The sequence below is a fragment of the Chironomus tepperi genome, unplaced genomic scaffold, assembly GCF_022539635.2.
Source record: "Chironomus tepperi strain 1889 unplaced genomic scaffold, CSIRO-AGI_Ctep_v1 contig_472, whole genome shotgun sequence".
Classification (NCBI taxonomy): Eukaryota; Metazoa; Arthropoda; class Insecta; order Diptera; family Chironomidae; genus Chironomus; species Chironomus tepperi.
Window position 1 is genome coordinate 1,220,581 of NW_027226594.1, and position 124,880 is coordinate 1,345,460.

General features: G+C 30.9%; 1 protein-coding gene across 7 annotated transcripts; it reads left to right on the forward strand.

Annotated features, from left to right (window-relative positions):
• Positions 1 to 38,524: 38,524 nt before the first annotated feature.
• Positions 38,525 to 119,573, forward strand: cac (calcium voltage-gated channel subunit cacophony). Of its 7 annotated transcripts, none has more exons than XM_070652003.1 (34): positions 38,525 to 38,715; positions 59,091 to 59,397; positions 60,013 to 60,152; positions 62,691 to 62,791; positions 66,361 to 66,516; positions 67,822 to 68,042; positions 68,868 to 68,971; positions 72,172 to 72,287; positions 73,546 to 73,605; positions 75,699 to 75,803; positions 81,204 to 81,401; positions 82,261 to 82,774; positions 83,082 to 83,720; positions 83,868 to 84,137; positions 84,617 to 84,760; positions 84,825 to 85,026; positions 85,915 to 86,079; positions 90,396 to 90,506; positions 98,202 to 98,285; positions 98,364 to 98,549; positions 100,279 to 100,370; positions 100,864 to 101,014; positions 101,760 to 101,887; positions 102,692 to 102,894; positions 102,953 to 103,161; positions 107,978 to 108,168; positions 110,564 to 110,576; positions 113,242 to 113,348; positions 114,079 to 114,236; positions 115,248 to 115,463; positions 117,269 to 117,426; positions 117,493 to 117,728; positions 117,827 to 117,967; positions 119,346 to 119,573. In XM_070652003.1, the coding sequence occupies exons 1-34, from the start codon at positions 38,525 to 38,527 to the stop codon at positions 119,350 to 119,352; spliced, it is 6,024 nt and encodes a 2,007-aa protein (XP_070508104.1). In that variant the 3' UTR covers positions 119,353 to 119,573. The 7 variants fall into 7 exon arrangements, with proteins under 7 accessions (XP_070508104.1, XP_070508106.1, XP_070508105.1 ...); XM_070652005.1 differs by having other exon boundaries at positions 98,367 to 98,549; XM_070652004.1 differs by lacking the exon at positions 90,396 to 90,506 and adding an exon at positions 93,347 to 93,457.
• Positions 119,574 to 124,880: the final 5,307 nt, after the last annotated feature.

Sequence of the window (124,880 nt, forward strand, 5' to 3'; positions counted from 1 at the left end):
ATGAATAGAATGAAGAACCTCAAGTTTCTCTCTGTTGTTTTGTATATGTACATACATACTCCATTTCTCAAAGAAGCGAAACAACTCAAAGCTCATTTTACCGATGATGAAATCTTACATTTCTATCCCCTATTGTTGTCGATAATGATGTCAAAAAAACATGAGCACTCATTGAATAGATATAAAGTTGAATATTTTGTATTTTTTTCGCATGCAAAATTTACATGAAGGAAGGAAGAAATTAGAAAAGGAGGCATTATGGTTGAGGAACTGCAGCGCATTTTTGTTTTAGTGACTGTAAATGAGGCCTATATCAGGATTTGAGCCAGAGTTGTCGGAACTTTGGAGTCCGGACTTTGTGGTGTCGGACTCCACTTTTTTTTGGAGTTTGGACTCCAGTGGAGGCGCCTCCACATTAGAGTCCTGCCAACTCTGATTTGAACTCAATATTTGTCGTATTTTTCATATTTTTGTGTGAATAATTAAGATTTAGCAGGGAGCAAGTTGCTTCCTCAACCTTAAATTAAGATCCAGTAGGGCTTGACAACTTCTCCGATCTTAAAACAAGATCCAGTAGCATTTAAGTTACTTTCGTTAAAATTAAAAATCATTAATTTAAATGCATGAAGCAATTTTAACTGCACTTCATAGTTTAACGATTTGTTCAAATTCAAATTTTCTAACAATTTTAAAATATTTAAATTTATTGGAAGCAACGCTTCAAAAATTCCCTTAATTGGTTTTTGAAATGAAAAATCATTAATTAACGTGCATATTGATGATTCTGTGCTGCAACATCAATTAAAACCGAAGTAACTCGATGGCACAGAGCTTATGCTTCAAACTGGAACTTTCATTAATGTCTGGTTGTCGAGTTCTAACTCTTTATTCAACTGAAACTTTCAACGATGTCTGGTTGTCGAGAACTCACCCCTTATTCAGCCACCCAGTCAGCCAGGCATCTATATGAACAAAGTGTATTATTAAGCATGCTTGCTGCTTTCAAAAATGCGCTCTGCAAAACTTTTTCGCTTTAAAATGTCATAAAGCAAGTCAGAAGAGTGATTAGAATGGCACAAAACGTGATTCAGAAGGATGAAAAAATAAAAAATTATTCTCGAGAGAGTCGAATTCATTTACTGATTTTTGCTGCTAGGCGTACACTTCAATCTACCGCTTCATATTCTAATACTTTTGAGATTTCCTGAAATTAATTTATCTTTAAAAAAATCACTTAAATACTTCAACTGAAATGAATAAATTTTAAAATTCACAGGAACGAGCAGATCCGATTTAATAAATTAAAATTCATTCCTCTTATTAAATTTTCAAATGACAATATTTGATGAAGGATTAATGTTTATTCAGGATTATGGAGTATCATTGATTCTTTTGAGAAGGTTTACCTTCCCATAATTCCATTGAGAATTTATTCAATTTGAATAAGAGATTCATGGACTGTATAAATATTTAATAATATTGTTGGACATTAGGTTAGAGTCTTTCAAATCGTGTGACAGGTGTCTAAAGGTGTGATTTGGTTTAATCCAGTGGTGGGCACCTTTTTGTTTTTTTAGCACATCTTGTTGGTTAGCCTCGACTAAAACCGCACACGGCATACGATTCATGGCATTTTTCTATTTTTTTGGCTGCATACCAATGTGCTACAGTATACAGGTTGTCCACTAAAGGTTGAAATGGATGTCAGAATGCATTGATTTTCCTTTTTGTATCTTTGTGGTGTCGGAGCATTAAAATGTGGAATATTGTAGAATTATGCAAGGAATTTTGGAATTTTGGATTATTCTACAGCATTGGTGGGCAGCCTTTTGTTTATCATGGCACACCATGGTGGTAAACCTGTATCGAAGACACACAAGGTATACGTTTCATGGCCGCGGCACAAACATTGCCCACCACTGTTCTATGACATTCTCAAGAGATGTGAGGAAGCAAATCCCTTCCTATAAACCTCGTTCCCAAGTAACGCTTCTGGGTATTTAGAGTCAAAAACCCACCACTGCTTGACTATCCAAAAATAATCCTCAGTACTCAATTTAGGAGTTTCAAAAGGCTACAAAGAATTGAATTTAATCTGATAATGTTTCCGCTGAGTTCTGAATTCCTTTGATCTTTTAAATGAATTTACATTTTTAAATGAATTTTACCACCTACTCACGTTAAAAATGTCCTAAAATAAATATAAAACGGCGTAAATGCCAAAACTCATAGCAATTTTATTTAGGAAATTGAGAGGATGTTCATATATTATGTTACACAAATATGGGCAACCAGTGTGCCGCCAGACAAAATGACATGAGCCGTATGTTGGGTTTGGTATCGGTCGAGACTGATGGATAAGATGTACCGCAGACAATATAGAGTTGTTCTCCACTGATGTAACGGAAAAGGCAGGGGTGTAGTCAGAAAAGAAGATAATTTTTGAAGAAAAGAGGAGGACGGTAGGGGGAATTGATTCCCAAATGAGGTTGCTCTGCGTTTTGCTAATTTTCATATTTTTTGAACAAATTTCGTTGAATCAAAAATGTAGGCTTCGGCCAAAACTGGAGTCTTACTGCCTTGGACGAACTATAAGGTATAGCCGAAAACTGGAGTCCTGTGAATCTAAAACGCACTAAATATAGGCCCGAGTTTTTTGGCCGAACCCTACTAAAATTCCATTTCATTCCGTTACTTAACAACTTAACTTCCCCCATAAGAATCTCTTTAATGCTTCCAAGAAATAAGAAATGAGGAAAAAGAAAAAGTTTCATTTAGGACATTCAACATGTCTGTAGATGTATAAATGTCGATCAACAAACTTATCCCTCAACAACCTTCAATCATTGAATAGATATTAATGTCGAAAAAGATAAAGAAAACTATAAAACTTTTTTCTGGTCTTGAAGGTAAATGCTGGCTGGGGGTCCATGGTTTTAAAAATTGTTTTGTTTTTTGGATTTTCAGGAAATTTGTACTTTAAAGCTCTGTATAGGTCTGTAAAGGTCTCAAATTAATCGGTACGATTAGTGAAGTGAGTTAGTACCTAAAAGGAGTGATGAGCAATCTTATACTTTATGCGGCACACCTTGCTGGTTAGCTTGGGCCAAAACCTTAGACCGCATACGGTTCATGATTTTTCCAAAGAATTTTGGCATCACATTAGAGTACCGCAGCTTACAGGTTGCTCATCACTGCCTTAAAGGGATTCCCTATTCAATAATCTAGTCAATAAAGTAGAAAATCAGATAAATTTTAAAAATTTCTACAATTATTCAAACAGAAGACCCCCATCTAAATGTCTTTAACCTGTCTATAACTTAAAGTATCAACATTTCCATGTAAATAAATTGCTCTAAATCCATTAATTAAAGCAACTGTTTACGACATTACCTTTAATAAAAGAAGTTCCATCAATAAAATTGTAAATTTACTTCTAAAGCAATAACTAGCAATAACTATTAAATGTCTGTAGACATAATCATTCCATTTATATCGCGATTTTGAGTGATAAATGCTAAATTATCACACACAAAAAAGTTGTGCAAAACCTCCATTAATTTTATAGCATTAGATGTGAATGTTTATTCATAAATTTAAGCAATTATTTTTAATGCTGGTCATAATTGCCTGCCTTTTTTATTTAAATTCACTCAGCGAGCAGTGTCGCTTAATAATTTTAGTGAATTATTTTAGCTCATGCTGTATAAATCTAGCAAAACAAAGACAATAAGAAGGAAAAGCTTAATTAAGTTTAAAAATCATAAAATATGATTCCTTCTTTTTGTGCTGTGTCGCTAACAAAACTATTAAAATAAATGACTTTTTCGTGCCATAGTTCACACCGCGACATTTATCAACGGTTGAGTTCTGCATTCCATGTAAGGTTTTTGTTTTTATTATGCTGAATGGCTGAATGAGTTGTGTATTTTTTTGCATTTTGAATAATTAAGCAGTTGATTGTGGCTTTGAATTATTAAAGGATTCAACAGATTTACAAATTGTTTTTTTATATTTTGGTTGTAGAATTTGTTGATTTATGAATTGCAGATGAAATTGCAAGCTAACAGGGAAAGAGCATGCTGTCATGGTACAGAAATACCACTTCGGCAACTAAAAGCGATCTATTTGCTTGTTAGGGAATGTTGAAGAAGCCGATATGACTATAACATGCCAACACCCGGCTAGAGTGAATCTGACATGGTGTACGATTTAAACTGAATTCGACACTGAATCAGAGTCACGGCAATTCAGAATCAGAGTCAGAGTTGAATTCAGTTGAGACTGACACTAGGACAAATTCCAGACCCGAGGCAGAAACTGAAACAGAAACCGACACAAGAGCCCTGACCAGAACCGAGATCAAAACAGAGACTAAGCCGAGACTTGGCCGAGACTTTAACAGAAACCGGAAAAAGACTAGAACCAAGACCAGAACTGAGACTGGAACCGAAACAAAAACCGAAACTAGAACTGAGAGTAGAACCAAGATTAGAACCGATTCCAGAATCAAGACCAGAACCGAGACCGAGACTACAGAGGAATACTTCGGAGTTTCGACCTCGACAAATTTCGGGAATTGGAAATTTTAGTCTTGAATCTCGAGACCCGCTTTTGTGTATCGTAGTGGTATTTCTGTAAAATTAAAGCATATTTTTTGCACATTAAAGTTGATGCGACTGTGACATGGTAACACCAGGCCTCCGTGACTGTGGAATCATGCTTTGAATGTTAGGGTAGATGCCTATAGCCAGGCCTAAATTGAATCTGAATTTCTCTAAGGGATCCTCTCTTGGATGCACCCCTGAACCCCAAATCTTATCAATCTCAATCAGTGCGTACACATACCATACTCAAAGTTTTTACAAATATTTATTTTTCCCTTAATTCAAGCACTGCACGTACCTCTTAAAAACATTAAACCATCTCTTCAATTACGGTCTAAATCTTTTTACCTTCAAATTCCTTCAAATATTTCTCAAGCAGCAATGTTCTGAAAAAACATTAAATTTTACCTTTTTTCAAGTAAGTATCTCAAAAATCCACTCCCAAATAAATCATTATAAAAGTGCCATGTGTAATTTCTCAGACAATTCCCAAAAGTTTCCTCTCTCTCATTTTGAATTGTTAAGTATCTCATGCAAAAAAACAGTCTATCCTTAAAAAATATTTTATTTAATTTCTTTTACATCCCCAGCAACAACAACAAAAAGCTCATTATTTCCTCTCAAAAGCATGACAAGAGCTTGTAAAGTGTTTTTACAACAAAATTAGCAGTCATTTGCCTCTTTATTTCATTGTCTGTCGTAATTAATGTGTCTCTCTTAAAGCATCCCCATTAATTTTATCCCCCGTCCCAGCCCCCGATGTACTGTCAACCTTATTTGCGAATGAGATTAAATAAGTCGCATGGAAAATGCTGATATGGAATGTATGTCTCCGGTTGACTCACAGGTCAACAAAACAATCCAATAAATTCTCGCTCACATCATTGTTCTTTCGGGTATTTCCTCTTTTTTTATATGTCTCCTATGAGCAGCTTCTACTAAAAGCTCATTTAATGGGATTTCAGTTTGCAGAAGTGAGCAGCATAGAAGAAAGAAAAATAAACTTTAGAAACTTTCCCTTTTTTTGATCGTATTATCAACAGGTGACATTCATGTTTGCTGGCTTTTATTTTATGAAGGGGGCTGTTTATAAATGATGTTTGAGGTAGGGCGAAAGGTGCATTTTGTCCAGTAAGGAACTGCTTCGTCGCCGCATTAAAGGAAAGACGCGAATTTACCCGAATATGTCGGTGAAGGCTGTTTGCGATCAATTTTTATGATATGTCGCCTTGTGGTGCTCAATTAGCCTTTCCCGAAGTCTCAGTTTCGCAGTATTTTCGAGACCAAGTTCTACATGGACTAAATGAGAATTTTTCGAAGTTTCGGTCTTAAGAACCCTTAGTCTGAACTTCAGAACAGGGAACTAAGTGACCAAGGTCACATACGTAGCTATGAACTATTTAGACCTTCTCAATCGCAGATCTTAGCTTTTCATGGGAAAAATTTGAATTTTTTCTAAAATTGAAAATGTAGGAGAACAAAATTGAAAGTTTCCGGTGAAGGTTGGATTTTACATTCATCGTAGATTGTCAAGTTGCACTCGTAACCCTGGGGCGGGTGAGTTTTGAGTGTTTTATCTCCAAAAACTCTAGTATATTGAAAGCTTTTGTCCAAAAAAGCCCAAAAAGAGAGGTTTAACACCATAAAAATAAGTTCCAAACCCTAATATATAAAGATGCTTAATTTGAATTTTAATTCTGGTCCATATAAAGATTCATGTTAAGCCACACGGACTACACAGTTCCACATGGATTTTGTATGCACTGCTCCTCCTCATTTGTTGCTCTTATTATTCAGAGGCATGAAAATCAAACCCCCAATACCTATATCTCCATCATTTGTCAACGCCCCATCCATTAAGTCCCATTTCTAATGAAATAGAAGGAAAATTGTAAACCAATTTCTGTGACTGTATCTTGGTAATGTGATGTACAAAACACAAGCCATCAGTGTTTGCCAGAAGGCAAAAAAAATACTTATTTTAAAAATTGAGAATGTTTCCGTCTCTTTCATGAGAAGTAAAGAGAGTCAAGCATTTATGTTTTTAAACATTTCCATCTCTTATTGATGCTGCTTCTTATTCTCAAGTCTCTAAAACAGAAGGAAATCAGTTTGGGTTCACTTTTATATTGAGGACATACAAAAATACAATTGAACATAAAATATATAGGTTCGTGCATATCTAAATCATCTGCGATAAAGCAGTGAAGAGAATGGAGGAATAATAAAAATATTTGTGGCATTTTAATGGACGAATTTAGGTAGTAATAAAAAAATAATTTGGTAGAGATTGAGGAGGAGGAGTAAGGGATAGGAATAAATGTACAATAATAGAATTTGATGATGAATAGTTGAGGATTGATGGGAAATATAGGATGGAATAGGAGGAATTTAGGGCATTTTGACTGGATTCTGTTATTTATGTCCGAGTTAGCAGTATGCTTTATCTGTACCGAGACATCATAGTCAGAATTGCAAAACAGGCACCTGTGAGAGGCAAAAACCGTAAAATTTCTTGATAATTTGAATGGATTTGTAAGAAAAACGATATAAATTATCAAGAATTTGTACGGTTTTAGCCTGTCACATGCGCACTTGGAATCGGGAATTGACAAGCGGTAGCCAGCAATATAGCTCCTGGATCCTAATTGATCTGTACGGCTAACGAAGTAAGTAATTAAGTATGTCCAAGATGGTACACTTACTTATTGAAACTATGATCTTTTTTGAAGCTAAGGCTACGAAAAAAGTGCAGAATGTGAAGCTTAAGACACAATTTAATACAGTATAGATCAGTGGTGAACAACATATTTGCTGCGGAACTCTTGTGTTCCGCCGAAATTTTTTGAAAATGGCATGAACCGCATGCTGTGTGTGGTTTTGTTTGCGGTTTCCCATCAAGGTGTGTCTCGTCACAAAAAAGATTGTTCAACATTGGTATACATAGATAACAGCAGGAGCCGGTTTTTTGATGGTTTCTGACGGAGCTCGAAGTAGACTTAGATACTGTAAAGCAGAGGGCGAAGCCGACTCATGTTTAGCTCGCTATAGCCAGCTAAAAATCGGCTAAACCTTAGCTGGCTTTAGCCGGCTAACGGATTTCGTTGTTTTCTTTTAGCTGGCTATAGCTGGCTAAACGCATATTAGCCGGTTAAAATCGCAGCTATAGCCGGCTAAAAAGAGAATTTTTGCCTTGTGAATTTCATACAAAAATTTCAAACTTTTTCTTTTTTAGCTGCATAAATTCGAGACTCAGATTTGTTTTTTTCTTCTTTTTTTATCCTAAAAAGTTTAAATTTATGAAAAATTATAATTTTTTTTGGAATTTAATTCATAAATTTCAAGTATCTGAAGTAAAAGCTCATTTAAAACTAAAATAAATCATAATTAATCATTTCATTATAATATTTTACTATCTAAATCCTTAAGGAATGTTAAATTAATGTCCAAAAGTTAGAAATTTTACATTTTTGGCAGTAACTTTTCATTTTCTCCAAATGATATGGTGAGAAATACAGGAAATTGTATTTAAAGATAAAGAACTACTATATAAAATGCTAAAATTCAATTTAACTGTTAAGAGTTACATATTTTCTGTTTTAAATGTACTTTGCTTTGATAATGATTTGACACTTTTTTTAACATTTTTAAATTTATTAATATTAAATATTCACTTCAGATACTTGAAACTTACTATTTACTATTTAAAAATACCAAAAAATTATAAATTTAAATTTTTAAGTGCAAAAAAGAAGGAAAAAAAAATTTGAGACTCGAACTTATGCGGCTAAAAAGAAAAAAATTTAAATTTTTGTATGAAATTTCATTAAACTTCACAAGACAAAAATTCTGTTTTTAGCCGGCTTTAGCTACGCTTTTAGCCGGCTAAAGAGGAGTTTAGCCAGCTAAAGCCAGCTAACAAAATTTCACGAAATTTTTTAGCCGGCTAAAGCCGTCTTTAGCTGATCTTAGCCGACTATAGCGAGCTAAGCTCGGCTTCGCCCTCTGCTGTAAAGACTGATAATGTAATTGAAAGTGAGTTACATATAGTCAGTTTGGCTAAAGAGATATGCATACGAATGTACAAAAATCAGTATTTGGTTCAAGAAAAACAGGTTCGAATCCTATTAAATATAACAAATTTTAAAGCTATGAAACTTTAAGAGGCTTTTTAAATTTTTTTCATATTTTTAGCGTTCCTAAAATTTTTTTTGGTATAATCACATCTATATTGGCTATGCCTCTGCTCTCCAAGACACTTAATATTCCTTCAATGATTTATTAGAGTAGCCGTACCCAATCCTCTCAACACCAATTAAATCTTTTTTCATCTTTTATGTCCCATTAAAGTCCATTATTTCCTTAAAATTACTCCAATCTCAATTTAAGCACGTCCAATCCCTGCCACACTGACTAATCAATTAAGCATAATTAAAATATTTCAATGCTGTTAAATTTGATGCCAAAATAATAATAAAATATGTAATAACAATGATCATGTTGTATAGAATTAAATGATGTGAAAAGTACGACGGTGATAAATGTCAATAACGAATGTCAATAAAATATTGCTGTACTGGTGTTGATTTCAGTTATATCAACCTGTTGCTGCTCTCACATCGTAATAAATTTATTACACATATTTTGTAGAGACATACAAGCAACATTAAACTGATATCAGAAGCATGAAAAATTGATGACGGATAAAGCCTCAATGAATATTGAAAATGCACAGAAGTTTGGTACGAAAAATATTCAAGCTGAATATAGATTGCCTTAATTATCTATTATAGACACACTAACACACTCATGTCGATAAATATTTATTTATTCATTCATTTCACTCAGGCATTATTGTGACTGCTTATTGAGCTTAACCTTCTCCCTCTATATGTGCTTTTATCTTATTCCTCTTCTACTTCCATTAACGGTGATAGCGCGCGCATTCTCTAAATTAAATTTTAACTGCTGATGATGATGATGAATAGATTAATAGGTAGGAAGTGGAATGAAAAGCTGGAGATGAAAAAAAAAATATTCATTCAGTTGTAAAGTGGAAAGGAAAATTCATCATTTTAATGCTTAGTGCCTTTTACTGTTTTCTGTCTCCGAGGAACGCATTTAGAGGAACACATTCCGAGCAACACAATGTCGTCGCTAAAGCACTGCGTTGATCGAAGACATTAGAGGTTGCATGCCCAAACAGACAAAAAGCATGCTCATGAGATGCTCGCATTCTCTATTATATTGATTGAGTCTGTAAACATGAGCATGCACATATAAGTGAGGGTTGTCTGTCTGACTGACTTCAAACCCAAATTTATCGTCGAAAACCGAAATTTGCCACATTGTTCTGGATGATCAAATAGAAAAAGCCTGAATTCTGATTCAGAGTAGCAAAATAGACATCTGTAATTGGCAAAAACCGTACAATTTCTTGATAATTTGTATGGTTTTCTAAGAAAAACTATACGCATATTGAAAATTTGTACGGCTTTTGCCTGTGTCTGTTCTAAAACTCTATTCCGAGAAATGAATCCCCGGAATGGGATTCGAACTCACGTCCAACGATTTGGACCCCATCGTCCTACCACTGAGCTATCAAAGCTTATTCAACTACATGACAAAGTGCCATACATAAGTCATACATCTTCTGTTTCCCCCCTATTCCTGCACTCACAATTCCATACCATTGAAAGCCAATCACAGGAATCCCATTCCATCAATTCTATCCCGAATCGTGCCATTAAAATTTTATATTGAAGGTCGAAGTAATTTTATGAGATTTGTCGAGCACCGTGAAAACGAAATGAAGTTATTGAGTTAAGGTGAGGGGAGAGAACTTCTCTCAAAATTTTCCAGTTCAAAGGATGAAAATAGGATTTTATTGTTGGGAAATAATTTTCCATCATTTGAGTTTAATGTTCCATTTCGATTCTCAATGTGCAAATAAGCTATCATTTGGTGAATAATAAGGGAAAGAGATTTATTGTTGCTTTAATTGTTTTGATAAAGTGTTTTGGGTATTGAAGGGCAATTGGATGAAAGATCTGATTAGGAATTGGATTTTTGGCAAATAATGGAATTTGAATTTTTGAAAACCGTTAAAATTTGAATTTTCAGTAACCATTAGAATTTGAATTTGTAAAAACCATTGAAAATTGACATTTTTGAACCATTAAAATTTGAATTTTGACAACCGTTAAAAATTAATTTTTGAAATTTTTGATTTCTGAATTTTTGAAAACCGTTGAAATTTGAATTTTGAAGATTCAAAAGATTTGAAATTTTGACAATTAAAATTTTTAAATATCGTTGAAATTCGAATTTTTGAAATTTGTAAAACTTAAAACTCTAAAAACCATTAAAATTTGAATTTCTCGAAAATTGTCAAAATTTAAATTTTTGAAAACCGTTAAATTCTAAATTTTCTTTTCTAAAATCTGAATTTAAGTAAAACAAAAAAATTGTCTTAAATTCCTTTCCACTCATGTCTTACCTTCACACACAAAAAATCACGCGCAACTGCCTCCGCTTCCTCAATTTAATTTATTTATTTATGTAAAACTGTTGATAAGATAGAAAAACGACTTTTTTAGAACTTTTCTTCATTTCCGTTGTCTCTTTACATTTGCTTACATTCTAAATTAAGCTCTAAAGATTTTATTTGTGTATTTTAATTACCTGAACCTCCGTCAGCTTGCGTTTTTTTTTCGTTCTTATTCAATTAGCATGAAAAAAATAATTTCGATTGATTTTTTTTATTCACAGAATTTACATACGATGTAAAAATCGTGTCTTACGAATTTCTAATTAACTTTTTTAATGAAAAAAAGCAGACTGAAGAAAAGAAAAGTTGTGATTAAAATTTTATACAGGTTTTCGTTTTTTTTTTGAATAGTTAATGCTTAAAATTTAATTAATTCAATGGAAAAAAAAGTTTACTTAAGGAAAAGTCAAAGTTTGCTTCAATTTTTAAAAAGCTTTTGTGATTTGAAATTATTGATCTAAAAATCATTGAAATTTTCAAAAGAGTTTGAATTGAATTTTTAAAATTGAAATTGAATTTTATTGATTTTAATAAAAAAAATTAAAAGTTGAATTTAATTTAAAAAAATAAAAAAGTTGAATTCAATGAAAAATTTAAAAAAAAAATGGAATCAAATCAAATTTTTTAAAAAAATTTAACTTAATGAAAATTTTTAAATAAATTTAATTTAATGAAAAATATTTAAAAAATAATTAAATTGAATTTATTGACAGTTTTCAAAAAATTAAAATTTTTAAATAATTTGAGTTTTTTTTAAATATATTTAAGTCAAATTTAAAATTTCAATATTTATTCTAAATAAACAGGAACAGTAGAATTTAGAACAATTTAAATAAAATAAATTCAAAATTTTTGAAATTATTTCAATTTAAAACAACATTTTAAAAACAATATTTTCACTCAAAACTCAAAAAATGAATTTTTCATTATTTAGCCCCTGAAAATCCATTCCATAAAGGTTAATCGAAATTAAAAAACAATTTTTTAATTACAATATCAAAAGTGAAATGAAAAATTTCAAACGACATTGAAACCTTTTTTTATTCTATTTTTAAGCGACTTCTGAATATTTCATAAAAAAATCACAAATGAAGGCTTGTCAAGGTTCAATGGCTTTTAACAAATATAAAAAATGTCAAGTTGAAAGGTCGATGTGGATATTAGCAAGCGGAAATGTGGAGGGGATGTGAATTTAAAATATTGATATGATATTTATACTTGATATGATATAAGATTCATGCATGATACGACATAAGTCCGTAATATATTTGCAAAATATAATTTATTTTCTATTTTTTGATTTTGGAAGGGTTTTTGGGAAAATATCGGAATTCTGAGTAGCAAAAAATAAATAAAAATATGCAAATTTGGGTAAAAAAAGAATTTTTATGCTTGAAAATACTTTTATTAAATTGAATCCTTTCAATTAATTTTGTGGTTGATGAATTGTTTATTCAGCATATACAGTATCGACTTGTTTATTTGACTTTTTGGATATGAAGTCTTATTAATAAATTGATAAATTGTTAAAAATTTAGATGCAAACAAATAAAGAAGTTATTAAAAGATGAAAAAGGATAAAATCAAAATTAAAAGATGCTGAAAGTGGAGTCAAAATTTAAAAGATGCGTGAAATGATAAAATATGAAATTAAAAAGATGCGAAATTTAATAAATTAAAGCTCGAAGTTGACTAAGATTTTATATGAAAAAGTCGACTCAACCCGACTCAACTTCATATGAAATTTAAATGGACTTTGAGTTCTACAATATAATAAGATTAATATGAATTAAAAAAAAAGTGATGCAAAAATCAAAAGACGCGAAAAATTATTCAAAAGATTTGATGCATCTTTGAACAAAAATGATGCAAAAAATAAATTTAAAGAATCGAGAAATGATGCAAAAAAATTCAAAAGATGCTAATCAAAATGTTCAAAAATTGAGTCAATTTGAAAAAATTCTGGTCAGAAAATCTATTTCCGCGTATTTAACAGAAACAAAAATGCAAATCTTAAAGTCTCAATATTAAAAATACGTAAAAATTTAAGAAAAATTCTATAGAATGTAGAATATAAAATGCTTTCAATTTTATGCTTATTCTGAACATCTATCTATTGATATGATACTCCAAGAACATTTTCTAAGACCGAAGTGTGCTGTGACACGAAAGACGCAGAAATATATCGCTTCTTAACGTTCTACTCCATCTTCCTGCATCATTCTCAAATCACACAACTAGCATCATAAGTACATTAAGTATCACTTCAAAAATACCTCTATTTTCTAAGAATAAACACCAACTTATGATAAATTTCCATCCATGGAAGAAATGTCAAGTGTTTCAAGTGCTAAAACATGGTTTTTTTTTTCAAAAAATTCTTTTATAATTCATCACAAAACGATGAACAGAAAAGTATAAAAAAAATTCTCAGCACATTCTTCCGTTTCTAACTTTTTACTTTATAAAACTTTAAGGATTTTTGAAGAACTTTTTCATAAGTACATTTTCATATTTTATACATTATTTCCGATGTATATACATCATGTATATATATTGAATATTTAATCTTCTGTTTAACGATTTCTTTCTCCTTTATTCACATTTTTTCAAATTTAAAAATGTTTAAAGTTCTTGTGTTATTGATAAAGGGACTAAAGCGCATTTTTGTCCAGCGATCAGAATTTGATTTGCACAAATAAGGTCAAATAGACAAGTCAGAGTGTGGCCGTCTCAAATTCGAAGGAACTGAACATTTAAAACTCAACTTACTTTAAAATAAAAATTTACGTTACGAAGAAAAGTTTTTTAAAAAAAAAACAAGCGTTTTTGAGAAAATCACACTCTGAGACAAGCATTTGTTAATGAGCTGAAAATTGTATGAAAAATAACGGTCAATATATTTTTGAAAATTAACGGTCGAAAAAAATTCAAATTTTCAAGGGGATAAAAACTGTTGAAAACACGTGAATTTTTTTGAAAACTAAAATGAATTAAAGCACATAATTATAGTTTTAAGCTACAAGACTATGTGATAATCTAGTAACTCGGTTGAACAGAGCTAATGCTTCAAACCAGAGCTCTCTATGATGTCTGGTTAATGAGATCTCATGCCTCATCCAGCCATCCAGCTACCCATCCAATCAAATTGAAGTTATAAGCTTTATTCAGCTAAAAAATCGTATTTCATGAATTTTTTAATCAAGTTTAGGAGTAAATATCCTGTAAACTTATTAAGCGTGGCACCATCACGTAATGGAATTAGAAAGAAGTACAATTAAAATTTTTCAAGGTAATTATCGATATTACACCTTTTTTGTATATAGTCAAGTTTAATTATAGTACTTGAATAAATCATGCGTGATTATGACACCTGAAGTTCCTAGCCTCAATTACAGGATCGTTCTTAATAATTCAGCTGTAATTAAGAATGAGAATCTTTCAAAAATATTTAAAACTGTCAGAATTTCAACAGCAATATCCTCAGTAAAAATATTCATATTAGCTTCCTGATTTCATTAGTTTAATCGAATTTCAGCACGAAACAGTATAACATTATCTATAGACTGAATTCGTTATCTTGATATTAACATACAATAAAGAATTGGGGTGTCTATCGATTTTTGCTAATAATCTAGAATGGCCTTGAAGAGATTATAGCTGTTATGAAGCATATGCCTAGTCATAATTCGTATTTAAAGGTTGTTTACGTATTGAATCCATTCAAGTACATGGAGACATCAAAATGAGCGGTAATTGGAAGAATTAATGTGTCTAACTCAAGGTGTCCTCTAAAATAATGTGGCATGTGTTTGAATATTTTGATCAGCTTCTTTGTTTCAACCTGGGTTTCGGCTTTTTTGATGTATTTTGTTGTCTAGATCAGTGTTGTATAAACTGTGTGCTGCAGGACACTAGTATGGAGCTGATATTTCTGGGAATGTCATAAATTGTACGACCTGTTTGGTCTCAATCAAGACTAACCCACTTAGATGTGCCGCAGTTTAAAAAAGTTTTGACAACTCTGATCTAAATCTTCATTTTCAGTAGTGTGATGTTATTGGCTATGTGCAAGTTCTCATAATATCGACAATATTGTTGATTTGTAATTGATATATTGACATCTGATGAGAATTGAACTCATATTTCAACACGAGTTACAACTAATGATTTTCTGTCTAATGTAAGTCGTATGCCCGATCAGAATACATTGGATTATTATCCACATATCAGACTTGTAAACTGTATTATTAAAACCAAGCAACATCTGTTTAACATTGAAATCTAAGCGGTTGCTAAGTTATAGCTTAGAGAATACTGCTTGATTCTTATTACAGTTGTCTGTTTCATCATCGTGTGGACGACATTTTAAAGTGTGCTGATTAGATTTGGCCGAGTTCGAACCGATTCAACAATTTTATTTTGCTGTAACGAAGCACTTTTCAAGAATGAACTAAATACCATGGACCTTCAACGATCAATGATCGTGATCGATGCGATCGAGATCGACAAAATCGATCAAAATCGTTCAAAGATCGATCGATCGAGCGATCGAATCGATCAACTTTTTTTTTGATCGATCGATCAATCGATCAATCGATCAGAAAGTAAAAAAAGTGATCGAATGATCGAAGATCGATCGATCATTTTTCGATCAGATCGACGATCACGATCATGATCGATTTTCGATCAATTGAAGGACCCTGGTAAATACCATACATAAAGGACGTAGCTAGAATTGTATTGAGGGGGCAAAGGGAGAGGATGGGTTCTCTTATCATTTATTGATTGAGCGGATTGTCTTCTGGAAAGAGTTGAACCCACGTCCTTTCAAAAAGAAAAAATTACAGTTTTCCGGCAAGTTTCTTAACCATATGGCCACAGAAAGGTTATTCTTAAACTGGTCAATTTGCCTACATATAGCTCGATACACCAGATATCACTCTTTTTGGATATACCACTACTAAAAGAGATCCCAAGGCTTCCATGTGACTTTATGTGAGCAAAAGTCTTGCGCAACAAGAGCTTAAGCAAATTTTTACAAAATTAACTTATTTCTGCATTAAGATGGAGGGTTCTTTCCTCTAAACACCTTTCTCTGAAGCATTGCTTAATTGCCTATTGAAAAAATTCTCAAATCCCCAACCCTTTCCCTCCCATAGCCAATCTAACAATTGTAATATAATAGCCTCCGAATAAATAAACCCCTTAATTAGAAATTCAATATAAACAACAATTATTTTGCAATTCCAAGAACTTAACAGCTCATTATATCAATTCGAATTATATTCTTGAATATGATATCAGCTTATGCATTCAAATCCTCATTAATCGTTTCAACAGAATGGATAAATAAATAAATAAATAAATTTTTTATTCTATGTAATTTGAAACTTCATTATAAACAGCAATAATCTTGTGGATATAAAGAATGAGATTGAGATGCTTTGTAGGCGGTGAAGTGGTCATGTTGAGTGTTTGGTAGCAAATACATTTATGACAAATGGACATACTTTCACAAATACAAAAAAATTAAATATAAATAACTCAGATTTCAACTTTAATCCCCTATACAACCACCACCACCCATGAATGTTTAGATTGTTGTTCAACAATTTCAGCAATTTCTTGCTTATTTCCATTGAAATGTCAAGATTTTTTTTATTCTTCTTGTTCGACTATGTTGAGAAATGTTTATATAATAAGCTATTTGGGATATTTTGTTGTTGTGAGAATGAAAAAGGAATAAAAGAGCGGAGTGTATTGGAAATACGGAAAAAATGCTCCCTAGACGTTCTATGCAGCATTTTGAAAGAATAAATTGTAATTTCGATATGATTCCCTCTTCCTTTTTCAATTTTTTTTGAAGTAAGCATCATGAGCATTCTTTATTTGATCAAACTCTTCCGGCCTGTTTCACTAAAGTGGATTATCCTCGATTTCGGATTATCTACTTCAGTTTTTTGGAAATATCTCAAGCAATTTAAGAGTTACTTTAATTTTGTTTTTAGTTTATAATAATGTGACCCAGCCGTGACAATTCTGCATATTTTGAATTTCGTTGATCCTTAACATGTATTAATTACTCAATTTTTCAGTCAAATCTAGTAGATTTATCGCAATCATTGCGATAAATTTGTCAAAAATTGTAAACCCCAAATTCCAAATATACGAAAATATAGGCTTATGTATGCTCTACAAGTATTACATGGTATATCTTTGAAAACTCTTAAAATGTTGGAAATATTTCCAAAAAACTGAAGTGGATAATCCGAAATCGAGGATAATCCACTTTAGTGAAACAGGCCGTTCATGCTTATCGAGATGTAGACTTTTAGATGTTTTGTTTTCTGCTGTGATGACGAAAGTGGGTAGAGATTCTAAGGAGACGTGGAATAAAATGTTCAAATTTGTCTTTAAAAGCTCAAATTTGATTTTAAAAACACAGGTTTTCTTTAAAACAAACTCAAATTTTACTCAAAAAGCTCTAATTTTACTCAAAAAGTCCAAATATTATCCAAAAGTTCAAATCTTGTTCAAAAAGCTCAGAGCTTATTTACAAAGCTCAAATTGTGATTAAAAAGCTCAACTTATATACACAAATTAAATTCAAAAAGCTCAAATTTTATTCAAAAATCTCATAATTACTTCAAACAACTCAAAACTTGATTGAAAAGCTCAAATTTTATTTATAAATATTACTCAAAATTCAATCAAAAAGTTCAAAATGTGTTCAAAAAGTTCAAGTTTTGATCAAAAAGTTCCAAATTTAGTTCAAATACTGTTAAAATGTTTAAATACTGTTCAAAAATCTTAGATGTTGATCAAAAAGCTTAAATATTATTCAATAAAATCAAAATTTTGTTCAAAAAGCTCAAGTTTTATTCAAAAAGCACAAATTTTATTCAAATTGATAAAATTAATTCAAAAAGCTCAATTTTTGTTCAAAAAAGAATCAAACTTCATTAAAATTTCATTATATTTTCTAAAAGCTAACACCAAACTTTGTGTAACAATCTCCTAAATAACAAACCGAATTTTATGATTCTTAAACAAAATTACAAAATTGACCTTCATCTCTGCAATACCCAACATAATTCCTTAACATTATTCTGACCCAAAAATTAAATTCTTTCACCCAATATAATTCACACATTTAATAGCTAAATACTTTAATGTAAATCACATCCATATAATATGCGAGAATTCAAAAACGAGCTAGCACTCGTAATCTCTGACAAGAAATCAGTAAGTAGGAGTAAAGATTGCACATCCATATACTTGTTGTTCCACATAAAAATTCCATTTTTAGATTCACTCAAGAATCAAATTGTATAGATGGAAGTAAAAAAATGTAAAAAAATGAAATCTCATTCAGCTTGTTTCTTTCATTTTCCATTATTAACATTCTTTACGTAAATAAGTAAGTCAGGGGTGGGCAACCTTTTATTCAAGGCACACCCTAGTGGTAAGCTTTGATCAAAACTGCACATGATATACGATTCATAGCATTTGGTAAGCCTCGACCAAAACCGTACTTGGTAAACGGTTCATGGCATTTCCGACACTAGTGTACCCTGTCACGCAGGTTGCCCACTACTGTCCTAGTGATAAGCCTCGACTAAAACCTTACACGATATACGGTTCATGGCGTTTCCAAAAATGTTTGGAGGCACACTAGTGTACCGCGACACACAGTTTGTCCACCACTGCCCTAGAGGTAAACATAGACCAAAACCCTACACAACATACGGTTCATGACAGTTCCAAAAATGCTTCGCGGCACATTAGTGTACCATACCACACAGATTTTTCACTACTGCCCTAGTGGTAAACCTCGACCAAAACCCTACACGATATACGGTTCCTGGCACTTCAAAAATGCTTGCCTACACACCAGTGTACCACATCACACAGGTTACCCACCACTGAACTAACTTAACGGTTAAGCTTAGAGGAGGAGCACAAAACAGAGTAGATTTGTACATCGTGGTATGTATATTAAGTATAAAAGCAGCAGCAGAAAACATAAATTCCTGCAGCACAGTGAATTATGTGGGTGAGAAAAGAATAACAGAAATAAAAACTGTTGTCGCTTTGCCTTTCATTATCGAATGAATAGGAAAAATAGAAATTTTCCACCACATTTTTTCATCTTCTTCGTCAAATTGATTTTTTTTTTTCTTCTTCCTCTTCGTCTCTTCCTTCTTCTTTACACTACCTACTGCCGTAGTCTTTTAGAAGGTAAAATGAACCTTTTATGTGTGGAATAGACACACATCTATATGACAGAGAGGATAATAGAAATGACTTCGATGATGACGATGATGTTGATGATGACGAAGGTTGGTTGGAAAATTGAAGGGAGTGATTGAAGGGTAAGAATCAGGATAAGGTCATGTGTGGCTTTTATTTTATGTGGTGATCAATGTGCTGGGGCATTTACTGATGTAATCATTTTAATGTTTCAATGAACTGTAAGTAAGGTTGTGTTAGATGTGACTGTTTAGGTAAATTAAACAACAGATGCTTAGATCTCTGAAACGAAGGTTAAGTTCTATGCAATGAAGGTTCAGTTCTCTGCAATGAAGGTTCAGTTCTTTGCCATGAAGGTTCAGTTCTTTGAAATGAAGGTTCAGTTCTCTGCAATGAAGGTTCAGTTCTCTGCAATGAAGGTTCAATTCTTTGCAATGAAGGTTTAGTTCTCTGCAAATGAGGTTCTATGCCAAATTGGTTCGATTCGCTGTAATTGAGGTTTGGTTTTGTGTAAATTGGGTTCGATTCTCTGTCTGAGTGATATTTTCTTCTGTTGATAAGAGCACTGAGTTCTTAATAAAACAAGCCTAATTTTAGATCTCTTTAAATTCTCAATGCCAACAAATGAACAAATTTCTCACATTTTTCACAAAAATATGCAGCTTAACCTCTCCCCAAAAACCACTTCAATAAAAAAAACTAGAGCATTCTCAAACTCAATCACCACGTTTCAATCACTCAGCGTCACAAAAGCCGTAAGAGCCAATACAAAGTAAAATAGTAAGAAGGGTAAACAAAATTAAATATCTACGCCTGTCATATTAAGCAAGCATAACTCTTTTGTAATCAAGTTAAATCTAAGAACCATTTTATGGATAACAATTTCCATGACATGCAAACTATCAAAACGAACATTATTCACGCTGTGAGGAAAAAAGGGAAAATTTGAAAAATGGTGTTGACAAGACAAAGTCGAAAACAAGAGTAAAATCTGGAATTTGAGTGCAATTCGTTTGTATTTCCTGACACAATTACTTTCTTTTAGTTGTTCATTGCGAAATAAAAGAGGCAGAAAGTCGAGTGAGAATCGATTTCTTTTGAGGAGTTGGATGAGTCAGGGGCGAAGTCAGCCAAATAAATGCTAAAAGTAACAAAAATACCTCGCTCTTCCCAAATGCCTCGCTCCTCTCCAATGCCTCGCTCCTCTCCAATGCCTCGCTCTTCCCCAATTCCTCGCTCTTCCCAAATGCCTCGCTCTTCCCAAATGCCTCGATTTTCCCAAATGCCTCGCTCTTCCCAAATGCCTCGCTCTTTCCAAATGCCTCGCTCTTCTCAAATGCCTCGCTCTTCCCAAATGCCTCGCTCTTCTCAAATGCCTCGCTCTTCCCAAATGCCTCGCTCTTCCCAAATTCCTCGCTCTTCCCAAATTCCTCGCTCTTCCCAAATGCTTCGCTCCTCCCAAATGCCTCGCTCCTCCCAAATGCCTCGCTCTTCCCAAATGCCTCGCTCTTCCCAAATGCCTCGCTCTTCCCAAATGCCTCGCTCTTCCCCAATTCCTCGCTCTTCCCAAATGCCTCGCTCTTCCCAAATGCCTCGATTTTCCCAAATGCCTCGCTCTTCCCAAATGCCTCGCTCTTCCCAAATGCCTCGCTCTTCCCAAATGCCTCGCTCTTCCCAAATGCCTCGCTCTTCCCAAATGCCTCGCTCTTCCCAAATGCCTCGCTCTTCCCAAATGCCTCGCTCTTCCCAAATTCCTCGCTCTTCCCAAATTCCTCGCTCTTCCCAAATTCCTCGCTCTTCCCAAATGCTTCGCTCCTCCCAAATGCCTCGCTCCTCCCAAATGCCTCGCTCTTCCCAAATGCCTCGCTCTTCCCAAATGCCTCGCTCTTCCCAAATGCCTCGCTCTTCCCAAATGCCTCGCTCTTCCCAAATGCCTCGCTCTTCCCAAATGCCTCGCTCTTCCCAAATGCCTCGCTCTTCCCAAATGCCTCGCTCTTCCCAAATGCCTCGCTCCTCCCAAATGCCTCGCTCTTCCCAAATGCCTCGCTCTTCCCAAATTCCTCGCTCTTCCCAAATTCCTCGCTCTTCCCAAATGCTTCGCTCCTCCCAAATGCCTCGCTCCTCCCAAATGCCTCGCTCTTCCCAAATGCCTCGCTCTTCCCAAATGCCTCGCTCTTCCCAAATGCCTCGCTCTTCCCAAATGCCTCGCTCTTCCCAAATGCCTCGCTCTTCCCAAATGCCTCGCTCTTCCCAAATGCCTCGCTCTTCCCAAATGCCTCGCTCTTCCCAAATGCCTCGCTCTTCCCAAATGCCTCGCTCTTCCCAAATGCCTCGCTCTTCCCAAATGCCTCGCTCTTCCCGAATGCCTCGCTCTTCCCAAATGCCTCGCTCTTCCCGAATGCCTCGCTCTTCCCAAATGCCTCGCTCTTCCCAAATGCCTCGCTCTTCCCAAATGCCTCGCTCTTCCCAAATGCCTCGCTCTTCCCAAATGCCTCGCTCTTCCCAAATGCCTCGCTCTTCCCAAATGCCTCGCTCTTCCCAAATGCCTCGCTCTTCCCAAATGCCTCGCTCTTCCCAAATGCCTCGCTCTTCCCAAATGCCTCGCTCCTCCCAAATGCCTCGCTCTTCCCGAATGCCTCGCTCTTCCCAAATGCCTCGCTCTTCCCAAATGCCTCGCTCTTCCCAAATGCCTCGCTCTTCCCAAATGCCTCGCTCTTCCCAAATGCCTCGCTCTTCCCAAATGCCTCGCTCCTCCCAAATGACTAGCTCTTCCCGAATGCCTCGCTCTTCCCGAATGCCTCGCTCTTCCCAAATGCCTCGCTCTTCCCAAATGCCTCGCTCTTCCCAAATGCCTCGCTCTTCCCAAATGACTAGCTCTTCCCGAATGCCTCGCTCTTCCCGAATGCCTCGCTCTTCCCAAATGCCTCGCTCTTCCCGAATGCCTCGCTCTTCCCGAATGCCTCGCTCTTCCCAAATGCCTCGCTCTTCCCAAATGCCTCGCTCTTCCCAAATGCCTCGCTCTTCCCAAATGCCTCGCTCTTCCCAAATGCCTCGCTCTTCCCAAATGCCTCGCTCTTCTTCAATGCCTCGACCCCCTCCAAATATACCCCTGGTGGTTAAGTCCAAAACTATACGAGTACTAATGAGGCTTTCATAGGCTGTATGAAATGAGATTAATTACTGCTCATTAAATGACTCAATTTATTTCTTTTAATTGCTAATTTTCGTGTACGACGATTTATTTATAGCCATTAAGGGTGGAAAAATTTATAACAATCATTAGACATATATTAATTCAATATCAATTTACGTGTAAATCCATAATAAATTTAACGATTAGTTGATGGACTATAACTACAGTACAGATTGAAAGAGCTGTGAGGCAAGGAGCATAAAAAGTTTGTTTTGACTTTGAGTAAATTAAACATGAATAAAATAAAGCACAAACATGAAACTAAACAGCATAGGCTTGTTTACGGTTGTAAAAAGTGTTCTTTGCATTCAGCATTTGCTTTTGAAATAGGCAAATACAAATTTCATACTTGATGTAGCATGATTGTAGTGTTTCTATATGCGCAGTTACGTTGTTCGTTTTTGTGGATCGAAAAGTCGTAAAAGAGGTGTTAGACTTTTTACATTCTTATGGCTTTGAAGATTATCGTTGTCGGCAAAAATTGTTTTCGATGTTTTACTGCAGTAAAATTTAGCATGTAAAATTTTTAAAGGATTTAAGATCGTTGGTTAAAATACTCTAGGGGAACTCTACTTTATGGCTTTAGGCTGGTAATGAAAGTGATAGGGGAGGAAGGTTTAAATTTTTTAGGTTGGCAGTAAAAGTTGAATTTGTTTAATGTTTGTATGGAATATTAAGGGATTGTTGAACATTATTTTGCTCTATTCAGCTAAATTTAATCTTATTCAGCTCAGCTGAATATAATTTGATTCATCTCAACTGAATGTAGTCTTATTCAGCTCAGCTGAATATAGTCTTATTCAGCTCAGCTGAATATAGTCTTATTCAGCTCAGCTGAATATAGTGCATTATTGTTTAACTTAGCTGAATGCTGTCTTATTCAGCTTGATTAAATGCTGCCTTATTCAGCTCAGCTAAATCTAATCTTGTTCAACTGAGCTTAATCTATTTTTGCTCAGCTTAGTTGAATTAAGTCTTGTTCAGCTCAGCTGAATTTAGTTTTGTTCAGCTCAGCTGAATTTAGTCTTGTTCAGCTCAGCTGAATTTGGTCTTGTTTAGCTCAGCTGGATTTAATCTTGTTCATATCAGCTGAATTTAATCTTGTTCATATCAGCTGAATTTAGTCTTGTTCAGCTCAGCTGAATTTAGTCTTGTTCAGCTCAGCTGGATTTAGTCTTGTTCAGCTCAGCTGAATTTAACCTTGTTCAACTCAGTTGAATTTATTCTTATTCAGCCTTCTTCAGTTCAACTGAATTCAGCATTCTTCAGCCAAGCTGAATTCAAGATTAACTCAAAGACTAACTAACTCAGCATCTAGTTTAAAGACTCGTCTTTCCTATTTATTTACCACAATTAAAGCATCATTTTTCTCATTTCAAAAGCAAACATGTAATGGATAGGAATAAATGAAGGACGGAAAAAAAGAAGGTGGAATGAAAGAACAAACACACATTACTTGATGATCATTCGTTCTTTAGAAAAATTTGCTTGTTCGGAAACATTTAAGACTCTTTAACCATACATATAAAGGATGTATCTCCTCCTCCATAATCATTCTCAAAGTCATTCTTCTTGAAAATCATTAAAATGCATAAAGACACACACACACACATGCACAGCATTTACTCCCTTTTGATATGCGGTTTTAGAGATATTCATTTAAAAAAAAAAGAACTGTAATTGAGATGATATAGCTGCAAACTTGGCATGAAAAGAGAATATATAAAATGCACACAATTCATGTCAATTGAAAACTGTGTCAATTTAAAGCATGCCATTGATTAATGAAGGTATTTATGTTGCAGTCAACCACAAATCACAACTTAAATTGTTCACGGTTTATTAATGCAGACTTCGAGTTATTGAAGCAATTAAGAATTTCTCGGTATCATATTTTAATAGTAGATGGATCGTATATCCTTGAAAATTATATGCTTGATAATTTTGCATCTTTGATTAAATGCTGTTCATTTAGTTTGATATTCTTGAATGTAATTATGGAAAACTTAAATATGAGTAAGTCTAATGATGGATATTTATAGTTTCTTGATGTTTGAGTGCTTTGAGTACTTGAGAGCTTTGATTTATATGGAATTGTAGCTTTGATTTTGTAGGAATTGTAGCTTTTAAAGACATTGAGTTCAATATGGCTTGGGTTCTTTGGGCATATACCGAGGATAGGAGGTATGGGAATCACTTTCCTACTTAATGTAGCCATAGTTAATAAGAAACCAAAAATGCTGAAATAGCGTAGTGGTTAGAGCGTCGGACAACCGACCCTAATGACCCAGATTTGATTCCAGGGAAAGTCTGGTCAAATTCGGATGCTTTTTCGCTGTTTCTAGTCATATAAACTCAGTTTTGTGTCGCACTACACAAATTGTATCTAGATCTGTAGTATTACATGCAATACCCGGGATTCAATACATTTTTACATGATGATAAGAACCTATTAATCCACTGTGAATCAAAGGGCGTTAATAAAGCGATTAAATAGGTTTCTGTTCCTGACTAAAACGGCAACTCCTGCTAATAAATTTGTATCCCTGCGCTGAAAACCCTAATTATATCCTTCCCCATAATCAATTCTCATAACCTTCATCTCCTGCTTCATCACAAACCTCATTAAGATTTCAAAGTAATATTATGCAAGGATTCAAAGCAATCACAAACATTCAAGCTTTTTTCATTACCATCTGCAACTCATTTATTGAAAAAAAGTCCCTGCTGTTCATCTCAACAATCGGAAATGAATTCATAATTTTCTACTATTTACGTTTTTAAACAACTGCAAAAAGTCGAAAGATTGATAACAAAAATTAATTCCATTTCTATCGACGTAACATTGTCGTTAAGCTTCACAATCGATGAATCTACCTGAATAACTCATTTTAAATTAAAATTATTTGAATTTGAGCCACACATCATTATTATTATTGCGTGTTTTGGAAATACTTTTTATGTATTCGTTCGGGATACGCGGAAAGTGCTGAATCAAAAATAATGTTTGGGAAATGATATTCAGAGAATGAAAAAAAAGTAAAATTCAAGATAAGGGGAAGAATGGAGAGGATTTAATAATAATGTAGGGCAAAAGAGGGGAGTTGTTCATAAGTTAGGTATACGACAGTTAGCTGATAGGAGAAGAATGGGAGCTGTATATTCCTGTTCTCTATATTCTGAGCAAAAACAGTCTTTCTTTTGAAAATCTTAACAATGGGGCAAAATCAGCACTTACTTAATTGTCAGGATGCCCTTATGCGTTACCGTCAACACGGCGATGTAGTGAAGCCCTAGTGACTACCTTGTGTTGCTCTGGTTACTGTTCTGTCATGTCAAAAGTAGTTTTGGTCCATTTTGACGACAATAAATTGCATTTTCTAAGTTTGTCGCTCTGAAAAGCTACTTCTAACATTACTTCCAATTCAGAATCATCTCCGACTCCCTGCCTGACTCAAAATTCCACCTTTCAATAGACAAAATTTCCACACAAACCCCTAAATCTATGAATAAATTTTATTTATTTTATATTTTGAATAATTTTAAATTTTTTTGATGACATTAAGGTTTAATATTCGTGGAAATATCAAAAGTGTGGAGATTTGATTCTATTTCCATTAAAAAAAAGTTTCCCTGGGAGTTTTCAACAAGTTATTTGCACAGAAATTTTCGGTATGAAAATTATTAAATTAAATTTACATAAAGTATATAGGCGAACAGACAGTTTTCAACTTTTGTCGAGTGTAGACATAAGGAAATAGATATAGTCATGATTCCATTAAATTAACTGTTTAATTGAAAGTTGAAGAATCTGTTGAGAAAGTTGAAAGAACTTAAGATGTTTGTAGAGCATTAAATTAGCTTCTGTTTATGAATTTTAAGAGTTTACTGACTGAATTGGATCGTTGAATTCAGTGTTGCAATGGAAGATGTCTGCCGAAGACAAAGACAGCAGATTCTTCCACAGAATTTGTCTTTCAAAAGATTTTATCTGCGGAAGAAAGTTATCTTCTTGCAGATAAATAAAATTGTCTTTCGGAAGATTGTGTCTTCCGGTAGATTTAATCTTCCGCAGACAACTGTCTTCCAGTAGACAAAAAAAAGTGTCTACAGGAAGATAGAATCTGCATGTAGATTTATTCTGCCGCAGAAAAATCTACCAAAAATTTCATTTTTTTGCAAAATCCTTAATTTAGCAATGTATTACCTATTAATTATGTAATATTAATGTTGAAAAACATCAATATTAATGTATCAAAGCTTTTAAAATATTGTAGATCATTTAAAACACATGTAAATCGAGAAAAACAACTTTTGATTTTCAAAATGCCGTTATTCTTTGTTTACATTTGTTTTCGCACAATTTTGCATGAAAATTCCATGTAAGTTGATATTAAAAGCTTTGAAACATTAATATTGATGTTTTTGAACATAAATAGCACATAATTAATAGGTAATATATTGTTAAATTAGGGATTTTGCAAAAAAAATAAAATTTTTGGTAGATTTTTCTGCGGCAGAATAAATCTACATGCAGATTCTGTCTTCCTGTAGACATTTTTTTGTCTACTGGAAGACAGTTGTCTGCGGAAGATTAAATCTACCGGAAGACACAATCTTCCGAAAGACAATTTTATTTATCTGCAAGAAGACAACTTTCTTCCGCAGATAAAATCTTTATAAAGAAAGTGTCTTTTGCAGAAAAACTGGCAGATTGCAACACTGGTTGAATTGATGTGCAACTATATGCAATGAGAACTGACTCAGAAATTGCAACCAATTTGTATAATTTTGAGTCTTACAGATTTGCATACTCAAAATGTATATTTTATATTAAAAAGTATAAGAATTCCTTAAAATCATAATAAAAGCTTTCATACCCCGAGCGACATAAGACCACACAAAACTCTATCATTAGCATCAAATGAAATTCGTCGGACTTTGGCAGCTGGTCATCGTTTGGTGTTAGTAGAAGAGCTTTAGCAGAAGCTGGAAACTTGAGCTCGAAGTTGACTTGATTTTGTGTGAAAAAATTTACCAAAGTCAACTTGATTCCATGCAATGGGATCCCGAACCTGACCCTGAGTCTTCTTCAATTGTGTCGCTCGGGTCCACAACTTACAAAAACACATTTTTCCTAGTTTCCATCTCAATGAAGTAACAATTTAAATTGAAATTTTTTACTAAAAACGTTTTCAAACAAAATAAACGAATTCCTTAATCTTTTCTAAAATAAAAGCAGCAAATAGTGAAAAAATCTCTTTAAAAAGATGTTATTTTAAAAGAAGTACCTTAAAAAAAGACATTTTTATTTGTATTATTCACAAAAGGGCTGACATTGTCACTTTGAAATTTCAACAAATCAATTGGGAATGAATTTCATGTGAACGCGGCAGTTTTTTTCGTTTAACATTCTCATCATTATTTCATGATATGTATCTGCGTGAGACACACGTTGAGTCGTGCTGGGTTCATTACATAAACGATAAATAATACCCGAAAAACACATGGCGTGCATAAATTGTGAAATAGTTTTCTTTGGAAGAAATGACTCTAGGGTAAGTTTGGTTTAGGATAATTCCGGTTTCATGCCAAACTCAAGTTGACCTGTAAATCACTCTTTTTAATGTGTTTTCAGTGAAGAGTCGGACAACTTAAGCGACAAGTAGCGTTTAGTAAAATCGTATCCGAAAATATTCGAATATTTGCCCAATTTAAGTGACAAGTGACAAAAAAAGTGATATAATATGACAAGAAGTCAAAAATGTGGCAAAAGTGACAAAATTAACATCCAAGTTGTCCATCCCCTACTTTCGGTACAATTTTGGAAACAGAAGATTATGGAATATCATCCACCAACTTTTGGTAATCCTATGTCGTAAATACATCCATAATACACACACACCTGCATAAAGAAGTGAAATAATATTAATACCATAATTGTTAAATGAGATGAACACAGCAAAAGAATGAATAATAGCAAAAAAACTAAACAAAACGCGTTTTGTCGTTGAAAATTTTTGCTGAATAATATTGAAAATTTAGTGAAAGTTTATAATAATATTGTGATTTAAAATAGTGATTTGTCAATAATTAATTGGGAATTGCCAAATAATTCCGACATAACATAGTGAATGAGAAAGATACTCACTTAGGATTGTTGTGTAAAAAGCAAAAATATCAAAATATATCTCGTTAACCTATGTAAATAAAAGTGGTTCTGTTACTAACAAAAATATAATGTGTTTATAGCCAATAGGCAAAGTGAAGCTTATAATGATCTGCAACAGTCGTTTTATGGATATGGGTTCGATTCCCACAAAATGACAAGCGTTTTCTCGAAAAAAAATTTGATTCAAATTTTTTTTTTTTTAATTACTGCTACTTTTTTGAATTACCCGACCAACATAAATGCAAAAATCTCAACCACGAATCTTTCAAGGCGCCACTGAAGCTTTTTTTGTTGACACCTAATAAACGTCGTCTAAATTTTTGCAATTATTTGGACACCAAACGGAGGTAGTAGACTTCCATTTGGTGTTAATAAACGATCTTCAGCGGAGCATTGAAAGCTTCTTGGTAGAGCCGTCTTCATTTGTGTCGCTCGGAATATTTGACTCTATCAAAAAAAAAAAAAAATTCAAAGAATCCACAAAACTGCGCTCATAGCAAGCAAAAGCTTACATTCCCAAGCTCAAAAAAATTCTTTTTTTCAGTTCCGTAAGTCACCGTAACGCCACAAACAAAAAAATAAGACCAACAAATTAAGATAAAAATATAATAATCATAAAAAAGCGACCCGTCAAGTAACAACAGCACCCATCATCAAATGAATTCGAAACAATGACGTTCAGTTGACACTTGATACAAAGTAGGCATAAAAGAACCGAACGACAAGCGTGCAAAACAGGAGAAAAGAAAGAAAAATTATAAACTTTTTTCAGGTAAACAATTGATCAGCATAGCTTGCCATCATCATTCAATGCCATTTTTTTTTCATATGCCCTTATTCAGCAGTAATTATTGTGCAATACACAGCATAATCGTGAATAAGCACATTGTTGAAAGAAATCAATGACGATGAAAGGAAAATAAGAAGGCAGAATGTAAATTTTTCTTTGCGTGCCTTCTTTTTATATCCAACAACAGGTGTCTTTACGTGTTTTGAAAGACGAATGAAAATTTTCGGTATCAAAACCATAGCGAGAAGCCATTCCAATATTCAAAAATAAACATGAAAGGAAGAAAAATTTTGTTTTTTTCTTTAAGTGGAAATTCCTTTTGAAATTCTACCTTTTTCTAGACCTGGTCAGATTTTGTGTGATTTATTAGTGTTTGAATAACATGAAAATGTTTGGTTTTGGGGCAGGGTTGGGCAACCTTTTTTCCGCGGTACCTTCTAGTGGTGAGCCTCGACCGAAATCGCACGTTTCACACGATTCATGGCATTTCAAAGCATTCTTAGCAACACATCAGTGTACCGCAGCACAAAGGTTTCCCACCACTGTCCTAAAACGTGATTTTCACCCTTTTCAGGAGCTTTGTGGATGCTTAATGAATTTATGAGGGATTTTTAATTAAAAATATTTCTAAATTTAAAGCTCTAGCTGCAAAACTAGAAATTGTAAGCATAGAGCATGCTCATCCTCCTCCATCCTTCCCTTGACGTCCATAAAACATCCCCAAAGAAACTCTTTATATCAATTCCGTTCCACCAACACAAAACTTCTAGTTCAATAACTATTACATGGCTCTTTCCCGGGCTTCAATATCATTTAACATTTAATGGCAGTTCTATTCAATTTGAATAAGCCCACGTCCGAAAATGTCCTTTTATAAATGCTTGTTATTGAACGTGGGCAAACTAAACAGTAAACAAAAATAAGATGCGATGTGTTTTTTTCATTTGAAGTTTAAGGACGAATTGGTGGACATTTAATGTCATTTGTGAAGTGGATGGTTTGTTATTTTGGGGACTGCAGGGGTGTTGCCAGGGGGTATCTAGAGCTCTAAATGGCTCGTTTAATGAACTTTAACACTAAATGTCATTTCCTTCGCATGTGAGTGTGATTGACGAATTGCAATAATGTCTAATTATTTACTGCGTCCAAAATGTTAAAAACCAGAAAATATCTGGTCGGGTATTATGTCATGTCTTCCAAGTGTCGCTTTAGTGCTATCTGGAGCCTATATAATCTAAATTTCTGGATTTACCACTTGATTGGTGGCATGACTTGAATTGTCACGATTTTTCAGACACCGCTAGCATCTTCTTCTTTGATAGAATCTACCCTAAAAGCACATGGCATAGAAATGACTGAAATTCTGAATCCTAGCCGACTTGACACTGTCCTGACGTTGGATTACATCGAATCAGCAATAAGACTCAATTTTCATCCATTTTTACGCCGTGTGTTTTCTGGACGAATCCCTTCTTCCGAAATATGATGACAGCTGAGTAATGATGTCAGTAGTTGCAGTACTGCTTGCTTATTACTCAACTTTGCTCAAAACAGCATGCGGTCATGCTCTAGGATCTTAGATGCAGTAAGTTTTCGAGCAATATCGACTCAAACTGTATTCATGGCTGATTCAACTTTGAACTTAAGTTCTTAAGTATTAGACAGCAACCGTAACTGGCAAAGAGACTACTTTTAAGACCCGAATCCTCTTTTTGTACCATGACAGCATGTTCATTGCCTGTTAGGGCAACTCTGCCAAACACATTAGTGACCATTTAGAATAACAACTATAAATACTTCACGACCGTTTTATAATTCCCCTATATCCTCTGAACTTTAAAGACAATTAGCTAAACTATATAAATTCCATGTTTCAAGAGCATTTGAAACACACTTCTAAGGTTTGTTTTCAGTTAAAGCTCATTACCTTTATGGTCGTTTCTTGATTAAATAGTAATTTTATACAACAAATGTCATGTAAATACCCAAAAGCAACATGTCTATGATTTATGAGATACGTAAAGATATGAAGCAGTAAGGAACATAAATATCTCATCTATTTCCAACTAGATTTCCTTTCAAAAATCTATGATCAAGTGTGTAGTCTCACAACTTTCTCACACACACTCATTTTGGACATATTTATCTTGATGTGGCATCAGCATCCTTTCGGTTTGTGCTGGATATAAAAAAAGTACCAGAAAGAGAAAAAAAAATTAATTAAAATCAAAATAAAACCATTTAGAAGTTTATTTACTGTTTTTGATTTCATGTACGTCAATTTTTATTGCTACGTAACAGTACAGTTTACGGTACAGTATCTACTGTTGTTATCTGATGCTGCGGGATCAGATGCGGAGATAGAAGTTGAGTAAGGCAGGGGTTTTTGATGCTTATTGAAGTAGAATCTTGACATTTTGTCCCAAAAGCTCCCAACTACTTGATTCTGGACCATTTTTGAACATTTCTGACCTAAAACGCTCCTTCATGGATTTATAGTTGCGTCCTGTGTTGGAATATATTCAGGAGGAACCGCTGGATCTTATCATCATCACCCAAACTCCACCCTTTTTATCCCCACAATCTCAAATAAATTAATTCTTCATCCCTGTCCTGTTGTTCCTCGTATATCGAGTTCTTATCTCAAATGCTTCTTTCTTTGTTCAATCGTGTGTCCTAGGCTGGGATAAATTCAGGAAGAATTGCTAAACCTCAGTTTCAACTACCTTAATTCCTCCTTTCTTCCCCTCTACCCCTAAAAAGCTCCATCCTCCATTCCTGTCCTGTTGCTCCTCGTCTATCTAGTTTTGAACTTAAATGCTCCTTCCTTGCTTTATTCTTGTGTCCTGTGTTGGATTAGATTCGTTAGATCTCAACTTCCTCATCCCAAACTCCCCTCTTCCTTCCCCTATCCCTCCTAAAAAGCTCCATCCTCCACCCCTGTCCTGTTGCTCCTCTCCCATCTACTTTACTGCCATAGTGATTATTTTTCCTCGGTTCTTACTTTTCACATTTTTTCCATTCCTGTTTTTCATCTTTTGATGATGATGATAGAACGATAAAGTTTTTCATAAAGCTCTACCACGTAACTATCTATATAGCATAGTCTAACAAACCAATGAAACAAACATCTGCAGAGAACAGAATCGATCATATTCATTAAAGCACCGTAGCTGGATGTATGATGAATAAAGTTTTAGTTCCAATTTTTTTAGCATTGGCTTTTGTGGATGTATTTCCTTTGAAGAATGATGCTTATAGCTCGTTATGACTGTTATAGACAATATTTTTTGTGATAGGATGATGAAGAATTGAAAATTTTCTATTTTTGTACAGTAAAGCTGGAATGTTTATTGCAATTTGGATCAACAAGTTCATATGAAGTCATTGGAATATGCAGATTGGTTTTTGGGGTGGAAGTCTTGGTGAAAATTGGGAATTTTCTAAGATTTTTTGATAAAATAATCAGCCTGATCAGCAGAACTTGGTTGTAACGGCACTGCTGCATAGTCAGGAAAGGGATCAACATAACCTTCTCTAGCAAGAAGAGGTCGTGTCCTAAGAGGCATTGATCTCTGAGAGCAACGATTACAAGCTTGTACTTCTAATATATTAAAGATGAGGGAGCTCTCAAGAGCATCCTCAGTGCCTGAGTGGGCATGTTGATGACAAAGCATCAAATGACCTTACAGCACTTTTACTTCAATTTGAATTCAATTTGGTCTAATTTTAACGGACTTCCTCACAACACTTTTATTCTCAAAACCAGCATTTAAAGCTCCTCAAAATTTGAACAATTCCTAAATACATTCCTGCATTTGTCACACAATATTGAGGTTCGATTGATTCATCATGGATTGAAAATGAGAAAATGTTGGAATCTCTGATTGATGAAGCTTATTTGAGTAAATATTTGCTTTTTAATCTAATGCTCAAAGAGAAATATTTTCTCTAACAAGTCCAAAGCAATCCAATCTGTGTGTTAAATGCAACAGTATGTAATGATGATTGCTGTATTGGTGCTGTAGGTATCCATAATTTGCTTCAGATTTGTAGTCAATTAGACAAATTTAGAGTCTCTGTGTCATCTGGGCAACTTCGCATATTATCGTTATTACGGTGACATACCCGAGCGATACAAATGAAGAAGGTGAAGAAGGCTTTGCCATGGAACTTTAACGTAGCCTTAAAATGGTCCATATGGCTGCCAAAAATAGGCAACTTCCATTTGATGTTAATAAAAGAGATTTAGTGGAGCCGAAAGGCTAATTTGGTTAATTTGGATAGTAAACCCAAATTGAACAGGATATCTAAGTTAGTGGTTAGGAGGCTTTGTACTGCGGCACACAAGTATGTGGTCAAAAGTTTCTCAAAATTCTGTGAACCGTATAACTTTTGCGGTTTTAATCGAGGCTAATTCCCACACATACCGTGAAAAATAAAAGGTTGTCCACTACTGATCTAAATCCAAACCAATCCACAACAAAAACTACCTTAAAATCTCAAATAAATACAAAAAAGCAAATTTCTTATCAGCACTCTAATTCTTCGCAACAAAAAAGCCTACAAAAGGCACTAATATCTGCCATTACAAATTCAGCTATCACAAAAAACTACATAAAATTTACCTCCCAAGCAGCCTTAATAGCCTTGAATCAAATTCCCTGTAGAGATTTATAACAAAAAAAATGAAATTATGACATAAAAATTCAAAATCAGAAAGAGACATAAAAAATTCAAACTAAGAAGATTTACGTAGCACTCACATAGCAACCCGACTGTTTTAATCAGCAAGCGTCTTCATTAGAAATTTTCAATACGTTCCTTATCTTGGCAATAAAGAAAAAAAAACTTTTCATTGCTAATTTTCTTTACCTTATTGTGTTCTATTTATCTAAAAGATTACGTACATCATATTCCAATGAGAGATGGCTTGGGTTGTTGCTATACGTATAGTAGTGGTGGGCAACTTTTGTGCTGCGGAACAGCATATAATGCTTGAATGGGTACGACCTTATGAACTAGAAACACTGTCAGTTGATCTGTTGTACCAAACCCTTTATATTAACAATTTATAGTGGGATCCGAATCACTTGCAAGTTCTGCACATCACAAAGACACGAGTACGTCATAAGATTCTATTGGGTCCAGCATTATGAGCAGGAGGCTCTGCCAGTTGATTTGTTGTACCAAATCCTTTAGATCTACAGTTTATAGTGGGATCCGAACTACTTCCGCAATCTCTTCACATTGCAAATACACGAGTTCTTTATAAGGGTTCAGCAGGAGGCATTGCCAGTTAATTTGTTGTACCAAATACTTCAGACTTCATTTTAGACCTTTTTAGACCTCTTTGGACCTTCCTCGTACAAGCTCTGTACATGGCAAGAGCTGATGTACCTTTCAATGTATCTAGTGTGCAACCAGATTCTACTATATCCTTGTATACCTTAGCAGTGGATTCACATCATGTCCCAAAGACCTCAAAAACTGCACCCAGCACACGAACCAACCTTCATAACTAGAAAGGTGAAATGGAAAAAGAGCTTCGAAAATTAGACAGTACTTGGGATTGAACCCAGGACCTTTGGTACGTAAGACCAACTCTTTATCATTTAGGCCACTGACTCCATTTCACCGTCATCCGCAGTTCAGCAGTGTGTCGTTCAAAAATTCTAGAAAATGCCATGAACCGAGTGCCATGTACGGTTTCAGTCATAGCTCAACACCAAGATATACTGAGAACAATAAAAGGTTGCACACCACTTGCCATACAGCCTCATTATTCAGTTACTCCTATTTAATTCATTCGATATGTTAGCAAAAAGAAACTTGAGCGCTCGTTCAAGCTACAAAAAAAAACTCTTATCTGTGCTACATCCTCACATTATATAATTCCGTGTAGTCTTATCGCGATATTATCAATGTTGGAATGAAGTAAACATAATTTTTTGGTGCCTACAATTAATTCTATGGTATTTACAGCTATGCTGACTGCCTAGTAATAGCTGCTGTGCGTGATTTTTTATTGATTTTCTGTGATTTTCTTGTTTTTTCGTCATTCAAATTTTACACCTCCAGTGACTTTTATAGTCAACAACCCACAAAAAAGAAAATATATGAATTAATAAGGAATTAAGGAAGTTTTTTCCCTTCCGCGAAGGATAGGAAAGTTATTATTGGAATTTTTCCTATTTGCTATTTGCTCTTTGATGATAGGCGAGAATTGTTGGTGGTAAATCAGGCAATTTGAGAATCTTTTTGGGACTTCTTAGAAAGTTATGGGATGGTGGAAAATCATGAATTGATTTGGGGAAATTAGAAGGTTGGCAGAATTGGACAGGTCGGATCCAAAATTAAGCCTCAAGATTGGTAGTCTTGGGAAAACCAGATTTAAAACGGATGCCGCACCAAAATTGACCTGGATCAAAGTCAATTAATCGATTCATAATCCAACAATAGGTTGACGTGACTCGGAAAATCGAGATCTAAGTTGAATCTGGAATAAAGTCAGCGTCACGTCATTCTGAGACGGAGAATCTAGAAATAGAAATCTATCTAGAAATAGTCAATTTTCTTATAATTTTAGACAACAAAGCTGTCATTAAGGGTTCTCGAGACTGGGACGTTCTAGTCTCGAAACAAGCTTTAAGACCGAAATGAAGAAGAATTCTCTTGTAATACTGGTCTTGGCCTCTGTCTCGGTCTTGGTCTTATTCTCTGTCACATTTCCAGTATTGGTTCCAGTCCGTATCTAGGTCTCAAATCCTGTCTCGGTCCCAATCTTGTTCCCAGTCTCGGTCCCAATTTCGGTGCCAGTCTTAGTGCCAATTTCGGTCCAAGTCTCGATCCCAGTCTTGGCTCCAGTCTCGGTCTCGGTTTGAGTTTTAGTCTCCATAATTCCTCGAAGCCGAGATTGCAGAAGACCCTTATTATCATGTTAAGTTCCTTCATAAATTCAATCTACTGCATTCCAGTCTCAATCCCAATCTACCCAAAAAACCAAACAAATCACTGCCTAAAATAGACTAAATACTAGATCAATGAATATCCAAAATTGCAATTCCACTCCTTCATTATTCAGTTTCACTTACAATTTCTCCAGTCATTATCCCATCCAAAACCAATAAATCGTCCCCGATAATTGACATAAAATTCTCAATGGGGTGTTCAAAAATGACTTTCGCAATATTTTTGTCCTCAAAAGAATTTCCTTTGCATATAGTCCCAAGCATAAAAAAATCCATAGAAAATGAGTAGTTTCCGGTCAATGTTGTACTATTAAAAAATAATTCAATGTTATTACATAGAGTCCCCACTCCCCTGGAACTATTAAAAGCTATAAAATGAGGGTCGATAAACATAAAAAAAAAAGATTATTATCATCATAAAACTTATTATAGCAATCATTTGAATAATAAATCGTCATTTTCCAGTGAAAAAAAATCATATAATAAATAGTTTTGGATATCCGTCGATAAAAGTTAATCAACAATGTGCTTTAATTTGCCTGTGTATTGAGGTAATGCTGTGTATTTAAATTACTGCAATTTTTTTTTCTATCCAGAACTGGATGGATTTTTAATGAATGGTTCTGAAGTTGAAAATGATGAAAGAAACGGAAATCATTAAATTCTGTTAATGGATTTCAATTTAGTCTTATAATTGTGGTTGGATATGGAGGTTTTTACGGCTTCAAAGTGTTGGTAATTTGTGGTTTTAATTAGAATTGCTGGATGTTAAGTAAAAATTAAGGAAAGTGTGGCTTGACCAGTAAAATTGCTTGATTTGAGGTGATTAGCTCCAAATTGATGCTTGACTGATGCTTTGGGCATTTGAGTTCTGATCTAGTACTTAAAACTTGATGTTATTCTACAAAAAGGCTCTCAAGAGGTGGATTAAGGGCTAGAGACAGCTCTAAAATATTCAAAGAACTTGTAGAAGTCGAGAAATCGGGGATCCTTATAAAATATTCAAATATCCTAGGATTAATCTGTTATGTCTGTGTTATTGTTGAAGCTAAGACTGATTGTATGTCTACATAGCTCTGGGAAAAATTTAATCGTATCTAGACGAGATTGGTCGTCATTAAAACTAGACTTATGATTGGTCAAATAAACAACAGTCTCAAACTTTAACTGCTAAGCTCCAAGCAGAGCTCGAAGTCGACTTGAATTGTCAAGAGCTGGCTCCAAGGCGACTCAAATTTGTCTTGAGTCAACTCGTCTCCATATACAATTCGAGTTGACTTTGAACTGTAGTTTATCAAGTGATGGTTTAGCAAACTTAAGGTTCTGCTGTTTGTAGCCAACAACGTGAGGCTGTGACATATAAATATTATTCGAAAAGGACTTAGTTTTCAATTTTAAGTCTCGAACACATCTCGCTGACTTGATGTCACTGTACATAAGTCCGGAAAAGCGAAACCACTACACCAACTAGCCACTTCAACTCACCTCAGCATGAATTCAATCTAATTCAATGTCAAGAGCACAAGTTCAAATATTTAAAACCTTAACCTCACATTCACTTTACTGCCTACTCCTTACATACCTGCGTGTTAATGCCTTTAAAGAATATCCAACATAATACACATCGACATGTACCAAAAAAAAAATCAGAAATACCCGAAAAAAAAACTCTGATAGCAATCATTAAATTAATGATTTACGTAAGCAATCACTGCTAAATGTAGAACCATAATGCTAACAAGCATCAGCACTTTCCAAACGGTACTGTTAAATAAATTGCATGACTTGTGCTGAAAAAAAAAGTTATAAATCCCCAACAAAATGTTCTTACCTGAATAAGAAAAATAAAATTAAAAGTCTATTTTAATAATAAAAGAAGGAAGTAAAGGATTAACATTGTTCGTCCATTAATCTTTTCATCACATTATAATATTAAATATCTTAACATTCATGAGAATTAATACATAAAAAATTACATGTACAGAATGATTGGACATGGGAGACACACGGTTGCGTCTCGTCGTCGTGAATCAAGTCCGATGGTACGCGGTGGCAGTATTGATGCTGATGGTGCACCATCGAAAGGTGCATCGCCAAGGAGGCGGCGCGCTGTTGCAGTAGCTGATCATAAATCATGTGCCCTAATTCAAACTAGACTGAAATTAGGTGAATTAGTGTGAGTATATCCATTTATTGTTCTTACTATGTTATTTAATTTGGCCATTAATGCATTCAGCCACGTAGAAAATCTGTGATTTTATTCTCTGATTTTTCATGTGTCTGAGCTTTTTGAAAAAGCTCTCAATGAGCTTTTAGCCGAGACACATTTTACTTCATGAAAATTTTCTTTCATTTTGAAGTTTTTCCAACCTTAACAAAATGTTTGAGAATCTCTGACTGCCTTATCATGATCATCCAATGAAAATAAATTGCCTACTAATAGTTTCACTAAAAAATTTTCATAATTTTTCCAAAAATTTTCCCCATCTGCCATCGTTCCTACACTCTATTACACAAAAATTTACATTGATTATCGTGCCTACAAATTTTCCGTCGACCGTTTTCTTCTTCTTTGCTCAGTTCCTTTTTTGTCTAATAATTTTTTTATTACAAAACGCACAGCTGTCATCATCTTACATTTATTGTTTTGACTGCATGACATAAAATTAAATTTTTTATGATCGCACTTCACTTGGAGCTTTTTTTGCTTCTTTTTTTTTGGAAAATATTTTAATGGATATGGATGAGATTATTTATTGGATTTGTGATTTTTTTTTTGAAGTTTTATGTGAATATGTGGATGGAATTTCGGATGCAATTTTGGATTTTATTTGCTATTGTGATGAGAATCTGCAATAGCTTCTGTTAAGGCTAAGTAAAGCAGTAACAGGTCTCGTTTACCTATTTACTGGTTAAATGTCCTAAATAGTCATTGACTTCTTAAAGCACTTTTAATTGCACTTACTTTCTTACTTCGATGACCGTGCAGATCAATTTTGATTAATGGCCTTTCGTAATTGACGTCTGAAACTGACTTTTTCACTGGATGCTCTTTTGCCCATAACTAATGCCATATAATACCAAATACACTGTCCAGAGTTCAAAGTCGACTCAAATTTTAAATGTCATCGAGTCGACATTTCCTTATAAAATTCGAGCTAAGACACTGTCTCTATCAACAGAATCTTTTCAAGAGTTCTTTGTAACTGATCGAGAGTTTTTTTAATTGTAAGCTCAAAATCCTCATCATTAAAATGATTACAATGAGACAAAATCTTACTGAGAAATATTCAAAGATAACGGCCAGTTTTCGATTTTAATGAACATATCAGTTTAGACAGCAATTTTTAAGTACACAAATTATGCTGCTTCCATGTTTCTATGTGAAGTTTATATTACAGCATTTGGCTTTACATATGTCTCTTCTGATGACTCGTTCCTCTAGATTCTGATTGGACAAAAATACTTTAGAACTAGAATAGTGCCGAATGCTTCTACTTGAAGAAGCTAGATGATAAGTTAATGTCCAATTGAAGTTTAGTTCTAAAGTATTTTTGTCAACTTGGGCAAGTTATGCAACCTTTCGTCACTGTTCTAGGCCAAATGGCTTTTTAGAACTCATAGTCACTCTTTCCCTTGCTGATACTAACATAAATGACAATAAAAATGACCATATGCTCAAGAAAGACGAGTTGTTTGATTTCATAATGTGATGTAATATTGCATTAAGTTGATGAATTGATAAATGTTTCAAAAGAGTAGTAATTTTCAGAATAGCAAGCGTCGGCTAAACGATTCAAAATTCAATGTGACTCTGGCATGATGCCGGATCTAAATTGAATCCAAAACCAAGTCAGAATTATACCGGCTTGAAGTCGATTTTTGGTCAATTATCCAATTTTCGCTAATCCATATTTGGGTTTGTTTGGAATTTTCAATGACCGGATTCCCAATTTAATTGTAAACTAGCTATTAGAAGCAATTAACTGGGAATTTCCCTTACCATTCTCTATTTTTTACAAATTATTCGTCATTCTGTAAAACCTTGCAAATTTGCTGAAGTAAAATAGTCAAAAAGTTCATCACAATTTCATAATAATTCCATACGCAACTCCAGACTATGAAGTTGGAGAATCACAAACCTACTTACTTATTTACTTCGCTGACAGTACATATCAAGTGTGATCCATGGCCTCACTCAGTCGGCGTCTGAAGCTGGCTCTATCGATAGCTACCACTTGCCAATTACCAATTTCAAGTGTAATGCACACAAACTTAATGCCACAATCATAGCCTTTTCTACGCTGTGATCCTTCCGGGTATTTTTTTAACACATCTAATTATTATTTTAAATCCAAAAACAATCCAAACATTCCATCTCAACAGCCCCTCCAAAATTGCTCTAATTAGCATCCCCACATCATCAAAATATCCACAAACAAGTATCCATAAAATAATTAGCATATCCTATTAATTAAGCAAAATCCACAACAATTTGATTCCAAAAGTAAATTTTCAATAATAATTTTTATTTCCCTTCCATTCTTCTTATATCCATTCTGTCTATGACCCAAAAAAAAACTCCGATTATCAATTTATGTTGCAACAAATTTTATGTGTAGCATGTCCATATATAAAGGAACAATGTGATTGCCACATGATTCTCCGAATTATAGTAGAGAAAAAAAAGGAAAAATAAAGCACGCAACACACATTGAGACATGAAAATGTTCGAGTGTGTTGGAGTCTCCATGGAAGTTCCATTTTGTAGACATAAATGCCTTATGTATATGATAACGTTCCATGGAGACATAAAAGCTTCATTTTGGAGGGTGAAAGGAAAGAAATTTTTTTTTCAATTTTTTCTCATCAGCGCCAATAGTACGTTTGCGACGAACCATTGAAATACGCGAAAAAAAAGTTTTCATCCGTGGTAGTCAGGAACAGTCAAAAAAAAAGCAGAAAATAAGATTAAAAAAATTTCTAATTTTTTTCTAATTTATTAAATCTAATTTAAAAACGTTTAAAACAATCAGAAAATTGTGAAAAAAAATATTTAGTGAAGAAAAGTGTTCGAGTCGCATAAATTAATACATTCGATTATCGGTTCCAATAAAATAAAAGAAAAAAAGAGATTTTATAAAAAAAAAAAATAATTTTATATCTACCTATATATATAATTTTGTGGATCAAATAAGGGAAAAAGGAAATTTCTGGGGTGAACCAAATGAAAGAAAATTTTGTGGAGTAACCCAATATGGCCGAGAAGTGGTCGTCAAATAGTTCTCTGGATAAATTGGTATATAGCCTATAAATCTTTTTGAATGCATTAATGTCTATTATGCGACAAACCCACGATAATTAATGATAATTTTACTTCCATATTCAATGATAAAAAAATATTGCAGGACGACCCGACACAAAAAAAAAAGAAAAATGTCTGTGCAGGAAAAATGGCAGAAAATTTTCTTTTTGAAGGAAAATTTTTTTTTTTTTGGGAAAATTTGTTTTTGGAAAAATTGTGTCAAAGCTCAATAAATATCGATAATCTACAAAAAATAGAGCCCAATTTTGAGGATAATGTGAACAAAATTTTTCATGAACTTTAATTAGTGAACAAAAAAGAAAAATCGAGGAAAATTACATAAAAAAATGAAAAAAATTTTCCTTCATCGTGAAAAAAAAATCAATTTTTTTTTCATTTTGCTTTTTCATGTGGAAAATTTTTTCAAAAAAAAATAATAAATTTTCCAAGCTTTTCTTCCAATTTTTTATTCATTTTTATGACTTTTTTTGAGTTTTTTAAAATTGAAAATTTAATTAAAGTGTGGAAAATTTTCATCATTCTTAAAATTCTTTTTTGTGAAGCTTCACAAAGGAAAGGAAAAAAAAAAATTTTCGGAGGGTGAAATTTGGAGAATTTTTTTTCTTCTTCTTCATTCCTTTCCTTGTGTGTCCTACGATGTGTATAAACGTGTATGTGTGATAATGAAGAAGAGAGGAAAGCATAAAAAAAGGAAAAATTGTATACGTTTGTGTTAGCGGAAGTTCCAATGATTCCAATTTATGTTTAAAAATAGGTGAAAAAAAAGCTTCTTTCTGTGCTTGTCTTATGTACACGTATGTATATATATGTCTACATACAGACATTATTGTACATAAATGAGTCTATATAATATGTGGATAAGTATGGTTCTGATACACGGACGTGAGTAACATCCATTAATTCAATTTGCATTTTTTTTTGTGTTTCTCAATTCCAAAACTATTGAGGTTTACTTATTGTGTCTTTTGCTATTTTTACGCGTCGTACATAAATCAACAGAACTTGATTGATTTCTATAAATATCACACTTTGGTGTGGATTAATTCCAAAAATATATGAAATTTTATTTTAGATGTTTTTCGTCGATGTGAAGATGCTTTGAGTAACAAAGGGGACTAAACTTGGTAGATTCTTGGTTTTTTGGTGAATTTCAATTCAAATATGAGCAGCACAAAAAGAAACATTTCATTTATTGGCTGTAAAATGGTACCAAAATCAGCCATTCAAGTACTTCAACGTCATGTCATCAATATGGTTGCGTATTAGCTATCTAGCGATTAAATTGTGGAGCTTGGGAGTGCTTGGCCGTCAATTAGTTGTTTTTTTTCTGTGGCTTTACGCCCGAGCAACATTAGGGTACCGCTTCAACGTTGTATTGATTTCCAGTATCCTAGTGCTACGTCGCTGTGTTAGGGAATCCTGACATCTGATTTCGGTCTATTTCAATGGTGAAAAATGAAATTTTCTGCAAAGCTTTGCTCGGGCAAATGGCATATTGAACAATTTCAACTTCAAAGTCTGCTTAATTCATTGCTCGAATTGACCTCATAATGATAGCACCATAAACTGGATTCCGACTAAGTCATATATTGTCTTTGTCAAAACTCTTCTTCAAGAAAAGTCTCCAAAAAATGACTATGTCAACTTGGACTTACTTGCCAATACAATGTCAATACTGTCTCTATCGATTCATTAATTCTTAGTAAATATGAAGAGGAATTCTTGAAAGTTTTCTGAATTTTAAAAAGTTTGGCTAACGAGCTACAAGTTCTTGTTAACATTCAGTTTTTTTAGGCTTTAGTTCTTCCAAAAATATAAAGAATATGGCAACTTTAACTAGTTCTTGCTATCCTAACAGTCAAACAAACCTCTTTTAGGTACCGTACTGATATTTTTGTAATATGAAAGCATACTCCTTGTCTGTTAGGGAAGTCCGATCGATTCATTAGTTCTTTTTAGATATGAAGACTAATTCTTGAAAATTTTCAAAAGTTTGGCTATTCAGCTACAATTTCTTGTAATTATCCAGCATTTGGAAGACTTGACTCTTATAAAAATGTCACCAAATGCACATCAAGACAAGAAAATTGCACATCGTGTGCTTCCTGCACATCAAGGCTATAACAAAATGAATAATAAGACCGAGCTTTGTATAAAGGAACAAAGAGCTATAAAGCCATCCGCATATGTCTTAGTACATGACTCTAACTCTAAACTAAACTTCTAATACAAACTCCTTTCAATGCCAATACCAAAACTCCTTCATATATCAAAGCTTTGTGCCTTAAAGAACCAAGAAATCATACCAACCTACATACAACAATCCCACTCAAAAGTATCCACAACCCCCTCAATTTAGAGACCAAAAAAAAAAAAAACTTACACGACAAAAAGTTAATGGCAATGATTCGAGGAAATAATATTTTTCTATGTAACTGTCATTGACAGTCTTGTGGGAATGATTAATAATACTCTTTCTCTATTTTTAGGGGCATATGACATTAGTTCTTTTTTGCCTGCCTGCCTTGCCTTACTACCAAAAAAGCATTTGTGGCTCCTCATGACGGTATTGAGGAAATTATCAAAATTTATATTAATTAATTCGACTGATTGATGCCAAAAAATGAAAATGTTATGAGTTGGAGGGGAAGTTGGACGGAAACTTAGTCTTGTCAGATGTACACCTTTATGTGTCAAGTTTATAATTTCTTTTTAACCTGCCTAAAAACGAATAATTATCGTATTATTGATTTTTGTCATAGAATGTGAATGACCTATAATTTTTTTTCGGTATTATTTCGTGAGTTGGGACTTTCTCACGACTTAATACTGAATTGTGATTTGTTTGAATGACATGGGAAGTTTTGTGGATGGTATTGATGATTAATATTGGATGAGGAATGATAATTTTCGTTGTAAATTGCTTAAAATTTAGTTTGGAATTTCTTAAATGGCTGTAATAGCTAGAATGACTTGGTATTATTGAGAATATGGAAGAATTTGAGGCTTTTTATAGCTCTATTGACAGTAGTTAAGTAAAGCTAGTCATGGAGAGTGCGTATGAACTCTTAACTTCTAATATAGAGCCCTTTAGTTCTTTGAATTGACATCATTCAATAGAAAGGCCGTTTTCTGCATTATTAAGCAGCTAGACAACAGTTATAGACTTTCAAGCTTGTCAGTTGATTACAATGTAAGCTTTTACTGCCATAGTAGCCATTCAGACTACCCTTGCAACCCTTATCTAGATTATACTTAGATTATACTAGCTATACAAGCATATACTGTCATCTTACAGATTCGAGGCTATCCGAAGCTATACAAGCAAATTCTGTCATTTTAGTCTTTCAGACCACCCTAGCAACCCGCAAAACCCAGAAACTCTAAATATTCTACTTCCAGGCTTGTCTGTCCATAGCTATGAGCATATACTGTCATTTTAGCCATTTAGATCACTTTAGCAACCCCAAAACCCAGCAATTCTGAAAATTCAACTTCTAAGCTAGTCTGCCCATAGCCATACAAGCAAATTCTATAATTTTAGACATCTAGACCACCCTAGACCAACCCCTCAAAACCCCACAAACTCAACTCAACAAAACAAAATTAAAATTACAACAATTTCACCACATCTTGAAATTCAAGCCTATCAAATATTTATCACAGTAATTATGTTTTCCAGACAGTCCGCACATTCACATGTCAATTACCAATAAAATCTTGATTGTATTTTATTAATCAACATGGTTACTAAGGTTCCTAATTTCATAAATTGTCATAGTCTATTAATAGAATCCTAATGTAGACATTCAAACTGACAATCAATTCTGACAATGTTTATTTGATAATTTCCACCATTGACTTCCTTCCATGAAAGAAAAACTTCCAACAAGCCTTAAAAATAATCAAATGAAAAATCATTTAAATATTTACGAAAGAATTCAATACAGCTTTTTTTGCTTTATTTACTCAAATGATATGAATAAAATATAAAATTTCATGATATTGATTATAAAACTTATTTGATGGGTAAGAGAGTCGTTTATGGCGTAACTTACATATTCTTTGTAAAGACAGTAATACTTTGAATAATAGATTGAAACCGGCATTTTTGTTGTTTCTTAGGCCGGTTTTCTTTGGATTTAATTGAGTATTTAATATGTCTTTTAAGGTTATGGTCGATTGACATGAGGAGGTTGGATTGAAACTTAAAGGTACCTTCTAGAACTACAAAAGTAAGCTAAAATTCAAGTCCGGATCCTATTTTACTCTGTTTAGATTAATCATACTCTTTCTAGAGCTCGAAATCTACTCAGAACAAGTCGTAACATGTCCTAACTAGTCCTCCGAGTCGACTCTGAGCTCTTACTGTTTCATAACAACAAATAAACAGGACTCAATTCTAAGCAACTAAAATCTAACCAAAGAAACCTATATTGAATCCATGTCAACTCCATATGGTTTCTAAATGGAGTCTTTGTGTCGCTAAAAAGTAATAATATAGTGTTGGCATTCATGTATGCATTTCTAATCAACGAAAGCCCGTTGAATAAAGGCTTCCGAAGATTATTGACTTCTGACAATATCTCGAGAGGATGGTAGCTTTTGCTGGAACATTTCAGCAAATTGTTTAAAAATTATGAACTTTTTGACTAGATCCGACTCTTGTCAACTCTGGTTAAATGCCAGAATGTTGATTGCCGAATCAAAGTAAACTACCCGAGCAGGGCACCAATCAATATGGAAGCCATAAGAAAATCGGAGTGCATAAAAATTCTAATTAGATCCCCAATAATTGCTTTTTGACTGTTTAGTGTCGCACTGACTAGAATAAGCTAGTGTTTTGAAGTCAGCTAGACCTGCTACTTGAGTCGACATAACTTCAAATAATATTCGAGTCGATGTTGAATAGTTTATTGAAATAGACTAGCCCTAACATGCTGATAGTATGCTTATTAGGATTAATAATCTCACAAGGCCGATTTTTAGCAGAATTGTTATTACTCATAAATGAAACTATGCTCTGTTCCAAGCATAGTTGCAAAACAGGTACCTGTGACCGACAAAATTCTGCTTGTCAAATCTGGTGCCAAGAAATCTGGAACTTACTCTGTGAGGATATTCCAAGACAATAAACTCTACAAAATCTTCAAATCCCCACAAAATTCTAGATTCCTTATTATTGAATAATCAATTCAATTTAATAGATTTTCTAGGAAATAATCAGAATTAAATAGCGTCAATAAAATTTCGGCTATTAAATTTCTAGCTTTAATCATTTCCTTTGTTCGTCCAGTATTCATTGTCTTATCGACGAAAAAAAATCCCATTTTCAATTGTTATAGGTTCCACGCAGGGTATCCCGTAGTCTCAGTTTTTATGGAATTTTCGAGAAACCGAGCCTCCACTTCCTTGTAGGGGTTTCGAATTTCGGTTCTTCTAAGAGAGACCGAGACTGAAAATTATTACTCTCGGTCTCAAGAACCCCTTAGTTCCACGAAAAACGAATAATTTTCTCTTTCCTTCATTTTGCAAAGTTTATTTATCTATCTATCATCCAACAATACATACCTTCAATCTTCATTTCACAATAGAGAAAAAATAAACTTTTTTTTTTGATTGATTTTTAACTTAACACAATTCATTTAATGTATTTGATGTAAAAAGGAAATGGAGGGAATGGAGAGAGAGAGAAAAAATATTGAATCGATATTATAGCGTGATTGTACAAATTCATAATACTTCAAACACGTTTCTGTGTTTCTATTGAACGAGATAATAGTGAATGAGAAGATGTGGATAGGAATTGGAAAGACATAAGTGACCTTTATACATCAAAAAAAAAAAATAATTTTTGTTAAGACATTAGCGTGTGTATGAAGATTTTTGAGTTGAGTTATGGGAGGAGTTGGTTCAACAAATCGTAGATCCATTTCCCTTTTCTTCTTCGACGAACCTTAATCATTATGCTATCAATGGGAGGAGTTGAATGTGGTTTTAGGGGATTTTTGGTGAATTTCAATGATTTTAAGATGTGGATATGAAAGATTTTGATGAACTCTTAAATGGGGTATCCAATGGCTCGTCATTGTTAATCCAGTTCTATTAATCACTTATTATCTTCTTTATACAGTCTAATTTCGAATATAGCAAGATGTAAACCTACTATATCTAGCCTGTTTTTGGGGCTGCCACGCTACATTCTAATCAAATTCTAGTGATGTTCTTAGTTGAAAGAGGAAGTACCACGGGAAGTTGAAACACTTGAAGTTTGGTCAGCCAGATCGACAGCCTCTCTAACTCCCTAAATCCAATTGAATCAAATTAAGATAAAGACACCCTAAAAATAATCTTGAACTTGATTATTCGCAACATTATGTCGGTTTAATTCCCAACAGAATCAAGGCTTCAAGTAATTATAATCATGCCAATATTTCCGAGCAGCCAACTCCTTCAAATTTCATTATTTATCAATAAATAGATTTAAAACAGTTAGCAAGTTCATCAGAAACCACTTCAGGAAAACACCAGGCGCTTTAAGGGGTAGAAATGGCTGAAAATCTGACCCCATACCGTAATGACTCTGTCTTGAGTAGGCTATCCTCATGAGTCATGACCCTTAGTTACTTACTTCGCTGACCTTACGAATAAACTCTGATCCATGGCTTTTTCCAGTTGATGTCTAAAACCAGCTTTATCCCTGGTTATTTCCTTACTAGAATCATTCTCCGACTTAGAGCCTAAGTTGCTTCAAAATGTTTTCCATCTGACTCTATTGCTGGCCGAATCACATCGCAGGTTGCCCTTTGCCAATTGTCGATATCTTCACTGTCTCTATCAACAGCTTCTGATCAAGTATATTTTGTCCACCCTCAATACCCACTACTCACACATTAAACGATAATTCCATAATTAATTGACACTAAAAACAACGTCTTCAAAAATTGTCTTATTAAGAAAATTACATCAGACATGGAACTCATCCATTCCATCCATGTCAAATAAAAATTTATTTAGAGCGAGGTTCTTCTTACTTGCTATATACCGTAAATATATACATTTTTGAGCAATGTCAAAGTTGAGTGAAAAAAAAGCGAAAAAAAGGAAGTAGAATATTGAAGTGTATAGAACAATATATTCATTAAATAGACAGTAAACGTGCCTAAACACTTCTTTCATAATAAGTATGTAAAGATATATTTATTGTGTGTAAGAAAATAGCCTTCAATATCTCCTTAGTTGAAAAAAAAAAGTGCTGATGATGGATATAAAAAAAAAGTTGATTCATTAGTTCCCTTCTGTCCTCCATCCACTTCATTTCTCTATTTTCTCATTTATCGACGTATTTTTCAACTTGAATATTGTTTGCCATTGAGGATAACTTTTTTTTTTTTTATTTTTTTGAGTCAATGTTAGCAAAAAATTTTATGTAAATGAACCTTTCATCTTTCTTTTTGCTGTTGCTGCTTCAGTCATAGTTTAAAATATACACTTTGATCTTTCTACTTTTATCGGGTGTGCTAGGGGATGGAGTTAGGAAGGGTTAAGGGTCTAATTACGTTGTGCCAGAGAGAAAGGTAGCATAGTTGCACACCTGCGAACAGATAATGCCTGTGACAGACACTGTCTGTGAACAGGCAATTCCTTTTTATGGGATACACACAGATTTCAACTCTGAAATGTAGTCTTGGGTGTTAAGGTTTATGCCCAAAAGGCATACAGCATAGAAATAACTGTAAATTCAGTCCACATGCCAGTGTGACTCTGGCTCTAAGTTTTGCTTCTTACTTACTTCGCTGGCCGGACAGATCAAATGTGATCCTTAGCCTCCCTCAGTCGGCGCCTGAAGCTGGCTCCATCGCTGTCTACTGCTTGCAAATTTCCAATTCCAAGTGTTACACTAACGGCTCTAAGTCTAATACGGCGAAATCTTGCCTCAGACCAGAGTTAAATCTCCTTGAATTTCGCTTTTTAGTCATTGATTCACCTCAAGTCAGAGTCATGTAGACCTGGATTTCACATTTTGGTCATTGATACACATTGTCGTGTTTTCAGAATATAGAACGAACTGCCAATGCTAGAGTGAGGCCTCAGTGTCCGAGTGGTTAAGCATCTGACTGAATATCTGCTACTCTCTCTGCTTTAAGGACATGGGTTCGATTCCTTCCAATAGGTCAATCATTGAAAAAGTCAAATAATCATCACAAAAAGGTCTAAAGTCTAAAGGAAGGGTCTACAGACACTTCCTTATTGCTATGTTAATGACAAAGCTTCATAGAGTCTTTAGGGTAAGCTAGTCGGCTCTACAGAGCCTTAAAATGTGAATTGCCTCAACTGAGATTCACACCTTATTAGCACATTGAAGCTTCTAAAGGACAAATTATCACTTTTTACCACGCCCCTAGCTACATCACTGTCCACTCCAACCTCACACACAACTCAACTTTTCCTGCATTTCCAGCATAAAAAATAAAAGATAGATAGATAAATGATGAGTAGAAAGTATCGCTATGTAAATTTATTTTAAAATTGATCGTTAAAAAGGGTCGTGCATGTATATTTATGTCATGTATGCTTTTAGATCTCTTTAAACATAAATCGATAAAAAGGAGAACAGAAAAAAGCAAATTAAGGACTAGTCAAATTATACTCAATGTTAAAGCACACAGGCAAGTGATAAAAAAGGGTTTTTGACAAAAAAAAAAATTATAAATAAAAATTGGAATTTAATGTAATTAAATGAATAATTTAAAGGGTCTTTTAAATTAGTCTAAAGTAAATGGGAAGGAGCTTCTTATAGTTATTCTAATTTTGTGATATAAATTCTTATTAGAACCTTCTTACTACTGTAATCTTAGTCCTAAATAAAATTGGAATATTATGGGGCAGTTATAGTGCTTCGGTTATGTTGTGTCTTTAATAGATTTTGAGTAATAATGAGTAGAATGTTGGATATTTGCTGTAGTCTAATACAACGACAAGAGCTGTGCAATGAGGACTTACTATATCCATATAGCAAGAAAGTTCAAGTGTGCGTTGTGCCACATTCTCTAAACACCCTCAATAGCTCAGTGGTAGAAATATTTGACGAAAATCATAGAACGTGGGTTCAATTCCCACTCGGGCTATATTCTAGAACCATAAAAGTAGTAAGGTTCCGAACACAATGTTATAGAATGCCCGAGAGAGGCACAATGCGACGTACCATATTTTTTGGCTTGAAAATGAGTCAAAATAAGCCGTTACTGTTATGCTTTGCCGATATAGGGACCAGAACCGAGAATTCCTGGGAAAGCTCCGCCCCGGTCTCTAGAATTTTGCAATCGATGAATCATAGTTTCTGTACTGTCAGGGAAATTTATCGTTTTGCCTTTAATACGACCTACTTACCTACAGTGCCTTATCGTCGAGTTTCCGGTAATCTAGCGAACATATTGTACTGTTCTACGGAGTAATCTTGAATTTGACGGTCCCAAACAAGCGATAATCATAATTTCAAGAGCTTGTTCCACTTAAGAACTAGTTGAGCATGTTCGCAAGCGTGTTCTTAGCTTCCTCTGCTCCTTAGAGCACGCTTATTGCTTGGAGAGTCTTTTTTGGGGTATCGAGCCTTACATGTCAGTTCATGAGTAAAGCCTCTATGGACGAGTGTTTAGGGATATGAATTAGACTTTATGAGACCTCATTAAATCACAAAACTATCATAAACTTCAAAATCAACTCAATTTTAAGCTTTATGTCTCTCAATTTTGTTAGTGTATCTCCTACAAACCACATCCTACTATATTAATTCCATCAAAAAAAAAAAGAAAAATTAATGAATGAGTTATTCAATATTCAAAATAAACAATCTTCTTCCTGAATTCCATCCCACATATTCAACAGAATATGCCACAGTATATTAAATAATATCATCATACTTTACATTACCGCTAGCCATTTCTCATGACGTAATTAAATTACAACAACAACAAAAAAAAAGCCACTGAGTATCTATTTAATTATCGGGAAAAAGTTTTTTTTTCTCCATCTGATAATCTAACGGCCCACACAGTACGCAATTCACTGAAACTGTTGTTCTATTTCTGATATACAATAACAATACATTTAAAATATTGCAAAAAAAAAAGGAACTGCTATACATTGATTGTTATTTTCTTAGAAGATAAAAAATTGTGTACACGTCAAAGATTTCATCTGACGTTATCATGTCTTGTTTTAAATTTTACGACGATTATAGACGTTCTGGTGCGTGGGATTTTTAAAAAAACTTTAGCAAGAAGATTTTACGTCATTGATGGCTTTTTTTTGTGATTTTATGGAATGATGTATTGGAATGTGAGATGACTGGAAAGACTGGAACTGAATCTTTGCGGATGAAATCGATGAGGAATCTGAATGATTTTTTGTGTGCTGCATGAACATTTTTAGAATTGAGAAATTTGCGTTTAAAATTATTGAAATTTGAAATTTTAAAATTGGATTTAATTTGCTGTTTTGAAATTTGAATTTTGCAAATTCGGTAAAACTTGTTAAGATTAAAAACTTTAGTTTCAAAATTTACTGAATGATGTTGAAATTTAAATTTAAAAATATTAATTTTTATCAAAATTTGAATTTTTTTAAGTTTCGAATTTCGCAACACTGTTAAAGTTTGAACTTTTGAATTAATAAAATTTTGATAAAATTTCAATTTTTTTAATTCATAAAATTGGAAATTTCAAAATTCGACAAAATTTTAGCACCCAAAATCGATTGAATTTAAATTTTTAAAATCTGCTAAAATTTAAATTTTAAAATCCGTTGTTATTAAAATTTCTTAAAACTTTTTTTGCAAATTTGAAATTTTTGAATTTGTTTAAATTAAAGTTTTTAAAATCGATAGAGTTTGAAGTTCTTCTCACTTTTACAATTTAGAATTAAAAAATAACTTAAATTTTGATTTTTTAAAATGCTTTCAAATTTAAAATTCAAGAATCTTATAAAAAAATTGAATTAAATGAATTTAAAATTCTGAAATCCGCTAGGATTTGAGTTTTTAAAATTGACTAAATTTCAATTCTTATAAACAGTTGCAAATTAAGATTCATAGCTAATTCCAATTTCTTATGTGAGTTTCAATTTGAAATTCAAAAATTACTAAAATTTGAATTTCTCAAGACCGTTAAAATTTAACATTATCAAATATGAATTGCTTCATATCATGAATATCAAAACAACTAACTCCAGTCCTAAACGGCACCAATAAATAGTTTAGTCAAGAACTTATTCTTCTCAACAAACTGATCTTAATCTGTCAATCCATCATGTTTAATGCCGATTTACTGTCTGATTTTTACTAACCCATCAATCAGTTTAAAATATACTCAATCATTCATTGAATATTCTGGAGAGCCTTAAATGTGGCCTATAAGCCTCTTTTAAACAAAATAGTCAAAAATCACTTTTTTCGACCCATTACGTTTAAAATTGAATATTTTGCACAAAATAATTGTAAATATTGAATATCAATCTTGAAGTCAATAAAAAAGTGTTCATTTTATTGGACTACCTAAGTGTTACCATGAAGGCCCCTTGTTGCAGAAATTTTACAAAATGAGATTTTTTGTGTTTTGAGATTTATAACTATCATATTTTGACATGAAAAACACAAAAACATTGTATTATTTTTTTTAAGTGGTAGTTTTGAAATGACTTTTTTGAAAATTTCTTTGGAAAGCCATCACAAACAGGGTCCGTTTTCATGACCAAGACTAGAGAACATCTATATATTGTTGGAAAGGTATTATAACAGCTACACTAAATAGAATGAAAAATATTTAGTCATGTAAAAGTTATAGCAGTTTGAGTGATGAGAAAAAGGGTCAAGTCGTCAAAAATATCTCGGCGAATTTTGAACTTTTGGTAAAAATTTCTTCACTAATCGTTCTTAAATGACTAAATCATACAAAAACATAAAAAAACAAATGATTGAAATATTAGTTTTGAGAAAAAAATTCGTCCAAATGTTTGAACTTTTGCTGTCTTATTGTAAAGGTTTTAACGGTTTTGGAAACTGAAAGTAAGTACTTTAAGCTAGTATAGCTTTGGGGGAAATTGACCTAAAAATTTAGTTCCGGTCGCCTGAAGCTTTTTTTCCTGTATTTTCATACATTTTCTAAAGCCCTACCACTAAAACATATTAAATATTATATGAAATTAAATCTTATATAGAATTAGGAACCGAAAACCGTTTTTCAATATTTTTAATTAAATTGGAATTTCTTCCTCGATGTGAAAAAATCTGTTTTTTCACACTTTTCAACTTTCATTAAATTGGCACCAAATAACTGAAATTTGGCAAATACTATTTTACAAGAAAATTTAGGTGTAATTCGAAAAAGGTGAACTTAAACCTAAAAATGGAATTAAATGAATTTAAAATTCTGAAATCCGTTAGAAATAAAATTGACTAAATTTCAATATTTATAAAAAGTTGCAATTTAAAATTCAAAATTCATTCAAAATTTCCAATGTCCTTAAAATTTGAAATTCAAAAATTACCCAAATTTGAATTTCTCAAGGTTAAAAATTTACATTATGGGTATGAATTTCATCATCTCATGAACATCACAACAACTAACTCCAATCCTAAACGGCACCAATAAATAGTTTAGTAAAGAACTTATTCTTCTCAACAAACTGATCTTAATCTGTCAATCCATCATGTTTAATGCCGATTTACTGTCTGATTTTTACTAACCCATCAATCAGTTTAAAATATACTCAATATTCATTGAATATTCCCAATATTAAAAAAATCCATTACCGTAAATGCATTAAAAATTTGAACTTGAAAAATTTTTTTTCCATCCCCATCATTGCCATTATTTTAGTATCGTCTAGCTCGTTTTTTTTTTTGTGCTAATTAAATCAAAGCCAATCAAATAGAGAACATCTATAAGTACATACTAAATGGGGTAAAATATAAAAAAAATCTTTTCATTTGGAAAATGGAAAATCAATACAAGATTGAACATAAAAATCATGTCTTGAATGAATTGGAGAATGAGGGACTTCGAGTTTAATTGATAATTTATGTGATACATAAGAAAACAGATTAATAATAGATTATGATGAATTGACACATTTTTTTCCATTCCTTGTTCTTGCTCGGGATCCTTTTTTATCCATCTTCGGTTCATTAAGTTGGACAACTTTAAATACTTTTAAATTTGAGGTTAGGGGAACTTAAACCACAAATAATAATACGGAAACAGAAATATTGATTCTTATAAAAAGGTTTAAAAGTTTGCAAAGCTCATCAAAATTTGATTCTTTAAGAAATTGATGATTTTGGTAGATTTTTGGGTATGATGTCATAACTACTTGACTAGTTGTGTATTTTTTTGCTGATTTTAGATATTGAAATAAACTAGAGTCAGAAGTCGACTCGGGTTTTGAATATATTTGTACTTAAATATGCTAAACTTCATATTCATCAGACCAGAGTCACTTTATGGTGTCTGAACAAAATGGAATCTAGTGTATCGAGCCGAATTACAGACGAATTCGTCCAGTATGAGAGCAAGTCCTCTGTAAAAGAGTCATTTAGACCATCTGAATCACTCCTTTGTAAGGTCGTTATATTATGGCTGCCATCCAATTTATTTTGAACTGCTATCCTCAAACAACGGCAACGGTCATTGACTTTTATAACGATACCATGGCTAGATTAAATAGGTTTTAATTATGGATCAAGCTCCAGCGACGACTAAATTGCATCTAGTCGATTTTAGATGCCTTTATAATAGTAAATACAACAATTCAAAGAAAAAGGCCTGACTGCTGTTGACGCAGAATTGTCACTGACCAGGGGGTGTAGCAATGCACTTATCAACACGATTTGCTGTTCAGGACACTGTCCACTTGGTACCGATTACACGACAACCATATAAATTGATGAATTTCGAAAAGAAAAATGCCACGTCATCTTCTCGTCAGTTTATTTCTCATTACCGTTCGTACTAGTTCCACTATCCTGACCACTATATTAATTAGATAATTCAATGTTACTCAATATCTTACTCAGAAATTGATATGTGTTACTGACTTAAATAGATATAAATCTAATAAGCTTTAACCAACAATTCCAAAAATCCCAATAAATATTGCATTAAGATTACCCCAAAAAAATTAATATCATTTGTTAACAATAAGCTGATTACACTGACAAAAAAGAGAGTGACCTCGAACAGCATAACTGAATTGTATACAAAATGTCAATCATAACAATGATAAAGAAGGAATAAATATATAAATTATAGCCAAATGATTTGTATCACGGACAAACACTTGATAATGATAAAAATGAATATGTAGACATGCTTAATCGTACTGCAGACAGCAATCTTTCGAGCCTTCATAAGTCAAAGAAAAGAAAAGAAAAAAAATCAATGCTTTTGATACAAATTTATAATCAAAAAAAAGTCTGAATTGAGATTTCATTTTCACAGAAAGCAGCACAGAGGATCCTCATCATAATAAAATAATGTTTATCTGCACAGAAAATAAAAAATTGAGAATCAGGCTACAAAGAAATGAAATAAACAAATAACACAAAAGGAAAGTTGAGTGAGTGAGATGGAGAGAGAATGAATAGAGCAAGGCATAACAAAAATGATGACACATTGAGGGGAAATACTGTCTATAAATATTCTCACTGTTTTCATATTTGCCGATTCAATTATTTAAAAATAAATAGACGGAATCAATTTGTAGGGGGGATTGTTTGGAAGTGATGCTCATGAATAATGGAACACTTGGGGCTCAATACGTCTGTCTTGGCTGCAGTGTCATGAGCGTTGTTCGAATTCCTTGCATTAATATTATACAGCACTCTATGCATTAATATTAGCTCCTAATGGGAATCGAACCCACATCTTCACCGTCACTATATTCACTCTGTGGTCGAGCAACTCAACTTCTGAGGCATTTTTATAGTATTGACAAATTCTCCAATATATGACTCAATACCCAACCACTGAGACATTATTATTACATTGGCAAGTTCTACTCTATTAAGATACCAAACCTAGTTAGACATGTCACATACAGAGTTGCAAAATAGGCAACTGTGACTAGCAAAAACCGTACAATTTCTTGATAATTTGTATGGATTTGTAAGAGAAACCCCGAAAAACCATATTAACTATCAAGAATTTGTACGGTTTTAGCCTGTCACAGGTGTCTCTTGCGTCTCTTTTGCATCTCTGGTCACATGTTTTCTATGCTGAACTAGCTTTTTGACTCAACTAACACCCTGTAAGTCAGTGTTCGGTAATCATTTATTTTTCATAGAATACCTTAGTGGTCAGCCTTAATTGGAACCTATCAAGTAATGTGATGCGGTACACAAGTTCCCCACCACTACCCTGACCCTTGTACATCACTCTCAAATGACATTGTCCCCACTCCTTCATCCTCATCCCTCATTTCATCACGCCTTTTTGCGTATTTTTGCATATCCATGTGCCGGGCGAAAAAATCAGCTCGTCGATTTGAATGACGTCAAGGATATTCTTTTTAGTTTCTTGGTGTCGAAATGATAAAAGTAAGTAGAAGAAATAACAGAAAAATATTTCTCGGAAATCGAAAGACATAAAATATAAAAATGTTTGAAGGTTACTTAAAATGTGCTGATTTGAGCGTTGTTTTGTTTTGCGATGGTCTAGTAAGGATGGAATTTATTTATAGAGTTTGGATTGAGTGATGAAGATTCAAGTAAGGAAATTTAGATATGAAGTTGAGATTGAATTGACGTGGTTTCAAATCATTGAATCTATTTTATACTAAGGAGAAGTAGTAAGGATTGTTTAAGCGGGCATTGCTGTCATATACCCTAATATGGCTAGGAAATAAGCTACTTTTAATCTATATGTCTAAAAGTATCGACTATTTTCTGTTATATACTTAAGTATGTGTTGGAATGTAGATTATATACAGTACGACTTCTTTAAATCCAATTTAAGGTGATATGCTCTTATAATTTTGTGGTGTATCCAAATTCTCGGGAAAACAACAAGGAGCTTTATAATGCAGAAGAGATTGTTCAAAACCTTACTTATTTCCAAGGTTCTTGAGAAATAGAACAACTCTCTCTACAACATAACCCAAGTGGGATTCGAATTCACGTCGTACAAGCCAGTAAAACATACGGTAGTATGCTCCTACCGGGGGTTGCTAGGGAGCATGACACAAAGCTAACTTAAACCTTATTTCTCCATCTAGTACTCAATGTGAAGCACTTATCGTTGTATAGGACCACAAAACATATCCAACAAAAATGTCTAAATAATAATCCAAATAACACCATCTATGGTTGTTGACAATGTATCTTAGCTATGCAAACTAAGTACTACAAAGCACAATACAGCCGTCCCTTGCCTCTAATCGAGAATTGTTAGACTTTTCATTATTAAATGAAGTTATTGACATCAACATAAGTAAATGGCTTAATGTTCTTTAGCATAAGCTGATTAAGTTTCTACTTATAATATTGTATCTTATATAGACGATTCTGTCAGATTACATAAAGTGTTAAGATGTACATAAAGGATCAAGAGGCAAAATTTTGAGTTATTGATTCATGTGTATTTGGGTTCGAATCCCACGTATTAGAAAATTATTCAAAATATGTCATCTGCGTATAGAATGAGCTTTTTTGCCACTTTTTGGACTAAAATTTATATCTATTTTGAGCAAATATCCGAAACTTCCATCATAATATCCACATCACTTACCACATCATAACAATCGACACCATTAAAAAATATTCCAGTCAGCCAACTCAGTCAGCAAGAAATAAATTTAATTTTTATATTTGTTTGGCAAAAAAATGTGCTAAAAATTTCTTATTACTCATTGTTCCGTTCGTCATTGCGAAACTCTGCCGCCTATAGTCTATAAAGTCAAAAAATATGAAACTATTCTTATTCACGTCGGTGCCTGAGAGTCTGAATTTTGATTATTATTACTAAGCCTGACTCTATTCGACTCTTCTTCGTCAACTTGAAATGTCTGCGGATCAGCTTAGACTTTTTCTTATCCGGCAATCAAAGATGAAAGGAACAACTTTATGTCTGCAAAATCATTGAATATTGCGTCGTATAATAAATTATCGTGGATAAATCAATCATGTCGCTAAACTTTACAAATAATCTAATAAATACATAAATTAAATTCAGATTGGCAGCGGCTCAGGAAGCAGCACTCGCTGGTCAAACTTCGAGCGGTCGTCACCACTTGGGTCGCGATTCCTATCACTTAGCTGATAGAATGGGCGGCCCCAGAGATCAGGGACCACCTGTGAGTGGTCCATCATCACTCTTCGTACTCTCCGAGGAGAATTTAATTAGACGTTATACCAAATTTATTATCGAATGGCCGCCCTTTGAGTACGCTGTTTTAATGACAATCATAGCAAATTGCGTAGTTTTGGCCCTCGAGGAACACTTACCAAACGGCGATAAAACGATGTTGGCTCTCAAACTGGTAATGATGAATGATAATTGCTGAGTGGAATAGGTTGTGATTAGTTGACTGTAGGTTCGGATTCTGTCATAAATTGCCAAGTTTATAACCTACTCGTGGACGTCAAGGAGCCTTCTTCATTTATGATGCTCGGGGTACCAGACGTACAAGTCGATTAAATGCAACATATAAGCTGCGGCCAGTCGATCGCTAGTTCGGATATGAACTTGATTATAGGGTATTCTGTCATGATCCACTGTCAAGTTTATAACCCCGAGTGACGCAAATGATGAAGACTCTGACACGGAGCATCGAAAGGCACTGTGTATCGCTCGGGGTACCAGACGTACGGGTCGACTAAATACAGCTTATAGGTTTTAATTGGTCAACCGTAAGTTGGGATATAAGGTTGACATTTGCCAAGTTTATAACCCCGAGTGACACAAATGATGAAGGCTCTGACACGGAGCATCAAATGACACTGAGTATCGCTTAGGGTACCAGACGTACAAGTCAACTTATTCCAGCATATTCCACTCAGGATCCCCGTGAATTTGTTGACAGTTTTTAATAATTGCAACTATTTTCTTTTTCATATCATCATCAACACCTACTCCTGTACCTGTCGTCATATAGGAAAAAACGGAAGTTTATTTCTTAGGTATATTTTGTGTGGAAGCATCTCTCAAGATCCTCGCCTTAGGCTTTGTGTTGCATAAAAACTCATACCTCAGGAATATTTGGAACATAATGGATTTTTTTGTTGTAGTCACGGGGTTAGTAACATTTTATATGTCATGCCTTCATATTTGGCTGACATAATTTCACTTCTATAAACTATTTTTTTTCCGTTTCCTTATTTCTATGTTCTACTTTTTTTTCATTTTTTTTTTCTATTCAATTTCTATAAATAATTTTTATGAGTATTATGTACTCTAAGTTCATATACAGCATAAATTCTCAAAAAAATAAAAAAAAAAATAATAAAATTTAATTAAACCACTTGCATATATGCAGTTCAATGACTGTGTTCGCTGAGGCCAATGTTGATGTTGATTTAAGAATGTTACGGTCTTTTCGAGTCCTTCGGCCACTAAAATTAGTATCTAGGATACCAAGTAAGCAACTCGTGAAATCAACATGCTTTTATTTATTTATATATATCCCATTTATTTTGTCGCTAGATATAGCCAGAAAACCAGAATTTAACAAATTATTTTTTTTTCATAATATAAAATCGTTTTACAGCTAATTGATAGTTGAAGCGTGTGCCTCATTAATGTCTGTGTCTGTACATAGGAACGAGATGATAAATAATATTTATTGCTAAACAGATGCTAGCAATTTTCAGTCCTATTAATTACAATATGTATAATCTAGTTCATAGGATTAATAACTAGAGACAGTGAACTTATTCATCCTAGTAGTCTAAGGGATCGGGTAGTTTATGGATGTTGGATTCATAATGAGTGAATTGTAGCTGAAAAATTGTGTAGATAATTAGAATAGATGAGTGGAAAATTTTAGAAAAGAAAATCTCTAAAGCAATTTATTGTTGTGTGAGCTTGCGGGGCGAGTAATGAAGTTCTTTGGATTTAAGGGACTGATTTACAGAGAACTTTAACTACTGTATACAGAACTGAACTTGATTTGGATTGTTTCTCAGAAATCTTAACATATTTTACAAAGAAATGAAACAACTTTCTAGAGAACTAAACCTTCTTTGACAGAGAACTAAACCTACTTGACAGAGAACTAAACCTAATTTACAGAGAACCAAACCTAATTGACAGTGAATAAAACCTACTTGACACAGAACTAAACCTATTCGACAGATAATTAAACTCACATAGAAATAATATTACCTTACAGAGAACTCAACCTACTTTGCAATGAACCAAACCCCCTTTGCAGAGAAACTAATACGCTTTACATAGAATTAATCCTGATTTACAGAAAACAAAATCTGTATTACAAAGAACTAAACCTATTTTACAGAGAACTAAACCTATTTTACAGAGAACCAAACCTACTTGACAGAGAACCATACCTATTTGACAGAGAACCAAACCTACTTTACAGAGAACTAATCCTACTTTAGAAAGAGTTAGACATACTAAGAACTTAAATTAATTTGCAAAGAACCAAACCTCTTTTGCAAAGAATCGAACCCGTTTTGTAGACAACTAACCCTGATTTGCAGAGAACCAAAGCTACTTCACAGAGAACTAAACCCGCTTTGCATAGAAGAAAACTAACTCAAAGAATTAAACTGCAGAGAACTTAACCCATTTTACAGAGAACTGAACCCGTTTTACAGAGAACTGAACTAATTTTACAGAGAACCAAACCTTAATTTCTATAACATTTGATAATTTATCTTAGAATCCCAAAGATTCACAACAAATACATTGCCTTAGAGTTCACAATTATCATCTACAGCTTCACTCCGAATCCCTCTCATCAACTACCCAGCTCCTTAATCATTAGCAATATGCAAGGGAGAGTAAAAAAAATGTTTAATTAGAAACAAACCTTAAAAAAATTTACTAGTTTACATCGATACTTTATATCGATAATATGATTTCTGTAGTTTTTTTTAATTGGTCTGGAACTGTTTTTATACAAGCCATAAAAGTGATTTCCGAGTTTGGCATGAATGCAACAATAATTAGTAAATGTATAGTATCCAAATGCATTCATGCCAGCTTCGAGGTCATGATTTATTTTTATTGTAAAATAAAAAAAAGACATTTTGACGATTCCAAAACTGTCATTGAAGCTGAATCAACAATAACAATGTTGACAATCATCAAATGGCAATTTGTGTACAGTAGTTATATCATCAATTATTGCACAAGCATCGCAAAAGTTTTTAACCATAAGGATATAAAGTACAAAAATACAATAATTGGTACGGTCATTTGTTCGCTATCGAGAATATTGACCTAATTGAATCATATGCCCAATAACATAGCAATACAAGCTACGACGGCTGGTAGACACACAATATGTCTATTTAAAAAGCAATGACCTGGCTGCAGCTTGATGCTTTCTAGAAAAAGCCAATTTTTATTTGTTTTGTGTATAAAAATAGTTCCACTATCGATTGTCATTTACTTTACTTTATTCATAATTTTTACTTCTGTATATAATTTCCTTTACTTACTTACTTACTTACTCTTACTTTATCAATTTATTACTATACATATATATACTTACAAAAAATGCTATAAATTTTTATACAATTTTACATTTTTTCAATTTTATCATTACTTAATTCATATTCGAAACCAAAAAAAAAATGAAATTAGGTTCATTACAATGTTGCCAGAACAAGGATTAGATATAGATCTCAGAACATTGAGAGCCATAAGAGTATTGCGGCCCTTGAAATTAGTATCTGGAATTCCTAGTGAGTAGAATAGCAAACCGAAAACTAATCATAAGTTACGAACTTTTTTTTTTGTTTGTTTGATTTTTATAGGTAGCAAATAATTCGTATTGAGAATTTAATTCATAGATTCTGTGCTGTTGAATTTTTTATTTTTGAGATCCAAAAAAAAGTAACTTAATTTAATGATTTTGAAAAATTTACAAAGATTGAAGAAGCTGATTTCATATAAAATATTAAGTAAAGCAATAAGAACATGATTTGAGCATGAACATCGTTTAATGCTAAATTTCGGCATTATTCAGCTGAATTGAGCTCTAATTTAAAACTATTAATTTTCATGTAATTCAGCTATTATTCAGCGCTATTAAGCTAATATTTAGAGTATTTCAGCTAAAATTTGCTAAATAATGATCTTTTCAGCGATATTTTGTTGTTTTTAAAACAATTCAGCTATATTCAGCGCAATTCAAACATCGCCTAAGCAATTCAGCAACGTGCAACACGTTTTAGCTGAATAAGCATTTTCCTTGGTGTAAAGGAGCTGAATTCAGATTACTCAGTTGAATGAATTTATTTATATTTCTTAGCTAAAATTCTTCAATTCTAAGCTGAATAAGTTTATTCAGCTGAATTTTACATCGTTATTTTAAATTATTTAGCTGAAATAGCTTTAATTAGTAACTCTTAAGCTGAACAAATTTCAATTCTGCACTTTTAAGCTGAATAAGTTTCAATTCAATACTTTTTAGCTGATTCAGTTTCAATCCAGCATTAATAAACTGAATAAGCTTCAATTCAGCACTAATAAGCTAAATAAATTTCAATTCAGAACAATTTAGCTGAATGAGATTTAACTCAAGACTATTAAGCTGAATTGGTTTCAAATATTCAACTATTCAGCTAAATGCATCTATATTCAGCTACATCAAACACTATTCAGCTGAACAAAATTACAATTCAGCATAAACCATCGCAATTCAGCTCAAATCTTTGCACCAAAAAAAAAATAAAACAACAATTTTTCAACATCATTAAATCAACTTCTCAGCTGCGGGGGGAAAACATAGTGAAAAAATTATCGATGGAAAATTTTCTTCATCACCAAATATCCGCAATAGAAAATTTTCCACCATCTTTCCATAATACAGGAAACATAATTTTTACCCTAGTCGTTTTCCTTCTGTCCAAAATAAGTTTTCAGCTGGAAGCAAATTCGAAAGTCAAATTTTTTTTAATGCTTAAGTTTCAAAATTCTATCCAAAATTTTTCATCGTACGTCTCAAATTCGAATGATTTATTCTAACTTGTATGACTCCATGTAATGACTCACAAAAATATATCAAAATTTCTTTTATTCATCATAATCCCCAAAAGACAAATTTTAAAAGTTTTTTTTTATATCCACAAAAACTTATCATTTTCCTGTATACTGCATAGTTTATATATAAATATCCATGAAATATTTTTTTAGATTTTGTTACATCACCCGAAACCTCTCATTGTGTAAGATTATAAGCCAAAAAATTGATAACATACTTAACTGTCAATGCTGGCGCCTTAACGCTGTTAAGAGGATGATATTATAATAATCACAACAAAGTTGTAAAAGAATTGGAGAGGAGACACAAGATTATATATTTTTTTTTGATTCTTCTTTTTTTTAAGTTTACTTGATTTCTTATTCATTGAGCAGTCATGCCAAAAGATGTTGTGTAAAGGATATGTAGCAACTATGTTGTAGTTTACAAGATACTTCAATCTTCCAAGCAAGTTAATTAAGACTTTTTTTTGCATGGAAGATTTAAGGACTTGAAAATGTAGTTATGATATTTTTAGGAAGCACCTTCAAACATGGCAAAGAAATGGCATCAAACTGACTTGAAGAGAGATTGTCAGTTGACGATACTTCAAACCCAATTCTTAAAAGCTCTGATTGAAGGTGTAAATATTCAATTATTTTAAACCGGCAAGAAATCATATGCCAGAGGATCAAACCAAACAATTTGGTCTTCAAATTGATTGTCCGTCATTACAGAAGTTCACGATAAATTCTTGAATAAGTTGTTCCGACACATTCTTGAAGAGTTCATACAATAAATGTCTCTAACAAAAATGTGTTTGAATGCGTTCTGTTTAGTAGTATCTGATATCCAATTAGTTAAACATAAGAACAATGAAAACAAATGTCTTATGTCTTACTAACCGAGATCCAAAGCTGAAACAGGCCGACTGTTTCAGACATATATCGGAATCAAGATTGAACCCAAATTGAAAATCTTAGTTAAATTTTAAAATGAAGCAATAATAATTTTTATTAATAATCTAATTAATTATTTCATTCCCTTTAACAGGTGAAGAACTCGAGTGACACAAAGTTGACATAATCAGCCATAATCGGTCACCGAACGGCTCCATCACCGTTACATTTGCTATCACAAGGTGTCTCCATGTAGAAACTATACCAGCCGAATCGATTCGAGTTCTCATCTACAGAAAATCCGAGTAGACTTCGAGCTCTGAGATCCTCGCTGCAAGAGGATAGGAGACAAACGAGAACGGTTTCTACTTAATGTTCATAAATGTAACCGTGACGGAGCCTTTTTGAATTGTGTTGCTCAAGATCAAATGGTTCATAATAGTCATCACAGTGACTTCATGACCCTACCTATTATTTTTGGCTTTTTGATGCAACACGATAACGTAACGGTTCCCTTATTGGCTATTTTATGTAGCTCCGGCTTTGTGTCACTCGAAAAATTAAGTATATATTGCTTTTTTGCACCAGAGTTCGAAGTCGGATTGATTTTAATTGATTTATCTATTAACGTCTATAGTCTACTTCGAGTTCTGTTATGCACTAACTTGCTGACAGCCACATGATATTGCTGACAATCATAAAACAATTTTGCTACACTTTAAAACAATTAATGCTTAAAGAAATGCAAATCACACACCAAAGTGCCTGAAAGTTCCATTAAATAATGGTCTTCAAGTCTAGATTGCAAATTGTGATCCAGAATAGTATATGTTGATCCATTCGTTGTATTCTTAGGGTTCATGACTGCGCTTCGATGAGAATCTTGTATCCAATTCGTAAATTCACAACTGGACAAAGTAACAATTTTTTTTAGTAAAACTTCTTTTACAGATACGTCATGGCAAGTACTAACCAGCTAAGTATTCAATCCTTAACTTCACTTTTGTACTTCCACCAATTAACCTGCAACCAACAAAGACTATTCAAGTCTAAAAGGGTTCAAGTAAATCGATTTTAGGGATAAAGTTACGGAAATTCATAAGAAATTCAACAGCACAGTTATAGCAATTATGTAGGATTATTTTTAGCTGGAAAATTAAATTGTCATAATTTCCATTAGCTCATCATTAATTCCGAGTAGATTTCCTATATAAAGTAACAGCAAAAAAAAAACTTATTTATTCTTAGAATTTTTAATCATGGGAAATTTTACTGATTCAGAATTTCTTTTTCTTCTTCCTTCCTTTCTCTTTTTTTATTCCTTCCAACAATTTTTTACATTGAAAAATTTTCCCTTTTTTCTACAACAACAACAACAATGTAAATGCAGGTTTACAAGTAGTTTTAAAATCGATAATTAAGGCTATGGCACCATTGCTTCAAATCGGCGTTTTGGTCTTGTTTGCAATCGTTATATTTGCAATCATAGGACTTGAATTTTATTCAGGTGCTCTGCACAAAAGTTGTTATAGTTTAGAAGACATAAGTAAGTTGATTAACTGTTTGTCTTGTGGATCAATATATGAATGTCTCTTTGAACCATACAATTTATTGCTAAGGATATACATATATGCTAAGTTAGGATATATGTTGAATTGAGTTTATGTCAACTGAATTCAGCTTATTTAGCAAGTTTGCTGAATTCAGCTTATTCAGTAAGATATGCTGAATTCAGCATGTTAAGTTTTGTATGCTGAATTTAGCTATTTCAGCTTTGCATGTTGAATTTTACTTGTTAAATAAAAGCTGATTAAAACAAGATAATTGAGTCAAATTAGATGAATTCAGTTAAAATGACTGAATTTAGCTTCTTTAGCAAATTTTGCTGACTTCAGCTCGTTTGAGAAAGTTTAGTAAATTCAGTGAGTTCAGCTAAACTTATTAAATTCAGCTTGCTCAACAAAACTTGTCAAACTCAGCTTGTTGAACAAAACTTGCTAAATTCAGCTGGCTCAGCTAAATTTGCTGGATTAAACTAATTTAAATAAAATTTTTGAATTCAGCTAGTTTTTCTTAATATCCTGAATTTAGCAGGTATTGCTGAACTTGCTGAATTCAGTTAGTATTGCTAATGTTTCTGAATTCAGCCGGAATTGACTAATTTTCTAAACTCAGCAGGCTATTGCTTAATTTGTTGAATTCTACTAATTGAACTAAATATGATAAGCTGCATTCAGATAATTCAATTAAAATGTTTAAATTCAGTTTGTCCAGCTAATGATGCTGAATTCAGCATATATCTTGTTTCAGCTTACTCAGCTTAGATAGTTAAGATGACTTAATTTCAGCTTATAATACTGAATTAAGCAAGTTCAATTTAATTTGCTGAATAATTTCAGATAAACTTGCAGAATTTGGTTGATTCAGTTGGTTTGACTGAATTCAACATATTATGCTAAAATTTGCTATAATTAGTTAAATCAAGGATATTCAGCCAAATTGACTGAATTCAGCATAGTCAGCAAAAATTGCTCAATTCAACATTCTAAGCTTGATTACCTGAATTATGCATTTTCAACTTTACTTGCTGAATTCAGCTTATTATGCTTAAGTATCTCAGTTCAACATATTTATCTTACTTTATTAAATTCAGCATATTCAGCTAAAGTCGTTGAATTTGTATATTTTGAAATTAAATTAGATTGATTATAGCTCATTTACAATAAACGACAATCTCATATTGATCCACTCCAAATTTTTTTAAACAAACTCACAATTGGCAAAATTCTCACTAAAACAAATATTTTTTCTTCTTTAACATTTAACCCCAAAAAAACATTTACTTTTATAGAAGAATTATTTAAAGAGGGTGATGCGGCGACTCCCTGTAACGCAGATAATAAGACAATTGCACCAGCAGGTGCATACACATGTAATTATAACGAAAGTACATGTATAGAACAATGGGAAGGACCCAATTATGGCATAACAAGTTTTGATAACATAGGTTTTGCTATGTTGACGGTATTTCAATGCATTACAATGGAAGGTTGGACTGCAATATTATATTGGGTATATATTTACTTCATTTATAACATTGCTAGTTTAATTTGTTAAAAAAGAATGTGTAAAAATTAAGTTAAGTACGCTGAACTATAAGCGTAACTTATAGATTCAAATTGATTTGACTAAATGATCATGTATGAGCTTTTGTTGTGAGGATGGTAATATAATAATAATCATAATAAAATATGAACTATATTTATTACCAATACATTAAACCTCATGCCACGAGCTTTTCAAAATTACATTTTTATTTTTATTATTTTTTATTACCAAAAATATTTATAAGAATGATAAAGTCAACACATTATTATTATTTTGTGTTTGCTCATTGGCAATCATTTAGTCAAATTTTGTTTGAATTAAGCACACGGCACACGGAGAGATAAAGGCATGACACACACATACATACATACCAGAGAAAGCAAAATCGTGTTATCTACATAAATATTGCTATACATGGAATTTGTAAGGCTTACGCATCATCCGTGGCATCATGACAAATCGAATGAACAAGGCACAACTATACACAAAATCATGGAATATATCATCAATCACAAGGAGGCTCTCTGTTGTACTTTTTTTGAACGGAATCTAAATGGATGGATGTGTTGTTATTTTTCGGTGTACTTTTTGTTTCTGTATTGTGTGATGAAATTTTCCTCGTTTGTTGTTGTGCTGCGCAACAACAAAAGGAGAAATTTTTTTCTTTGTTCTTATTAACAGCTACAGTTTTTTTTTCCTCTCTGTGTTTCTTTGTTCCAATTTTTTTTTTCGTGCGTAAATGAAAAAAAAAAAAACAAAACAACAAATTTTTCATTTTATTCTCATTAGACCAACGATGCTCTCGGTTCAACGTTCAATTGGATATATTTTGTGCCTCTTATAGTATTGGGTTCATTTTTCATGCTCAACCTGGTTCTTGGTGTTCTCAGCGGGTAAGTTATTATATGTTTATTTATGATGATGGATATGATTCTAGTGGTATTGTTGGGTTATTAGTTGAATTTTGTGAAACTTTGCTGATTCGACAGCAACAAGTTGTCTGAATTCAGCACTAATTCAGCTTGATGCAACAACAAGGTCTAGTTTAGTTGAACAATTTTTCAGCTGAATACATCAACTATTCGGTAAATTCAGAAACTTTTTAGATCAATTTAATAACCATTCAGCTAAATTCAGCAACAATTCAGCTAAATTGAGCAATTATTAAGCTGAGTTCAGCATCTAGACTATGAATTGAGCAATTATTTAACTTAATTTACCAACCAATCTGTTCAATTCAGCTACTAGTAAGCTAAATTTAGCCTTTATTCAACTGAATTATGCAATAATTCAGATGAAATAAATTTAGATGAGTCTGGCATTTAGTTAGCTGAATTTAGCATTTGGATAGTTTACTTCAGCAATTATTAAGCTTAATTCAACTGGGTAAATGTTGAATTCAATTAATTGGTTCAACTATATTGTAATTGTACCTGAATAGTTAACTAAATTCAAAATTTAGTCACATGAATTCTGCAATTATTCAACTTAGCTGAGTTCAGAATTAAGACAGTTCAATTCAGCTAACTTTAGCAACTTTTTGGCTGAATTGAGCAATTAATCAGTTGCGTTCTATAATAATATTATATTTAGCTGAATATAATAATATTCAGTAACAATGCAAATGAATTTCGAATTTAGTTAGTTGAATTCAGCAACTTTTCTTCTAAAATCAGCAACTACTCAGCTTGATTCATAGACAAGTTAGCTGAATTAATCAATCATTCTACTTAAATCAGCAATTCAGCTGAATTTTACCAAACAACCAACTAAATTCAGCTCAATTAAGCAATTTTTCAGCTATTAACCTCAAAAAATACCACAGAATCAAAAAAAAAATCTAAATTCCTTAATAATGCTTTAAATATTTTACAATATAATTTACTTACTTAAGATTTATTTATGTCAAATACTCATTAAAATAACATCGACATCGTCATCGTCCTACAATCAATATTAGGATGAATTATTTTATTCTATTTATACTTTCAATTGTCTTTATTTTATATATGTTGCTATTACCTGTTCCCCATGCTCAAAAAAAAAAAGACAAGAAAAGAAACAATTTTTTTTTCATCTTTTTTTCTTCTATTCTTCTTTCCGTACCGAACTTTTCACCATTCATATTATATCACAATTGACTTCTCTGTATGACGCAAGAGAATTTTCCAATGAGCGTGGTCGCGTCGAACGTCGTGCTCAATTTCACAAATGTCGATCACGTCAAATGTTTACCGAAGCAATGTCGGCATATTTAAACTGGATAACACAAGCAGGTGTCTCATTTTTTTGGCTTTACTTTTTTCTCTATTTGTATATATTTTCAATACGTAAAGCTTTTAACCCCATCTCTCTCTACTTCATACTTACTACTGCTTGTACCCTTTTATTCCACATATGTGAAGAGAGACAGTAAGCAAAAGACCTTTTTTCCACTTTATTGCTTATTGTGTTATTTAATTGAAAATATTCGACAAAAGTAAAAAATTTTCCCGTTTTCTACAGTCATAAGAAGAAAATTCTAGGCTGTTAGAGAGACTTTTTTATTGCTAAATACAAACTATCGACTGTGATTTGTTATGAGCCTCATATAACTATCGTATTTATTGACATTTTCATTAGTTCCAATTGATTTTTTTTTCTTTCATAATTTTTCATTGGATATGATTTTTTTATTATTTTTTTGTCATCGGATGGGCTTGTCTGGATTGTGCTAAAATAGTATTCAGTTGATTTAGCATTATTCAGTTAATTCAGAAATTGTCGAATAATTCAGCTAATTCAAAAATATTCAGTCAATTCAGTAGAATTCAACTGATCATTCATCGGGCATGTCTGGATTGTCCTAAAGCATTATTAAGCACCATCCAGTTGATTCAGCAATTGTTGGATATTTCAGCTTATTCAGTAGAATTCAGCATATCTGGATTGTCCCTTAAAAACCCCTAACTAGCAAGGAGGATGATCTCAAGAGCTTACTACTTCTTTACTTCCTTGGCGAAGACGCACGATGGCCTACTGCCGCATTTAGGGTTAGTCAAAAGCTAGATCCGTCTTTAAATGACTCATCAGCCAGTTTCTAATTTCCAGCACTTTTGTATCGTTACTCACAAAGTAATCTCATGAGCTCTTGGGTATACCTCGAGTTCTCTTTCCATCCAGAAAATCAGGAATTGTTAATTTAAAAATTGTACATCATCTAATCTTCTGTTGGGGATCCAGCCAATTTTAACCGATTTATTCGAAGATTCTCAAGAGCTTAATGTGATTAAATATTTATGTCAAGCATGCTGGCGAGCGTACTTTCAGCTTACTTTCGGCACTATAGAGAACGCTCTATTCCTGCTAGGAAATACTAATGATCCAAATAGGCAAACAGTGTGATTTTATATTACAGAAAGACCACCACAGCACCTAAAAGCGGTCTCTTTGCCTGTTAGGGACAGATAAAGAGTCAATAATTGATTCAAATATTCTCAAAATGTTTAATTCTTTCATATTGAACTTCCAATGTCTACCCTTCACATCTCTGATTATTACAAATTTTCTATCAAATATTACATCGATTTTAAATATCGAATGTACAGAGTTGAAGCTTAAATGGTTAAAATTATTAATTTTAATGTGCAATCCTACATAATACGGTGTCCTAGGTTGCCATAAAAATCTGGAAACTGCTGATTCAGCTTTCGAACCAAATGAACTCAATAAAAGTCCAATTTCATAACATTCGCAGTTACATGAGTAATAACATTAAGCTTTACATCCTGAATATGAACATTGTCAATTATTATCAAATATGCTTCACTTACAGGATCTCTGTAAATGAACGTTAAACAGTTCATTGTTTTGTATCAATCTTGATTACATTATTCGTACTTCCCTATCAACTCTGTCCCAATAAGCTTAAATTTACTTAAGTTATGCTCAATCCGCCCGAGACTCAATTTTATACGAGCCCACCTTTTATTATTCATATTATTATTATTATTTTTACAAATTTCATTATTAATATCATTCAATAAAATTCCATTTCATAACCCAATAAAACTATAATCCATATTATTTTACAACTTGTTCTTTTATCCTGTAGAGAATTTGCTAAGGAAAGAGAGAAAGTAGAGAATAGACAAGAGTTTCTAAAATTGCGTCGACAGCAACAATTAGAAAAAGAATTAAATGGCTATGTTGAATGGATTTGTAAAGCTGGTAGTGTATAAAATTCGATTATTATGCTATAAGCCCTTTTTTTGTGAATAAAAGGATGTATGACAGGACACACTTTTTGGAAATTTTTGTGTGGATGTTACAAATTTGATTTGAAGGTTTGATGGATATTTGTAATTCAGCTTTAAGAGACATAAATAACTAATGCTGATGATAGGACAGTGCTTAGCTGATTTAGCAGTATTTATCAGATTCAGATAATTTCGTTGTATTTAGCTGAATTGGCTTTATAAGGCATATTCAGCTAGATCAGCTATATAAAGCATATTCAGCTGATTCAGCTAGATAAGCTATATAAGGCATATTCAGTTGATTCACCCAAATCAGCTTTATAAGGCATATTAAGCTGATTCAGCTGCATAAAGTAGAATTTAGGAGATTTAGATGTATTCAGCTAATTCAGCCCTATCAGTTAATTTAGCTGTATTCAGTCAATTAAATAGTATTCAGCTAATTCAGCATTATTAGACCTATTTATTTGTAACCGACTAATTTACTAGTATTCAGTTAATTCAGCAGTAATCAACTGATTCACCAGTATTCAGTTGATTCAGCAATAATCAATTAAGTCAACTGTCCTTGACAAATTAAACAGTATTCTGTCAATTCAAAATTATTCAGCCGATTCAGTAGTATTCTCTGATTTAGCAGTATTTAGCTGATTTAGCAGCATTCAGTTGATTCAGCAGTATTCAGCTTATTTAACAATATACAGTTAGTTCAGCTGTTGTCGGATAAGTCAACAGTATTCAGCTAATTCAAAAATATTTAGCCAATTCAGAAGTATTTATCCAATTCAGTAGTATTCAACCAATTCGGTAGTATCCAACTGATTCATCAGTATTTATCTGATTAATCGTATTCAGCAGCATTCAGCTAATTCAGAGAAATCTGCAAAATTCATCAAAATGCTCCAGAAAAGGGTGTTCAACAATAAAGCTGAATTAAAGCTAAATTGGAGTTGAATTCCATTAAAACCCGAATTGTATTCGCTAATATTCCCCAAAAAATCAAATTTTCCACTTGAAATAGTTCACACAAAGTGTGTCAGTCATACATCAGATTTTTTTCAATTCCTTCCCCTCTCACACCATCTCTTCACGTTTTTCTCATAAAACTTTCATTCATTTCCACTTCACGAAAAAAAAAAAAATAACAAAAAAAAAATTCTATTTAACATCAACTCAATAATAATGATGAACCAACCACGACCACCACCACCATTAATGGAATTTAACAGAGGAAGTGATATTAGCTGAAGAACGTACAACGGAAGAAGAAAGAATGCATATTATGGAAGGTTAGTTGTTTTTATTTTTATTACAATGCTAATTTATAGTTAACCACACTCATTCCCACTGACTGAATCTCTATTTGCTACTGCCTGCGTGTATATTTTTGTGCACACATCACAAAAGCAGAAAAATTGAAAAAAAAAAATTTCATTCCTTTTATGCTCATTTTACTGGGGAGGGCGAGAAATAGTTTTCCAGTCTATGGAATTTTCTTTAGGTATATCAGGCATATACAGCATAGAGCACAACATAAAAGAAGTTCTTGTTTTTGCATTTTACATGACTGGCACGATTTTTTTTTTTTTTTGTTACTTCTTCTTTCAGAATCGACAAAAAAAAATTCTGAATGGAAGTAAAAATTTCCTCTTTGTAGACTTTGCTTTTTTTTAGTGTCAAAGCACCGTCATAAGCTTTGCGTCATGCGCAGTTATGTATGAGTGCCCACGTACATTTCCAATGAAATTTCCTTTCCTTTTTATACAGTTCTTGGAACCGGAGCACATTTCGTGTGATGTGTAAAACAATGTAATTCTTCAATAGGGAATAGATATCTATATATATAGATATATATAGTCATTATGTATGCATAACAAAAGGGAGGTTAAAACTAATATTGTGTGTATGCATATTATATACACAGAGTAACTTTAGAGGACTAAAAGAGTTGCATAAATTATGCATGAACTATAGGCTACAACCGCAATAAGCAAAGCTTAATATTTTGATTATTTTCATTTTTTACTTTGAGAATTTTTTTTTTTTTTACTTTTTTTATGGATGGAGAAATTAGCATTCAATTTTTCTGCTTCTTGCGCACATGAATACACAATTTCTTGCCGTGTTCCTTCTCTCTTTTTTGTGAGGGAAATTAGCATGGATTTACCTGTGTGTTTTAAGCTATGAATTTGAATATTAATGATGAAATTTCGAGTAAATATGATCCAGTCAATGAAAGTTTTGAAGGAATGAGGTGAAATTAAGAAGTAAATTAGACTTAATTTATGAGAATTGAGTAAAAATCGTTGTAGTTTATGATTAATTAAGTGAGTTTTCATGAATTTTACATAAAATTGTAGCTCATGAATATCATGAATCTGCTAATCGAGCAGAATTCCAAACCCAGGCAAATATGACTCTGACATGGTGCAAGATTCAATTGAGATCCAGTGTCACGATGACTTAGTGCCGGATATTGGATTCAAATTGCTTAAAAAGTAGATAAAGAAATTTTAGAATAGACTGATGAGTCAAACTAAAGTCAATTTAATTGTGTCTGAATTCACTTAATTTATGGATTTCAGAAACACGACAATTTTATAATATTTCTGACTTATTACCACAGTTTGACGTTGACTCGGATTTTGTATGAAAAATTCAACTCGACTCCATATGAAATTCGAGTCTTGAGTTCGAGCACTGCTTATTACGTAACGCGAAAAATTTACTTTTTTACCCCACTACCTGTCCTCTGACTTCCTTAATAAAATCTTCAAGTTAAGAAAGCGTAACAAAATCTCAACCCCATTCCCCTCACATTCCTTCTTAACAGAGTTACGTAATAAATAAACGGTCCCTAGACTAAGCACCTTGTAACGTGGTAACTCCTTATGGCATTTCAAATAAAAATCGCGGTTTCAATTGCAATTATAAGAAGTTCCTAGAAAGATCAATATGAATAATGTACCCCTAAGCCGGTGTGACTTTGACCTAGTGCCGACTTACACATACCGAATCTGACTAAACGTCAGAGTCACGCTCGCGTGTAGCTTTAGGGATAATTTCAGAATAGATTAGGCTCAATTCAGCACTAATTTTGAATAAATTCTTGTAATTATTGCTTAGGGTTCCTGATTAGGTTTCCTCGAAATGTCAATTTTTGATGAATTTTCGAAATCTAGACCTGGATGTCTTGATCTCGGTTTTGAGATCCCTTAATTCTGACGTCTGGAATTGGAGAAATTCCCAAAATTGATATGGAATCATGAATTTGAATCATAATTCTCTCTCAAAATCCCTTCCTTAATACATAATACAATCCCTAAGATCACAATTAACTAATTCCCAAAAAACATTTTAATTTCTTCCCATTCCACAACAGCACGAAGACGAGCAGCAGCAAAACGAAAGAAACTTAAAAATTTAGGAAAATCAAAATCAACAGATACAGAAGAAGAAGATGCGGACGATGACTGCGGAGATGATGGTGAGTTGAAAGATTATCTAATCCTAGGAAAAGTCGTCGTAGAAAAGAAGGGAACATCTTGTTTTTTTAGAGATGAAGAAATTAATTGATTTTTTTATTCTCACTTAGTGAGTTAAATTATGTTCAATTTGATGATGATAAAATACATATTAGAATGACAAAAAATTTAATTTAATTAATCGATAGTTAAAAGACAACATCTTAATTTCGTTAATTCGACACAAAAATACAAAATATATATTCTAGGCTGTAGTCAAAAAAATCAAAAAAAATACAAAAAAGTTCTTCGATGTGTAAATAATTTTGTAATCCTTAAAACTTTATCATTTCCACAAAAATGAAACTTTTTTTTATATTTTTTTTTATATTTTGAGTAGCTCTCAAAATTATTCTCAATTCATTTCTAGCTGAATTCTCTGTCTACATACTTAATTTCCTATATCCTTATCATTTTTAATTTTTTTTTTCTTATCTATGAAAATAATTTAAAGATTTTTTTTTGTGTTTTCATTCCGTTAATTGTGTTTTTTTTTCGCAGTTAAACGCAAAAAAGGTAAAAAGCCCCAAAAAACATTTTTTGCACTTAAAAAAAAAGAAAATTTACATACAGGAAAAATAATTATACACATACATACACATTACACATACGTACATATAGGCTCTATCGCTTACAATAATTTTAATTTATCCATAATACAATACAATTTATATAGACATGCAAACGTTCATAGTTTAGTGATTCTCGGGAGCTCGCAAGTTAAGAATTCGGTTAAAGAAATTTTATTAAATTTTTGTTGATGTTTTGGATGTAAATGTGGATGAGAATTGAATTTTTTTGTGGTTGGTCTAAGGTCTAAGATTAAAAAAATTAAGAAAAAAAAATGTTTTTTTTTTTTTTTAATTTTGAAGTTCAATTCAAATTTTAAAGTTTTGAGTTGGGTTTGAAGATTTTTAAACTTTGAAACTTGGAATTTTAAAATTTAAATTAATGAACTCTAAATATAAATAATTCAATTTCAAAATTTCGAACTTAAGTTTCAAAATATTGGGTTTAAATTCTAAAATATTGAATTTTAAATTTCAAAATATTGAATTTTAAGTTTTAAAATTTTCAATTTTAAATTTTAAAATATTGAATTTTAAATTTCAAAATATTGAGTTTTCAAATTTTAAAAATTGAATTAAAAATTTCAAAAAATTGAATTTTAAATTTCAAATTTTCCAAACAGTTTTTCAATGTAAAATTAAAAATTTAAATTCATCTCAAAAAATCTAATTTTAAATTTGATTAATTTCTTTATATTTTCCAAAATTTTCTAAAATTTCAACAATTTCATTCTAAAAATGCATAAGAATCCCTACCAAACAAGCCCCATCAACTCTAATTATCTTCAAATTTCATACCAACTTTAACAACCCCCACAATGCTCATTAAGAATCCCTATTTAATTCACATAATGTAAAAAAAAATCCTCTGAGAAAACTCACAAATTTCATATAAATAACCCACAACTGAAGTTAAAGTAATTAGATCAATGACTAGTGATAGCGACAAGCATTTAAATTAAGCAAAAAGCAAATACATAATAAAAGTTAAAACCTTCAATTTATTACTTCTCTTGCCTTCCACTTTTTTTCATGCATTTTTTTCCTTTTGTTTGCAAATACTCGGCGCGGTAACAAAAAAATTATCCAGGCATTATTTTATGGTTGTTCATCGATTTGTAATTAGAAATCGATGATAACACGGCGATCTTTAATTGCGGTATTTTATTGTTTGTTTGTTCGGTGGGTTTGGACATAAAAATACTGGCTGGGGTTGAGCATGAAGAAGGGTGAGGTGTTGGAACGGGTTCTAAATTTAGGTACAATTAGGGGAGTATGTAACTGAGGCTTGAGGTGATTTTGAAGGTCTCCTTAACTATATTTAGACTAAGTTTCTAATATTCATATAGTTTTTGTGAATTATTGATGATTTGTGAGTTACATCCTGAAGCTTAATATTTTTGAAAATTGGTCAGAAGCCTGAATGAACTACAATTACAATAAAAGTTCCAGTTCTTCTATTTTAGAGCTAAACTTAACAAATTGACTGCACAATACTTAGCATAATAATTGAAATTCATTAGAGTTCTAGCTTCTGATGGGAATCGAACCCACTTCCTCACAAATCGAGTGATGTAGATATCAAGTCTGTTGCCTATCCACTCGGCCATAGAGGCCTTACTCTCAAACTGACAGAATCGCCTTCATATAGTTCGAATCTCTAAAATTTCACTATGTTTAGACACCAAATTACAGCAGATCAATGATCGCTGTGCCATTTGATTGCTGCAAACTCTTATAAATCTCAAGATTTTTCATAATAACTTCCAAAGTGTCACAGAACTTTTGAAGTCACCAAAGTCTACTCTTTGAAAATCAATATCAATTCTTAATCCCATATGGACGTCATAAGTGAATGACCCCCATAAGTGAATGATCTCATTCTTCATCTCTCATTTTTCAATTTAACTCTCTCTTGCAATTTGTAATAAAAAAGAATTCCAATTGGATATATTCCAATAAAGAAATTTATTAATTGATAAAATTGAAATGATACTTCCTGAACACAACAGGATACATGTCTCAATTGTTTGTTAGATTCCAAAAAAAGTTATACATAAGGCATGAGGTCATCAGCCTCAATTTTTGTTCAATTCTTCTTGTTTTCTTTCAATTGTCAAATATTAATAATTCAAATTTCTAATAATTCTGTCTAGCAGTTCCAATAAGAATCTCACACATTCAATGACCCCTCTCAAGAATCTAAAGGTGTGCATAATATCATAAAGCAAGCATTGTGTTAGATCAGTGGTGGACAACCTTTTATTTTTCGGGGTACACCTTGGTAGCAAGTCTTGACCAAAACCGCACACGGCATACGATTCATGGTACTTCTAAAATTTTTTAGAGAAATATTAGTGTGCCAAAGCACACAGGTTGCCCACCACTGGCGTTAGACCCTCAAAAAAAATTGTTATTTATTACTGCTACCCAAAAAGAAATGAGAACTTCCCCTACTCAATTTAAAATCACTTCAACTCGCCCCATTAAAAAACAGTTGCCAATCAAATGCATCCTCATTGGGACTTTTGTCAAGACGAGAGTAAAGTGATACTTGAAAGTGAAATAAGAAGTAGAAATGAATAATAAAATAAGATATTCAAATTTGATACAGCTCAATACGCATGTAGATGATAGTTTAGAATGAGCTCAAATAGCATATCAGTACGATATAATGGATGGAATTATATCTGTACAAATGTATACAACAGAAAAAATGAGAGCATAATGATATGTATGCGGCAGTTTAATGAATTCACAAGAGACATACGACAAGACCAGACATGAGTTCTCAATTATCCACATTATACAGAAGGGGGTTTGGTTCAGATGTTACGTAACGCTGTAATGAGTGAGAAGGAAGGGGGTATGGGGGGTCGTGGTACGTATCAAAACCAGTCATGAGTACCACATATACATAGGAGGTCATTCAACAATTACGTAACACACATATGGAGAAGAATGGGGGTATGAAGGGGGGTCGAGATTTTGTTGTACCTCAACCAGGCCAGAGGGGCAAGGGTTCAAATTGATTTAATAGGGTTACATTACATCTGAACGTCCCCACACATCCACAAACATCCTTTCTTTTTCAAAAATTCCATTTCAAATTCGTCATCGATAAATTCAATAATAAACTTTATATAATACGGACATGCACAGCTCTTTAACATGAATAATTTATTTTCGCATTCTTTTAAAACTTTTTTTTAGTGAAATGATGAAAAAAATGTTAATTTTTTACTTGATTTAGTTTATTAGCTGCTTGCAATTTTCTTCTTACTTCTCGCTGACTTTTTTTCCTTTCCTTTTTCCAATTTTTTTTTATTCTTATTTTTCCTTTTCATCTTTTTACGCTTATTTAGACTAAAAATTAGAGAAATAAAGATTTTTTTCTATAATATGAAAAGAAAGACTCATAAAGAGGAGATTTTTTTTTTAAAAAGTATTAATTAAGTTGAGAGATTTGCGATGAAATAGATGATTGTGGCGCATTTTTGATGCAGATTATCGATTGTTTTAGTTTGATTCAAGTTTCTGCATTTTTCATAAATAATTAACGAAATCAAAATTTTAACGATTTTAAAATTTTTGATCATAAATTTAAAAATTAATAAATATAAACGGTTTTTAAAATGTTCAAAATAAAGTGATTCTAAAAGTATGAATTATACAGTTGTATAAAATTCAAAATTTTAAAAATAATCAAAATATTAAAAAATTCCCAAAAAGTCAATTTGAATGTTTCTAAAATTTTAAAATTAAATTTTTCTTTAAATTCCAAAATCTAAAAGATTTTCAAATTCACAATCCAACCTTTCAAAACTTAAAATGTTAATTTCATATCACCTCAAAAAATTCAAAAATTTAAAATTGAATTAATTAGATAAGATTTGATTACATTTTAAAATATCTCAAATTTTAAAGATTTAATAAAAAATTCTAATCTTAAAACTTTTTATAACATTCCAAATTGAAAATTTGAAAAATTTAAATTTTCATGGGTTCCAAAAATTCAAATTTTAACATTTTTTCTTAATTCAAAAATTTTGGAAAATTTTAAAAATTCAACCGTTTTCTTCAAATCTTCAAGTATTCTTCAAAATTAAAAAATTAAAAGTTTTCAGAAATTCAAAATTAAAGAAAAGTTTAAAAAATTCTATATTTATGGGTTCGAAATTCAACAATATTCTAATTTTAAAATCTAATCAACAGACTAAGTCAGACATATAAACATATAAAAAATATCTCAATGCATCACCTGCCTCTCAAAAAATGCGCTAAAAATCGATTTTCATTGCATCATGAAAAATAAAAAAAGAGAAAAAAAAATTGTTGCAACGATAAATATGATATAGTGTTATCTAGAGATATACTCTTTGGATACACCATAACGGCTATGCTAGCATGAGTTTGATTACCAAAGACGATACCTATTGAACTCGTTATTTAGGTCTTTTTTTGGTGTTAGAAAAAATTTTCAATTTCAATTTTTTTTCTTGTTTCATAAATTTTAAATTAGCTGGCTAGAAAGAGTGACTACATAGTGTACATTTTATTTCATTTTTATACCTATACTTTGCATATGTATAGCTAAGACGATAGAAAAAAATTGAATATACAAGTGAATTATAAAAGAAAGTTCAACAAACTTCTTTCTAGTGAATTTAATGTCATGCAATCCTTACTAATAAAAATATTTCCGTTTCCATTTTTTTTCTTGTTTTCTTTTTTTCTTCCACACATAAATTTTTTTTTTTCATCCATTTAATGCCAAAAAATAATAATCAACAGGCTTTCTAAAGTCCAAAGTGAAAACGCCAGGAAGATGTCTAGGTTTTTGGCGTGCCGAAAAGCGACTACGATTTTGGATACGTCATACTGTAAAAACACAATGGTTCTATTGGTTTGTCATCATACTCGTGTTCTTTAATACAGTCACTGTTGCTGCTGAACATTATGGACAGCCGGAATTTCTTACAAACTTTTTGTGTAAGTAGGCTTTGAAATTTTTATTTGTTTTCTTTTAAAATGTTGTCAAGTTGATTGAACTCTTTGAATGTTTGGGTTAATTTTGCTCACTTTTAAGTTACTTTTGCTCAGTTTCAGAGTTTTTAATGCAACATGTGTTCAGTTTTTGAGGAGTAGCTGCTCATTATTGGAATTTTAGAGCAACAGCTGCTCAAATTAAGAATTTAAGAGCAGCAATTGCTCACTTATAGTTTTTGAGCAACGATTGCTCAGTTTTGAGCAATGATATTTTAAAATCGTAGAGCAACTGTTGCTCAGTTTTTGTTTTAAAGCAACAAGCTTTTTAATTTTTGAGCAACAGTTGCTCAAAATTAAAATTTTGGAACAACCGTTGCTCAGTTTTGTATTTGTATAGCAATAAGAGGTAACAGTTTCAAGTAACAATTGCTCAGTTTTGAAGCAGAAATTGCTCACTTGTGGAATTTTCGAACAATAGTTGTTCAGTTTTAAGCAACAAGTGCTCAGATTTAAGCAACAATTGCTCAGTTTTAAGCAACAAATGCTCATTTTTAGAATCACAGCTATTCAGTTTTAAGATATTTTTTGAATTTGAAACTGCTTAGTTTTTGAGCAATAGATGCTTAATTTTGATAAAAAACTGTTGCTCAGTTATAAATTGTACAATTGCTCAGTTCCTTAGCAAAGGTTGCTTGACATTAAAGTAATAATTGCTCAACTATTAGTCAACAATTCATCAAATATGCTCAATTTAACAAAATCTCAACAAATTCATTTCAAATCAAATTAATCAAAGAGTTTCACATCCTTGACACTTACAAAACCTTATCAACCTTACTAATCACTAATTTTCTCATTTTAGTTTGGACTGAATACGTATTCCTTGGACTGTTCATGATGGAAATGTTCGTCAAAATGTACGCACTTGGTCCACGAATCTATTTCGAGTCTTCATTTAATCGTTTTGATTGTGTTGTCATTTGTGGATCAATATTCGAGGTCGTTTGGTCACAAATCAAAGGCGGATCATTCGGTTTCTCAGTTCTTCGTGCATTACGTCTTCTGCGTATCTTCAAAGTCACCAAATATTGGTCATCTTTGAGGAATCTCGTTATATCATTACTCAATTCAATGAGATCTATTATCTCATTGTTGTTCCTGCTATTCTTGTTCATTCTTATATTTGCACTTTTGGGAATGCAATTGTTCGGTGGTCAATTCAATTTTGCGGATGGAACACCGGCAACAAACTTCAATACATTTCCTATTGCATTACTGACTGTGTTTCAAATATTGACTGGAGAAGATTGGAATGAGGTCATGTATTTTGGTATCGAGTCGCAGGGCGGACATAAGAAAGGAATGCTTTACTCATTGTAAGTTATTGGAGATGATATGCTGTATGCTGGTTGTGAGGAAATGTAGATTACTGGGTCATATCCATTGTTTACTGCCAAATGAGGGAGGGAATCCAATGGACTTCCCCAATTTCTGCTGCCAAGAAGTTCAATGTCCAGAATTCTTACTTACCCCAAAAAAAAGCTTTAATTAAGGACAACTTCTCCTCAACCAAATGGAAAATTGCACCGTTAACCCATTTACAACCAGCATGCAGCAATTACAGCTCATTATTTTGTGGATGAAAAATGATATAATAAATAATTTTTGTGCTCTCATTTTCAGATACTTTATTATTCTCATGTTGTTCGGTAACTATACACTGCTAAACGTCTTCTTGGCTATCGCCGTCGATAACTTGGCAAATGCACAAGAGTTAACAGCAGCTGAAGAAGAGCAGGCCGAAGAGGATAAAGAGAAACAACAAATGGAGCTTGATAAAGAGATGGAAGCACTCCAGAATCCCGGTATGTCGCCAAATGGCAGTCCACCAAATGATACAGGACACAAAAAGCATCATCGTAAGAAAGATGAGAAGAAGGATGAAGAAGAGGAAATTCCAGAAGGTCCTCGACCAATGCTGCCATATTCATCAATGTTTATATTATCACCAACCAATCCAATACGACGTGGAGCTCATTGGGTTGTTAATTTAAGATATTTTGACTTTTTCATCATGATCGTCATCTGCTTATCATCAATTGCACTCGCTTGTGAGGATCCTGTCGATGAGGATTCCGAAAAGAATAAGATATTAAATTACTTCGATTATGGATTTACATGCGTATTTACATTGGAGCTGCTTTTTAAAGTCGTAGATTTAGGTATTATACTGCATCCTGGCAGTTATCTTAGAGAGTTCTGGAACATTATGGATGCTGTTGTCGTTATATGTGCAGCTGTCAGTTTCGGTTTCGATATGGCGTAAGTAGTTTGTGGAATGAGTGATATTAAGTTGGAATTTGTGTCAGTAACTGACCTAGACAAGTCAGATTATGTTGATATAATGTCATAAATGCAACTTTATATCCCCAGCATCACTACAATCACTAATTCTATTCATTTTTCCAGTGGCGATGCCGGAAGTGAAGTGACAAGTAACCTGTCAACAATCAAATCGCTGCGAGTACTTCGTGTATTGCGTCCATTAAAGACTATCAAACGTGTTCCCAAACTAAAAGCCGTATTCGATTGCGTTGTTAACTCTCTAAAAAATGTAATCAATATTCTCATCGTGTATATACTATTTCAATTTATATTTGCTGTCATTGCCGTTCAACTATTCAATGGAAAATTCTTCTGGTGTACGGATTCAAGTAAACATACGGAAGAAGAATGCCAGTATGTATCGTTAAAGCTTTACTTATCCTTATAAATTGTATATTTTAGCACATTTTTTGGTAAAAAGTCGATTAATAATACACTTTGTGTGGTTGGCTGGATGAGATGTGAGATCTTGATAATCAGACATCGTAGAGAGTTCTAGTTTGAAGCATTAGCTTAGTGTCATTGTTATAAGTCAACGATGATTGATCTTGAAGCACTAAACTAACTTTAAACACTTCAATTAATAATTTTTCACAATTTTTCATTTTATAAACAAAAGCACGTGATTTAAAGGTTCAAATTTTGAACTTTGAATTCAAATTATTTCTGACAGTTAAAAGTTTGAATTTCAAAAAGCCGTTAAATGATTAAAAGTGATTCACAGTAAATTGTCAATCAAATACTGATCAATACTACAAAAATGCGCTAAAGTCACTTTATAAGTTCGATAACTTTTTTAATATTTTTAATTAAATATCCATTCATAATTGCAGAGGATCATATTTTGTATTCGATAATGATGAAATGCTACCGAGAGAAGAGAAAAGAGTATGGGATAATCAAAACTTTCATTATGATAATGTAGCGACTGCTATGCTGACACTGTTTGCTGTACAAACTGGTGAAGGATGGCCACAGTAAAAAAATCTCTAGACAATCAGAAACTTTACACAACTGACAAAAAATTTATTTTTTTCACAGAATCTTGCAACATTCAATGGCCGCAACATATGAGAATCGGGGTCCAATTCAAAACTTTCGCATTGAAATGTCCATATTTTACATTGTTTATTTCGTAGTATTTCCATTCTTCTTCGTTAACATTTTCGTGGCCTTGATTATCATTACATTTCAAGAGCAAGGCGAGGCCGAATTACAAGACGGTGAAATTGACAAAAATCAGGTGAGGTGTTGGTGATAAAATTGTGGGAAATTGTGATTGGATAATCGTCAATGCTGGGGTAATTAGGGTTGTGGGTTGTGGATTAGGACTTTTTGGGGTTAAATTGTGCCTTTATTGGTGGAATTTGCTAGAATCAAAAGAATTAGGATGTAGAGATATAAATTGGCAATGCTATGAAAGACTATGCAGGTTCATAAGCCATGTCAGAGGCGTAGAAAATGGAAATTGAAGAATGTGGTCCAAAAATGGAAAGGGAGGGGTATAATTGATCCATAATTACGCCTCTGTGCACAGTCTTTGTACTCAAGTGCTCAGTCAAAACTGGAATTCGAAGCTATATCAAAATTGATGATGGGTTCGATTCCTAACGAATCTTAGAGGTTTTGATGTCACACAAGAGTGTAGCGTAGTTAGTTAGAGAAGCACTGCTGTCGACACTAGCTTCTCAACTAGCCATTTCAAAGGCAGATGTCGATATTGTGAGCTATGGATGGATTCATAGCTATAATTAGCAATTAAATTAGCGGAATATCATGAGAAGGAGAATTGAAGCTGTAGTATAAATATCAAGACGACTTATGGAATGTAAAACTCAATACCTGGACATATTAACACCAAATGTCGAATTGTGACCCTAAGTAGTAGAGTTTCATACTAAGTCAATTAGTTTAAACCTACTAAAAAAGTCAAAATTCATTCACATTATTACTGTTCACTTTTACTGAGGGGGATTTGCCCCTCAATAATCCCTACCAGACATAGAGCATGATCTAAACATGATACTTAATGATCATGGTCTTTGGATTGTTAGGGATGTCACAAAATATATTAAATTTCCAACTTTTTAACACAATAATTTTTTAAAAATTTTTTCATCCCCAAAAACAGAAATCGTGCATAGATTTTACAATCGGTGCAAGACCACTAGAACGGTATATGCCAAAAGATCGAAATAGTTTTAAATATAAGGTGTGGCGAATAGTTGTATCAACACCATTTGAGTACTTTATAATGATGCTCATTGTGTTCAATACGCTTCTGCTGATGATGAAGGTAAGATTCAATGGATTTATGTCATAATTTTATATATTAATTCATCTCCTATATCTATCTTGAAAACTTTGTTATATTTCTCATTGAATTAATTTTAATATTTGACAAAAATGAGGAATTTTTTGTCAAATTACTTGCAGCGTTTTTCCAAATATTTCGATAAAAAAAATACAAAACAAAAAATTTCATTGCATTGATTCCAAAATATATAAAATAATTTAGCTACCCTTCTTCCTCCCCCCACATTTTTCATCATTCAGAAAAAATTTTAATTGAAAAAAAAAAAAACATTTTTTAATAAATTTTTTGAAACATTTTAATTGAATTTGTAGTAAGTTTTTTTTAAAAACAATTTAGATGAAAAGATTTAACATTTGAGAAAGAAAAACCATAAAAAAATAAGTTAAACAGCAGTAATGAAGATTAGATTTCAAAATATTTGAATTTATTTTTGATTAATAATATATAAAATTAGTTCACATTGAAATTTGCATTCACATGATAAAATTTACACTTAATATATATTTATTTTATACATGAGTATTAAAAGTGAAGAGATTGACAGATTGATTATTTTTCTATATGCCCATGCGATTGCTTTGATTATATTTCTATTTGGTTTTATGATTTTGAGTTTTAGTTTGGTTTGAAGTTTTCTTTTTGTTATGATTTTCTCTCTCTAATTCTATCTTTAAAGAATTAAAAGATTTCTTTTAGAATTTCCTTAAAAAATATATAAAGGAATCAAAATAGTTATGATTACAAATTTATTCAAGATTAGGAAAATTTCTGAATTATAATTTAAATTTTAGTATTTGTGGGATTAACTCTGAATCATGACCTAAATTGAAAAGTCTGAATAAAGATCAAAAACTTCTTAAATTTTGTTATTAACTATGTTCTTAGAAGCTTAGTTACCGTATACCTGAGTCTTTTGATCTAGAAGTCGAATTAATTCAATATTTCCGTATTTTTAATCTTTATAAAATTTCAAATTTGCTTTGAAATTGAATTCTTATCAATATATTTAAAGAATCTTAAAATGTTATGTTTTGAATTCGAATTACTCTATCAAAAAATCTAGTACTTTCCAGAGCTCGACAAATACTTTAATTGTATTTGAAATCTAGATGATTCGAGTTTTTTCCTTGATTAATCTAATTAGAATTGATTGTACGAATATATCGAATACCAGTCGATTAACTAGAAATGTATGAATTTAGTGTGAAAAAATTCGATCGACTTCGAAAATTTGAATTTAATAAACAATTTTGTAAATAGAAATTCTAATTAGAATTTCAATTATTAATCATTATTTGAAAATTTATGAAAGTATCTAATTTAGCTAAACGGAATAGCAAAATCAATTCATATAAGAAATTTGCGTCAATAGCTCAACGTTTAAGATTCTATCTTCATTGTTATAAGATAATGTATGGGTTCGATTCCAAGGAAATGCTAAAGAATTATATCAAATGTATTGTAGTATAAAATAATCTTTTTGTAATTTTTTGACAAGAATATTATGAACATTTTTCATAAAATTGTGCAAAAAGATGGTGGTTATACTGACTCAAAAATACACTTCTCGCTCCTTGGATTTTGATATGATCTCCTGATTCTATTAAACGTTCTAGTGTGTGCTCAAAATTTTTTTAAATGCTACGCTTTACGCCAGTATTGTCGAACCTGTGCGTCGACATGGATTTTTTGAAAAATCTTTAAAACGCATGTTTTGTGCGGACCACGATTTCGATCGTGGCTTCCCTTCACGGTAGTAGGGACACTACTGCTTTAGAAAAATAATCTTCTATAGATATGAAAAATGAGCAGAAGTCAGAAACTACCGTAAATATTCAAATAATTAACTATGTACGACAACTTACCAAAGAGTTAATCCCACTTTAAAATTTCTTTCCTTTTTCTTTAATTTCCTTATTTTTATGATTTGAATGTTAAACAAGCATGTTGTTGATGGTGTTATTTTACTGTCATAATAATATTATAACCGTTGTGTCCACCAATAAATTCTATTTTTTTTTTATTTTGTTCCTTCATTTTCTTTATCATTTTCTAAATTTGAGTTTTAATTTAATTTAATAAGACTTATAAAGCAATCTATTTGATTCCTCTTTTAAGTGTGTGAAATTTCAAATTTTCCAATCCAAAAAAATCAGACTTTTCCATATAAAAAATTGCTTTATTTTCCAAAAAAAAAAAAATCCTTGAAAATAATTTTTAAATTTTGCATGTCCAAAAAAAGATCAGGAAAAATATTTTTTTTTTAGGTTTTTTGTCTTTGATGGTTTTTGAGTGCAAAAGAAATGAGATGCATTTGCATATGTTTTACAAACCTATATATATATATATATTTTTTTTTTTTAATTTTTCACACAATATATAATGAACTTTTTTTTTAGAACTATAAAAATATATAATATTTATTTTTGAGTACCTATTTACTGTTTGTTACTTCTACCTTACAAATATGATATCAATATATATATTTATATGATAAAAATTCACTCTATTCTATCTGCTGCTATCTACTTACTATTGTGATATGAAATACTTTTTTCTAAATTTTTTGATCTACTGTCTATGCGTGAACTTACAATATATTCTACTTTTTAAACTCTTCCTTCTTTTCATTTTCATATCCTGTTTATTTGTTTTTGGTAATGAAATTTTTTATTAAATAAAAATAAGAAAGTTGAAATCAATTTGCGGGAGAATTTTGGAATTTAATTGACAATGAGTAGCTAAATTTATTGTGTCTGCAACAATCCTTAATTACAATGTATCTATTCCATTGCATTTTTTGATGAAATGTTTATAAATCAACATTCTGATTTATTCAAAATTTCTATAATTGCTGAACTAAACTTCACGATACACAAGAGCTCTGTTGCTTATCATGACACCCTTAATATGGGGAATTACTGTAATTTCTAGAAATAAAAAAATGAAATCTATTAAAAAATTTGAGAATTTCAAATTTACGAAAATAATTTCTTTTTATTTAAGAATTTATATTCGAACTTATTTTCCAAATAAGAACAAAAATTAAAATTTAAAATAAAATCTCATTCTGTCGTTTGAATTTTATCAAAGCTGAAAATCGACTTTAATCGTGACTCAAACACTTATCAGAAAATTGTAAAAATTGTAAAATTAAAATATTACAATTTTTTTAAAAACTTTTAAAATTGTAAAATTTTCACAATTTTTTTCCATTCACAAGTATTACAAAAATTATTAAATTAAACGAAAATTGTGAAACTAGACAATAAATTCAGTCATTTTACAAGCACCGCGTAAATTGAAATTAAATTTGATATTTTAGGCTAGATTGCAATTGGCTGCTTAAAATTGAAATATAAATCGAGCTAAATTGTTTAAAAATTTTACCTTAATATTGGCTAAATTAATCTAAATTTGTTGATTGTTGATTGTTGATTGTTGTATTTTAATCCATGATAAATCAATTAATTATTGTAATATAATTGGATGCAGTTTTTAACAAAATTATCAACAAGAATAAAGCTGATGACTCATTAAAAATTGAATTAATTTTCACATTTTAAGCATTTTTCTTAAGACTTCACAAATGATGAAATTTAAAACAAAATTAACGTTTAAATTTCCCACAAATAGTCTACAAATCAAAATTAAGAAAAAATTAAATTCAAATTGATTTAAACTTTCCAACTTTTCAAAATAATTAAATTTTTTTATAAATTTTTGAAAACATTTTGTATAAATTTTTTCAATTTCATTTTTTAAATCCTTTTTAATTTTTTTTTCAAACTTTTTTAATTTTTTGCATTTTTGAACATTATTTTTAATATTCTTATTTTTGATATAAAACATAAAAAATGTCATTTTAATTAACAAATTATCGAAATATTTTTTTCGTACTGCTGTTTTTCCTTACTGAAAGATAATAATGACGCAAAAGGGTTTCATTGAGAAATTACCGAAGACTATCTTAAATCCTCATTTAAAGTCGACTGTCATAAATTTTTTTTAATTTTTAAAACGAGGAAAAACTGAAGAAAAATTTTGACCAAAAAACATCATTTTTAATTCTATTTTATATTAACTTTTTTCTATTCCTTTATTGATCATATATACAAAACTAATCAATTTTTTTTTAAATTATTATCTAATTCAAAATTCGTTTTTGTGCCTCATTATGCTCAAAATGTATAAAAATACTAAACATATTCGAAAAAAAACACAAAAAAATACAAAATGTTGCCTAAAAAACCTAAAAAAATACCTTAAAAAACTTAAAAACTTAACATAAAAAGTATCATCAACAAAGCAAAAATTATGAAAAATCACTCAAATATCTCAACATGGGATTTACTGGAATGTTTAGTGTAGAGACTATACTAAAGATAATTGGATTTGGTGTAAAGGTGGGTGAAATAGAGCAACTGCAACAAAAATCTATGCTGATACTACCAAATCTCTCATGAATCATATAAATTATATGCAATCACTTTTAAATTTATACTTTTTTTGAGTAAATACACAATAAAAATGCATATAAAAATTATTAAACATAAAGCATATTGAACGGAGCTCAAAGTCGAAACTCTCAAGTCAAGTTGACTCAAATTTGAGCCCAGTCGAAACTGCTTAAGTCAAGTTGACTTGGCTTTGCTCAAAGTTGACATTTTTAAGTCAAGTTGACTCGACTTTGAGTCAAAGTCGATACTCTTACTCGACTTGACGATACTCTAAAGTCAAGTTGACTCGACTTTACTCAAAGTTGACACTTTCAAGTCAAGTTGACTCGACTTAGCTCAAAGTCGACACTTTCAAGTCAAGTTGACTCGACTTTGCCCAAATTCGACACTATTAAGTCAAGTTGACTCGATTTTGAACCAAGTCGAAACTGCTTAAGTCAATTTGACTCGACTTTACTCGACACTCTCAAGTCAAGTTGACTTGACTTTGACTCAAAGTCGACACTCTCAAGTCAAGTTGACTCGACTTTGAGCTTTGATATTGAAAAATCAATCAGGACTTATTCAATATGCTTTAAAATATGATTCATGCATCTTTACATAATATTATACTCTTCTTTATTTTTAACTTATAATTACAAAAAATAACATATACGGTAGGAAATAGAACAAATCATTATTTTTTGTCTTATTATTTATTCATTATTCTTTTTGAATTGTGTGTATTTTTTGTTCTTTTATGATGTGATTATTTGATGAATAATTATAAAAATTGAGGATAAGTTGTGCAGGTTTAACTTGATTAGAGTACTGATTATGAACTCCCGAAGTCTTGGTCTCGATAATACTCGGTATAGAGACAAAGAAGCGTTAATCTCGAGAACACTAAATTAGGATCAGGTTGAATATTACTTGACCTGCCTGTGACCAAACTTTAGTTACCTGATTAGGTCATTATTGAGAAACTAAGACTAGGAATAAAAATATTTAGTTTTAGAATAGTCAGTTCCATATCAATCTTTTATTTACCCAAGTCCATATATGAATTAACAAATTTTCTTTCCATTTCTGGATTGATGCATATAGAAGTATTTGAATGAAAATTAAAAAAAATTAGATACTCAGATTTTCTCATAGAGATGAAAGTTGATTCTGAGATTTAGCGAAGCCTTTTAGAGCCCCAGAAAAAAAAAATTGAAAATGTTCTTTCTAACTCTTGTTTTAATTTATCTGAACAGCACTACATTGTAGTCAATAGTGGCACTATGTCGCTGAATTTTGGAACAACATGATGTCTCCTAATTATGGCTTTAAATCATGAACTCTTACAAAATGCTTCACTTTCCCTTTTAATTTGTTATGCTTCTGTCGATTGACTCAAAACCCCAGGTGTGAACATAATAGAAATATTGAATGGAACGCTCAATTTTAGGAGGATTTTAGGACTTTTACCTCAAAAAGTTCTAGAACATTGAAGAACGCTTTTCATAAGGTGGAAGTTTAACCCCCGAACCACCTCCATCCACCATGAATTTGCCCCTGAATAGATTCCCTTACAAAGCAAATATCTATCAATAATCATCAACCTTAAAAATATTACTAAATCCTCTCCAACACCTCATCATCACAATAATCTCATAGAAGAGCAACAAAGCCCTCACAAGAATAAAAGAATCAAAATCTACGTTTTATATTTTCCTTATCGCTTATATTTTTTAATTATTAATTGTATAAAAAAATGATAAAGTTTATGTTTCAATGTGCCCTATAATTTCCTTACAACCTCTCTCGTTTTTTATTTGTTTTTTTAATTAAAAAATTAAAATTTTCCTAAAAAGCTTCAATTTCAATCCTAACAAACCAAAAATGTTTAAAAAACAAAAAAGAATTTCCACATTTTTCGATTTTTTTTTTCAATTTGTGACAAAAAAGATCAAAACCAAAAAAAAAATCTCTGCTGCTTTTCTAAAAATAAAAATTCTCCTCTTTTTATATTGATTATTATCAACGGAATAAGCTACAAAAAAATATATGAAAAAAACTGCATGTTGCTTTATGCATATTTGTGTGTAGCATTGCATGTGCTTTTCAATGTTCTCATTTTTCCTCTTAAGCTTTCAGAACACGTTCTTACTTGAACAATATGTATATATGTTGAGTCATTCATCACACATACAGCAGCGCAAAATGAAAATACACCACGAAAAATTGTTTGTTGTTGTTGTTGCTTAATCGTGTAGACTTTAATATTGCACATATTGCGGATGGCATGGCATAGTAATGAGTAGACTGTAGTGTATATAGGCTGAATCACACTTGGCTTTTATTTTGCATGCATAATAATATATTTAAAATATATATAAAAACATTTCTCAGAAAAAATGCGTTTTACAAATAAAAATTGTACAGAATTTTTTTTGATTTTTTTAATTAAATTAATTTAGTTTATGTTATGTAGTACATGAAACGATAAATGATAGAAAATGACGAAAGTTAATTTAGGCTAGGAATTTAATAATAGAAAGATACTAAACAGCGAAGAAGTTTTTATAGGAATTCTTGCTAGAATATTTTTTTTTAAATTCATTGCACAAAATACTGCGAAAATATTGATGAACTTACACAATTTCTGCCTTCTAAATCTTCCCATTGTCTCTTTAAATAAAAATGGAAATAACGCGGTCAACTTTTTTTAAAAAAATATTTTCAATATTTACAAAAAAACCAAAAAAAAAAATTAAGTTAATAACCAAAATATTATTTAACCTCAAACAAACTGTTTATAGTTCCACGATGCACCACCATTATTGATTGATATCTTGACCTACATGAATTTGGTCTTTACTTCATTCTTTTTACTGGAGACGATATTAAAGCTAATGGGCTTCGGATGTAAGGTTGGTATATTGGTCTTATTCTAAACAAACAAAAAAATTGAAAATTCAGCAAAAAAAGTCTCTATTTAATAATTATAATAATTTGAATAGACATAATAAGGATGTGTTAATTTTTTGTGTAACAAGAAAAAAATCATGACTTTAAAATTTACATTATTAAAGTATTATTCATTATGATTAGATATGATAGACATCGGACATGGTGTGGAACTGATGAAAATGTCTCGAATTAATTTGAAATTTAAATTAAATTTGAATTTTTTGAAAAGTTTCATTGAAAATGCTTTTGTTAAATAGAATGGTCAAATTTTGATATTAAAACTAATTTAGTTTGAGTTTAAAGTTTCTAATTTGATAATTCAATAACTTCAATATTTATTTCTTTAAAGTTCAATATTTTGATTTAATAACTTCTAAAAGTTAATCAATATTTGATCTCAAAATTCATTTGATTAAATTTGAACATTTTGAAAATTCAATATTTGATCTTGATTTATCTAAAAGTTCAATATTTGAACTTAAAGTTCAATATTTGATCTAAAGTTTCAATATTTTGATCTTAAAGTTCAATATTTGATCTCAAAGTTCAATAATTTGATCTTAAAGTTCAATATTTGATCTAAAAGTTCAATACTTAGTCTCAAATTTGATCAAAATTTTATCTGAAAAGTTCAATATTTGATCTCAATCTTTTGAAAATCAATACTTTGATCTGAAAATTCAAAATTTGACCACAATATTTATGTTAATTGCTTAAAGTTTGACAAATGTAATTGTAAAGTTCAAAATTGTGATCGTAAAGTTCAAGTTCAATTTGTGATTGTTAAGTTAAATTCGTACTGCTTTGATTCATTTAATGAATGCCTTCAAATTATTAAAAAGACTTCAAAATTTCCACATCATGTGACATCGACGTTCAAAAAATAAGAAGACGAATGAAATTTATTTTTTCATGTATAAATTCAGTTTGAGTTGAAGATATCAATTAGTTCATTATATATTTTTTTCATTGTATTTTAACATTTATCTTTGACTTTTTAAAACGACGAAGAAAAGAAAAAGTTTTTTAACAAGACATAAAAAAAAAATTGTAAAATTTTGTTGCATCACATCCCCAAATGATGAAGTTTTTGGGATGACAAATGAGAAGAAAAAAACAATTCTATAATTTTTTAGCATTAATTAGTGAGCAAACCATTTCAATTATGGATTACGGTGTGTCATTTTGTTGATCGTAAAGTTTAAAATAAACTTTTTTTTTAAATTTTTTTTCTTACTTTTTTTATATAAATACACATAACGTAACTAACATATAATGAGTATCTTATCACATTTAGCACCCACAAATAAAAACTAATAAACAGATTTTTAAAAACAAACATGAAAAAATTCCTTAAACTTATGCTGACTAAACAACCTCAAAAACAAAACAGATTTTTAAAAATTAATTATTAAAAAAAATTAAACATCTGCTTACGTTTAATAATTAAAAATGATATATTTGGAATGCTACATTGTAGTTGAATAGAAAAGATAAACATTTTCACATTCTTTTCTTTCATTCTTTCCTTTTTAAATTCCTATTTTTCTTTATTCTCATTTTCATCTTCACTCATTTCTCTCATTCAATAGTTAACTTTTCGATTCTTTCATTCCATTTCATGGAATTTTGTAATGTGACTTTTTTGGGGGATGAATTTTGATTGTGTCAAAAATTTGAATGACTGATCTGAAAATTATTCAAAATTAGGAAATTTTCAAATTTAGTAAATTTTTAAATTTAAAATTTCTGAAAGCTTTCGAAAGTTAAATAATATTTGAACTTTAAAACCAGAGCACAATTGAGTTGTTAAATCTTTCTTAAATTGCCAATACAATTCTTGAATACATTTCTAGTATGGCATTTAAATGCAAAACAGCTCTTTGAATTCTTCCTAGAATCTCTCCTAAGTCAGTGTAATTTAAATTTTTTAAAGTTCTCTTCTAGATCTTTCTTTAACTTTTATAAATATTGAATACTTCTACTAATAAAATTGCACAAATAGTCAAAAATTGTTAAGACATTAATGGATTAGTTACTCACAAATAAGTTTTCAACAATGTTGTTTTAAAGTTTAGAAGATCCAAAAGAATTAAATTAGAATTTTCAATTTTAAGAATTTTAATTGCCACTAAAATTTAAGGACACAGGATTTAACGAAAAATACTTCAAAGATCAGTCAAAATTTGATTTGAGAATCCTAAAGAAAACTTGAAAAATTGAATGATTTTTTGAAATTTTTAAAATTTAAAAAAAGTTTTCAGAACTTCTAAGTTTTCAAAAAAATTCACAAAAGCACAAAGTTTAAAAGTTTAGAAAAAGTTAGAAATTCAAAAATTTAGAAAATATCTAAAAGTATTTATAAATTTAGAAAATCTAGAAAGAAAAAAGAAATTTTTTAAAAAATTTAAAAATTCAAATAAATTGAAAAACAATTAGAATTTGTAAAAACTAGAAAACTTATAAAAATCAAGAATTTTTCAAAATTTAAAATAATTTAGAGATAATTTTACGAATTTTTAGAAATTTAATATGAATTAGAAATATTTTAGAAAATTTAAATTTTTTAGAAATTTGAATTCATAGACTTTATAGATAAACATTAGCTTACAACTTAGAATAGATAAACTAGAAATCATTTAGAAAAATTGGTATTAATTAATTTATTATTTCACGTGCAAAATTGTTTTAGTTGACTACAATGAAATTGGATTTTAAATGAAACAAAGCTTTAAATTTGCAAATAAAGCAAAAAAGTTCAACTCCCAAAAAAACATTACAAAAATTGCTAAAAAACCTCTTTTTCAATAAAAACAATCATTTTAGTGCAACAAGTACAAATAATCATTAATTAGTATAATTCAATTTAAATAAAAATGCATCAAAACGCCAAAAAAATCCATCATTTTAAAATTATCCCTCACCAAATCTGGGGAATCATAAACATACTTCCATATCAATTCATATAAGTATTTTATTCGATGTCTGAACTCTTTCTCATTTCCACACAAAACCGATTGAAATTTTTATAGAAAATTTTGTTCATTTTTCTTTCATAAAAATCACATTTTTTTGCAAAAATCTGAAAAAAAAAATCCATCATAAAGAAAATTACAGAAAATTTTCAAATCGTCCATCCATCAATCAGAAAAAAATCCATTTGAACATTCTTTTTTATATATATAAAATTAATTTTTTATTCATCATCTACGTAGTCTAACTAATTTTCTTTTAGGTGGCTCATTATGTAGAGAATATATTTCATTTTTATATCTATATATATTAGATTTAAATATTTTTTTTTATATTAAATGTAAATATTTGACGCAAACAATTTATTTTATATTGATATGAGATTTCTACTGTTTATTCTTCCCCAAAAATAAATCAAATCCCTTCTCAAAATAATTAAAGCATTATTGAACTAGTCCTTCCAATTTTAACAGAAATTAATTATCAAAAAAATGCTTTCAAGCACGCATAAATAATTTTCTTTTAACATTTCCTTAGTCTGCTTAAATAAACTTTTTTCGATACGTAAAAGTCCTTAGAATAACAATAACAAACCTTAATCATCGTATGAATTACAGTTTAAAGCATTTGAAATGAAAATGATTAAAGGATGAAACAACTATTAAAAAATTGATAATAATTTACTTCCTTCTTTTGATTTTGAGAGTCCTTTAGTTGACATAAACTTTTGTACATGAAACCTTTTGAGTTTTGCTTTTGATTTTTTATTTAACATTTTTATTATTAAATACATTTTATATTTTAATTATATTTTTTAATTCTTCTTAGAATGAGTCCGCGAGTAAATAGAGAATACATGATGATTTTATAGAAATATTTATTTTATTTGGTAATGAAGAAGTTTTGGCAATATTTGAAGATATTATTTCATTTATTTTGAACAAAACTAAACAAATTTGGATCAAACTAGTTCAAATTGATGAATTAAGTTCAAATTTTGATCAAACTAATTGAATCAATTTTGATTCAATTTGAATTGAATTTTGATAATTTGTTGTTCAAATTTTGATCAAACTAATTTAAATTGTTGAAGTTCAAATTTTTCAAATTTGTTGATTCAAGTTTAAATTTTGATCAAACTAATTTAAATTGATGAATTTGTTCAAATTGATCAAATTTGTTGATTCAATAAATTTTGATCCAATTTAATCTTGTTGAATTGAGTTCAATTTTGATCAAAAAAGTTAAATTAAGTTCAAATTTTGATCAAATTAAGTTAAAATTGATCAATTTAATTTTGATCAAACAAGTTCAATTTAATTCAAATTATTAACAAAATTACAATTACTTTCACATTTCAATTGCCAAACCTTCTTCACCACTTAGAATATAAAGTATAACTATCTTAGATGTTCTTTTCATTCCATTAGGAGTTGTTGACTTTTTCCTAAAGAAACTTAGAAGGTTTTTCTTAGAGGAATTGTTGTTAGAGTTTGATAAAGAGAGTTTGTAGTGAAATTTGATGAATTTAAAATAACTAAAAAAAAGACACAGAAACCTACACAACTTATACAAAATTTTTAAGTTTTAACAAAAAAAGAAGATCTAAGAAGAAATTTTTTATTAAACTTTTTTTTTATATTAAATTTAAAAATTGTTTAGAAAACTTCCAAAAGCAAATTTTAACATAAAAACTTTTTATTTTCTTCGTTCGACACAAATTTTCATCAGAATTTCTTCAAAGATCCGTGGAATGTGTTTGATTTTATAACAGTTATCGGAAGTATTATCGATGCCCTGGTGCTGGAACTAGGAGTAAGTTGATATTCCCCTAGAAAACATCTTATGTTAAATACTTCAAAGTATACTGACTTTTTGACTTTTTCCCTTAAGCAGGAAAACTCATTTAATGTCGGTTTCCTTCGACTCTTTCGTGCTGCACGTTTAATTAAGTTATTACGTCAAGGCTACACAATAAGAATATTATTATGGACATTTGTTCAGTCCTTCAAAGCGCTGCCATATGTTTGTCTACTCATAGCAATGTTATTTTTCATATATGCAATAATCGGGATGCAGGTAAATTATTTTAAATATTTTAATTCATTTTTTTCATCTTTTTTTCTCACTTTTTTATAAGTTCTAAGCTTTTTATAGCTTAAATTATCATAATTAATCATATTTTTTTATTTCAATTCATAATCGATTAAAATGATAATTTTCAAAGGTTTTTGGGAATACAAAATTCGATCCAGATACATCAATTAATCGACATAATAACTTTCAATCGTTTTTCGGATCTCTACTACTCCTTTTTCGGTAAACAAAATAAAAAATATCAAAAAAATTGGCCAGTATAAAAGCTGTAGAGCATTCGTTTGATGTGAAATGTAAATTTTCCATTCAGAATCTTTGTTTTTAATTTCATGTGCAAATTTTTTTCAATTTCTTTGTGATTGTAAATTTGTAAATAAATTGGATCAGGAGATTTTAGAAATTGTAGAGATCAGAGTGAAATTTAGTTGATTTACGCTTATTGCTCTAATTGATGAATTTTAGAAATATTTAAAAATGTTTAGATAGGAGATATTAGAGTGTATTAGAGATTATTTAGATAACCTCGAATGTTGATGAATTTTTGAGAGTTTTTTGAAGGATTTACAGATTAATTGTGATCCATGGCATCCCATAGAAGATGCTTAAAACTCTATTACTGACTACTGGTTGCCAAATGAATTTAGGATCGTAATTCAATCAAACAACTCTAGTATAGTATTGTACAATATTATTCCTATCAGATAAAATGCTTCCAATTTGAATTTTAATTTTATTCTAATTAGATAATACTGATTTATATAAATTCCTGTTATATTTTTGGAACCATTCTAATTGGAAGATAAATTATTTATAGTTTCCCGAGTAGCACATGTCCTGGTTAATCCAGAACTCGGAATTCACTAGGTTAATGTGAATATAGTATGGTGAACTGAGTCCGGCATCAAGCCAGAGACATTTCGATATGAATCCAGATTTATATCTATAAACAAATATCCGATTTACCCACATTTATCCAAAAAATAGTCAAAATTTGTAGCTAATATCGAAATTTATTATAGTTAATCAGTTCTCATGACTTTTTTTGCATCTATAAAATCTGATATCGACTCTATAAGTATGAAAGCATCAACTGTGCATTTAGTTGCTTCAATTGCATTTCGTAAGCGATTGGCTTTAATTATCGATAATTTATAATAATTTATTGTCGAATTAATCAATTTCAAATAACAAATCTTTTAAAAATTCACAAAATTCATCAACATTCGAATCAAAAATTGTGAAATATAGTGCCAAAATATTCTTAGTCCTACAAAAATTAGAAAAATCTAGTTCAAAAATCCCAAATTATCTAGTCAAAAAAAAAATATTCCAAGAAAACAAAACCGCCAACAATTATTCAACATTTAAGTCTAATAATAAGCTCGCATTCCATTAATCTAACTAAAAAGTAATAATTTATTTTATCATTTAACTTCTCCAACTATCGATTAATTTCAATTTATATACTTTTATGTTTAACATTATTTAATGAAATATTTATTGCTATATTACAGAATAATAACTATTTAATTTTGTCTATTCCTCTTCCATCATTTACATACAATTCCCTCCCCCAAAACTACATGCATACACGCAACACAATTAAACTATATCCCCAATGTGCTTATTTTTATTCCAATTTTTACTGTACCCCCCATGACATTATTATTTCATCGTATATCTATATAAATGTATAAAAATGCTACTGTAGGTATTTGGAAACATAGCTCTCGATGCTACCGGCGGTCTAACAAGACACAATAACTTCCGCACTTTTGTGCAAGGGTTAATGTTACTATTCAGGTAAGAGTCGTCTGGCAAAAATGCTTTAAGTTTTTATGAAACCAAAAAATTCTCAAATTCATTCAAATTTTACAGAAAAAAATTCCTTAAAATTTTCCACTTTTTTTTTTCATCCTCAAAACATGAACGCTAAAAAAAACTTTCTTTTTTTTTCCTCATCACATCGAGTGCGAGAGAATTTTTTTATACTTTTTTTGTGTATTTAGGAACCTCATTAGCTAGAAAAAAATAAAATACTTAAAAAATTTGTGTGTGTGTGAAATTAGTCACCGTACATCAATAATTAATTGATGCAGTCATTGGCCATACATACCATACACAACAATAGAATAGGCTATCGTTCGTGAAGCATTGATGTTTTGATAAATTAGGCAGTAATATTGATATTGATCTATTAAAATTCGCTTGAAATTTGTTGACCATTTTTTTGAGATTTTTTAAATTTTTTTTTTACTAATTTAATTTTTTTCTCTACTTTTTGCGGAACTTCCAGGTGTGCTACAGGCGAGTCGTGGCCGAACATTATGCTAGCATGTCTTAGGGGTAAACCATGTGATCCGAATGCAAAAAAAGATGGTGATTCATGTGGATCTTCACTTGCGTACGCATATTTTGTATCATTCATCTTCTTTTGTTCGTTTTTGGTAAGTTTAAGTTTGGGAATGTTCGGAAATTACGTAATGTAGCATTTATAGGCCCCTGCTTCTACCAAAATTGTATACCTCTCCCCCTTTTCTCCCTTCTCTCCCTTCTCTCCCTTCTCTCCCTTCTCTCCCTTCTCTCCCTTCTCTCCCTTCTCTCCCTTCTCTCCCTTCTCTCCCTTCTCTCCCTTCTCTCCCTTCTCTCCCTTCTCTCCCTTCTCTCCCTTCTCTCCTCTCTCTCTCTCTACCTCTCTCTCCTTCTCTCCTTCTCTCCCTTCTCTCCCTTCTCTCCTCTCTCCCTTCTCTCTCTTCTCTCCCTCTCTCCCTCTCTCCCTTCTCTCCCTTCTCCCTCTCTCTCTCTCTCTCTCCTTCTCTCCCTTCTCTCCCTCTCTCCTTCTCTCTCTTCTCTCTCTCTCTCTCTCTCTCTCCCTTCTCTTCTCTCCCTCTCTCCTTCTCCCTCTTCTCTCTCTTCTCTACCTTCTCTCCCTCTCTCCTTCTCTCCCTCTCTCCCTCTCTCTCCTTCTCTCCCTTCTCTCCCTTCTCTCCCTCTCTCCTTCTCTCCCTTCTCTCCCTTCTCTCCCTTCTCTCCCTTCTTTCCCTTCTCTCCCTTCTCTCCCTTCTCTCCCTTCTCTCACGTCTCCTCGTCTCTCGTCCTTTCCTCCCTAACCATTACGTAATTTTTCAACATTCCTCTCATGTCTTGTGCTTAATTGTTACTAACCATATATTTTTATTCAAATTTCCACAGATGTTGAACTTATTCGTTGCTGTTATTATGGACAATTTTGATTATTTAACGAGAGATTCCAGTATATTAGGTGCTCATCATTTAGATGAGTTTGTTAGAATATGGGCTGAATATGATCCAAATGCGACGTAAGTATTGAAGCTTGATATTGTGTGTTTTTGATGTTTTTGTATGGGATTAAAGGTGACCACGTAGGAGACTCGGATTTGGACATAATACTCTATATGAAATTTGAGTCGACTTGAGCTCTGGTTTAAAGGTGGATAAAGTTGGCAGGTTCAAATTTTCTAAGGCTTTGATACGCAGATCAGTATTTTCTGCATTTTAGATGTGCATTCTTTCATTTTGGATGCATATACAGATAGTTTTGAGCAGAATCTTAGTTAAAGTTACTAACACTGATTAATTACAGTCACACGTGAAATTTAAAAAAAAAATAATAATTATAAAAAACTGTAATGTGTGATTTTGAAAAGATTTCTAATATTAAAACTTGAGATTCGAACTTTTACTCGATGACTTTAATTCGTTCATCTTTATAAATTCTCTAAATAGTCATTTAAATTCTTTTGACAAAAATCTTAAATAATGATCCTAACGGGTTTAATCTCATGTTCTGGGCTAGTTGTAGACATGTTCCAAGCTAATGTTAGGTTCATTGTAATAGTATGAATCATTGGTGGGCAACTAGTCGTGTCTTACCACCAAATTGCATCATAGCACAAATAAGGTTGTCCTGTCATAATGAAGGTCACTTAGTACTGATTGTTAATTAAAGTCTCTCAGCTGATTAGGCTGGTCCTACCAACTCACTTCAAGCATTATATACGTCTAAAATAAAGTAATACCCATACAGAACCATCAACACATCCTCAAAACATCCAATATTCCATTAATCTAATTGAAAATTACATTAACTTTTCCCCCAACAGCGGCAAGATCCACTACACCGAAATGTATGATATGTTAAAAAATATGGATCCTCCCCTAGGATTTGGTAACAAATGTCCGAATCGGCTTGCCTATAAAAAACTGATTAGAATGAACATGCCCATGGATGCAGACGGTAAAGTTAATTTTACGACGACGCTGTTTGCATTAATCCGTGAAAATTTGAGCATCAAAATGAGAGCTGGTAAGTTAAAAATTTTAATAATTTTTTGGATTTATTTAATGTGAGTGTCTGTGTACAGCGGAAGAAATGGACCAAGCAGACCAAGAGCTTCGAGAAACAATTACACATATATGGCCTTTGCAAGCAAAAAAGATGTTAGATTTATTGGTGCCACGTAGCGATGAATTAAATACTGGTAAATTAACAGTTGGTAAAATTTATGCCGGCCTGTTAATCTTGGAATCATGGCGAAATACCAAGTTTGGCCAACTAGAGACTGATGCACCGGTGAGTAAACGATTTTTCGATGAATTACAAATAAATAAAGTACAAGGTTACCCCCCTATATCCCCCCAACCCCAAATATACTATAAATATAAATATATTTTATGATTTTCTTGTTGACACTCTGAAAACTGATGATTCAGAACCTTTTTTTATGATTTTTTTGACTTATATATAGACTGATATAAGTGAAATAAATCCTTCGTGATAATCCCCCCAAAATAATAAATCTACACCCAAAATCTTTATTTTTTTATTATTATTTTAAAGTTTTTGAATAGTTATGTTTTATTTTTGTACGTCTATATCCTTCCTTAATAATGTGAAAAAATAACAACAAATGAAATTGCTTTTGATATTGTGTCAAATTCGTACTTACTTATGTACTATATATCGTATACTTTATTTGATAGAATTTAATATTAAATAATGATAATAACGTATGAAAATAATAAGATGAGAAAAATTAGATTTTTTTTTATTTGGTGAGTGAAAAATGAAGTTATGGAGTGGGGTTTGAAATGGAGGTCAAAGTCATATTCATAAAAATCAAAATTTTTGGGTAGAATAGCCTTAGATTAGATTTTTTGATTCATGTAGAATTTATCTAGGGTCAGACAATTTAAAAAAAAATTAATATTTAAATTTTGAACAATATTTTTAAATTTTAAAATCTGCAATTTTTACATATTTTAAGGGTTTTTCTTTTAAAATTGAAGAAATTGTAATTTTAATGATTTTTGATCCAAAAATTTTAAAAATTGGAAATTTCTAAATGCAAAATAAGAAAATTTCAATTTTAAAAATTTTTGATTTGAAGAACAATTTCAAAAATGACAATTTATAAGATTTTTGTCTGTAAAAATTTCTAAAAATTATATTGTTTGTTGATTTTAGAAAGTTAAAGTTTACAAAAAATCCAATTGTAATAAAAAATTCTACAAATTGTGGTTTTAAAAATTGAAAATCTGAAGATTTTAAAATTTCTGCTCTACTTTGATAATTGCAATTTTACAACTTTCATATTTTTTAGAAACTTTGAAATTGAAATTTAAAATTTTAAGATATTCTTTAAAAAAAATTAGAATTTAATTTCAACTTTAAAATTGAATAAAAATTGTAAATTTAAAATCAAATTTTTAAGATTTTTTGAAAACAAACTCTAAAAATTCCAACTTTAAGATTATATTTTTAAATTGTAAATAGTTTCAAATTTAACATTGTTTTCTGACCCTTGATAATTATTCAACTGCAAAATCAATGTCATAGTCTTATAAATATCAAAAATCTCTTAGAAAATTTTAAAATAAATCTTAGTAACCTATCCTAAATCCTGATATAGATTTTAAATTGATAATTACTCAATTTTATAGCACAGAATTGAAATTTTTGAACTGTGTCATTTTGGATAATGGTTTAGAACTTAAAAAAGGGGAAGTTAGAGTAATATTAGGATTTTTCTAGTCAATAACACCTAGATCATAATCAAAATATAGTTAGAATTCAATTTAAAATTAATTTAATTTAAATTATTAAATCAATTTAAATTAAAATTAATTTAAAAACATTTTGACAATTTTCAGGATTATTTCCCTAAATTTCAAACATTTTATCTCATTTTATCAAGTTTAATCATCTCCAAAACCCCTAAAAAAACTTCATTTTTCATTCACAAATCTCTTAAAGATCTTACCAAGCTCACAAACACTAGAAAAATTAATAAAAAAAGCCAAATAGATTTCAATGAATTTTAAAATTTAGAATCTAAATATGTTTGTGTTGAATTGGATATACTTTAAAATAGTGGTGATGGATTTAAAATTTCTGCCAAAGCCTAACAAGTTTTTAAGCCAATTTAGATGACTTTTTTGTTATTATTTTTAGTTCCCTATTTTATTTGCTAAAAAAAGTCTTAATTTGTGTTTTAATAAGGAAAATTAATTTATTTTTTAATTTATGTTTCCTTGTTGGCTTGAAAGTTTCGTTAAATTAATGAAAACTATCTAAAAAATAACAAATTATAGCTATTGTAAATAGATAAAAAATACTCAAAAAATATGGTTGCAACTTAATCATCGAATATTTATTAATTTATTATTCCTCTTTTCCATGAGAGACGTCACGCTTAACTTTTTTTTCTGTTTGACAAATCCAAAAAAAAACGATGTCGAGAATAACTTTTTTTGAGATAAAAAAATTTTAAAATTCGGCTCATTATACCATTCCAGGGAAAAGATGAAGCGAAAGCAATACGGGTACTAACCTATTTCTATTTTTTTAAATTAAAAAAAAAGTCCTTTTTCTTCTTTTTTCTGATACTTGATTGCTTTCATTTTAAACATTTTTTCATTGAATGAGTTGTAATTTTTACTTTTTTCATTCCTCTAAATTCGAGCTTGAATAAATTGCATTTTTTTTTGGAAATCTTAGAATATTTTAAATAAATTGTAGGAATTTTTAAAAAAAAGATTTCATTAAGATTTTCAAAATTTGATCAAAAAATGTGGATGAAATTAGAAATTTTGTCTTTAAATGAATACTGAAAAAAAAAATATTAAAATTCAAAAAAATATTTTGAAAAATATATGATATTGGGGATATTTATATATAATTTTGAGATTCGAACTCTGGAATTTCTGAGCAACAAATACATTTTCAATAATTTTCGGTACACAGATTGTTGCAAAATTCGAATACATTGAAATATATTTCAATTGGAGAATTTCGAAATTTCCTTCAATTTTGAACAAACTTAACTTTTACTTGGCAACACAAAAAAAAAATCAATTTTCTACAATTTCAATTTTTTTGTAAAAATTGTAATTTTTAAGATTTTTAAATTTTTTAAAAAACATGAAAAATGACAATTTTTATGAATTTTGAATTGAACTGATTCGTAAATAGGAGTTTTTCACCAAAGCTCTACCATCTAAAAATTTTAAAACTTTTAAATTTTAAATTTTTAAAAAATTTTTAAAAGTTTAAATTTAAATTTTTTAAAATTTTATTAAAAATTTTAAAATTTTTTAAAAATATGAAAATTTTCACATTTTTTTTCTTTTAACAAAAGTTTAAAAATTTTAAACTTTTAAAATTTCTTGAAATTTTCAAAAAAAAAGTGTCTGAGCCTTATTGCCAATTGCATTTTGAGCAGTATAACCATTAAAGACAAAATTTTAACAATTTCAACCACCTTAAAAATCAATAAAAATCAAAAAAATCTTCCAAAAAACCAAAAATTTTAAATTTCAATTCGTTAAAAAAGATCATCAAAAGCGAGACAAATTTTAATTAATTTTTATTGCATTTTATTTAAATAATTTTTAATTCAATTATTTATATTGTAATTTGCATTAAGCACATTAAGTGAATGAATTTTACTTAATTAATTACTATAAATAAAACCAAAAAAAAAATATAAATTCTGAATGAAAAAACGTTAAAATTAAAATTAAAAATAATTAATTATTTTTAATTCAACTAGTTACTTAAACTAGCACCAATTATTTATTAATCTACTTCCTTAAAATTAACTTTATACCTTTATGATTCGCTTTAATTCAATTTTTTTCCGAATTTTAACAAAATAAACGAAAATTAATTTAATTTTTCAACGCATATAGTATAACTAAACATATTACACGCAACCATAGACAAACAGAAAGATATAAGATATTAGTAGCCATGAAATTAGATTGAGATTGAGTCTTATGAGACATTAGTTGGTTAATAATCAATTGTCCTATATTTTTGAAGAATAATACTCTACTCAGATGTATGCTCTTTCATTGAAATTCATTATTTTTATTATTTTATTATATTATCAACATTATTTCACTTACAAAATAATAGTCAGTACATTTATGGAATTTTTTGCAAGATTTTTGAAGATGACGGTTGAGTTCTGTGTAAATGAGGTTGTGTTCTGTGTAATACAGGTTCAGTTCTGTGTAATACAAATTTGGTTCTGTATTTACTTGGTTCTGTGATTAGAGATGTCTTTGTTCAATAATCAACTTGGTTCTGTGTTAAAAAAGGAGGTTGAGTTCTGTGTAATTAAGGTTGAGTTCTGTGTAATAACTACTCAGTTCTGTGTAATACAGACTGAGTTCTGTGTAATACAGATTGAGTTCTATGGACTAAATTCTGTATAATATGAACAAAGTTCTTTGTAATGCAGACTTAATTCTATGCAATACAGATTGAAAAAAAAAATCGGTTGAGTTCTCTGCAAAATCGGTTGAGTTCTCTACAAACAATCCTCAAAAATGTCTATGAAAATTCCATAAAACATCTGAAATCAACTTTTTTGCTACACAAATTTTTCTCATAGTTCCTTCAAGTAGTTTTGGCTTTTAGCGAATTTTTTCACAATAATAATATGCATGCTTTAGATGTTTGACTACTTTACTTTTAATTATCATCACAATCAGTGTATTTAAATCAATAATAATTATTCCCATACAAATTTTTATCATATAATCTTTATATACAATTTTTTTCAATGTTTCATTTTTATAAAAATATTGCCTTTTTGCCTTTTTCTTTAAATAAACTTTTTTTTTCAAAATTTATTTTTCAATTCGAATTGAAATGAAAATATGATGAAAAATAAATAAAAAAAAAATCACATCGCACATAAAAAAAAATTGAAATATTTAATGTATTAAAAATTGTGGCTGTGGCGATACGAACTGCCTGTTTTTTGCATTCGAAAATCAAAAAAACATTAAAATTTTTTAAATTAAATTCACCATCATCACCGCTGATAAATTTAAAAATATATAACAAAATCAAAAAAAAACCATCACATACACAGAAACCATCACTGTTCACGACAATATTAGACATGGCGGCATTAGAAAAGACAGGATCACGTGCTGGATCTTTAAGTTTAGATAATGAAAATGTCAGCTCACAGACGCACCTCTTGAATCATCATAATGGTGATGTAGAACATAGTTTATCGGGTTTAGCACGACGGAGCACGATGCGAAAACGATCGTTCAGGTAAGAATTATTATGTCTATGATTTTTTTATGAGCATTCATGATGAACAACAAAGCATTCATTCGTGGGAAATTCGTCTCCGTACTCACTTGATACAATTTGATGCTTCTTTTTTTTGGACATAGTCTCAGGTTTTGTAAAATAAGATGGGAAAATTAAGGTTTTTAAATGATTTGAAGTTAAATTTGAGATTTAAGTCAAAATTTCTTTTTGACAATTTTTAATATTAAAATGTAAAAAAATTGGAAAACTCAAAATTTAACAATTTGAAATTTTAAAAAATCAAAATTTGAAAATTTGAAAAGTCAAAATTTAAAAGTTGAAATTTAAAAATTTAGAAGTCAAAATTTGAAAGTTTGATAAATAAAAAGTCAAAATTTAAAAATTTAAAGATCACAAGTTCAAATTTAATAATTTGAAGAATCAAAATTTAAAATACTTTGAATTTTCAAAATTTAAAAAAAAATTAAAAGTTAAAAATTCAAATTTTCAAAAGTTAGTAACTTAAAAAACGAAAAATTTGAAACGAGCAAAAATTTAAAGAGTTTTAATTATAAGAAATCAACAAGTCAAAAATTTAAAAAATTAAACATTTAATTTCAAAAATATAATGGCTTAAAATTAAACAACTTCAAAAAATCTAAAAAAAACGACATTTTAAAAAATTTAAATTAACTAGAATTTTTAAGAAATTTTACATGACAAAAGGTTTTGTTTTTGAAAAATTATTTCAACCTTTTAGTTAAATTTTGATAATCCATTAAATTTTGTTAAGTTTGAAAATTTTTGATTAAATTTTGATAAATTTTTGAATAAATTCTGATTAAGTTTTAAATAAATTTTGATAGATTTTTAAAATTAAATTTTAATAATTCATAAATAAACTTTTAGAATTACGCATTTTAGCTTAGCTAAAATAGCTTTTGCTTATCGGAAGTAACTTGATTCAAGAGAGTATTCGCATTGCACATTGTGTTTTTCACTACTGATGCAATTACTTAATATATTTCATCTTGCTGTCGCCATGCTGACAATTTGGTGTTAATTAATGACTAATTAACAACAAATTTCCATTTCTGGCGCCATCAAGAACAATTAAAATGTTTGATAATAATTGAATTTGCGCTTAAAATAATGCTATATAGTAAATACCGCCATTAAATATTCACGCAATTGAGTTTGCAGCCCTTAATCACAATGGCATACACTTTTTCACAACTTAAAAAAAAATTAATACACAATGAGATTATGAACACAAAAACTTGAAAGTAATTTAAATTTTAATTATAATTATTGTTTTGAAATCTACTCAAGATTGTCATTGTGAAAAGGATAATAGTGGAAAGAATTAGACAAGGCATCAAATGAAACAGTGAGTGAAGAGAATAGAGGCAGACCCACATTCAACGGAACTGTGAAAGGAAGATTGATATGAATTGATCTCTTATTATTGATATTTTGTTTTGAAAAATTTAAATTTTTAAAAATATTTTGAGATTTTATTTTTTCAATTCTTTTAAATTTGAAAATTTTTAAAGATTTTTTTTCATAATTAAACTTTTTAATTTTACAAACTCAAATTTCAATTTATCAAAATTTAAAATTTTTTGATTATTTCTTTTTTATAAAGTTTTTAAAATTATACTTTTTGATTAATTTAAAACTAAACAATTGTTTTAACTTTCATTCGAATGTTTTAAAACATTTTAAAAATTTTTTTCAAACTAAAATTTTAAAAACTTGAAATTTCAAGTTCAAGTTCATTCAACTTTTTGACATGTTTTTGCTAAACTTTTTTTCAATTTTGAAAATTTAGGAAATTTATTTTTTCAATTCTAAAAATTTGAATAAAATAATATAAAAAAAAATTAAATTTGAAGCTTTATGAAAATTAATCTCATTTTAAAAGCTTTATTTCAAATTAAATTGAAATTATTTAAGTTTAAAATATCTTAAATTTTTAATTTAATTAGTAAAATTTAAAAATTTTGGTTTTCAAGTTTAAAAATTTAAAATTTTGATTTCCAATTTTTTAAGTTCGGAAAAACGTCGAAATTTTGTTTTATAAATTCAATTTTCTTTATGTTGAACAAAATTAATTTCAAAATTTCATATCAATCTTCCCGATCAGTTCATCACCCTCTCAAATGTTCACTTGGTTGATAGAAATTTGTGTTTGAAAAACAATTTTCTCACAGTTTTATTTTCTAAAAAGAATGCAAATTTCTGCACATTTAATTCACATAATCAAACAATAACTTAGCTTTGTGCATCCAAAATTTCAACTTTTTCTTTGTCTCTGCTTGTCTTTTTTTCCTATTTTTTTCTCTTTTTTTTCTTTTTTCTTCCACTTTTTCTTCTTGTTTTTTTTTCTTCATTTTTTGTTTAATTTCAGGAATAACAAAAAGGTGATGTTATTAAAATGCGTGTTTAAAATACAAAACAATCTCTATATCTATATGGATAAAAAAAAATACATTTATACACATTTACTGATGATTTTTATTAATTACTGTGAAAACTTGTGTTATAAGTACTTTAAGTGTTTATTAATTATATAACATTTATATATATATATATTGTGTGAATAAGTTTGAAACAGAATAGAGAACGAATAATAACAGAACAAAAATAGCAAAATTTTCGATTAATTTACATTAAAAAAAAATAAAACAATTTTCTTTCATAGAATAGAAAAAAAATAAAAAAAAAATAAAAGAAAAATTTCCATTCGAATGAAAATGCGATAGATAGGATATAGTAAAGATCGTAGAATAGGAACTAAAAAGCCTGATGAACAAAAAAATAATAAAAAATTTTTAGAATAAATTGAAAAAAAAAATATAATAAATCCTGTCGTGGTAAGTAGGATTTTCCGAGGAAAATTTTCACATAATTAGAATAGAAAAAAAAACTTTTTTAAAAATTTTATACATTTTTCATAAACTAGAGCAGTTCAAGTAATAATCAAAGCATCTTTTTAGAATATTTTTATATAAAATTGCTTTTGCATCAAAAAATTTCCTTTTTAATTCTTTTTTTATACTTATATGCATTATATTCATAAACTTAAAAGTATTAACCAGACTGACTGCATGCTGGAAGAAAAGTTTATTTTTCTTTAATCAGCAAGTTTTGATTCATTTTTCATTAATTAAATAATTCAGAATTCTCATTAATGAAATTCAAGTAATTATTTACACAAATAATAATAATAATACAGTTTTGATTGCATTTTTTGCATGTTTTTTTATTGCATGAATTTTCTTTCTTTTTTATCTTACAAAATACATAATTTATTTAATTACACACACTTTACTTTACTTTGTTGATATAAATACGTAATAAAATGGAGAAATTTGGGGCAGTTGAATGAATTAATTGGTTATTGATCTCAATAAGTAATATGATAATGCATGAGATCTGTAATCAATTGACGCAGTTCCTAGTCTACACCATGGCTTCTATTCGGACCAGTTGTCTGTCTGATCCTAGGGATGACTAATGTCATTAAGATGACACTATTCGTCCTTATAATTAGACACACAATTAGAATATTAACAACCTGACCCTGTTAGGAATTTTTTATGAATTTTTAGCTTCGACTGTCTAAACGATCGGCTAACAAGAAGATTGAGATTAAAATTTTATTTCACTCAACAAGAGAAGCTTTAGTCGAAAATTGACAATTTAGCATATAAAAGGTTCAAAAAAGAAACTTCCCATTAAAGTCTGTGCCATAAACAATCAATTCCTTTGCTGAAACAAGAACTGAAGCCCAGTTAACGCTTAAAACTGGCTCTATCGGACAATCCAGACTATACTAGTGCATTGCCAGACTTAATTCAATACCAAACGCAATATTGTACTCTGCATTTTCCATGTGAATAAAATTCATGGATTCCATTGATTCCACCAAAAAATCTTTAAATTTCTTGATTTCCATAAATTTTTCCATCGATTCCATGATGAATGTAATATATGATTCAATGGAATCCATAGTTTCTGGCAGAAGATCCACTCCCTACAAATTGCACCTCAACAATTGCACTATTTTTAATTCTATTCATAATATCTGTCAACACTAATCAAAACGAGTATCAAAGCATAGCCATACGAGCCATTTCAATCTTCAATTTGAGACCTGGCTTAGTAATTTTCTGTCCGATTCCATTATAACTTTACAACTTATTATAATACAAATGCTGCATTATTGACGGAGGTCAATAAACTCATAAATCATTTAACTTCCTGCAATTGAAGAATTTTTGCATCCATTTTGAGGTTCAACTCTGATTTTTATAGTTTCAACAAAGCATAAGATCAAGTTACTCCTCAAAAAGCTTACAAATATTCAATCTCCACAAAACAAGTTAATTTTGCAATTAAATTGCAAATAAATTGGAGTCAATTCTTTATATTTTTCTCTAAATTTTCATGACAAAACAACACTTTCAGCAATGCTTAATTTTAATTATAATCATAAAAAACTATTTATATCATCATCTAACACAAATTTTTCTCTTCATTTTTTATTTAATTTCTTCACATGACTTCAAAATAATTTTTTTCATTCACAATCAAAACTTCAAAAAAAATTTCAAAATTTGAAAAAAAAATTGATTGCAAAAAAAATTTTATTGGATTTTTCGTTTCATTTTTAATTTCATTATTTGAGTATGAATAACAAAAAAAATTGAAAACCAGTCTAATCATCACGGTTGAATGACATATTTCTTAATAAATTCAAAAAAGTCATTAGAAATGTGTCATTTAAATTTTAAAAATCATATTGAGAAATATAGGACAAAATTGACGACAAAAAGTAAAAATTGATAACAAATTTCTATGAAAGATAAAGCAAAAAATATGTGTTGAAGAATTTAATTTATTTGCTTTTTTTTACTTTAAACTCACTTTTAATTTTATAACTTTTTTTAATTACTTTTGAAACTTAATCTGACTGATAATTGAACAAAAAAAAGTTTAAAAAAATTTCAAAAAAAAATAATTTTTAAGTTTGACAATTGGAACAAAAAGTTTTGATTTGTGATTATTAATTGAAACCTTTAGGACTTGCATGGTGATACATCTCGTCATGCGTCTATGGAGTCCCTCGCCGACGGTCACTTGCATCCCGGTAGAACATACAACGGCCATAGGCGATCACCTAGTTTAAGGTAAGGATTTATTAATTCAATATTAAAATTTAAAAATATTTTTTAAATTGTATGAAAATATTGAATTTAAAGGTTTAAAACCTAAAAACTGAGAAATTTTGAAATTTTAATATAATCGAAATTTAAAAATTCGGAAATTTAGTAATTTTAAAATTTTAAATTTCAACTTATTCTAAAACTCTAAAATTTAAAATGTTAAAATTCAAGAATCAAAATATTCTGAAATTATGAAATTTTAAAACTTTTATCTCAATAAAATTCTGAAATTTTGTAATTTCAAAATTCTTAAACTTTTAAATTTTTCAACTTCTGAAATTTTAAGATTAAAAGCTTCTGAAATTTTGAAATTTAAAAACTCTTAAAAATCTTAAAACTTTTTAAAATTTGAAATTTTTTAAATTAAAAATTCTGAAATTTAAAAAGTTAAAAGTTCTAAAAGTTCTAAAACTTCTAAATTTATGAATTAAAAATTCTGAATTTGAAAGTTCTAAAAATTTAAAGATTTGAGAATTTTAAAATTTTTAGATTTAAAAATTCTGAAAGGCTGAAATTTAAAACTTCCTTAATTTTTAAAATTTCTTAAATTTTAAAATTTAAATAATTCTGAAATTTAAAAAGTATAAAAACTGAAATTTACCAATTTTAAAAATTCTTAAATGTGTATAAATATTTAAAAGTTAGAAACTAATTTCCAATTTTAAAACCTTTCTTCCTTCCCCAAAAAACACAGACGCGGTCAATCACCACTAAATCGCACACCGAGTCCCCGAGGTCGTCATCTACCTCATGACATTGGCTTTTCGGACACCGTCTCAAATGTTGTTGAGATAGTAAAGGAAGAACACAGAAGAGGTAGACCCTATGGACATGGTCATAGATTTGCTAGAGGTAGAAATCATACATCCATTTTAATTTTTTTCCTTTTACCACCAAAAAAAAAAAAAAATCAAGAAATATTGTCTATTGAACAATACTCGATGTTGTGTGTCAAAAAAAAAGTCAAATACTCGCAAATAGTATTTCTGATTCTAAGCCTTTAATTTTTGTGATATATATTGTTTTTTTTTATTCATCGTACTTTAATTTAAACAAACAAATTTATATTTATCTATAAAAGAAAATATGAAGTCAATGTGTATAATGATAAGAACTATTCATATATATATTTTTATACTTTACATCCAGTACCATCATGTATTATACTTCATTAAAATTTGGATGACACAATTCTTTCAATTTTTATCATTAAATGTAGTTAAATTTTATAAGTTTTGATTGAATATTTATTTAAATATTATTTTTAAATCTCATATAGTCCGGTAGTTACAATAACTTAGCTTCATACTTCATTCAGTAGTCCTTAACTTATTTTTATATTTATATTTTAAAAACTTATAATTATTTGTAAATATTGTATGAATATAAATATTAATTATTAGATATTTAATTTAATTTTTAATTCTAATTATTTCGTTTTTTGATAAACATCATATAGTGCCCATTTCATATATATAAAAAAAAATCTATATAACGTATTTTTGATATTTGAAATTTAATAATAAAATCTTAAATTCAAATCGTATAAGTTAGGTTTAGTTTATTTATATCTTGCAAAAAAAATAATAATATATATTTATATTGCAAAAATTAATCATAATTAAGCATGAAATTTAATTAAAAAAGTAAATAATGAGTCTCACCGTAGTAGAAGTTCAGATTTCGAATCCCAATTAGATTGAACAATCGAACATCCAACAATAAAAAATTTGTTATGGCAATCAGAGAATGTTTATTAATTTTCATACCAAAAAAACTAGTTAAAAAATATCAAAATTACCCAAAAAAAATTAAAAAAGTTTGTGCAAGAAACTGAAATATCTTCCATCACACTTACCTTAGGTTCATGGTCAGCATCGACAAGTCCAGCACGTTCGCCTCCATCACCTCGTTCACGATTTCCCGGCGGTAGTTCGACTCATCGTAGTAGTCGACGTAATCATCTTAATTATAAGGCATATGGTACAACTAGTTTAATCCAAAGATCTCGATCACCAAGTCCAGCAAGACTTCAGGAAATGCGGGAATCGAGAGAGCGATATTATAGAAATGAAATGGGTACAAACATGATTTTAACTTCAAAAAATTCTTTTCAAAAAACTAGAAAATTTTTCCTTTTTTTTAAAGTTTAAGTTTTTTTGAAACTTAATTTAGATTTGTTTACTTTCCAATTAGTTCTTTTTTGAAGTATTTCCTGATTTCTCTTAATCTTCAGTTTGTTGTACTTCATTTTAAGATTTAGGCTTAATTTTTCCTTTAGTTCTTTTTAAAACGCGTAGAGACACTTTTCATTATTTTTTATTAATGTTAAGTTTTTCAAATGAAGCTAGTTGAAATTTATTTTTGTGCAATTTAAATTTTTGATGTGATGAGTTGTTGATGAAGTTGACTGCTGAACCTGTATTTTGTTGGACGACTGCTGGCATATTTTATACTGAATTAATTTAAGATTTTAAAGTTATTTGAGTTAGTTGATAGAAACTAAAGACTCAAAAATGTATATTGTTTACTTGATAATGACTAAAATACAAAATTAGTAATTAATGTCAAGATTGACGCTGTATGAGGAATTGATGTGGAATTGCAAGAGTTCATAAAAGATTCGGGTTTTGAATGAAGTCAAGTGGAGTTGACTGTTTAATTAATAACTGATAATTTTATCCAGAACGTCCTACTTTGTACCCATTTGGCATCTCGAGCAAATTTGACTGATTGTCCTTCTGATTCTATGTTGCTATGATTTTATCTCTAATTAAACATAATCCTAATAAGGAGCCTAACCAAAAAGGAGTGTTTGAACCCCTGCTGACTAAAAATTTATTCAATTTATTATAGGATTTTTTAAGAAATTTTCTGACTCTAAACCTGCAATAAGTCAAATTGAAGCTGATACTTCCGGAGCAGTCAATACGTTAGAGAACTGTTAAGGTTAACATTTGCATAAAATCATCCGGAATAATTTGTACAGAGATAAAACGCATCGTTTTCCTAGATCATATAAATCGAATTTTCGGATATTTCAAATGATTTGGATGCATAATTTGGACCAAAGACAGATTTATCCCTTCCAACTATGTGGAAGGGACTTCACGAACATTTGTATATATTGAAAATTAATCTAAACTGCATAACTAAGAAGAATTAAACAATTTGTAACAAATAATCTGGTCATCATCTTAATGCTAATTCTGAATCGACTATTGCCTCTGCTTCTATTGTAAGAGATACAAATTGAACAAAAAGTTTCAAAAATCTCAATGATATTGCCCATAAAATGAAAATGATACCTAACTTGCCAAATCCTTCGAAACTTCGACTATTCCATACACATCTAATTCCTATTCCTCAAACAGCAACATCTTGCCAACTTATACTTCAACAGCTCATCACTCAACAACATAGAATTAAAATCCAAAATTTGCATGCCTAAACAAACTGCAAAATTTAAAAAAATTATTGCTCACATCTAATTGTTATACACAAACAGTATGAAAAGAAATCACATAACGGGCCAGCCATCACATAACACTAGATACACATCCAAAATGCAAATAAAGTACCTCCATCACAAATAATACAGACTTGATTATATAAAAAAATATATTTTGTTTAGTTTCTCATCACTTCCATCACCCCTTGTTAATAATTAATGTAATTTCCACATATTCACTTCATATTTTTTAATGCAAGTATCATTGAACCTGTTTTTATTAACTGGCCTATAGAGTATCAATATAGATATTTATATCCAAAAGTAGAGTTGATCATGTTGATGTTGTTTGAACATACCTAGTATATAGAGTCTAATTATTGGAACCAACAATAATAATAATGTTAAATAAAATTTGCTTTCTTATCTGAAGGACATCCTCCACAACATAGTTATCCAGTATTAGTATCCTCACGACGAGGAGGCGTTGGACAGGGACGAAGACTGCCACCAACTCCAAATAAACCATCAACGTTGAAACTACAGTCAACAAATATTAATTTCCCAAAACTCAACGCTAGTCCCACACGTGTATGTATCCAATATAATCCATAAATATGATTAATTTACAATTTTTTTATCAATTTCATTTTGAAGCTTCATTCAACACATAATACACCGCACAGTGTTCATTCATTGCCTCATTCGAGAGACTACCTACGTGGCGATCCTCGTGATATGTATTATAGAGATAGAGAAAGGGATCGATATCGTGACAGAGAACGTGAACGTGATCGTGAATATCCAATACGATATGAGTTTCGTGATCGAGAACGTGAAGCATATGAGAGGGAGCGTGATCTTGAGCGGGAGCTTGAAAGAGATTATGAAAGGTTTGAGTGCTAAATTATTATTGTACCCAAAAAAAAAATATTTTATGTGATGAATTTTCCAATTTGTTTCCGTTTTATTTTTATTGATTTATTTTTAGAATGGAGCATTCAGTTCCACTATCGTACGAACAAGCATTGGCAATGGGTAGAACGGGGAGAATGTTAGGATCACCGGTGCTGAATGGCTACAAGTCCAAAGGACTTCATGCTCGGCATTCAGATTCTGACGACGAAGATTGGTAAAATTTCTTTTAGACAAATTCTTTAACTTCTTATAAATTCTTTCTTTGGGGATGGGCGTGGGTTAATGGGGTGCAATTCATGGGAGGGTTCGTGGTTTGAATACAAAATAGTTGTGATTTTTGATTAGCTTGAAATATTTATTAGATGTGGGGACTTTAGTTTTTGGATAGGATAGTTTGAATTTAGACAGTAGCTTACATTTTATGGTTGTGGTTGTAGGACTAATTTATAGATCAGAACTCAGGCAAGCATCTGAAAATTGTACAATATTTAAGATTCTGTCCTTAAAGTTGAACAATTTGTCAAACTAACGATGAGTGTCTGAGCCTTAATTTTTACTAAAAATCAATCAAATCTAGCATATTTGGGATTTAAATGCCTAAGCTTATAGTTTTAAGCTGAACCCTAGTTTTAACTTCCAACAGGTAAATAGCATGCTTTCATGATGCAGAATTACCACTTCGGTAGCTAAAAATAAAAATGAGCTGACTATCTTGAATTAAAAATGAATATTTATTTTGCTGGCCATAAAGATCAATGGTGATCCCTGGCCTCCTCTTTTATGGCTGTTTTGCTGACCAATACTTAACAATTTCCGTTAAGAAATACCGCAGTTAAGAGCCTCACTTTTAGTCTAGAGTCAATAATGCATTCAAGAGTCAACTATAGATCTACTTAGAGACATTCTGAGCCTCGGATTTCACTTTGAACTGTTGGTCTAAATGGTACAACAGATTTTTAATCGTAGTGTCTCCATAAGGCCCCTTTCAAGCCTTTATATAGATATAGCACAGAGATGTGGTTTCCCTCATTCGTTGAGCAAATCATAGCCGCGAATCGCTTTAACATAGGACGTTATTTCATTGATCTGATTAGGGATAATATCATTGAAGTTTAATAATTTGAATTTAATTTACTATCAATAATTGGAAAGAATTATTTAGATCATAGATCATAGATCAGTATAATATCTAGCTTTATAGGTGAGTTAGTATCGAGGAGTCAGATTCCAATAGGGTTCAAAAATGTTAGTAACTCGAAGTCGAATGAAATTTGTGTGAATTCGACTAAAATGAAATAACATCATAAGTCGGTTAGAGTTGATTAATTCACAAAAAACCATAATATATCATAAAATCAGGATGAATTAATTAAAATTCCTTAAATCATTTGAAAAATTGAATAAAATTGATAACAATCAGGCGGATTTAGAGGGAAATGATGGGAAAAAGATTGCAGGAAATTGGTCAAAATTCTTTAAAATGTTTATTTACCTTATTCTTATTTCTACAAACCTTAGATGTTACCTTTCGATGTGAACATCCACACAAAAAGGTCATTCTTAACAAATTTATAAATTTCCTCCATTTCCAGGTGCTAGCAAAGGATACCCATTCTGAGCAAAACAAACAATAAGGATCAAATATGGGTATAGTAAAATATGAAGAAAAAAAATAAAAAAAAAATCACAAATGAGTAATGGATAAGCAACTTTAATTTATAACAACAGTGTCAAAAACCAACAAAACAACAAAAAAAAAAGTTTAAAAAATAAGAAAAAAAAAATTATTTTTTTTGTGAGAATTAAAAAAAAGTGAAAAATGTGACAAAAAATAATGAAAAAAAAAATGAGCATGTAGTAGTATGAAGATGATGATTTAAAAAAACAAAATAACAAAGTTCTGTGAAACAAAAAAAAATCGAATAAGTCATAATGAATGACATTTTTGAGGAGTAAATGAAATTAAAAAAATAAAAAACTTTTAAAGACTAAAAAAATGAAACAAAAAAAAAATAAGAAAAACTTTTTTTTCTGTCTAGTGAAAAATGAACGAAAAAAATTGCAAAAAATTAGTTAAAATGAAATCATTAAAAAAATTAAAAAAAATGTATAAAGTTAAATTTAAAAAAATATCGTGTAAATAAAAATGAAACCCAAAAAATGAATGAAAGTCGGTAAATAATTACTCGTACATGCATGTACATAACAATAAAAAATTTAAATAATAGTAATATTTGTGCAATTTTTTCGATGATGATCCACTTTCAAAAAGCGCTCATTTCTTTATCATATTTATAAAAAAAAATGCATGACAAGACAAAAGGTAATGTTGATGAGGATATACAGATGAATCCTGAATTTAAAAACCAAAAAAATGTTGTTTATTGAATGTGTGCGTATCAGCACAATTAGTTAAAATGAAAAAAATAATAAATTGAAATTTTTTTTATTAATTTATAATATATTGAGGAGGTGATGATGGGGAGGGGATTGTGCTTAGTTATGAGACTAAAGAAAACCTAAATTGACTTTCCTTTAAGTTTGTAACTGAATTTTATGACATCCAAGTCAACCTTAAGTTCTTTTCATCACAACTGCGGCAAAAAGGAATGTAAAAGTTGAAAAAATTTCGATTTGAAACTTAAATCAGGACCCTTGTCAGGACCGCATATCACATTGCTCCAAAAATTAAAATGTGGCATGACGACACAGTCGTTCCTTACTTGATGTCAGTTTAATGTCAAAGCTGTCATTGCACTCTTGACGACTACCTGGTGCAAGATTTTTCAACTTGACATCCTCGATGAATTTTCCAAAATTTTAAGAATTCTACTCATTTGGTTGCTTCCCGGGAAACAACATAGAGAGTTAATTTTCAATATTAAGGTGCTAATTAAGATCGAGAATGGAACGTGTTAAACTAAAGAATTTTTATGAAATTTCTAATCTGGAGCTGATTACTCAAAAGATTAGAATATAATTCGACTAGAATTTCACATAAAATTGATTTTGTCATACTGAATTTTAGTCTATATCGAATTATACTACTCAGTTTATTCAAATATTGGGGATTCTACCCTACTTTTAATAAAGCACTATAGAGCATAACTTAGAGCACATTCTAGATTAAGCCATATGGTATAAGCTGCTTCCAAGAATGATTCATGCCAGTGGTGGGCAGCATGTATGTCATCAAGAACATTTTGAAATGTCATGAACTGAATTCCGTTTAAATTCCGTTTGTGGTTTCAGACTTGACTTGCTTTCAAGTTGTGGAGTGAAAAATATAAGGCGGTACACTAACGATTAATGCTGTTTGATTAATAGATAGTTAGTCTCTATTTAAAGAGAAATAAAACTATTTAAAAAGGGAACAAAGCTAATAGAATTCAGTACTTTTTAATCCCGTATTGAAAACCATTCATAAGGGTGGACCATTAACATAAAAAAATCATGCTCCACTCAAGCATAACCACACCACGTCAGTCAATGAAATCTGAATTTCATAAAAATAACCACATAGTCCTCCCTCTTTCATCACCTCCAGCAAAACAAAAACACTGAATTTTAAATTAAAAGGTACCTTTGTCCCTCTATATTGCGAATATATTTTATCATTTTTATTAAAAAACAAGTCATTAATTATTATATCCAATTCATACAAAGCGAATAAAAAAAATTTTTCATATTGAATTAATTATCTATGTATTATTGAATTAAATTATTATCAGCATAAAAACACAACTTTATACAATACATATGATTATTAAAAAACGAAAAATATATGACAAAAATTCGACAAATGTACCTTTTTTGCGACACAAAAATTAATAAAGTGAAAAATATTTATTAATCAAAATATGAAAAATTATTGAAACAAAAAAGGTGATACTGGACGATATGAAAGTGTGTTGATTGCAATAGAATTTTCATCATTTTTTCCTCCTCACATCACATAACATCCATTAAAAAATACCGAAAAAAAAATCGTAAATAGATAAATAATAAAAATTGTTTTCCCTGTTCGACATAAAATAAGAATTAAAAGTGTAAATTCCGCTATGAAAATAATAGTTACATGCATGTTGACACCTGCCTTTAAAAATTATAGAAATATACATTAAAATAAATACAATTTTTTACAATCCTTAGTTACAAAATATGTAATAAATAATCCATAAACATAAATGAATTTGCATAAAAAAAAATGAATTCCTTTTTGCACTTTTCATGATGAACTCACAAATAAATAATAATAAAATAAATAATATTTATATAAAAGATGATGGCGAGGATAAGGAATTTAGATAAGTTTAACGAAATTTTTTAATTTTTATTAATTAATTCTATTTCTACATTTACAATACCACGACCACGTATATAGGTTTGAGATCAAGAAAATCTTTTAAAAATACTTTATCAAAATGGAAGATTTTTTTAAAAAACAGTTAAAATATATTTAAATTTAATTAATTTATTGCAAATGAACGTGAAAAAAAGTAAGGATAGAGAAAAATGCAATAGAATAAAAATGTTTTATGTATAGTAAAAAATTGGAGCCATGTTTGCTGTTTTTAACTTCCTTAGTAGAATATTTTAATGTTTTGAAAGTCTATGGACTGTGAACACTTGGTAATACTTACCTTCTTACTTTGCTGGCCCGTACAGATAATCTGTGATCCACGGTCCACCTCAGTGGGAGCCGTTTACTTGTAATCTCGTGAGGATTATGCGAACCCTTATCAGATTGTCTATACTTTATGAGTGTCAAGCGTATGTCGGGAAACGAACCCACGGTTCTCTCAGAAGAGATATCTGCCGATTTACGATCTGTTGCTTAGCCACTCCACTACATAGGATTTCATCATGCGTTAGTCGATTCCCATATAATTCCCATATATGATTGCTGTTAGGAATCGAACTTACACCCAATATGTTCAAATAAAACAGCGATATATGGATTTCCGATCTGTTGCATAACTACTGGGTCAAATAGGACATACTCTCGAATTGACAGATTTTCATAGATATAGCTCAATGCTCAAGATTCTACTCTAGCCCTGGTCATGTCCAAGTGGCTATGTTGTGCTCCACATAATTTACTAACTTAAAAATCAAGTCAATAGTCGAGAATCGAATTAATATTTCAATTTTATTGATTTCTTTTGTCTTGATTTTAAAAGTTCTTATGATCGTGAATCTGAGTCTTAACATTAATATTAAAAACCTTCAGTTATGACACTTGAATAGGGTTACACCCCTAGAATCCCTTACAACCCCTTAATTAAATACGAAAAATATAGTACAACAATTTGTTAAAAGCTTTAAAAATTCTAATAAAATTTTGTTTCATTTTAATGCCAAATCATCAGCAAACACGGCTCATTGTTAGTTAATATCACGATAAATGGAGTCGAGTTTTAAAAAAATAAAGTTGACGATACAAAAAATATCAATATTTTTTCCCTTAATAAGTGTTAATTTGTTTGTCAGGAACTGTTTCCCTATTTCCTATTAAGTTTCCTATCTATTTTATCTAATAATATATTTGTTTGAAATAGATAAATTAGCCTGAATGTGATTGTCATTCGGATGGGTGTCCATAGGTCATGGTTCAATCTTCTATGTCTTCATTTTAGGATGTGACTTGATGAAATGGCTTAGAAACTACCAAAAAATACAAAATTTATGTAGATTTTTTAAAAAATTATTGAATTTATTCCAAATGGGGTTCATTTTAGTAAATTTAGCGATCTGCATCAAGCACATGACTTTTTAGTCAGAGTGACACATCATGTTGGTGATGTGGAAGATGGATAATGTCTTGAAGAGGGTCGAATGACTATCGATTGGCGAATAGTCCTCAAGATGTTATGATTAGGGTGGTCATTCCTGGAAATGAGAACAATCTTTTCCTGGGATTGAAAATCCTGGTTATGATGAATGTCTAGAGCATTTGTTGGCAACCTGTGTGCCGCGGTAAACTAGTGTTATGCCAAAATATCGTGAACCTCATTCGAATTGAGGTTTCCGTAAATGCTCACCAGCAAGGTGCAACAGTTGCATCACCACTGACCTACAGACTCATGACAACTACACCATCATGATGTGTCACCAGGGCACGTACTAAATTAAATATTACTGCCAAAACACTATCCAAAAGGGCAACGAACAGTCCAGTTCAATTAAACTAGTAAGCATTCAGTCATGGAATTAAAAATACTTAGGCAACTTAATGATTATATCTTAAGATTCATGCAAATTATATCCAGTGAGCAATACCTCTGCCTTTTTCTATACAATACTTAACATTCACATCAGTGTAGCATGAATCAAAAAAAATTATAAAATCAACCATTTCTTTCAAAATATGATTTTATGGACACCCGATATGAAGCAGTGGTGAGGAGCATGTGTGACGACAAACTGTCATATATCGTATGCCATGTGCGGATACGGTCGAGGTTTCCCACTGAGGTGTGCCGTGAAAATCAAAAGGTTCCTCACCACTGCTATAAAGTATAACGACCCCCCAAGGGTCAGACAGGGTCAGATATGATGAGTGATTAATGTCTGAGCCTTGTACCCCCTCTACAACCCCCCCCCCCTTCCTCCTTTCTTGTTGATGCATTTTTAAATAATATTTCAAAAATTCATTAAATTTATATAAATTCTATGTGAAATGGACATGATGAATGATGAACAAACAAAATATAAAGTAAACTAATGTAATATTGACTAAAACTGCCACAATAAATAGATAAATACTTTCAGTCTTATCTTATCTTACAATTTACTTAAAAACATGAGAATAATTGAAAACAAAACGTGATGAAATGAGCAGTTTGATGTAACTTTTGAGCGCGTGGACTTTGCATAACATGAAAAAAAAAAGATTAAAATTTATAAAAAATCTCAAAATTATTTTTATTTGTGAGGAAAATTGCATTTAATTTAGACTTAAATTAAGCTATCGAGCATTAAAACCCATGTTGAATTAAACCTTTTTTGTTGGCTGTTTTTTGAATTTTTTTGATAGAATCAGAGCTGTAACTTTGATGTCTGGATGTACGATACAAGATTGACTGAAAACTAAGCTTAGATTTCAGAATTTCAATGAAATTTTC

Coding starts and splice junctions, on each gene's coding strand:
- cac (XM_070652003.1), top strand. CDS start 38,525: ATGATTGGACATGGGAGACACACGGTTGCGTCTCGTCGTCGTGAATCA. Junction 83,721..83,867: donor AGTTTCGGTTTCGATATGGC/GTAAGTAGTTTG, acceptor TCATTTTTCCAG/TGGCGATGCCGGAAGTGAAG. Junction 100,371..100,863: donor GGGTTAATGTTACTATTCAG/GTAAGAGTCGTC, acceptor CGGAACTTCCAG/GTGTGCTACAGGCGAGTCGT.